The 122,527-nt window shown below is 38.6% G+C and overlaps 5 protein-coding genes and 1 long non-coding RNA gene across 8 annotated transcripts; 1 reads left to right on the top strand and 5 right to left on the bottom strand.

The window, feature by feature from the left end:
- Nucleotides 1–2,036: 2,036 nt before the first annotated feature.
- Nucleotides 2,037–33,144, bottom strand: LOC128019665 (uncharacterized). Its single transcript, XR_008185231.1, has 3 exons — nucleotides 33,012–33,144; nucleotides 32,219–32,322; nucleotides 2,037–2,760 (listed from the first exon to the last, which is right to left on the bottom strand). It is a non-coding gene; the product is annotated as an uncharacterized LOC128019665 (long non-coding RNA).
- A 13,470-nt stretch (nucleotides 33,145–46,614) lies between these two features.
- LOC128019663 (cyclin-dependent kinase 5 activator 1-like) lies at nucleotides 46,615–48,804 on the top strand. Its single transcript, XM_052605769.1, has one exon. The coding sequence runs from the start codon at nucleotides 46,890–46,892 to the stop codon at nucleotides 47,793–47,795; it is 906 nt and encodes a 301-aa protein (XP_052461729.1). The 5' UTR covers nucleotides 46,615–46,889; the 3' UTR covers nucleotides 47,796–48,804.
- A 4,867-nt stretch (nucleotides 48,805–53,671) lies between these two features.
- LOC128019664 (protein FEV-like) lies at nucleotides 53,672–55,667 on the bottom strand. The gene is made up of 3 exons (XM_052605770.1): nucleotides 55,274–55,667; nucleotides 54,740–54,811; nucleotides 53,672–54,272 (listed from the first exon to the last, which is right to left on the bottom strand). Exons 1-3 carry the CDS (start codon nucleotides 55,353–55,355, stop codon nucleotides 53,719–53,721), a joined length of 708 nt encoding a protein of 235 aa, XP_052461730.1. The 5' UTR covers nucleotides 55,356–55,667; the 3' UTR covers nucleotides 53,672–53,718.
- A 4,130-nt stretch (nucleotides 55,668–59,797) lies between these two features.
- LOC128019662 (beta-crystallin A2-like) lies at nucleotides 59,798–63,024 on the bottom strand. The gene is made up of 5 exons (XM_052605767.1): nucleotides 62,548–63,024; nucleotides 62,120–62,304; nucleotides 61,104–61,245; nucleotides 60,776–60,918; nucleotides 59,798–60,365 (listed from the first exon to the last, which is right to left on the bottom strand). Exons 2-5 carry the CDS (start codon nucleotides 62,278–62,280, stop codon nucleotides 60,218–60,220), a joined length of 594 nt encoding a protein of 197 aa, XP_052461727.1. The 5' UTR covers nucleotides 62,281–62,304; nucleotides 62,548–63,024; the 3' UTR covers nucleotides 59,798–60,217.
- A 7,644-nt stretch (nucleotides 63,025–70,668) lies between these two features.
- On the bottom strand, nucleotides 70,669–74,740 carry LOC128019661 (uridine 5'-monophosphate synthase). The gene is made up of 6 exons (XM_052605766.1): nucleotides 74,488–74,740; nucleotides 74,169–74,322; nucleotides 73,080–73,751; nucleotides 72,148–72,323; nucleotides 71,667–71,781; nucleotides 70,669–71,433 (listed from the first exon to the last, which is right to left on the bottom strand). Exons 1-6 carry the CDS (start codon nucleotides 74,635–74,637, stop codon nucleotides 71,258–71,260), a joined length of 1,443 nt encoding a protein of 480 aa, XP_052461726.1. The 5' UTR covers nucleotides 74,638–74,740; the 3' UTR covers nucleotides 70,669–71,257.
- An 8,567-nt stretch (nucleotides 74,741–83,307) lies between these two features.
- LOC128019659 (integrin alpha-V) lies at nucleotides 83,308–110,315 on the bottom strand. Of its 3 annotated transcripts, XM_052605762.1 has the most exons (31): nucleotides 110,147–110,315; nucleotides 109,851–110,028; nucleotides 107,005–107,141; nucleotides 104,820–104,911; nucleotides 104,277–104,391; nucleotides 103,946–104,007; nucleotides 102,949–102,994; nucleotides 101,272–101,394; nucleotides 99,429–99,473; nucleotides 98,032–98,075; nucleotides 97,865–97,921; nucleotides 97,277–97,329; nucleotides 93,810–94,015; nucleotides 93,347–93,538; nucleotides 93,160–93,205; nucleotides 92,411–92,518; nucleotides 91,865–91,920; nucleotides 89,975–90,129; nucleotides 89,308–89,445; nucleotides 88,866–88,933; nucleotides 88,621–88,768; nucleotides 87,969–88,061; nucleotides 87,735–87,814; nucleotides 87,201–87,281; nucleotides 86,850–86,955; nucleotides 86,601–86,759; nucleotides 86,244–86,369; nucleotides 85,507–85,620; nucleotides 85,301–85,408; nucleotides 84,990–85,109; nucleotides 83,308–84,695 (listed from the first exon to the last, which is right to left on the bottom strand). In XM_052605762.1, exons 2-31 carry the CDS (start codon nucleotides 110,015–110,017, stop codon nucleotides 84,597–84,599), a joined length of 3,144 nt encoding a protein of 1,047 aa, XP_052461722.1. In that variant the 5' UTR covers nucleotides 110,018–110,028; nucleotides 110,147–110,315; the 3' UTR covers nucleotides 83,308–84,596. The 3 variants fall into 3 exon arrangements, with proteins under 3 accessions (XP_052461722.1, XP_052461721.1, XP_052461723.1); XM_052605761.1 differs by having other exon boundaries at nucleotides 109,851–110,314; XM_052605763.1 differs by having other exon boundaries at nucleotides 102,949–102,991; nucleotides 109,851–110,314.
- Nucleotides 110,316–122,527: the final 12,212 nt, after the last annotated feature.

Below are 122,527 nucleotides of genomic sequence, written 5' to 3'. Positions count from 1 at the left end.
TCGTCAAGTTCCTTAGAAGGGCCAGGAGGTTAAATCCATCCCGGCCCCCCTGTATACCCTCTTGGGACCTGTCTCTAGTGCTTAAATCATTACAGCAGGGCCCATTCGAGCCTTTGCATTCAGTTGAGCTAAAGTTTATTTCATTGAAAACTCTGCTCCTGCTTGCACTGGCCTCCATCAAGAGGGTAGGGGACCTGCATGCATTTTCGGTCGAAGATTCGTGCCTAAAGTTCGGGCCGGCTGACTCCCAGGTAATCCTGAGGCCCAGGCCTGGCTACGTGACCAAGGTTCCCACTACACCCTTCAAAGACCAAGTGATGAACCTGCAAGCGCTGCCCCTGGAGGAGGCTTTGCTTTGTCCCGTCCAAGCATTAAGGTGCTACGTAGACCGGACACAAAGTTTTAGGACCTCAGACCAGCTCTTTATCTGTTACGGAGGCCGGCAGAAGGGGAGTGCCATCTCTAAGCAGAGGATGGCCCACTGGATTGTGGATGCCATAACCCTGGTTTATCAGGCTCAGGATGTGCCCTGCCCATTCAGGTTGTGAGCTCACTCAACTAGAAGTGTTGTATCCTCCTGGGCGCTGGCTCATGGCACCTTGCTGACAGATATTTGTAGAGCTGCGGGCTGGGCGACCCCTAACACGTTCACTAGGTTCTATAGCCTTCATGTAGAGCCGGTATCCTCCTGTGTTCTCACCTCAAATGGGTAGTGGCACTGAGAGGCCCCGGTTAGTGTCGGCTTGCTTAAAACACTCCAGAGTGTCCATACTGTAGACCCTGTTGAGATCCTCCATCACCCTAAGCAGCTGGACGTGGCGGAACGTCCAGCACCAGGCCTTCATGATGTATCCGTGAGAACCATGGAAGGGTGGGCTCCATATTGAGACCTAAGTGGTACTCATATGTGTATAGTCCACAGTATAGCCTTAGAGCCTGTGTTTCCCCGGCAGACTTCTGCCTTCCCAAGAGGGTTTTTAATCACCTCAAATTTCTCTGTATACTCCTAAACGGATGCTATATGTGTATTTGCCTCCGAGACCTCCTTCCGGAAGGATGGGGCTTCCGCAGCGTCCCGGTTCCGAGCGGACAGGGTACGTTTTCCCAGTGTTATCCAATCTCACCCAGTGAGGTAGTGCTTTGACAACGGTGAGTGGAGCTATTTGTTCTGAGCCCCGGCCTACACCTAATAGGGGTGCAGGCGGCTCGCACAGGGCACTGGAAGGGGCAGCACCCATGGCACTTTGATAGGTATCCCATATTCGTCTGACACTGACGTGGCGTCGAGAGTGACCGACTGAAAGGGAACGTCTCGTATACGTATGGTAACCCTCATTCCCTGAAGGAGGGAAACGGAGAGGCCACATCCAGTCGCCATGGTTGCTGTACCGCCGCTGAGCTGCCGGGTCCCCGGCTCGACTCCTCAGTGAAAAACTGGAATGCAGTGCACCTGCTGCCTTCTTATATTCACGTAGCGATCAGCGGTAGCTGGATGCAATAATTGCATGCATGTGCATTGGCTCATTTAGTTTACACTCAAGGTAGATTGGTCTATCGAAGCGATATCCTATATTCGTCTGTTACTGACGTGGCGTCTCCGTTCCCTCCTTCAGGAAACGAGCGTTACCATATGTAACCGAGACGTTTCACTTTTTAAATGGAATTAGTGAAATAACTCAACTTTTTGATGATATTCTAATTATATTACCAGCACCTGTATTTTATTGTCAATTTGTGTAAGAACATAGTAAAATGATACAGCTTTTAGTGGGTTTAAAGTATATGCATATTATTTATAAACCACAAGTAGACAAACTGCAATATATTTTAAATATTTATATAACATACATGCTTCAGCCTACTTTTCAAAAGGAAGATATTTTGACATTTTTGTTGACATTTGAGTATATTAATTCACTCACACATTATAGCTACAAAATAAGCTTAAGGTTTCTTACATTGCACCAACTTTTCAACATTAGTAATAAGCATACTTAAAATCAATATATATTGTTAGGTTTTACTTGTAAAAGAATATTAGTTTTGCAATACAAATTAAACACATTTTAATTCCACTTTTAAATACATAATATATTAATTGCAATAGGCTACTATTTATCTGTATTTTCCACATGCATTTCAACATTGTATCATTTGAAGTGCATCATAAATAATTTTTCCAAAGATGTGCTTAAAATAACTTTATTTATTAGTTTATGTATCTAAATTCAAACAAGCTCAGCCTACTGCATGATGTCACTGTCCGGTGTTTTGGGAGAAATAATAAATTGTTGTTATAGAATGTACAACATTAACATCCTTTTTTTAAATGATTTTTTTCCCCTCAATTTGCAATTGTAAATTTTTTTATATAAATGAGTATTGTTTAGTCGATGTTACACAGAGTGCTGTAGTGAGGTCAAACAAGAGGATAAAAACATACAATCATGTCAAGCTTGATGAGGATTTAGTCCAAGCTTTAAAAGTTAAAATGACAACAGAAATTCTAATGCATTTCTATGCAAATAATAATACATATTACATTCAAAAACACCACTTAAACCCACTGATTCAATCTTTTTACTTTTACAGACCCTGTGATGATGTTATCAGAAATTATAGTGTCTGAATTGCAAGGACGCAGATGCAGAAAATGCAAGTCATACTCAAAGAAAAGTGATTCCTCCACATGAAGATGACGATGGTCACATTTGAAATGATCTGTTCCTCTGTTTGGTTTATCCATTTGCAGGCTTAACTCTGTTAAAAAAAAATGAAAGAAAGAAAGAAAGAAAGAAAATAAAAGAAAGAAGTTCACTTCTTCACTTTATTGTTTTTCATTAACTTCTTTATGTGTGTGTGTGTGTGTGTGTGTGTGTGTGTGTGTGTGTGTGTGTGTGTGTGTGAACTGGCATATGTGGTTTATAAGGACAAAATGTCAGGTTACTCACCAGCATTATGAGGACACTTGGGTTTATGAGGACATATCAGTGTCCTCATAAAACAAAGGCAATATATGATTATTTTATGCATAAAAAAAGGCCTGTATGAAGATTTCAAAGAATTTTAGAATTGACCTCATAAACCATAATGTGGATGTGTATATATTACAACTATGACCTTATATACCATGTTGTGTATGTGTAAAGAGTCCTCTTAAACCAGATAATGATTTGAATAAAGTGTGTGTAGATACAGACATTGTAATAACATTTCAAGCTATTACAATTTGTAAAGTAAGATCATCTAATTTTTCCATTGGACAGTGTGAGATTAGGAGTGGGAATCTATGGGTATCTCATTAATACCATTTGATTGAGATTCAGAGGCCCACAATTCGATTCAATTATGATTACTGATGCATCAATGCATCACAATGTTGTCATACAATCTTGTACATCTATTAGGGGTGGGAATCTTCAGGCACTTCATCATCAGATCCTATTCCAATTATGGGAGTCACAATCCAATTCCAAAATGATTCTTCATCTACATTTTTTCTCCAATTAATTCTTCTGCTGTGCAAATACATATATACAACTTTACATCTTAAAAAAACTGCAGTTATATGCTTTTTGTTTATAGTTGAAATCTCTGTATGTCAGTACTGGCATCTTAAAAACAGGGGTGTGAATCTTCACTGGTTTCACAATTTACTTAAATTACAATTATCATTATCAAACTCAATATCACGAAGCGTCACATTCTCAGTTTTGAATATTACATGGCTACATTTTCATTTACATTTTTTATCAAATTTATTTGGTTCAAAATCAACTTTATTATTATTATTAATATTTTTAAACAATAACTTATTTAAAATAAGTGTTTTTTAAGTGTCCAAAGTCAAAAGGGTACAGACAATAGTTAAGGATTTTTCTTTTTTTCCTCAGCATTATTGCCATTTGATTATTACTGATGAGATCATAGAAAGTGGCCGCTTTAACAGGTTGTATTAACGCACAGATCTATTTTGATATCAGATGTTTTGTCCTGCTCTGAAAACATAATTGACTGTGTGTACATCAATTTCATATAAAAGTATTTGAAAATGCAAGTGCATTTAACCGCAGCAGAAACTGAGGTTCAGGATAACAAACACAAAGCGCATGTGAAAGTCTGTCAGTACATGAGTCTTGTGCCTTTAATAGTACTGCATTCCAAATGGCATAAATGAAAGCATATCTAAAGTAAAACAGGGCGGATGGAAGCACAGACTGTCAAGCAATGTGCCCTGTTTTGAGATCCACACATACTTAAGCAAAAAGGTGCTTCTGGGCTGTAAAAATCAACTCAGATTTGGCCTCTTAATATGCTAACTCAACGTAGGACTATTTTTTGAATGCCAGGGGGACCAAAGATGTTAAAATTAGTTTTACGTTAGCTGGTCATGCTTCAACTCAAATATGTGACCTTTTTTAATAATGGGTTTTAATCATTTTTACTAATTATTCATTTCAAATACAGTTTCTGAATAATATTTACATAATTATGTATACTCGTTGTATTATTTTATAATAATTTCTAGGTAACACTTTATAAGAACTGCATGCTTTTAATCATTAGTTAAGCATTAGGAAACAGTTAATTCATCATTTATAAAGCATTAATAGACATTTATAAGCATTTTATACAGTAAATACAGATATAAATGCTTTATACCTGATTTAAAAGCATATCTATAATGTATTTAATAATTGTTTTTTCATACTTTATTAATGATCAATGTATCATTTCTAAATTAAGTATAGCATTATTTACACACCAGTTATTAAGGAGTTGTCAATGGTTCATAAGATCACTTAGAAATTGTAAATAAATGATTAATAAACTATTTAAACGTGCATTCATACATCTTTTTATTCAGACATATAGTAATAGTTACTTATAGTGTTAATAAATGGTTTATTAACATGTATTTCTACTGTAATTCAGGGTTAATTCATGTAGTTATAAAACATATGTAGTTGTTAGTTAACTATTTTTGTGAGCTCATCTAAAGTGAGGACTATTTTTGCCTTGTAAAGCTTTTACAAATGAGATTTAAAGGCTGTTAATATTTCTATGTTCTGTATCACTGTGTGGTGTTTGTTTCCGTTTTTTGTTTAGAAGATAACTGAGCCTTTAAATATCCTTAATAAATGCTTTAAAAGGCATAACTAGACTCACTTTAGATGAGCTCACATAAATAGTTAACTGACCACTACTAAATGCTTTATAACTACCTGAATTTACTACATTTCTTGTGATCTTATGAATCACTGGCAACTCCTAAATAACTGGTTTGTAAATAATGGTATACTTAATTGAGAAATGATAAATTGATCATAAATAAAGTATGAAAATACAATTATTAAACACATTATAGATATGCTTTTAAATCAAGAATAAAGCATTTATATCTGTATTTATAAACTGCTTATTACTGTCTATTAATGCTTTATAAATTATGAATTATCTGTTTACTAATGCTTAATTAATGATTAATAGTGTGCAGTTATTATAAAGTGTTACCAATTTCTATACCATATTTTAATGGATACCAATTTACTTTTGACGTGTTGCAAGCCATGTGGAAACATCAACCACAAAGATCAAACTGAAATTGACAGCTTATTAATACAATATTGAACCAATAAAATTTAAAGGACTCGGGGCTCAGTTCTTGGACCACTTCTCTGTCTACATGGCATCATTAGGTTCTGTCATTCAGATTATAAACAATCATGGTGTACAGGGACGCAGGACTTGTGAATGTAGTTCTATAGCCGACAGATCATCGCTCTCTATATTGTAAATGTGTATAAACAATCATGGTGTACAGGGACACAAGACTTGTGAATGTAGTTCTATAGCCAACAGATCATCGCTCTCTATATCGTAAATGTGTATAAACAATCACGGTGTACAGGGACGCAGGACTTGTGAATGTAGTTCTATAGCCGACAGATCATCGCTCTCTATATCGTAAATGTGTATAAACAATCACGGTGTACAGGGACGCTGGACTTGTGAATGTAGTTCTATAGCCGACAGATCATCGCTCTCTATATCGTAAATGTGTATAAACAATCATGGTGTACAGGGACGCAGGACTTGTGAATGTAGTTCTATAGCCGACAGATCATCGCTCTCTATATCGTAAATGTGTATAAACAATCACGGTGTACAGGGACGCTGTACTTGTGAATGTAGTTCTATAGCCGACAGATCATCGCTCTCTATATCGTAAATGTGTATAAACAATCATGGTGTACAGGGACGCAAGACTTGTGAATGTAGTTCTATAGCCAACAGCTCATCGCTCTCTATATCGTAATTGTGTATAAACAATCATGGTGTACAGGGACGCAAGACTTGTGAATGTAGTTCTATAGCCGACAGATCATCGCTCTCTATATCGTAAATGTGTATAAACAATCATGGTGTACAGGGACGCAGGACTTGTGAATGTAGTTCTATAGCCAACAGTTCATCGCTCTCTATATCGTAATTGTGTATAAACAATCATGGTGTACAGTGACGCAGGACTTGTCAATGTAGTTCTATAGCCAACAGTTCATTGCTCTCTATATCGTAAATGTGTATAAACAATCATGGTGTACAGGGACGCAAGACTTGTGAATGTAGTTCTATAGCCGACAGATCATCGCTCTCTATATCGTAAATTTGTATAAAAGATCATGGTGTACAGGGACGCTGGACTTGTGAATGTAGTTCTAAAGCCGACAGTTCATCGCTCTCTATATCGTAAATGTGTATAAACAATCATGGTGTACAGGGACACAAGACTTGTGAATGTAGTTCTATAGCAGACAGATCATCGCTCTCTATATCGTAAAAGTGTATAAACAATCATGGTGTACAGGGACGCAAGACTTGTGAATGTAGTTCTATAGCAGACAGATCATCGCTCTCTATATCGTAAATGTGTATAAACAATCATGTTGTACAGTGACACTGGCCTTGTGAATGTAGTTCTATAGTTGACAGTTCATCGCTCTCTATATCTTAAATGTGTATAAAAAATCATGGTGTACAGGGACGCAGGACTTGTGAATGTAGTTCTATAGCCGACAGTTCAACGCTCTCTATATCGTAAATGTGTATTAACAATCATGGTGTACAGGGACGCAAGACTTGTGAATGTAGTTCTATAGTTGACAGTTCATCGCTCTCTATATCTTAAATGTGTATAAAAAATCATGGTGTACAGGGACGCAGGACTTGTGAATGTAGTTCTATAGCCGACAGTTCAACGCTCTCTATATCGTAAATGTGCATAAACAATCATGGTGTACAGGGACGCTGGACTTGTGAATGTAGTTCTATAGCCGACAGATCATCGCTCTCTATATCGTAAATGTGCATAAACAATCATGGTGTACAGGGACGCAAGACTTGTGAATGTAGTTCTATAGCTGACAGTTCATCGATCTCTATATCGTATATATGTGTATAAACAATCATGGTGTACAGGGACGCAAGACTTGTGAATGTAGTTCTAAAGCCGACAGTTCATCGCTCTCTATATCGTAAATGTGTATAAACAATCATGGTGTACAGGGACGCAGGACTTGTGAATGTAGTTCTATAGCCGACAGATCATCGCTCTCTATATCGTAAATGTGTATAAACAATCATGGTGTACAGGGACACAAGACTTGTGAATGTAGTTCTATAGCAGACAGATCATCGCTCTCTATATCGTAAATGTGTATAAACAATCATGTTGTACAGTGACACTGGCCTTGTGAATGTAGTTCTATAGTTGACAGTTCATCGCTCTCTATATCTTAAATGTGTATAAAAAATCATGGTGTACAGGGACGCAGGACTTGTGAATGTAGTTCTATAGCCGACAGTTCAACGCTCTCTATATCGTAAATGTGTATTAACAATCATGGTGTACAGGGACGCAAGACTTGTGAATGTAGTTCTATAGCCGACAGATCATCGCTCTCTATATCGTAAATGTGCATAAACAATCATGGTGTACAGGGACGCAAGACTTGTGAATGTAGTTCTATAGCTGACAGTTCATCGATCTCTATATCGTATATATGTGTATAAACAATCATGGTGTACAGGGACGCAAGACTTGTGAATGTAGTTCTAAAGCCGACAGTTCATCGCTCTCTATATCGTAAATGTGTATAAACAATCATGGTGTACAGGGACGCAGGACTTGTGAATGTAGTTCTATAGCCGACAGATCATCGCTCTCTATATCGTAAATGTGTATAAACAATCATGGTGTACAGGGACACAAGACTTGTGAATGTAGTTCTATAGCCAACAGATCATCGCTCTCTATATCGTAAATGTGTATAAACAATCACGGTGTACAGGGACGCAGGACTTGTGAATGTAGTTCTATAGCCGACAGATCATCGCTCTCTATATCGTAAATGTGTATAAACAATCACGGTGTACAGGGACGCTGGACTTGTGAATGTAGTTCTATAGCCGACAGATCATCGCTCTCTATATCGTAAATGTGTATAAACAATCATGGTGTACAGGGACGCAGGACTTGTGAATGTAGTTCTATAGCCGACAGATCATCGCTCTCTATATCGTAAATGTGTATAAACAATCACGGTGTACAGGGACGCTGTACTTGTGAATGTAGTTCTATAGCCGACAGATCATCGCTCTCTATATCGTAAATGTGTATAAACAATCATGGTGTACAGGGACGCAAGACTTGTGAATGTAGTTCTATAGCCAACAGTTCATCGCTCTCTATATCGTAATTGTGTATAAACAATCATGGTGTACAGGGACGCAAGACTTGTGAATGTAGTTCTATAGCCGACAGATCATCGCTCTCTATATCGTAAATGTGTATAAACAATCATGGTGTACAGGGACGCAAGACTTGTGAATGTAGTTTTATAGCAGACAGTTCATCGATCTCTATATCGTAAATGTTTATAAACAATCATGGTGTACAGGGACGCAAGACTTGTGAATGTAGTTCTATAGCCGACAGATCATCGCTCTCTATATCGTAAATGTGTATAAACAATCATGGTGTACAGGGACGCAAGACTTGTGAATGTAGTTCTATAGCCGACAGATCATCGCTCTCTATATCGTAAATGTGCATAAACAATCATGGTGTACAGGGACGCAAGACTTGTGAATGTAGTTCTATAGCTGACAGTTCATCGATCTCTATATCGTATATATGTGTATAAACAATCATGGTGTACAGGGACGCAAGACTTGTGAATGTAGTTCTATAGCCGACAGATCATCGCTCTCTATATCGTAAATGTGTATAAACAATCATGGTGAACAGGGACACAAGACTTGTGAATGTAGTTCTATAGCCAACAGATCATCGCTCTCTATATCGTAAATGTGTATAAACAATCACGGTGTACAGGGACGCAGGACTTGTGAATGTAGTTCTATAGCCGACAGATCATCGCTCTCTATATCGTAAATGTGTATAAACAATCACGGTGTACAGGGACGCTGGACTTGTGAATGTAGTTCTATAGCCGACAGATCATCGCTCTCTATATCGTAAATGTGTATAAACAATCATGGTGTACAGGGACGCAGGACTTGTGAATGTAGTTCTATAGCCGACAGATCATCGCTCTCTATATCGTAAATGTGTATAAACAATCACGGTGTACAGGGACGCTGTACTTGTGAATGTAGTTCTATAGCCGACAGATCATCGCTCTCTATATCGTAAATGTGTATAAACAATCATGGTGTACAGGGACGCAAGACTTGTGAATGTAGTTCTATAGCCAACAGTTCATCGCTCTCTATATCGTAATTGTGTATAAACAATCATGGTGTACAGGGACGCAAGACTTGTGAATGTAGTTCTATAGCCGACAGATCATCGCTCTCTATATCGTAAATGTGTATAAACAATCATGGTGTACAGGGACGCAGGACTTGTGAATGTAGTTCTATAGACAACAGTTCATCGCTCTCTATATCGTAATTGTGTATAAACAATCATGGTGTACAGTGACGCAGGACTTGTCAATGTAGTTCTATAGCCAACAGTTCATTGCTCTCTATATCGTAAATGTGTATAAACAATCATGGTGTACAGGGACGCAAGACTTGTGAATGTAGTTCTATAGCCGACAGATCATCGCTCTCTATATCGTAAATTTGTATAAAAGATCATGGTGTACAGGGACGCTGGACTTGTGAATGTAGTTCTAAAGCCGACAGTTCATCGCTCTCTATATCGTAAATGTGTATAAACAATCATGGTGTACAGGGACACAAGACTTGTGAATGTAGTTCTATAGCAGACAGATCATCGCTCTCTATATCGTAAAAGTGTATAAACAATCATGTTGTACAGTGACACTGGCCTTGTGAATGTAGTTCTATAGTTGACAGTTCATCGCTCTCTATATCTTAAATGTGTATAAAAAATCATGGTGTACAGGGACGCAGGACTTGTGAATGTAGTTCTATAGCCGACAGTTCAACGCTCTCTATATCGTAAATGTTTATTAACAATCATGTGTTTAAAAAATCATGGTGTACAGGGACGCAGGACTTGTGAATGTAGATCTAAAGGCGACAGTTCATCGCTTTCTATATCGTAAATGTGTATAAACAATCATGGTGTACAGGGACGCAAGACTTGTGAATGTAGTTCTAAAGCCGACAGTTCATCGCTCTCTATATCGTAAATGTGTATAAACAATCATGGTGTACAGGGACACAAGACTTGTGAATGTAGTTCTATAGCAGACAGATCATCGCTCTCTATATCTTAAATGTGTATAAACAATCATGGTGTACAGGGACGCAAGACTTGTGAATGTAGTTCTAAAGCCGACAGTTCATCGCTCTCTATATCGTAAATGTGTATAAACAATCATGGTGTACAGGGACACAAGACTTGTGAATGTAGTTCTATAGCAGACAGATCATCGCTCTCTATATCGTAAAAGTGTATAAACAATCATGTTGTACAGTGACACTGGCCTTGTGAATGTAGTTCTATAGTTGACAGTTCATCGCTCTCTATATCTTAAATGTGTATAAAAAATCATGGTGTACAGGGACGCAAGACTTGTGAATGTAGTTCTAAAGCCGACAGTTCATCGCTCTCTATATCGTAAATGTGTATAAACAATCATGGTGTACAGGGACACAAGACTTGTGAATGTAGTTCTATAGCAGACAGATCATCGCTCTCTATATCGTAAAAGTGTATAAACAATCATGTTGTACAGTGACACTGGCCTTGTGAATGTAGTTCTATAGTTGACAGTTCATCGCTCTCTATATCTTAAATGTGTATAAAAAATCATGGTGTACAGGGACGCAGGACTTGTGAATGTAGTTCTATAGCCGACAGTTCAACGCTCTCTATATCGTAAATGTGTATTAACAATCATGTGTTAAAAAAATCATGGTGTACAGGGACGCAGGACTTGTGAATGTAGATCTAAAGGCGACAGTTCATCGCTTTCTATATCGTAAAAGTGTATAAACAATCATGGTGTACAGTGACGCTGGACTTGTGAATGTAGTTCTATAGTTGACAGTTCATCGCTCTCTATATCTTAAATGTGTATAAAAAATCATGGTGTACAGGGACGCAGGACTTGTGAATGTAGTTCTATAGCCGACAGTTCAACGCTCTCTATATCGTAAATGTGTATTAACAATCATGTGTTAAAAAAATCATGGTGTACAGGGACGCAGGACTTGTGAATGTAGATCTAAAGGCGACAGTTCATCGCTTTCTATATCGAAATGTGTATAAACAATCATGGTGTACAGGGACGCTGTACTTGTGAATGTAGTTCTGTAGCCAACAGTTAATCGCTCTCTATATCTTAAATGTGTATAAACAATCATGGTGTACAGGGACGCTGTACTTGTGAATGTAGTTCTATAGCCGACAGATCATTGCTCTCTATATTGTAAATGTCTATAAAAAATCATGGTGTACAGGGACGAAGGACTTGTGAATGTTGATCTATAACCGACAGTTCAATGTTCTCTATATCGTAAATGTATATAAACAATCATGTGTTCAAACAATCATGGTGTACAGGGACACAGGACTTGTGAATGTAGTTCTATAGCCGAGAGATCATTGCTCTCTATATCGTAAATGTGTATAAACAATCATGGTTTATAGGGGTGCAGGATTTGTGAATGTAGTTCTATAGCGGACAGATCAGCGATCTCTATATCATAAATGTGTATAAACAATCATGGTGTACAGGGACGCAGGATTTGTGAATGTGGTTCTATAGCCGACAGTTCATCGCTGACTATATCATAAATGTGAATAAACAATCATGGTGTACAGGGACGCAGGACTTGTGAATGTAGTTCTATAGCCGACAGATCATCGCTCTCTAAATCGTAAATGTGTATAAACAATCATGGTGTACAGGGACGCAGGACTTGTGAATATAGTTCTATAGCCGACAGATCATTGCTCTCTATATCGTAAATGTGTATAAACAATCATGGTGTACAGGGACGCTGTACTTGTGAATGTAGTTCTATAGCCGACAGTTCTTCGCTCTTCATATCGTAAATGTGCATAAACAATCATGGTGTACAGGGACGCAGGACTTGTGAATGTAGTTCTATAGCCGACAGATCATTGCTCTCTATATCGTAAATGTGTATAAACAATCATGGTGTACAGGGACGCTGTACTTGTGAATGTAGTTCTATAGTTGACAGTTTATCGCTCTCTATTTCATAAATGTGTGTAAACAATCATGGTGTACAGGGACGCTGGACTTGTGAATGTAGTTCTATAGCTGACAGTTCTTCGCTCTCTATATCGTAAATGTGCATAAACAATCACGGTGTACAGGGACGCAGGACTTGTGAATGTAGTTCTATAGCCGACAGTTCTTCGCTCTCTATATCGTAAATGTGCATAAACAATCACGGTGTACAGGGACGCAGGACTTGTGAATGTAGTTCTATAGCTGGCAGTTCATCGATCTCTATATGGTAAATGTGCATAAACAATCATGGTGTACAGGGACGCTGTACTTGTGAATGTAGACTTGTGAATGTAGTTCTATAGCCGACAGATCATTGCTCTCTATATCATAAATGTGTATAAAAAATCATGGTGTACAGGGACGCTGGACTTGTGAATGTAGTTCTATAGCTGGCAGTTCATCGATCTCTATATCATAAATGTGTATAAACAGTCATGGTGTACAGGGACGCAGGACTTGTCAATGTAGTTCTATAGCCACCTTTCATCGCTCTCTATATCGTAAATGTTTATAAACAATCATGGTTTATAGGGACGCAGGACTTGTGAATGTAGTTCTATAGCGGACAGATCATCGCTCTCTATATCGTACGCGTGTATAAACAATCATGGTGTACAGGGACGCAAGACTTGTGAATGTAGTTCTATAGCCGACAGATCATCGCTCTCTATATCATAAATGTGTATAAACAATCATGGTGTACAGGGACGCTGTACTTGTGAATGTAGTTCTATAGCTGACAGTTCATCGCTCTCTATATCATAAATGTGTGTAAACAATCATTGTGGTTTATAGGGACGTAGGACTTGTGAATGTAGTTTTATAGCCGACAGTTCATCACTCTCTATATCATAGATGTGTATAAACAATCATTGTGGTTTATGGGGACGCAGGACTTGTGAATGTAGTTCTATAGCCGACAGTTCATCGCTCTCTAAATCGTAAATGTGTATAAACAATCATAGTGTAGAGGGAAGCAGGACTTGTGAATGTAGTTCTATAGCAGACAGATCATCGCTCTCTATATCGTAAATGTGTATAAACAGTCATGGTGTACAGGGACGCTATACTTGTGAATGTAGTTCTATAGCTGACAGATCATTGCTCTCTATATCGAAATGTGTATAAAAAATCATGGTGTACAGGGATGCTGTACTTGTGAATGTAATTCTATAGCAGACAGATCATCGCTCTCTGTATTGTAAATGTGTATAAACAATCATGGTGTACAGGGACGCAAGACTTGTGAATGTAGTTCTAAAGCCGACAGTTCATCGCTCTCTATATCGTAAATGTGTATAAACAATCATGGTGTACAGGGACACAAGACTTGTGAATGTAGTTCTATAGCAGACAGATCATCGCTCTCTATATCGTAAAAGTGTATAAACAATCATGTTGTACAGTGACACTGGCCTTGTGAATGTAGTTCTATAGTTGACAGTTCATCGCTCTCTATATCTTAAATGTGTATAAAAAATCATGGTGTACAGGGACGCAAGACTTGTGAATGTAGTTCTAAAGCCGACAGTTCATCGCTCTCTATATCGTAAATGTGTATAAACAATCATGGTGTACAGGGACACAAGACTTGTGAATGTAGTTCTATAGCAGACAGATCATCGCTCTCTATATCGTAAAAGTGTATAAACAATCATGTTGTACAGTGACACTGGCCTTGTGAATGTAGTTCTATAGTTGACAGTTCATCGCTCTCTATATCTTAAATGTGTATAAAAAATCATGGTGTACAGGGACGCAGGACTTGTGAATGTAGTTCTATAGCCGACAGTTCAACGCTCTCTATATCGTAAATGTGTATTAACAATCATGTGTTAAAAAAATCATGGTGTACAGGGACGCAGGACTTGTGAATGTAGATCTAAAGGCGACAGTTCATCGCTTTCTATATCGTAAAAGTGTATAAACAATCATGGTGTACAGTGACGCTGGACTTGTGAATGTAGTTCTATAGTTGACAGTTCATCGCTCTCTATATCTTAAATGTGTATAAAAAATCATGGTGTACAGGGACGCAGGACTTGTGAATGTAGTTCTATAGCCGACAGTTCAACGCTCTCTATATCGTAAATGTGTATTAACAATCATGTGTTAAAAAAATCATGGTGTACAGGGACGCAGGACTTGTGAATGTAGATCTAAAGGCGACAGTTCATCGCTTTCTATATCGAAATGTGTATAAACAATCATGGTGTACAGGGACGCTGTACTTGTGAATGTAGTTCTGTAGCCAACAGTTAATCGCTCTCTATATCTTAAATGTGTATAAACAATCATGGTGTACAGGGACGCTGTACTTGTGAATGTAGTTCTATAGCCGACAGATCATTGCTCTCTATATTGTAAATGTCTATAAAAAATCATGGTGTACAGGGACGAAGGACTTGTGAATGTTGATCTATAACCGACAGTTCAATGTTCTCTATATCGTAAATGTATATAAACAATCATGTGTTCAAACAATCATGGTGTACAGGGACACAGGACTTGTGAATGTAGTTCTATAGCCGAGAGATCATTGCTCTCTATATCGTAAATGTGTATAAACAATCATGGTTTATAGGGGTGCAGGATTTGTGAATGTAGTTCTATAGCGGACAGATCAGCGATCTCTATATCATAAATGTGTATAAACAATCATGGTGTACAGGGACGCAGGATTTGTGAATGTGGTTCTATAGCCGACAGTTCATCGCTGACTATATCATAAATGTGAATAAACAATCATGGTGTACAGGGACGCAGGACTTGTGAATGTAGTTCTATAGCCGACAGATCATCGCTCTCTAAATCGTAAATGTGTATAAACAATCATGGTGTACAGGGACGCAGGACTTGTGAATATAGTTCTATAGCCGACAGATCATTGCTCTCTATATCGTAAATGTGTATAAACAATCATGGTGTACAGGGACGCTGTACTTGTGAATGTAGTTCTATAGCCGACAGTTCTTCGCTCTTCATATCGTAAATGTGCATAAACAATCATGGTGTACAGGGACGCAGGACTTGTGAATGTAGTTCTATAGCCGACAGATCATTGCTCTCTATATCGTAAATGTGTATAAACAATCATGGTGTACAGGGACGCTGTACTTGTGAATGTAGTTCTATAGTTGACAGTTTATCGCTCTCTATTTCATAAATGTGTGTAAACAATCATGGTGTACAGGGACGCTGGACTTGTGAATGTAGTTCTATAGCTGACAGTTCTTCGCTCTCTATATCGTAAATGTGCATAAACAATCACGGTGTACAGGGACGCAGGACTTGTGAATGTAGTTCTATAGCCGACAGTTCTTCGCTCTCTATATCGTAAATGTGCATAAACAATCACGGTGTACAGGGACGCAGGACTTGTGAATGTAGTTCTATAGCTGGCAGTTCATCGATCTCTATATGGTAAATGTGCATAAACAATCATGGTGTACAGGGACGCTGTACTTGTGAATGTAGACTTGTGAATGTAGTTCTATAGCCGACAGATCATTGCTCTCTATATCATAAATGTGTATAAAAAATCATGGTGTACAGGGACGCTGGACTTGTGAATGTAGTTCTATAGCTGGCAGTTCATCGATCTCTATATCATAAATGTGTATAAACAGTCATGGTGTACAGGGACGCAGGACTTGTCAATGTAGTTCTATAGCCACCTTTCATCGCTCTCTATATCGTAAATGTTTATAAACAATCATGGTTTATAGGGACGCAGGACTTGTGAATGTAGTTCTATAGCGGACAGATCATCGCTCTCTATATCGTACGCGTGTATAAACAATCATGGTGTACAGGGACGCAAGACTTGTGAATGTAGTTCTATAGCCGACAGATCATCGCTCTCTATATCATAAATGTGTATAAACAATCATGGTGTACAGGGACGCTGTACTTGTGAATGTAGTTCTATAGCTGACAGTTCATCGCTCTCTATATCATAAATGTGTGTAAACAATCATTGTGGTTTATAGGGACGTAGGACTTGTGAATGTAGTTTTATAGCCGACAGTTCATCACTCTCTATATCATAGATGTGTATAAACAATCATTGTGGTTTATGGGGACGCAGGACTTGTGAATGTAGTTCTATAGCCGACAGTTCATCGCTCTCTAAATCGTAAATGTGTATAAACAATCATAGTGTAGAGGGAAGCAGGACTTGTGAATGTAGTTCTATAGCAGACAGATCATCGCTCTCTATATCGTAAATGTGTATAAACAGTCATGGTGTACAGGGACGCTATACTTGTGAATGTAGTTCTATAGCTGACAGATCATTGCTCTCTATATCGAAATGTGTATAAAAAATCATGGTGTACAGGGATGCTGTACTTGTGAATGTAATTCTATAGCAGACAGATCATCGCTCTCTGTATTGTAAATGTGTATAAACAATCATGGTGTACAGGGACGCTGTACTTGTGAATGTAGTTTTATAGCCGACAGTTCATCGCTCTCTATATCGTAAATGTGTATAAACAATCATGGTGTACAGGGACGCTGTACTTGTGAATGTAGTTTTATAGCCGACAGTTCATCGCTCTCTATATCGTAAATGTGTATAAACAATCATGGTGTACAGGGACGCTGTACTTGTGAATGTAGTTTTATAGCCGACAGTTCATCGCTCACTATATCGTACGCGTGTATAAACAATCATGGTGTACAGGGACGCTGTACTTGTAAATGTAGTTTTATAGCCGACAGTTCATCGCTCACTATATCGTACGCGTGTATAAACAATCATGGTGTACAGGGACGCTGTACTTGTAAATGTAGTTTTATAGCCGACAGTTCATCGCTCACTATATCGTACGCGTGTATAAACAATCATGGTGTACAGGGACGCTGTACTTGTGAATGTAGTTTTATAGCCGACAGTTCATCGCTCTCTATATCGTAAATGTGTATAAACAATCATGGTGTACAGGGACGCTGTACTTGTGAATGTAGTTTTATAGCCGACAGTTCATCGCTCACTATATCGTACGCGTGTATAAACAATCATGGTGTACAGGGACGCTGTACTTGTGAATGTAGTTCTATAGCAGACAGATCATCGCTCTCTATATTGTAAATGTGTATAAACAATCATGGTGTACAGGGACGCTGTACTTGTGAATGTAGTTTTATAGCCGACAGTTCATCGCTCTCTATATCGTAAATGTGTATAAACAATCATGGTGTACAGGGACGCAGGACTTGTGAATGTAGTTCTATAGCCGACAGATAATCGCTCTCTATATCGTAAATGTGTATAAACAATCATGGTGTACAGGGACGCTGTACTTGTGAATGTAGTTTTATAGCGGACAGATCATCGATCTCTATATCATAAATGTATATAAACAATCATGGTGTACAGGGACGCTGGACTTGTGAATGTAGTTCTATAGCCGACAATTCATCACTCTCCATGTATGTAAATGTGTATAAACAATCATGGTGTACAGGGACGCAGGACTTGTGAATGTAGTTTTATAGCCGACAGTTCATCGCTCTCTAAATTGTAAATGTGTATAAACAATCATGGTGTACAGGGACGCTGGACTTGTGAATGTAGTTCTATAGTCGACAGTTCATCACTCACTATGTCGTATATGTACAATCACAGTTTTAAGGGGGCGCAGGACTTGTGAATGTAGTTCTATAGCCAAAAGTTCATCACTCTCCATATCATATATGTCGTATATATATGTTGTACATATTACATATATGTGCATATACAATTATTGAATAAACATTTAATTTGACTTCCCATGCACCTTGTAATAAGTTATCAACTATTGGCTACTTTACTGCAGTTATGTTATTAACCAGTTTCCATCTTTGGACCATTTAGCATATGCCCTGTGACGCTGTTAATGGTTCACACTTCAACCCACCAATATTCAAACCAAAACTACGCTTTTGCAATTGAGGGGGCAACCAATTCCCCCTAACCCTTTTCCCCAACAAAGCCCTGCTCCTTAGGGAAGTACCAACCCTTTATTTTTTCCACTTCAATCAATGGTAGTAGTTGTAGTAATACTACTACTACTTCTAATAATAATAATTATGCTAAGTAATACCAATAAGTATTAATATTCAATAATTATGTCAGTTTGTTTGTCAGCTGAATCATGGCATGGGATGACTTAGGGCTGTGAATCATTCTAATTTACATTCTAATTTATTGAGAAGTACATGTATTTGCTTCTTTTTCATTGTGCATTTACTTATACTTGTACTTTCAATACTTAAGTACGTTGAAGATAAAAAAAATCCTTTTGAACTTAAGTACAATAAATATGACAAACTTTAAGACTTTTTACTCAAGTTTTATTGTTTGTTTGGCTGAGAGGAAATGGAGATCGACTAACCCTCCTATACAATAGTTATGTTAGCGCTTGAATTTATTTTTTGGTATTCATTTTATGTACATCGACAATATTGTGAAGAAATTTTGTTTTGATAAATATTGTGTGATTCTTCCCATTGAGCAACCCTAATTCTTTAATGTAAGAATTAAGCAACTTAGTGACTTTGTTCCTTACCAAGATGCCAAAATTATACAAATGTTTGTGTTCTTTATGAGTATTAGCTCTCCAATACTCATAAAGAACACAAACAATTGTATAATTTTGGCATCTGGGTAAGGAACAAAGTAAGGAACAAATATATAAGCCATTTACTATATATTAATATATTAATATAATCACTTGAAAAATTACTTTATAATTAAAGAGGAGATAATGGACTTCGTCCATTTGTCACTGACTGGATTGTGATTTTGTAGTCGTTTATGAACGATCACACCGCGGTTATTATTGAGTCTCTTTCTCTGGAAACACAGCCATCAGTTGATAAGTCTATGAACACAGCTAAGCTAGTATTTCAGTAATCTCAAGTGACGGAAAAGTTAATTTATAATCTAGTAACATTATGGATGTTTAGCAAGAATAATATCATTAGCAGTCTTTTATGTTTTGTTTTAGAATGTACGTTAGTTTTCATCAAAGCTCACTAAATTGGTTAAGTACAGGTTAAGTACAGTTCGGAGAACGTTAACTAATTGCAGTTTGAGAACATTAAAAAAATGTTTTGTTAAGCATCATGTAACTTTCAATGTTCATATTCCACGTTTTGTTCATTTAGTGACGAATTCTCCAAATTCTTATTAACAGATAAATTCATGGAAACAAATGATGCAGTTAACCATATCGGGATCACTGCAAACAAAGGTATACGCTGAATTTGTACGATCATTTAAAATAAATGGTTTAAATTTAAGTAAAACAGTAATATCACAATGCAACTAATTTACATATTTTTATATTTTTATTTTACATATTTTATTTGTATCTCAGGCCAAACTATGTAAAAAAAGCCATAGGCAAAGCAGGAAGTGGAAGCAGTTTTCACTGACAATGAATATTGCTAATTAGAATAAATTGATTTGAATTTAAAGTTTTTAAAAATTTTATACAAAATGTCTGTGATATAGAGACACTATACCCAGTGTAGATGGAGGACCAAATCTGCAGAAATGATGAATAAATAAACAATAAACAAATAAATGTAATAGGAAATTAAAGGAATAAATGACTTGACAAAACAGAAGTCGTTTTCATTGATAATTTAATCCTGAATTAATTTTTGTATTATTTTATTTCCTTTATTATTATCTGAGGCTTCACATAGCTATATATTCCTTTTAGATAGTCATTGCATCGCTACAGTGAATCATTGGTTAAGAGGCCACACATAGAAGCATCAATTGTCATCAATTGATTTGCCTCATTCCATAGCAACTCCCAATTCCAGTTGCTTAGTCAGTAAAGATCCGCTGGAGCTTTGTAAGGACCACCTCTCTCATTTCCATGTTTCACACAGAAAAGTAAAAATAAATGAAATGAAATTATTTGCAAGTAAGCAATTAGCCAAAAATACTACTGTATATAAGATTTTAGATATTCCTTGAAATAAAGACAATAAATATGTTGTCTGATGTGTTTTTGGATTTGGATCTTGTATTGGATCTGTTGCATAGATTTAGAAAAATCACAACATGATGGCAGGAAAAATTAAAAAGATCTCATAAAGATGACATTTACAATTTTATTAGAATATCACTTTTAAATGTTAAAAACTATTTCAACATTAAATGTATTATTAATATTCATTCAGTATTAACTTGATCATTTATGTCCTCGTAGACCAGCAAGTGGTTAAATGTGTGTATTATAGACCTCATAACCCATGATGTCCCCTTAAACCATGATTGTATTTTGACCTTATAAACCTGTGAAATTTCTGTAGCAAGTCTTCTTGATGATGTACATTATATGCTAAATATAAAGTCAGATGTATCTTATTAATCAATAAATTAATCATTTTGCATAACTGAATTGATACCCTGATGTTGGGAAAGGCTTGTCCTTGTAAACCATGATAAATGCTAACTGTCCTCATAAGTACTATATGCCAGTCTGTGTGTGTGTGTGTGTGTGTGTGTGTGTGTGTGTGTGTGTGTTTGTGCGTGTGTGTGCATAAAAATGCATTATGAAGTTTTTTTAAGTGATGGAATATTTATAGTGTACTTTCCAGTAATACAATGTAACAGAAATGTTCCAAAAAATTAACTGAAAAGTAACTCTGGCATTGCATTTTACTGACCTCAATTTTATTTTATAATAATTTATAATAATTTTTGGTCAAGAGTTTGTATATGCTCCTGTACTTTTTAAATGTACTCATGGACTGTCTTGTTGTAATGTACACAGGATATTGCACATTAACATTTTCTAGATGTGAAAGTGTGTGTACATGTGGCATGTTCATTAAATGATTTTTGCACTTTTTAATATACAATTTTAGTTTGCTGAAAAATAGCTTTATAACAAAATAATAGTGTGCTGGTGATACAATCATAATGCTAATTAAAATGTACTAGAAGCACAGTAAAATGAAGCTTAAATATATACATTCTAACTTTTAAATCACATTACAATTACAATTACACTAAAGATACTTTAAGTCGATCCATTTTAACAGCTAAATATATTAAAATATATAGCTATTAGTATAAAGTTCATCTTACGCATATCTTAAAGAGCACTTAACATACTTAAAGTTGTTTCAAAATAACACATTTATAATGCACATAGTATAGTATAATAAAAAATAAAAGTGCATCGATATTAGTACAACTTAAGTGTATTTCTTTTTCAACTGGGAATTGAAATCAGAGAAGGCAGAATCAAACTCAGGCCATTCGTGTCAAAAGCTAAATCCCCTGTCTTTATGCTCAACACTACTGTCTCAGATTAACCCGGAGTGGTACAGTATCTTTTGTAATTGTGGGTTAGACAGTTGTGGGCAGAGTTAGTGTAAATAGACTTTGCCAGAATGACTGGCTATTTGCACTTAGTGTATTAATTTTATCTCCATTAATTTTATGTTTACTTGACAGGTTTTCATTTTGATGTAGGCTAGTTAGCTTGCTACAGTAGTCAGTTAGCTTTCCTGGTTATTTCATCACTTATATTGCAAAAAAAAATCCTCATGTTTAGTTTGAAAACGTGTTTTCATGGATTTATTACTAGAACTATATGACATGGTAACATTTTGTTGATCATTTGTAATGTATTCGCAAATATTATGATTCGATCTCAAAAGTTTGGGCTGTTTCTTGCAAAACAATCTGGAAGGACCATGTCCAACCATCATTGATCATAAATCATGTGATCAGGTTCAGGATGTATGCAGACTCAGTAGCTACTGTATCCTCGATTCACACAGGTCTAAATAAAGCAATAAAAGCCTGGTTACAGATGCTCTCATCAATATGGGTGACCACAGCTGGGCCACCGTCACATCTGCTCTTGAGGTCACCCATCCCTCCACATTATGAGAGTCCATGATGATGAATGTACGGGCCTCTGTGAGAGTGCTGTGGTCCCTATGTGGTCTCATACTCACATTCAGCCAGGTTTAGACTCGCTCCGCTCCAATCCAATTAGCAAGCAGCACGTGTTATGATGTGCATCTGAAGATACAGTTGAGGTAAATGCTCATTTAAAAGTTAAAATGGCACAACTAATGACTTGTCAGGTGATCTCTCAGTGCCTGGGAAAAGGTCATACTGATGAAGATCGGTTTCGAACTATAGAACTAAATGTGACATCAGGTTTTTATTTTTTAAATGGTACACGATAAGACAGTGTGTGATCTTTTTAAACTTGCAAATGACATCTGTACAAAAATCAAGCTGTAAAAGTTCCTCTTTTTAAATGTAATATACTTATGTACTATGTATTCCGAACCTTAAATCAGTGACTGGCCAGTTCTATCCATTAATACTAAGTGTTTTAGCCTGAAGTGCCAAAAACAAACCTGGTCATCACAGTTAGTAAGTGGCAATAGACGAAAGACTTATTAATGTCTGGTAAACATTATGAGAGCTTTCACACTACAGTTTGTGGTGCAGACCCAAGTTCGTTTGACGTCAGAGTTTGGTTCATTTGGTTGGTGTGAAAGCTGTTTTCTGAACTCATAGGCGAACCACACCCTTCAGCTTGAAAAGGATGTTCTGGGGTTCGGTTCATGTGAATTCTTGTACGTTAAGGATGTCCCCAAAGCCATACTGTATGCTTTATCTGCAAAGGCCCAAATAACAACTGAAATGAATAATGATTTCAATCTAGTTATAAAAAAAATGGTTCTTAAACTGATTATCCAACAAGCACAACAGTTATTTGCTTATGGAAATTAAAATGCAATTGTGAGTCTGCAAAGCCTGTAAACTCAAATACTAAACTACAAATCATTTTTAAAAAATAAATTAATAAAGGATGCATTCAGTTGATTCAAAGTAATAGAAAAACATAAAACCATTCATGCTACAAAAGGTTACTATTTGAGAATATGTTGTTCTTTTGAACTTTCTATTTATGAAAGAATACTGGAAAAAATGCACCATGGTTTCCACCAAAATATTACAGTGCATAGCTGTTTTCAACATTGCTAATAATAAGAAATGCTTAGTGAGAAGCATATTAGAAATTTCTGAAGGATCACGTGAATCACGTGATCACGTTCTTTTTTTTTCTTCAATGGATTTGTAAAGTTGTATTTCGAATGTTATATGTGCAAATAAACCTTCAAACCTTCAAAAAAAACATTATTCATATAGAAATCACTGAATAATAGTAATAATGAATAATAGAAATAATATTTCACATTTTTAATGTTTGTTTTATTTATTTGTTTGTTTAATTATTCAAATAAATGCAGCCTTATGAGAATAAGAAACTTTTTTCAAAAGCTTTTTTCTTATAATAATTATGACCTTAACCGCCAATTTTTAAAGGGATAATTGAAGGAATATCTAGAAATTAAAACCCTTTTACCAATGCTCAAATTGATCCAATCAAAATCTGTTTGACTTTCTTTCTCCTGTGGAATATAGAAGATATTTAGAAAAATCTCTGAAAAGTGTCTATAGACGATGGGGTCAACTATCCCTTTAATTATAATTGTATTCAAATACAGTGTGAGGATTAGATTTTGTTAGTGTTAGGGTGGTGTATCAGCTGGTAAAGATCATCTAAACAATCAGTCCCTGCATGGGCAACATCTTGTGCAATCTAAATAAATAACTTTTTAAATACTGTACATCACTTTTTATAAAAACACTGATACGTGGCACATTAAGAGACTGTCCACATGAAATACCTCTACCCTAAAGAAAGGTCTTGGTCTCTTTGAACATCTCACCGCAATTACAAAGACATAAATCTTATATGAGCAAGCGCAGGTCAGTAGACAGCAAGAAACATTCAGACCACACAATCTGAACGATCTTTGTCTCGCTTAACTTTAATAGGCCTTCATCTAACTTCCTCGAAAATGTCTGACCTGGAATAAAAGAGTGCTTTGAGAGAAATAAACTGAAAAGACTGAAAATTACTAGTCTGAGACTTCCAGTGGTACGATGTCAAGCACATGACAGAAGGGGGTCAGTTGTTTGCAATAGCCTGAGCCTGAGCCTTTGATTATAAAGCAAGACGATTAACAGAACCGTTATTAGATAAAACAGAGGTCGAGCTTAGAGAGAGCCAATTTGCTTGTCTAAATGTCTGGGTATAAGTGAATAAATGGTTTTCTATCCATTGTAGCGGGGAAGATGAGTGGCTAACTTACTCATGTTGGTGTAGTTTATGATTCTGAGATGAAGTCATGCCTACAAAAAACTTGAGCTCAGGTGAAACTCTGAACCACAGGATGGCAAAGAGTGATGTGACTATGACTACATCTATAATAGTTAACTGAAATCTCCTCAAGCAAAATAGAAATGAAACCAATGCTATTTTCTCCACCTTTGTTTGAATTAAAATGCTTTTAACCCTCAAAAGTTGGCCTGTTTTACTTACTGTTTAAGTGCCTAACTATAACCTCGATTTTTGCTCTTCAGAAGGTAATCGATGTTATGCCACATGAACTGAACCTGGGATATTCCTTTAAGAACCCACAGGTGCTTAAAAACAGGCCTACATTTTAGCCTTTTTTTACAGCAACATATCAATCTTTTCTCTATCCTATAGGTTTGCCATATATGTTTGTAAACATAATCCTCTCTAGTTATTCCAGCTGCCATCCGTCTGCAGCTCAACTTTCAATCACTGTCCGAACATAATTAGAGCTTGAATGACTTCGCTCTTTTCAATTAGCAGAAGATGGGAACGAGGGAGTGGATTTTACGGTAACCGCCCGTGTGAATTACTTTGTCATTTTGCGGCCGACCCACAGGCGAACCGGAGGTCAGGAGGGGTCGCGTCATGAGCTCACGCTGCAGACTCATTTTCCCACCAAACTGCATCTTGTGTGGCTTCAATCTTGCCCCCTCATCTGCACGGGTGGACGAGGACAATTCTCTAACTGCTATCAGCTGAATGTGTAGCTGTGCCCACACTCACAGACAGCAGTAAGCTGTAATGATAGAATTGTATCCAGATGATAAGCCGGGGTCTTTTATAACTCATCAGCCAGCGCCACACTCCATGTGCATATTGGTGCCAATTTATTGGGTCGGCATGTGAACCTGCTGTTGTTGCTGCCGCTTTGGACCACATCACTTAGATCTGAATCACTAAAGCCAGCCTTTCATCTGAGCTCGTGGACGGCAGCTGGGGAGGAGGGAGAGAGCGAGGGAGGTGTGTCCTCTCTTCCTCACACTAATTACAACCATCCAGCTTCTTTGTCGTGTCTGAAGTGGAGAAAGATCAAATGAAGGCAGCGCTTTGTGCTCGGAGCAGGACGTTTAAGGCCAGACCTGTTCGTATGGGGGAAAGAGCAAACAACAGCAGTGCCTCAGCTTTACATCTGAGGTTTTCTTCTGAAGGACTGTCACGTTAATGTTAATTAAGTTTTAATTTACAGTTAGGTTTCCCGTCTCGTCGCTGGCAGCTCTCCACGCAGAAGCAGAGTTGAGAGGTGAAGTTTCTAAGAGAGTGTCTGACTCCACAGAGCACACCTGCATGTTATTGCCTCATAAAATACCTATTAACACTGAGCTGGTAATATATAACTTTAATTATTAGCTACAAATCTGCCAGAACTATTTTAAAAACAATTCTATTGTACTTCTCGAGTTCAAGAGAGGTTCATCATTCTTCAGCAGTTCATTCAACTGACACTCTTTTTCACACACATTTTCCCCAAAATGGCAATATCGTTTGCCTCCACTTGGAACTTCTTTCAGGATCAAGATATGCTGTATGTTAAATTCACAGGCTAACACAGTCTTAGTTGTGGTAATCTCATGGGTTTTATGTTTAATAGGGGACGATGATTCATTTAGATTTGTAGAGTACTGAATACATAATTCACAGAATTACAGTGTTTTTTAAACGTATATTTGAGTAAAATATATATTCAGTTTTACCTTTCATTTAGCTTTTCTGAGACAAACTTTAAGGTTGCTCCGTTTTGCTGTTTATTCTGGACAAGTACTCAGACTACCGATTATACTGATAAGAGGCCCAATGGCACTGACTGTTGTAAGATTGCATAGTCTTAAAATGAAGGGAAAAAGTTCAGTCAGCTGGTCATTATCAAACCCAGGAAGATCGGGGGTCTTGCATCACTCTCGAGTGGGTTATTTTGCAATAAAGTTCAACTGACTGTATTTTGTCAGTTTTTATAGTTTTATTTTATTTATTATACAGTATCTAGCCAAATAAATAATTAAATAGAAAATAGAAAATATTTTAAGTTAAAATTATACTAGCATTCAAAAGGTTTGGGGTCAGTACGATTACTCTTATGCCCACCAAGACTGAATTTATTTGAACCTAAATACAGAAAAAAAACAATCATATTTTAAAATATTGCAAATTAAAATAACTATATATCTAAAAATGTAATTTATTCCTATGATGGCAAAGCTGAATTTTCAGCCACATCATACTCTGTTCTTCATTGTCCCATCATCCTTTAGAAATCATTCTGAAATGCTGATTTGGTGCTCAAGAAACATTTCAATATTGAAAATATTACCAAAGTTGTGCTGCTTATTATTTTTGTGGAAACTGTGATACATTTATTTAGGATTTTTTGATGAATAGAAACAGCATTTTTTTTTTTTTTTTGTAACCTTATAAATGTCTTCACTCTCACTTTTAATTTAAATTTAATGCATCATTGATGAATTTCATGGACCCCAAAATTTGAAGTTTGTGAAAAGAGGCAACAGATTTGAATAAAATCTATAGTTGACATTAATCAAACTATTTAACTGCAGAATGACTCATCTGACCGATCAGAATCAAGCTTTGCAAAAACAAAAGTATCATCAGATTGCTGAATGCCTTTCAAAGCTGAGCTGTACTGAGGATGTGCGCTCTCTCACATCATAACACCTCTAAACATCCAGTGATTCATGATCTGTCGTTTACTATCACCCGTGGAATTTGGCGACAAGGTGGAGGTCTTTTCTACCATACTGTGGTGCCTCTTTCTAATACAGTGCAAGATGGCATCTCAGTTTACTGCCAAGCTTTCATTGGCTGACTTACACAATCATGATCTTACATCAAATGCTTGAGACCATGATCTTGCTCTCAGTATTGGTTATTTTACAAGCATACACTACATAATTAGCAGCGAACAAGCCCCCACCTTACAGTACAACTCATTATGACTGCACTTTGTAGTTGTCTTTGGGTCTAAGTCCTGCCTCCGGTCTTTAGCTGGGTTAGACATCCAGCAATGTGTGTGTCAGGGGAATGTAGGCTGCATTGGGCTTGCACTGATGTGGTGGCACCGCTTCACACACACGTCTAAGGGCAGAGAGTGTGTGAGGATGACTCTATGGGAAGACGAGGGGGCCAGTGCACACACTCATCACTGTGAGATGCCCTGTGGTCTGTAGGGAATGATTCACATCCCACTCAGCCTATGTGCAGACGACCAAGCTTCCTGAAGCTAACATCTCTATTTACAGTGGCATTATAGTAACATGTGGGCCAATGACAGATAAAATTGTTCATGACAAAGATAGCCTTTGGATTCATGTTGGTTTCATGTAAGGTTGAAAGTCTTTATAAAAAAAAAAAAAGGCTATTTGACAAAAATAAAAGTAAAAACATTGTCCTTAAAGCTTTACAAATAGGAGCATGTAGTTCTTAAGCATATATACACACACGGCAAGACGTGGTCAGGTAGGGGAGGGGACCCACCAAAAGTGGATACTACTACGCCACCCGGAATATACCTGGACATAACAGCCCTACGAAAGGGCACACAGGTTTGTGGCCAAAAGCCAGGCTGACCATGGAGACATAGACCATATAAAACACTTGCAATTTATACACAATTGAAATTGTTCAAACCTTGGGTTCTTTTAGATACAATATAAAACATGCCTAATACACAAGTCTACCAGTTACAAAATGACCAGAGGGAGAAAGATGACCAGCGGGGGCCTTTTAGATTATCACCTCACACCATACCCCTAACCACACAATTGTGAAAGCAACACAATTGGCTAAACACCACACTACTCCAAGTGGACACACTAAAAGTATAAAACCCCTGCTTTAAAAGTTCCTACTTGTAAATCATAATTAACTGGTATAAACCAAGACATTCATATCACAACAAGAGTTGAACAGTTACATAAACACTAGAAACAAAGCAGCAGTGCAGTCATACTGATGTACATTTGTCTTCAACTAAGGTACTGGAAACCCCTGGATGTGTAGTTACACCTGCTGAACATAACACAAAGATGACCTACATTACACACAAAACACATGACAACCTCCCATCATACATACATACCGAGAGAGAACTCCAATGTAGCAAAACGCTGGTCACAAGAGACCACGGCTGCTAGCATCCTGATGACCAAAAGACAACAACAAATCCTTAAAAAGTAAATACTTTTTTCGGAATTGGGAAACTAACCTGAAAAAGGCCTACTTGATACAACACAACAGAGAGATGCAACAAACCCTATCCTTTGTCCATGACTTTCCACGATGATCAAGTACCAAAGATGATGCATCTTGAGTAATCAAACCATTCCCTTTTTAATAGGATCAATCCCAACAATGATAGCTTAATTGGATTTAAACCATTTTAACCAATGACAAAGGAGAGGTAACACTGATAGGTTCCCAGGGTGGCATGACATCAACCAATCATACCTGGGCTATACCTTACCCTGCTACATATATATATATATATATATATATATATATATATATATATATATATATATATATATATATATATATATATATATATATATATATGCACACATATAATATTTTTAATGGTTCAGTATTATTAATTCATAGATGTAATTGTTTTTAGGGACACAACAAAAAAAAAGTTATAAAAGGTCACTTTATGATATTTTAAGATAACATTTTGAAATATTAATGAGCAGTTATGTATTAAAAGATATAGACAAAATAAAATTGTATCAGATTGTATCAGACCATGTGTCATTCATTTAATATCAGCAATATCATTAATTTTTGCGATTTAAAATCGGATGTAGTTCTATTATTTTGCCATCAAACCTAATTTTACTTGTAATGACATAATCTTTCTTTTGTTTCCTAAATCTCTTTAATTTATTCTATTGTCGTTTTGCTTAATCCCTGGATTTATAAACTCTTTTGCAGAAATCCCTGATACAGCTTGTCTTAATTTCGGTTTAGAGTTGTATACTTTGTTTGTTCCCATGTATCACGCACAGATTTCATCGTTCAAACAGGACCCTGTGCTTGTCATCAGGAACATTACAGAAACTTTCAAAAATGATAAAGACCAACTGAGATACTGCTTGTTGCTGAAAAAAACCTAAAGGAAAATCAGGAACATGGAACAAATCCAATCATGTGTTTGCTTGAGGCTGATAGGGAGATGGCAAGAAAAGCATTTGTTTGTCCCACAGTGAACACAGAAAACATGCTATTTCAGCTGACAGCAATCCTATCAGCCTCTGTGGTTCTTTGGGCTTCCCATAGATGTGATGTTCCTAATTGCTGCTGGCAGGAGACTGACCATGTTAAAAATAACTATTTAAGTACTGTGGTATCATATATCTGTTACACAACACTGCTCTCGGTAAATTGTGGCTATGACACATGTCGAGGATCTGGGGTGGTTCTGGTGGTGGTGGCCCGCGAGCAACTGGGCCACTCCGTGGCTGCTGACGGAACCGTAACGTTTCCAGCAGGCGACCCGGAGCATTGAACTCGGAAAGCAGAAGGAAGTTCAGCTTTACCAGGGATCAAACGGCCTATAGGCTCCAGCCACCACAGCTGGCCACCGATCTGGGGGAACACCCTCGCTGTGGCTTTCTCGACAAATATTAAAGACCGTTCCTTTCGTAGGGACAGGGCTGCTCTTTTTAGCCCTGCCAGTTTGTGGTTGTGTAAATAAAATCTGCCATGAACTCATTCATTTGAACGTTTAATATCTGAGAATCTAGTGAAATCTCAAAATACACAAGAAAACATGCACATGTTCTGTTTACCAGCTGCAGAAATACTTTGGCTGGCCACACTCTGCTGTGCTTTTCCATTTTTTCACCCTCTTTTGACATAACAAAAATGTATATTAGCATACTTGTTCATTTGCTTTGTACAGTAAAACGGAAGCGCTAAAATTATGCCAGTGGTGACTAACATATCTCAATACTAATAAGCTAGGCACAATAAAGACGGCCTCCATAACAACATGGAAAATGTTTGTGTAAGCAATTCATTAAGTGATGCTCCATTTCTTTCGTGAATCAGTTAGAATTATACTTCTGGCTCTCCGTAAGCTCTTCAAGCTATATCTGCCAAATTGTACGTGAGTGCAGTGTACACTGGATGGTAATGCAGTGAAGTTAAGCAAACTTTAAATGACTTCATACCACAGTTAATCAACTTAGTATTGTGCTTGGCATGTTTCATTGACAGTAAGCAAGCAATTATAGCCTACTGTAAAACACTCTGAGGATTACTCTGCCTCTTCAAGTCACTGTACTGTGAGCTGCTTTCATCAGTAAACAGGAGGTAATTATTCTGAACCATGTGCTTAGTGCTTCAACCAACTAGAACAAAACTGTTTTTCACCTGTACTTGTATACAGTAGCAGGGTTTTCTGCTGTCCTGCAAATTCTGCAATCACTGTTTAGTCGCTTAAAGGAACACTCTACTTTTTTTTTGGAAATAGGCTCATTCTCCAACTCCCCCAGACTTAATAAATTGAATTTTACCCTTTTTGAATCCATTCAGCTGATCTCCTGGTCTAGGGATAGCATTCTTAGCATAGCTTAGCATACATCATTGAATCCTATAAGACCAGTAGCATCGTGTTCAAAAATGAGTTTTATATATTTATTTATATAAAAAAGAATTTTGATATTTTTCCTATTTAAAACTTGACTCTTCTATAGTTATATCATGTACTAAAACCAGCGGAAAATGAAAAGTTGTGATTTTTCAGGCCGATATGATAAGGAACTATACTTCAATTCTGGCTTAATAATCAAGGAACTGTGTTGCCATAACATGGCTGCAGCAGGTGCAGTGATATCACACAGCACCTGAAAATAGTCCCCAGCTAGTTTGTGTAGTTGCAGCAATTTAACCACATAACCTCAGCTAAGCGGCATCAAAAGTCAGTGTCCTCAGGTGTAATTTCCCTCACCTTCTTCAAGGTTACACTACTTTAAACATATAGCAGGGTAAGAGAAATACCATCAACGGTAAGGAAAGAAAGATAATAAAAAACACAAACTCTATGAATCATGGAGGACAAGCACAATGACATCTGGCAGGCAGGTGAGTTTCAGAATCACTGGAGGGCTTTAGTGACTAGCTTTAGGATGTGCCCCATCTACAGGACACAACGAGCATTGCATCTCTAATCCTTACCTTTGCGTTGGTGACAGTCTGGTGGTCTAGTAGAAGAAACTGCATGACTAGCTGACTCTCCAGCAAATAGTCTTGTTCCAGAGCACAAATTAGATGAGTTTGTCCTTAAAAAAAAAAAAGGTAAAAAATAAGTAAAACCTTATTAAGCACTCTCAATATAAGACTTATATAACAAATAAACTAATGCATAAACTATATGTAGTTTATATTTTACTCAATAACAAAAGCTTCATAGAAACCCTAGAGCCACAAAACATCCTACTGATATTGTGCCAAAGACTGGAAACGTTTTTGCCTTCTAGTGCCTTCAGAAACCGCACAAACAAACTATTTGAGCTCATCACCTCTGATTGGTTCAGTTTTCTGCAGCAGTTGATGAGCTGATGATATACGTGTCTCTGTGCTATTTTGTGCAGCTGTATTTTCCTTCTGGGCATCTGCAATTATTGCTGCTTCATAATAGTAATGATATTGGCTGCCAAGCAAGCATGGCAGAAGATGGCACTGAGTTATGAAAATACAGAAAACAATCAAATAATGATCTAGAGTCAAGTAATTCTCATTTGTGCAAAATGCTGCATTACCCTTGACCCATTTTTCAAAGTTCAGTCCAGCACAAAAATAATCAACATCTGGAGCATCTGCGTGTATTCTAACGACATGTATCATTCCAAATTTTTGGTCTGGAACAGATAGGCTTGGTAACTCATTGGAAAGTTCAATGTAAGCATAAACACATGAAACCATATGGCCCAATGAGGTACCTATCCCCCTGTGTAGTCCAAAAGGTTACCTTTGTTCCCGTAAGCAACGGCAACTATCCCAATGGTAACAAATGTCCGTTTTCCCAGTGCCCACCAGAGAGCGTGTCCTCTGATCGCTTCTCCCAGGACAGATTTATGTGAGCCTTTAGTGCTCTCAGCAGCTGTGGGAGTGTAGCACTTTTGGCTAAAGCAGCTTGTGTTAATGATTAGTATGTTTATGGGTCTGCAGGCAGACTCTCCCAGAGACGGTGACACCAGATGCAGCTCCAGCCAGCAGGCAGACAATGCTGCTGGACAGAGATGGATCAGTCTAGCAGGCTCTCGCTGAGATGCTCATATTGCCTTACAGCGAACAGAGGCCTCACTGCTGGCCATTTTATGGGATAACGCTGGCACATGCTGCTGCCCTCCAAAAACTTCAACAATGTCATATAGAGTCTTTTCAGTGCAAATGTAATCACAGGATTGTAGAGTTAAAAAAGTTGACGGAACTCAAATGTCTTCACTCTTCTGTTTCTGTCCATTTTTTCAACAAATTTCTTAAAGCGTATAGGTCTAAAGATCAGACATTTGGATACAATATTCAGTAAATACAAAATATCAAACCCAGTGGCATCTGGAAGCAAATTTTCACTTTTCTGAGATATATATATTTTTTTATTTAGGAATGTGTCAAATCATGTTCACATATTTATGTTTAAGCAATTAAGTTAATTTAATTATTATTAAATTATTAAGTTGAATGCTAAATTTGTATATGTTTATGATTTTTGTATTGTATGATTTTGATATTTGCAATGAGCACAGTTTGCCCCAAAGATGAACATGGATCACCCCCCCCCCCCCCCCCATATCCCATGACAGTTTAGCTTTTTTCTGTCTTTCACTATCAAGTGGTTGTGTCCACAGAGACATCTGCCCTCCACCGAGGAGAGCATGTCTGACCACAGGGAAACTGTTTCATATGACTGAGCTAAAGTCTCATAGAGTGTTCATCAGACTCAAGCCATCCTTGATCACTTCATTTCAATTAACATTCTGGCAGTGCTCAATTTTACAGTCCCAAATGCTTTAATGTTTACAGTATGCTCAACCTAAATTCTAAATGATAATGAGAAAAATGTAAAATGTATTGTATTTAATACAATACCGAACTGAACCGATTGCACTGTATTTTATGTATTCACTTTATTTCTATGTAAAATCATTTTCTATCTTTAACTGTTTAAAAATAATTTTAAATAAGTCAATTTTTTTATAATTTCCAAAGTTTTAAAATTGCTTGTTTTTATTTTTGTTATTATTTTTTCTTCATGATTATTTTATGTAAAGCACTTTGAATTACCATTGTGTACGAAATGTGCTTTATAAATAAACTTGCCTTGCCTTGCCTATTTTGCAGATCCAGTGTTATATTAGTATATAAAAATTGTATTCACTAGTATAGTATTCATTAATGTTTTCAATGTATTAATATTGCTATTATTATTGCTATTATTATATTAATGTGTTTATATACTATTATGATATTTATTTATATATTTATTTGAAATGTATTTTAGGTTTCAGTTTTTTTTTTTTTTTTTTATATACGCTTTTGGCAATTGTTATTAGTTCCTCTGAGAAGCATTTCACATTCTGTGTAAAGACACCAAAATGTTAAAGGTCCTAGAATGCATCTCCATTAATGCCATTTTGCTTTACTATGCATGAGGAGACTTTTTTACAAATCACTTTGTTGCTGCCCTTAGTTTCTGATGTAATTATGAGCCTTTATGCAATGCAGGGTCTAAACTGTCACTCCATTCCTAATGACACACATTATCACACTCACACATAAACCCCTTAGTATGGACCAAAGCACACTCAAAAAAAAAAAAAAGTTATGCAACGCTTCTTCAACAAACCAACAGATTCTTTATCTCACAAAACCATCATTACAGAATTGGTTTCAGAAGTTAGTATGCTCTCAGCCGAAGCATTTTTCATGAGCAGAAATGAACCAAACCATGCCAAGTCAAAGCTGTTTACTATCTCTTTGCATGTTGGAATTATAACAATGCACTTTCAAGTTAAAATGGCTTGATTGCAGTTTCTGATAGCAATCAGGTCTGCCATACCACTAGCTGCATGTCTGGTATTTGTTTTATTGCATTTGAAGTCTGATGAGCTCATAAACAGAGAGAAAACGACCAGTGAAGGGATCGACGGGGGAAGCATTTCTCGAGCTGGACACACACTCACACCGCTGCACATCGAGACCCGTCCCACCCCAGGTGTGGATGCTGGGACCCCTCTCAAACTTTCAAACCACTATCAAAAACACGACCTTTATTGATCCATAGAAGCCCCCCGTCCAGGCCCAGCTGGAACGGTCACTGTGTTTTTTCTCTAAACAAATATATTTGGAAATGTTCTGTCACTGTTTATGGGAATGTGTGCGCGAGGCGAATGTTTGAACTGATACCGTGGAAACAGGCGATGTTTAGAGCTGATAGTCTCTCCCCTTTAATTGTGGGAAATGGGTTTCAGATGTGCGTCGCCCGCTGATCACTTTCGGCCTGGGCTCCCTCGTCATGTCTTATAAAACCACTTCAAGGAGTGCCTGATCCGGGGATGATACCAGGGCTGGGACGGAGGCCTCGGCAGCTGCCTAAGTACTCCTTTGGGTCCCTCTGAAATAACAACAGCAACATTAGCAGTAGCTGAGAGCTCCATCGCCACATTTTTCAAATTTGAAATCAATTACTCTCCGTTTAGTCTTAATGAGAACAGATGCAGAAATTATTGGCTTTATTTAATATCGTTTACTTGACACGGATTATGGTTTGGCCTATACTTAGCAGCTTTTCATGCACTGATGAATCATAATTGCTGGCAGAAGGGTGATGGTTAAAATAAGAAATGTCATTTTATGTGAGTATAGGGACTCAATAATGGGGCTATGAAGCTGGTTTATGCTCATATTGTGTACTTTCATCTGATATGGGAGACTGTGTTGCCCTCTGTTGGAGAACAATTAAGGATGCTAACCATGCTAATAGCAACTACTGTAAAGATTAAATAAATATAAATAACAAATAGCTGCTGCTGTGGTAAGGATTTTATTTATTTTGATGAAAGGTTGATGGAAAGTTCACATCCTTATTTCATACTCTATGCTGGCTGTTTTATGACTGTATTTTGTAGCTGCTCCATTGTGAAAGTTTATTCTAATTCTAACTGCTTTAAGGACACTTAATGAAAAATGTTTACAAGGTTGCAATGTCTCCACTTTAGTGCGCTGTATAAATTGTAAAACGATATATAAATGGTATAAACAGCCCTATTCTTAGCTTTAGAGAGTAGAGCTTTTGCCTCTTTCTCATAAACCAAAGTCACATGCGAGTTATGGGCTGTGTTTTTAATGCTCTCTAACGATTTCTCTTTGTTTATCACGCCATTAAAGCTTGGCAGCAGGTGGATTCTGGAAACTGGCCCCCCGACACACAATCTCCATTTCCCAGAAGGAGAGGAGAAAAAGGCCTCGTTGCTTCCAAGGGGTACACATCTCTGTGGTTTTCTCTCTTTAATTTGACAAGTCATAGTGTTGCAGTATGGCAGGCTCAAGTGACATCATCGCCCAGCTTGGAACGGGCCGCTGTTAGTGCTTTCAGCATGTGTTGTTGATTTTGGACCAGGTGTTTGAAGTACTTTGCAGAACAGGGAACCAGCCTTCCCTGTGTGGTGGTGAAAGAACCCAGTGTGTGGCCAAAACTGATTAAGAGGATGCTTCCACCACCTGAAAACAGGAATGCAGAAATCTTGTTGATCTCTCCTGTGCAGTATGACATGATATGTGGTGTGTTCACTGTATTTTAAGACCGCACTGGTGTCTTAATCTATTACATAGGGTAGTTCACCCAAAAATTTTAATTCTGTCATCAAGTACTCACATTCATATGATTCCAGACCTGTATGACTTTATTTTTACTTCTTTCTGTGGAAAATATATTTTGAAGAACTGCCCATATTAAAAGTCACTGTGGGGTCCAAAACAACACTGAACCCTACTGACTTTGATTGTATAGACTAAATTAATGTTCCTTATAAAAAATAATTAAAATTAATTAATTAATGTTTCACAGAAAACAGAAATAATATAGTGAATTACCCCATTAAATAATGTTCCTTTATACAATGTGAAATGTTAAAATGTATTAGTAAATGCATAAATTAACATTAACCTAAATGTTACTGTGCTTAGCTCATAGAAAACAGATAACAAAGACACAAAAGAAGATTTTTTGAAAAAACGTGAGTATGACTTGTCAAATTAAAGTGACTCCTCACTGACTTCCACAGTAAGGGGAGAAAAACAAAAACAATGGGGACTATCACTGTTCGATTAAAATTAAAGCATGACAAAAGATTATTAAAATATTTTGTAAGAAACAAACTACACTCTACATTTTTTTAAAATACTTTTATTTCATTTATTTATATTATCTGCAAGTACAGTTATTAAAAAATACACTTTTTTCACAAGGGAAACAGAGAAAGTCTGAACAGATTACTGATTTGTCAATTCATTGATGCTTTTATTTAAAGCAGTTTACAGAATACGGATACAGTCCTTATGAAGTAATTTGGGGTCAAGTGTTTTACTCTAAGGGGTTATTAGTTTATGGATGACCCACTGTGGGGGTTTGAACCTGCAAAGCAGCCCAGGTCTTCAACCACTAGGCTGCACTACCCACTATTGTACTATTTAAATTATGCATTCAATAACATCATTACATTACCTTCACCTAAAACTACAGTTGCACCAGAATGCTTTCACGATTCCTTACTGAAAACCAACTTCTGGACACACGTGGTTGTGCTTTGTGTGTTTTCCATGTCAATTCGGTACTTCAAACATGCTGATGAATGGGCCTGGGGCGCAGGAATCTGCTCACTGTGTCTCTCACCCTCACTTTGTCATTCATTGGTATCATAAAAGACCACAGGACACCAAGTGATGATCTTATAAATGTATTTATACATTTGCCCTGAAATGGAGCGTTGAACATTTCTCCGGCTGATCGGACGTCCGAGTGAGTTTCCCAGCCCTGGGAGAGGAAGGTTTTAGGGTTTATTTTGGAAGGTCAGTAAGAGGTGGGACAATGACTACAGGAGTCATGGGTAATGGATTTATCACAGGACTTTGACCTTTCATGAGCCGCATTACTTCAGGGATCCATCTGTTGATTCTGGCAGTGACACAGCATTCAGTATGACCCTGTCCCCAAACTCATGGCCCGTGCTGTCCAGTGATTTATAGAAGTCAACACTCATGCTTGTCATAAACAGACAACAATGCCATCTGCTGGTGACTATCTACTTCAGGGTTCTCCTAGCTCTGTCCTGCAGTCTTTAGCTTCAACCCTAATTAAACACATCTGAACCAGCTAATCTAGGGCTGTGTTCGAAATGACATACTAACATACTGCCTACTGCCCAGTATACAGTGTATACTGCCTACTATTTGTTTAATTAAGAATAGTGTGTGAAACAGTATATACAATAAGCAACTAAATGTTTCAGAGTAGTATGCTACAGTGTTGTCACATGACAAACACCGAACCAGTTACCTGTTACTTTACAAATAAATGTGCTAACCATTCTTTTAACAAAGGCTTGTTAATAAGGGTTCATACTAGTAAACAATGCTATATTGCCCAATTTAACTAATTTCATAGTTAATTAACTTTATAGGCCTATTGAAAAGAACTGAATCAACACTGAGCTGTCTTTAACTGAATAACGAAAAAGTGATAGGCTATATTCTAGTTACTTTAAGTGCAAATAAGGTGGCAGATATATACTTCAGTACTGTGGTACATTATAAAACACAGTTTAATAACATGCTGAGTGTAAATTCATATTTATTAATATTATTAAATGGATGCCACCTTATTGGGACAATAAAGCACTTTCCACCTAACCATATATAACACTGTATTATTAATGAACCACTTTATTTCCAATGTCCTAAAATTTCCTGTTTTTCTGTTTAAAATAAATACCTTTCCGATCTGATATGTGATGGGAAAAGGGGAAGAACGAGTTTTGGCAAAAGACAAATTCGAACTCGTTTTACTCGCTACTTCACTGATTCTGCAGATAAACTGCCATCTTCTGCAGCGCTGTTAAACCCATTTCTACCTGCTTTAAAGCTAAATTGAATTCTGCTTGCATAGCTTAAATATTATTTTTATTTATATATTATACACTATTTATATATTTCTGCAATATTATTATTATTTAATATCTTTAAAACGATCTGTACTGTAGCCTTTAAAGCGCTATTATTAATATAGCTGTTAAACCTTAATTAATAGCAGTAATTATAATTTCTAAATTATGCTGCTGCTTAAAAGACTTCCCTTTGAAAGACTCTGTTGAACAGATACACATCAGTGCAGATCAGAAATGAGTGAGGGAAGGAAAGATCACTGTTTACATTTTAACACCCCTTAAAGGGTGTTTAAAGACCTTTAGGTTGAAATCATGGGAAAATTTGACTACGCTATGGTTCAAGTTTCCATTGTTAGACTATGATGTATATGACCTTAGATTCAGCACCAGCTGGGGGTCTCACTCTGCAACTCATCAGTGGGACATTTAGGCAGTTTGTTAATGTGTACTTCAATGCATCTGCACCGAGCCTGTGAAAGATATATTATTTACTGTGAGTTTAAATACACAAAATCCCACATTATATCCCCAGAAATATTTCATGGTTTGCTTTAATTTCTGGAACTGTTTTTAATAGGATGTTACACCAGTGGCGGCTGTTGGGGAATTTTCTAGGTAGGGCACCCCTTCCAAATATTTGAGCATATATCAGAGTATGATTTATCCCAGTAACAAAAGGAAAAAAAAAATATTAAGGCTTGAAAAATTTTACATAAAGATACGTTTTACCAAGTTTAAGATTAGGTTTGAGGATGATTCTCACAGAACTTTATATTCAACAAGCTTTCTACAAGATAGATTAAAACATTTTTTTTTCTTTTTTCATAATTCACAATTTATGTATGCAGTGCAACAGTAAAAACGGTGATCCCTTCATTAAATATAGTTTGTCTACGTCACACTATGATGTTTTCCTCCAGATATCAGCATGATAACAAATGTTATATTGATTTTATACAAGCTTAACATAGTTAAATACAGTAGAAATATAGTAGGCTACTTAAATTTAGATGCCTGTTTTTGCTGTATTTCGCCAATGAAAATAGTTCCGCTGAGCAACTCAGGATGGTGTTTTCTTATTGAATGAATCTGTTTTTTTTTTTTTTTATTAATGATTTAGTGACTCACTCATTTCAACCTTTTTTTGAATTAATCGATTTAATCTAAATGACTTGCTTATTAACAAGTGATTGCTGCCACATAGGCCTGCCACCAATATGACGGCTTTAATTTCACATTTCAATTATCTTTACATGTTTTAAATCTTTTCAAATATCAATTTTCAACGTTTTACATTTAAAACAAAACATTATTTATGCATTTGTAATGGCTGGTTATAGGCATTCATGTCCCAGAACCATGTCTGTTAAAGATCGCTTCTTTAGATAAATGTATAGATAAAAAAGATTAATTATGTATATATATATATATATATATATATATATATATATTACAGTACTGTACATAACTGTACATGAAAGAACAGTGCTTTACAAAATACTGTAATACAGTAACATTAAAACATTTGACATTAAATTACTGCCATCCAGAGTAAGTTTAAGTGAACCATCTAGTCAGATTTCAGGAGGAGCCTTAAAGAGCAGGTCATATGGAATTTTAAAGTGTCCTAATATTGTGTTAGAGTCCCCTACAACAGGTTTAAATTCATCTAAGGCCAGAAAACATTGTAATTCATTCAGAATATACATTTAATATTATAATATTTCTTCAATGATTTTCGAAAAGATTCGTTCAAAGCAGTTCTGAGCTTATAAAGTCTGTAAACTATTTCCCTATGCAATGCTTGTCGGAAAAGAAACACCCATTACCATAATTCGTTTTTTTCTCCGTAAACAAATATGCTATAAAGTAAAAAAAAATGGCATCAATATTAACTTATCCCAGTCACTCAATCGTAAACTCCATCACAAGCAGGGCTTGAGCATGACGTTTCTCAGTGGTAAGTTTAAACTTTGTAGGTGGTACTTTACGAGATGAGACAGCAGTTTTATTGCATTCATTTTTACTACTATTTACTTTGAGGTGCATGTGTGGGGACTGTGTTAGAATGCCCAGTGAGGCTGAAAACACAGTGTCTTCCTGACATAACGTAACACACTAACTAGAGGAACAGTTTGTGGGCAGGTCAGAGTGTTTTATTTCAAAAGCAGGCGGGGAATATGCAAATGTGTTACCTTGTGACATATATAGGTTACAGGCAGAAGTTTCGAAAAATAAAATTTGTTAAGGCGGTTCAGAATCGACTCTTTCTTTTGAGAGACTATATCTTGATTCATCATGCATTTTTCTGATCAACAACTCTGATCAACAACAACTGCAGACTGTTTACATTGAAGGATAGCTATGTTGCAAACTTTTTTTTTAAACCCATATAACCTGCTCTAACATAACATAATTTGACCAATCATAAGCCATAGAGTAGAGATTATGTGTCCTTCCTCCACCTTGTGTTGTTAATAAACTAAATCATTTAATTTACAGTGGTATAATTATTGAGCTCCCCACCAAGGATCACGTGATTGTAAATAACAAAATGATTTCCTTGAAGTGATAAACAAATGGCCGACGGCCACTTTTTTAAATAAAGAAAAAGAAAAGAAAAGCTCCTTTCGATTTGAAAATTGAACAATAGAACACAAGCAATCATAAATACTGAGTAACTTACATTTTAGGGTCAACATTGTTAGTCACCGTTTGTCTACTTTTGCCAAAGAAAATAACAGAAGCGGTAGATTTAACCACTGCATGTCTCCAAGCAGCAGTAGCTGTTTTCCTAACGAATTAGTTCAAAAACAGTGATTCAATCCAGAATGACTCACGCATAAAGACAGTGGCATGTTTCACTTCTTTGTGGTTTTGGGCAATTATTTTGTACATAAATGTAGATTTTACATCCTCGTATAACATTCTTCTATCTTTTCGTTTTCTCTATATTAATTACTACCTATTGATTTGTTTATTTATGTTTTGCAGTTTAGACTTGTATTATGTTTTGTGTTTATTGAGGAGTGTTTCCTATTTAATGCAATAATAAAATAACAACAATAATAATTATTCAAACTTTTTTTTTTCTTATGTGTGTTTGAATGTAGTATCGGTTGAATGAATGATGAATGAATCGCTTATAAATAGTCACGAGTCACTTGTCGCCACCTACTGGCATACTGATGTGACCTACAGAAAGGCTAGACAGAAAGTCCTCGCTCCTACAAAGACAAAAGGAGTGACACGAAACCAAAGTTCGAGGACCGGAACAACCTATTAAAAAAATCAGCATAGCTAATTAATGAAGTGTGACACTTTTGAAAATTATACCTGGATAGTTATAATAGTTTTGTCACGTTGCAGGTCCCCTCAGTGTAGTCAAAGTGTTACAGATTTCTTCCCCTCATTTTCTTGAGACAACAGATGCCATCTGGTGTCTTTCAGCTTCAGATACAAACATACAAGGCTTTCAAGTGATAGCTGCCCAGTTCAATATAGCGTCAGGTTTATATGTATGACAGGACTATACCACGTCGCACTGTGCATGGCTGTCAAGCAGCAGGCTTTGATCAAAGGCAGGTGTGTCTGTGTTCAAGAGAGCTCGGCCAGTCATATTGAGCCTTTCTTAGTTTTAACCAGTGTAGGATCTTCATTTAGACCTGTCAAGGTTAAACAAAGCTGGCAGCTTTTAATTGTTTTTTTTTCTCTCTGTACAGTTTCTATGTTCTTGTTTTCTTCTTAATATAACAGTTCAGCATTTACTCACCTAAAATGCGTCGGTGGCACTGTTCCAAAATAAATGATGAATTTAAGTCTACATCTGGAGTGCCATTTGGACAGGACCAATATGTACACTTGTATAACTTTTACGAATTTTTATTGTGTGTGAGTATAGTGCTTACTGTTTACTTTGTGGTCATAAATAATGTTTGTTTTTTGTTTTTTACAGTGTATCTGTTTGAACACTAATTTCATGCTTTGTACTTTGTGTGTGTGTGTGTGTGTGTGTGTGTGTGTGTGTGTGTGTGTGTGTGTGTGTTTCTGTTTGGGATGATCTCGTCTTATCATTTCTGTTGTCCAGCTGCAGTATCAGTCATGTGTTGCCGCCCACCTGCCTCTGGCTGTGCCGCTAAGCCTTTTCTGGAGTCCTGATGGACAACCCTGTGATAAGAGCAGCAACATGATCTCTGTGTTTGCTTTTGATGTGACCCACAACAAAGAGGTGGACAGATTCTTGTGCTTTAAAGGGCAAGAGAAATGAAACAACCACAGTTTAATGTTCACGATGACATAGTGGATTTCATTGAGTTTTTTTTCTTTATTGACATTGGCAGGGATCCTACACTAGTTCTTTCCCATAAATCCATGAACATGTTTTGTAATTAATTGTGGTAGGTGGGGTATTTGTTCTCTACACATGCAGTTGCAGTGAGCATTGAGAACATTTCAAAAATTTTTATTACATAGTTCCATTAACTGTATTTAATACCTTAACATTTCATGGTGCTAGTTCCAAGTATTTCAACCTAAATGTGGAGAAATTGAGTAAATGAAAGTGACGTGACACACAGCCAAGTATATGGTGACCCATATTCAGAATTCATGCTCTGCATTTAACCCATCCAAAGTGTATACACAAACACACACCCAGAGCAGTGGGCAGCCATTTATGCTGCAGCACCTAGGGAGCAGTTGGGGTTCAGTGCCTTGCTCAAAGGTACCCAAGTTGTGGTATTGCCCGCCCAAGACTTGAACCCACAACCTTAGGGTTAGGAGTCATGTTCTCTAACCACTAGGCCACGACTTCCCCTACATGGTTGTCCTTCATATGAAGAGCTTTTTCCTCCACTAACAACTGGGGAGGTATTTGTTCAGAGGTTTCTCTGTTGGCAGCAGTGTCTCGACTGAAAGCAGGATTCTGTCATGAATGAGAATATAAGACAGATATGGACCCCAGGTGTGTATAATTTCACTAGCTCTTGCTTGAGGTTATTAAATATTAGCCTGAGGTGCTGAAGTACGTTGCTGACAGGGGCAATCAACAGCTCTCCCTATCACCAGGATTTTTCTCTTCTTTAAAACTCTTGCACTCCTGAGACTTAGTATATGGCGCCCTCTTCTGTCCTTAATGTAGTGAACAGATTAACTAAGAAGTGAATTTCAGAAACGTTGAGAAAGCCAAGCTATATATTAGTATATTAGTACTGTGTCAGATATTCACTTGTGGCTGTTCATTTCCTCCATTTAAACATTTAATTTACCTTTGCTTTCATCTAACACTTACTAAAATTAACTTTTAAAAACACTGATGATGTAATAATAAAAAATGTGATTCAAAACACATCTGAAGTATAGATTTATTAATACTGTGCTGTATTTTTTTAACATGATTTTTTTAGATATAATTTTAACACTTTTTCAATATATAAAATAACTTTATATCATATTGATTATCAATTTTTAATATGAATAACCCAGTGTACATGTATCCCTATATATGAGATCAGGGAACATATGTGATGTTAAGCATGCAGCTGGACTGTCACCCAGTTTTAGACAAACTTTGCTTTATTAGTTTTATAGAGTGCATTTTTTATAACTAACCACAAGGTGGTGGGAGAATGCAAAGAGTGACATACACAAGGCAGATGTAGAATCCATTAGGACAATGATACTAAACACACTTGATTAAACTGCTATATCTAGTCATCTGGCTTCATTGAAACATTTTCTGATAACGAGTTTACTGTATATCTGGGACGTAACTCACATGTTCTTGCCTTGACTCGGTAACGTACTCCCCAATAACAGTTGTCTCTCAATGCATGCTGTGTTGCTGATTCATATCTGTAATTAGGTAAACTTTTCAAATGCTGCATCAGAAGCCCTTCAGAAGAAATGTACTGGACTGAAAGAAGAGGAGAAAGGAAAGAATATTTTATTGTTCATAGACATTTCTTTTCACAGTAACTGTGTAAGGTTGCTGCAGTAGGTGAATATTCATAACCCTCTGCATATTCATTAGACAGGTGCTGTTCTGACTGCAGTACTCTACTGTCAGTTCTAGCAGTGTGATGCTGCATCGTGGGCAATTCCTCTGAGTCTCACAGGTTCCTTGTGTCTTGTAGTCTTTGGAGTGTGTTTTGTTATCACACTATGTGCATTGTAATTTACAATTTGTGACATACTATATTTTCAAAGATAATACTCTCAATATGAGCAGTGAGTGAATGTAATGTATTGGTGTTGGTTTGTTTTTTTGTTTTATTTTGTGCCATAATGTGCACTATGCCACGGGTCAGTTAATTGTAACCCTCAAATACAAATAAACGCTTTGCAAACATTTTTAAGACTTTATAATATAATTAACTCAAAGTATTATAATTCAAATGTAGTAGTCAAAGGTACTTTGGGGCGTATTAAAGTTGATCTGTCCTCCCAGCTGTTATGATCAGACAGGCCTTCTGTCATTTGGCAGAGCCACAGATGGGAGACCAGCATGGGGTCAGTACCAAGAAGACAAAGACCACTACCTTTTAACTTACACAGAAAAACAGTGTGTTTCTGTGCAAATTAATCTAGCAGTCTAATAAACCTGGCATTGTGTATTAAGAAAGCTGCTGGCTCTGTGACAAACTGCTCACTGCTTTTGTTCATCCTCTTTTTTAAGTCGTTTTGGATAAAAGCGTAACTCTTAATGTAAACAGGATTTGATACATTTCATATTTGAATTGCATTCATCAGGCAGAATGAATGAAAAAATCTCTGTATGACATTTAATGAGAATTTTGTGTATCCTGACAAAATATTAGTATATGAAGAATGATTCAATTAGGCTAATTATAGAGCAAATGTTAATGTTGACTGCTTTAATCCAGATTCAAGCGGAATAGAGCATCTTGATCCAGGAATGAATTTGTGTTTCCTTTCAATAATCTAATTGAAATTTAAAAGCACTACTCATGTAACCTCCGTTTCTGCCAAGACAGAGTAATTTGCTTGCAGTAAGTGGTTCCAAAAATCAAAAACATGGTAAATTTTCATTCCTTTTATGTGGTTTAAAAATATATATTTTGAAAAGTGTAGAAAACCATCTGGGCCAAAGATTATTAAATTATTATTTTCCAATTTTTCATTGCATTTATCTTGGTTATATTTCTGATGATTGTTTTCTTTTTTTTTTTTTTACTATTTCAGTGCTAAGTAGGTTAAATGTAAAAGGTGAGGAGATAATTGTAGCCTGTCTGGGAATAGCAGAACTATAGTTGGCTCATGCGGTCTAAAAATTCCACCTTCTGAAGTGATTATGTGGACGCAGGCGTTTGTTTCTATTGGTGCTTTAGTCTGTCATTCGTCTTCTGTAGCCCTGAGGTTGGCTAATTACACAGACATGATGGGATAATCCCGGTTAACGGAAGATGATGTCAGATTGGTTTGGCTCACCACAGATCCTAGTTGAGGTAGGCAATGCAAGACTTCAGTCACCATTGCAGAAGAAGTGGAGGGAGTGTCTGACTGCTCTGGAATTTCCTTTCTGATGGGCCGTCAGTCCACCTGCTAACATGCCTATATAACTAACCAAATGGAGCTGCACTTGTGACCTGATACGTTCAATCTCTATTGCGACGTCTCCGCGCGCGCAGGGCCGTTTGATAACACGTTGTCGCGCGCTCTGCGATATGGGGACTGTGCTCTCTGTATCACCTATAGCAACTAAAGGGACCGTTCTGCAAGATGGAGAAGACGAAGCCAACGGGAAAATAGAGAAAAGCCTAAAAAAACAGTCAGTGATCGTGTCCACGCTCGCATTTAAGCGACTAGTGACTGCATCAGGTAAGAAAAAAAGTGCCAAGAAAGTAAGTCCGAATCCTCTTCCACTGCCAGCGAGCAGTCAGGTCGAGCATCTGAATCAGGAGAACTTCAGGAAATCGCAACAGTCCGAGAAGAAAACCAAAAATGGAGCTCTTGCGGTGTCCATTCCCACGGTTCCTCACCATCTGGACCATGACCAGGACCAGTCCACTCCAGCGGCGAAGCAACTGGTGTCGGTTCAGAAGCAGCCCAGCAGCCGGTCGCTCGTCTCGCCGAGGCGCGTGATCGTCCAGGCCTCCACCGGGGAGCTGCTCCATTGTCTGGGCGAATTCCTGTGCAAACGATGCTGCAAAGTCAAGGAACTCACCCCAAATGCGGTTATCCTCTGGTTCCGAAATGTGGACAGGACTCTGCTGTTGCAGGGTTGGCAGGACCACGGGTTCATTACGCCTGCCAACCTCGTGTTCGTCTATCTCCTCATTAGGGAAACTGTAACCGATGATGTTGACAATCCACGTGAACTCCAAGGGACTTTTCTGACCTGCCTCTATCTGGCATATTCCTACATAGGAAACGAGATTTCGTACCCTCTCAAGCCCTTCATGGTCGACACCAATAAGGACGTGTTCTGGGAACGTTCGTTAGATGTCATCGATAAACTGAGCGGCAAAATGCTGCAGATTAACGTGGATCCACACTTTTTCACAGAGGTTTTCCAAGATTTAAAAAACAAAGGAGATCTTAAGAAGGATGGAAGCGATCTGGACCGCTGAGTGTGATCAGAATCTGAGCAGAGATCAATTACTACCGATTAATTGGATGTAATTGTAATCAGCTCTGCCTGACTGTTGCATTGCACCATGAGCCGATTAATCAATTAAGTATTTATGACACTGTTGTGTTGGCTTTGTTTTAACAGTAGTATTAAGTAGCCCGGTGAAGTGATTCATAATTGCCAACATCGCTTCACCGGTGTAGCTGCAGTTTTACGCATGTCGTATAGATACATCAGTTGCTGTGATTCACAATCATTCATAAAAAGGGAAGACACAACGTTTATTAACTGTCAGTCTCATCTGTCATTTCTAAGTTATCTGGGTCTCTATCCTCCTGAGATCTAAAGATATGTTGTATGCATTAGATTTGTTTTACATAATTTAAGTGATTGGTGTTGCCCAACAAAATGTATTCATTTAGTTCTAAATATATATATACCATTTATGGAATATTGTATTGACCATATTATTATTAAAACGTCTGGACGTTGCTTTATCAAGTCTTGAAAGATACTGTGGACAGATGACTGGGTCTCAGGAGGGTAAAGGCTCCAGTTGAAAAGATGAATGGAACTATCCAAGGTGCTGACCTGTGTGTGCTCAACTTACTCTACTGACAGACGCCTGTCTCCAGCCATTCTGGATCTGAAACTTGAAAGTGTTTTCTCTTCACTGGGATGTGCCAATTCATGTGTGATCTTACTGTTTTGATTCATTCACACTGGTTTGAAAAAAGGGCAAATCATGCTTGGAGTTCATTTTATACTGCGACGTGATTCTTCAGTGCTCTTGCTTGAACGAAATAAAACCCAGTCTGTCTGGATTTCTTGATCGATAATAAACGCATCGAGCTCATTAATGCACTGACCACGTGCCATTTGACTAAATATTATGGTATGATTATATAGCATCCATTTAACTTTTTCACTCTTAACTTCAGTTGATCTTTGGGACAAGGCACCCCTCCATCATCTCTACTGTGTTCAATAAAACTCACAATCTCTTATACACGCAGTCACTTTGCTTATTCCTTCTCTGTTTATTTTACGTGTTTTTTATTTATTTTTATTTATTTATTTGCTCTTTCAATCGTTTCCCTTTGATTCCTAATCATATTTTTGAAAATTTAATTAATTTATCTTATTATCAATCTAGTTACTTTACAGATGGATCAATCCTGTTTAGGACTTCACTCCAATGCTAGCCTACGTAATTTTTTTTCTTCTTTTTTTTCTTTTTTTTTTCTGTGGTCTTTTTTCATCGATCGTTAACCAATCCCGTTCAACTGAAAGCAAAAATGAGCGAGTCTCGCAGAGTTGTGAATAAAATACTCGACATGAATGATCTTCGAGTTCATTGGCTGGAATTTGCTGCAGTCTGTGAGAGGGGTTTCTCTTGGTCAGCGGAAGACAGTGAATTGGGCCTTCGTCTCTCCAGTCTGTCGCTATAGTAACCGCAGGATCGCTCGTTCACGGCACCGCGGAACCGCGCACGCTTTGTCTTCAAGCCACATGCACGCTAGAAATATACTCAAGGAGACTATTTTGTGTTAAGCAATTTTCAAGTAGCTCGCAATCAACACCTGTTACAGTTTTGTAACTATTTTGAAATCTCCTGTTGTAAGCATCTCTCTGTCTGTCTGTTAATCTGTCTGTCTACATATATATATATATATATATATATATATATATATATATATATATATATATATATATATATATATATATATATATATATATATATATTAAAGTTGTAAATAAGATTACTGGAGTACTTTTTACAATAAAATACTATTTCTGTCTTTCAACTTCACAATGTAACGTTTAAATTAAATGTGTTATACTTGCCAATTCTTAATGAAACCATTTTTACTCAAAATTGCTTTGACAAATCAGAAAAGACTGAAATTGTATTTTCTTGTGAAACATACTCCGAATGTTTTATTTACAATGTTGAAAAGCAATTTCAGATCATTGTTAGTTCTTCTTTTTTAAATTACAATTTTCAGAATTCTATTTTAATTAAAAAAGGAAATCTTTATTCAGTTCTGAATTGTAGACAATTGATTCATAATATTCAAAAACAATATCAGCGACACTAATATGATGTATGATTGTTCATTATTAGTTGCACCTTAGAAGCTTCCAGGATCCTTAGTAAATAAGTGATTACCCACGGACCCTAAATAAAGTGCCAAGTACGTTATGTACGATGATTAGTTCTTTTTTTGTCCTTGTTTCCTTAATCTGTCATAAGGCTTTTTTCCAGTAGTCACGGTCATCTTGACCTTAACGACACTGTGCCCTGCTATATATACTGTATATAAGCGTTCTTACCTAAGGTTTTCCACTAACTGATCCCAGATTAGTAGAAATATCACACTGGAAATCAAAGTGTCAGTTGTAATACTCTTTTGGCAGGTCAGTGAATAAACACCTTTACTATGAGCACATCAAAACAAGCCAGTGAAAGATCTCCTCTTCAAATAGACAACTTAGTTATCTACATTACACCATTAAAAAGAAGAAGAATATACTTATTTTTTTCTAAGGAATAATTAGGCCAAACATTTAAGTGTAATCATTTACTCACCCTCATGTTTTTTTTTGTTTGTTTTACGAAAAAGGAGACATTTTGAAGAATGTTCATGCTGCTTTTTTCATCTGATGAAGATAAAGACATAGACATCCAATCAGAATCAGTCCTGCTTTAAAGTACTCAAGCATTTAAACTGACAGACAACAGAAAACTAATAATCAGAACCTTATCATCACGTTGGTGTGAACGCTTATTGTTATATTATACAGTTACCTTTTAATGTATCGCTCTTAGTGTAAATGTCACATGAAACAGATAACAGGTTTAAAAAAATAAAATAAAACATGAATAATATAAAACATTGCAAATGGGATATTCTTTGTCTGAATATTTAAGCATTCAGTATGGAATAATGAGCCACAATCGTGATTACACTTTTTTTTTCAGTCTCTCTGGGGGAGAGCGAGATGGAGGATGTAGAGTCAGAGTGGGCGTTCAGTGACTGACTTGAATGGATGATACATTCAATACCACCCACTGACTGGGAGTTAGTCACTGGATCACACAGACAGATTCAAAGCAGTACTGCTCATTAAGGTTTCTCTAGGGGCTACCAGCCAACACCCCTCTCTCCTGTCACAGAGGGTTGTTTACCAGAAAGACCATTATTTCAGCAGCTTTTTAGGGGGCTAATAACCATTAACAATCCTGAATTAGATTGATTGCTCTTCAAGTTCCTTCAATGATAGCATTTATCATTGACTCAACATGACCAGCAAGTGGCACCAATTTAACTAAAACATTGGGCCTTTGTAAATGCCTTAAAGCAGTACCAGTGTGTGAGTTAAAAGTATTTGAATATGTTAGATTGTGTACACTTGATTAGGGCAGAGGAGATTTGAAATGCTTTCCTCCAACCTGTGTGTTATGCAAAAGTTGGTGCATTGGGTTTAGGACAGATAATATCCAGATTAACTCTTGTATATTAATCTACTCAATTACACCCTAAAGCACAGGAGAGTTTATTATAAGAGAATAGATTATACACTCCTTGTTGTTATGATTTACATTTATCTCCCATCCCCTACTTCTCTCAAATAAAAATGGGTTACTATTTTTGATGTAATAATATCTAAGAATTTAGCATGTATTTACTACTATAATCTGATGTAACTTTTTGTAGGGTTACATATAAACAGATCAAAACAGCATTAGAAAGTTATAAACATTAAGAACATTCATAAATTGTTGATTATTTTGAAGATATATTAAATTAATACAATTATTATAGTTCGAATATAGGGGAGGAGAGGGCTAATTGTCACAACAAATTATTATAGTATGTGTTAAAGGGGCTGTTCAAAATTTCAAAAACTGTTTTAGATGTGTCTACACAAAAACTGACTTCCAAAAAGTGTCAAGATTAAGCAAACCCCTGGAGGATCCGTTTTTTTTTTTTTACACTTTTTTTTACATCTTAAGCTCACATACAAATATTGCTTTTGACTGAGCGAAAGCAAAGAGCCTGGGCAGACACTTTCTCTAAGCTGGAGTCTGTGAGCTGGATTTAAAACAGGTCCAGTTTGTCAGTACAAACAAATCCTTAAATGACGGAGCCCAGAAGAGCTGCTATTGACATGCCGATCACACTGATGGGACTTATGAGCCTCCTCACAATGCACAGAAATCCTGGAGAAATACCTCATCTATGACGTCAAATGAACTACCAGCCAATTAAACAAGAAGCCATTTCCACAAAGTAGGAAATGCATTGCCATTTGTATATCTTAGTATTCATACGTTAAGGAAAATGCCGGGATTCCTTTCTTACTTGCTTGTCTCTTTCAGTATTTTAATATATGAAGCTGAAAGAATATCCTTTGGCGCTGTCTCTCTAAAAAGATGTAGATATGGTTGAAAATAGATACATGGCGTCCTCTTGTGTCCACATTGTGTAATTGTAAAACGAAGAGCGCGCACACGCTTTTTAGGCGATGTATAGGCCTGCGGCAAAACCCACTCACGTTTACTTAATTATATATATATAGACCAAGTGTATTTTTATTATGTAAACTACCGGTATAATATACTAATATTGTATTATAGTTATTATATACGAGTTGTCTGGAACGCAGCATTAGGTTAACATTTCACCTTTAACTTTATTCAAGTGCAATGTGAATATAATTAAGGCTTTTGATTGTACTTTATTGTACACTTTATTACTGCAAATTAATTAATTAAAAAGGGCAGAAAACAAATAAAATAGAAATGCACATCTAAATTTAATGACTGAAAAAAAGAATAAATAAGAAATGTAGGAAATTTACTTAAACCAGTCATGTATTGGACCCGGAAATAACAGATATTAGGCCTATATAGTAGGCTATAATATTCATTTATAAGTATTATATTATATTATATTATATTATATTATATTATATTATATTATATAATTATATTAACATAAAACTGTTTTATTTGTCTATGCACTTAGGGTTTCACGATTACTTCAGAGCAGATCAGTGATAAAGATCAGTCGTAAGATCGTTTTTACAAACTTCCTAGACTTACAGTACGAAGCTTTTGGGAAACGCAGCCCTGTAAGTTTAAAAACTCAAAATATTATTGTTAGTTAAAAAAGAGATTTTATTAAAACCATAAGCTCATAAAATGACTCGTTTTGGAATGTGGCACTTTATAACAGAACCATACCGTACATACATACATACGATCAAGCCGTGATCTCTTCTCTTCTCTTTCAGGTCAGAAGCGGCGCAAATGCTTAGCCTGTCAGAAAACGGGACATCAACGGGGGTGTGGTCAATCTGTGCCGCACCCAGTGTAAACAGAATCGCTGATAATAATGATAAAAATTAGCGAAGCGCTCCAGTGAAACAGTGTTTTTTTGCTCTACTTGCTACGGATTCATTTTTAAACAAGACAGTAGTCTAGGATGCAGGCTTTTCAGAGAGACAAGTAAACCATTGATGCAGCGCTTGTCTAATACATAATGCGAGTAAACTTGTTTTACCACTAATGCATTGTCTGCTCCAGACTTTTCTGCAGAGAGAGACTAAAAAACAGGATAGAAAATAGTATTACTTCTAAATTATGTTTTTTTAAATATAAAATCACACTTATACGTGAACCTCAGGGAACATAATAAAATAAAAAAATGCAGTTCATGCCAGCTTAATGATGAATCAATCAGTGACAAAGTACAGTATTTGTTTTCCATAGTGCTAAACTGCTTTCTTAAAGTGATGAACATTAACAATCCACCAAATGTCATTCCCAAATTATCCATCAAAAAAAAAAAAGAAAAGAAAAAAAAGTAATTATCCAGCAAAAAAAAAAAAAGAAAAAAAAGAAAAAAAATTCAATTATAGTGATTATTGATATTAGGCCTATTTAGGTTATTTAAACTGTTGATGCTGTTAACGCAATTTAAATGCGACGCAGACACGGCACCGAAGGGTCCTGGCGGTTGCAGGTTGTGGCTGTGATAGAGGGTTGGAGGAGATCCGGGCCAGTATGAGAACCCCGACGGACCAGCACCTGGGGCAACCAGACTGAGCTTGGAAATGCCTGAAAACTGGATAGGAGCGAAGTTACTCTGGAATTTGTAAATAGCTTGTTCGGTTGAGGAGGGCTGGCACACTTGCGCCAAGCCGTTAAAGTCAAATTTGTACGCGTAACGCTTTCCGTGCACCTTGGTCATGATGTTTTTGTCGTAGTAATAGCGCAGAGCTCGGCTCAGTTTGTCATAGTTCATGTTCGGTTTACTCTTGCGCTCCCCCCACCGTCTGGCCACCTCGTCCGGGTCTATCAGTTTAAACTCTCCATTGGTGCCCTCCCAGCTGATGCAGGTCATATTGGCGCTGTCAGACAGCAGCTCCAGAAGAAATTGCCAAAGCTGGATTTGTCCACTTCCTAAAACGCAAAGCAAACAGAATCAGTATTGAAGAGTGAAAGTAAATAACGGACACTCTTTTATGTTATTAAACTACAAAAACAGTTTTACCGAGTTCTTGGAATGGTTTATATGGTTCTTTGGAGATGATGTATAATGGCTTCTTGGTTCTGCACCAATATAAAAATCTAAGGGTTCTTTATGGATCCATTATTATTACTACTATTATTTTATTATATACATATTACAGCGTTAAAAATGTTCTTAAAATGCTTTTTACACACACAGAATAGTAAGATTTTTACACTGTAAGATTATTTTGGGAACAAAAAATGCTCAATGGCATCACAGGCGAAACCCCTCTTTTGGAACGTTTAAGAGATGGTTTTCTAAAGAACTATAAATATATAAATATATCAAAAGTCTAACAATGCACACAATAGCATCGTCCTGTTTTAAAAAAGCAAGAATCCATCGCAACACTCACCTTTTTGCACGCCTGTGTTGATGGGAGTCCAAGAAGGGCTTTTGTTTTCCTTCAGAAGATTTTCTGTGGGGTCTGAAAGAAAGCGTTTAAAATACGTCTGACATTTTGCATATAGCTTTGATTCACATTCTAAATGCCATCTGAAGATATTGGGGTAACATTACTAAAACGCAACAGATGCCATAAACATATTTCCCCCGTCTGTATTTTTATAATTTGTACTTTTAGAGAAAACACGCAATGTCACCCTTCTATAAATAACAAATCGCGGCAAAAGAGGTTAAATATTATGAGTATTGTCGTGTTGCTGCTCGATGTATTTGCCCAGACTTCAGCGCTGAGGTCAGGAAACGCGTCCAGGAAAAAGGATATCCGATTTCCGACAAAAGAGGACACGCGTTCCAGATGGAGAAGTCACTGGCGATGGCGCGCAGCATTGCACCCGCATACCCCTAACATCGCCCATTTCTTTTTAGTCATTTCATCAATATTTCTCATTTTACGAAATGAGACAAAAAGACTGTGTAGGCCTACCTGAGAGATACATGTTAAACACAAGGCTTCCTCCACTGTTCTGTCGCATTGTGGTGGTGGACGTGAAAGGGTAGGCTTTCATTGTCGTAAAGATTTTTATTAAACTTTATCTCAAAACTGTGATCTGGAATAAATGTGAGACAGATTGAAGTTTCCAGGCAACTGTCACAAGCCCCATCTCTGAGACAATATTCAGACAGCAATTTCCTTCGGTGCAATGGTTTAATTAAAAGAGCAATTTACCTCTGTCATCCCTCCCCGTCTCCACAATAAAAAAGGAAGCGATAGAAATTCGGCCTTATCAATCCACCATCAAGGTTTAATAAAGTTTCTGCGTTAAGATCAGAGTTTCTATGGAGAATTTAAGTGTTTGACATGGAAACCGGTTCAGATGCTTTTTATTTCCGCCTTTTTGCCTCTTTGTAAACAGAAAGGCCTGTTCTATGTTGGTTGAGAATATTTACCTTTTAACTATGCCTAAGTGCGTAATGGTAAACAAGAACATTTTATCCCAAATTTATGCTGCTTTAATACGCTATAGATGGTATTGTAAACCCCCTGCCCTGTTTATCACTTCTTTTGGACTGTTACATAATGCAGGCATATTTGTATACTGGTTATTTATTTATTTTTATTTTTTTCATTTTAATATGGCTTTTCTAAACTAGTGTAATATTCTGCCTTTCTAAATTGATGATTTTTTATCATGTGACACATTTTTATTACGAAAGTTTATTATGAATTTCATGTATTTTTCATGTGCGTTTTTTACAAAACCAAATCTTAACAAATAGTAGCATAACAGATATAGATTTAGGTTCTGATGTAGAGATTGTGAGTGTTTATTTATTTAAAATAACAACACCAAAAAAAATAGATTGGGTTCAACCTTGACAATAATCCCACATAACCATGCACTCGTGAATTAATTGAGTAACAGAAAAAGAAAAGAAATAAAAACGAGAATGAAGATAATTTTTTTATTATATTTACAGGGGTGTGTATTTATTGTTTAAAACTGACAATAAGGGTGGTTAAATACCTTGTAATAAGGGCTAAATAATTCTCATGTCAGGTCCTGTGATTGCATTCTGCTCATTGTGTGTATAACCTGTATACATTGTAAAATAATTGACTGCATCATCTTTAACTGTCAGAACAGCATAATTACCAACATGAACAAACATCACATGTAGCCTAATCATTTTACTCTTCTTGAAGTTCTTGCATCGTTCTGACGCGCTCTGTCGTGTTGTCTCTGGCGTCCCAGACTTGCTTTAGCTGCCTGAGTCATTAAATAGATCGCAGGCAACTTAAAACAAGCCCCGGATGCAAGTCAAGGATTCAGTTTGTCCACGCGACATACTGTCAGCTCCTTCATCCTGGTGCACGATGAATACTCCTAAATACAGTAATTAGGAAATCACGGGAAAAGAAACTAGACAATAAAAATGTAGAGAATAGTTGAGAAATCTGCTATAGAAGATAATTTAATTATGTTTTTAATATCAAGGGATAGCTATTAAAGATTACATACTGTAAAAACAGAACGGTTAATTTAAGTAGATTTTGCCTGAATCCACAGTTTATTTGCTCTGTTTATTTATTTATTTTTCAATAAACTGATTTTATTTTTTTTTATTTATTTTTTTTATTCAAATGTTTGTGCTAAAATGATCAAATTAAATTTTAAGATGAGGCCTTGCTGGGGATTGATAAATAGGCTAATATAATAAATTAAACTACAAATTAATCATTTGTTGATAACCAATTGATAAATTACCAATAGCCTATGTAAAATGTCCATGTTTTAATAACCGTACAAATTTGTTCAGTAGTGGGTAAATTGTAACTTCAGCGCCTTTTAGGCTATTTGTTATTTATTTCAGTTCAGGGATCGGAAAAAAAATAGTTCTAAACACCGTTAATGTGAAGCAGGAAAAACACTGGAAAATTAGCTAGTCATAGCCTATCAAAGTATACATAGCACAAACAACATTGTAATATAGATATTTAACAAATTGTGTTACAGTACTCCCCTGTCTCCCCTTCTATTGTTGATGTAACCAAACCTTGTAGTCAGGTTGATTTAACTCTAATGAATACGATTTTTATTTAAATATTTTACTAGAATATAACGAATCAATTTATGTTATACGTTTAAAAGTACCCTAGCGTATTTAGGTCATTTATTTAAAAGTTTTACTGTGTGCCGTTTAAAAGGTTTGATCTGTGATTCATAGCTTTATAACCTGTCTGCCATTTCCTGCTTAACACTAAGCACAGTGCCGGTCTATTTCCTGATTTGCTCCCTTAATAAGTTGACTTACCCCGTCCTGTTATGTCAGACTGCAGCCTGTCTCAGATCCAGCTGCTTTCAGCACTCTTGTCTGTCTTAAAATCATTGACCTTAGAACGAGTGCTACACTTTTAATCAGCTCGTAGTGAAATGTGTATTTGATAAAGGTGTGTACGGTTGAACTTTTAGGAGATCCTGGACTGGGTGTGGGAGCGGGTTTTCAAACAGCAACTGCTCCGTCCACGTCTGATCCTGTGAGGGGGTGTGTGCAGCCAAATACAGCGTCCTGAACGGTTACAACACAAACAAGTAAGAGGCGGAATCTCACCCGGATCCCAGGTTTACGAACCATTTGATGGGACGAAGAACCCGCACTTCCTAGCACATAGTTAAAAAGATTCGTCCATTGCTCTAGGCTGTTTTTAACAATGAAAAAAAAAAATATGTTCGACATATACAGGTGCATCTCAATAAATTAGAGGTGCATCTCAATAAATTAGAATGTAGAAAAGTTAGTTTATTTCAGTAATTCAACTCAAATTGTGAAACTTTTGTATAAATAAATCCAATGCACACAGACTGAAGTAGTTTAAGTGAATTGGTGGGTTTTTGTTAAATGTGAGCCAAAATCATCACAATTAAAAGAACCAAAGACTTAAACTACTTCAGTCTGTGTGCACTGAATGCATTTAATACTCAAGTTTCACAATTTGAGTTAAATTACTGAAATGAACTTTTCCATGACATATGGATTTATGGAGATGCACCTGTATTTAATCAGCAAAGGTCAGGACCTCGGACAGCTCCAAACAAACCCAAATGAGTGAGACTCCCTCTCCCACATCATTCATTTGTTGTACATTAACCCCCCATCCCCCCACCCCCTCCCCTGCATTTTCCATACTTATGGGCTATAACATATGTTGCAGAGATATATATCCACATTTTTCTTTACTTTTCTTTCTTTATCGTCATCAACCCTGTACATGGCTCAAGAACAAATAATGGGAAAGAATGGCAGTACCAATATATTTCTGTAAACTGTTTTCAGCCCACATTTATAAGAACGTAAAATATTATTACTGCATTGGTAATTGTTAACTGCATTTGAATGTTTTTATTAAAATAATGCAAATAATTTAAATTAATGTTTCAGAACTCAGTTACTTTGCTTGTTTTCCATTTCCTTTTCCATGACTGCTATGTAGAATAATTTCATTTTGAAGTATTTAGTGACAAAGTCAATCCACTGTAAGTAGGCCTACAATACCGTAATAGAGTATTCCTCCTCTGTAAATACAATGAATTGACAAAACAGTAAAAATACATGATACTACAGCGGGAAGTTGTCTTCTGTGATAACGGTACTGTACATGTTGTTAACAGTGGTAGTAGTATAAAATACAGTGGTCAGCTGTGTGTGTGTGTGTGTGTATATATTCACACCGCACATACAAATGCCAACAAACATTAACAAGTTGGGTGTTGGATTTAGAATTTTATGAAAAATAACTGTCCTGTTCACACTGCCCCAACAAACTGCAACAAATTAAGAGTACACATATACAAATAATTTACATAAATATGTAAAGTAAAATAATAAATATTAAAATGTTAAAATATTTTATTTCATTTTATACGTATTTAGATTTGTTATTAGCTTTCTGTATATAGTACAGACCAAAAGTTTGGACACACCTTCTCATTCAAAGAGTTTTCTTTATTTTCATGACTGAAAATTGTAGATTCACGCTAAAGGCATCAAAACTATGAATTAACACATGTGGAATTATATATGAAATTATATACATAACAAAAAAGTTTGAAACAACTGAAAATATGTCATATTCTAGGTTCTTCAAAGTAGCCACCTTTTGCTTTGATTACTGCTTTGCACGCTCTTGGCATTCTCTTGATGAGCTTCAAGAGGTAGTCACCTGAAATGGTCTTCCAACAGTCTTGAAGGAGTTCCCCGAGAGATGCTTAGCACTTGTTGGCCCTTTTGCCTTCTGTCTGCGGTCCAGCTCACCCCTAAACCATCTCGATTGGGTTCAGGTCCGGTGACTGTGGAGGCCAGGTCATCTGGCGCAGCACCCCATCACTCTCCTTCTTGGTCAAATAGCCCTTATTAATTTTATATGAATGTATATGTGAATGTATCTGAAATCCTCGAAAGCAGGTCCACAAAGAACAAATAATGAGGCATTAACATAAAGTTATTCATGTTTATTAGAAATATTACAGTCTCATATCCATCAAATAGGTGGTTTAGGACATCATTAAGCAAGACTTCACTTTGATCAGCTAGCATAAAACATCCTAATAGTTAAATATAATAAAGTGGCTTGTTCCTCCTTCTGTCTAGTCTGACTATTCTAGAAAAAAACTTTCTAAAATAAGAGCATGATTACATTTACCAGGAAATCCGGTAGGCCTGTTCTAATTACATATGGGCCTAGCTTTAAAAAAAAAAACACTCGGATCTGCTTGTTTTACATTAATAATTACCTCTTAGCAGATCCATGAACTGAGCAGAAGAAGTAAGGAATTGCCACAAACACTCTTTTACTACAATTTAAATAATGTCTTTATTGCATATAGTATTAACATAGCCTGACAAGGTGGGTACAAAATGGTGTTGGGTCTTATTGCTGAATTCTGCGCATAGACTGGATCTGATTGGTGTGTGCCTGGGTGCCGTACTCTTTGTAGCATCTGTACTCTCCTTGGTGTCTGTCCCTCTCAAAGATGTACTGATATCCACGGTAACCGGGAAACTGATAGCCTACCCAGCTGCCAGAGAAAAAGACAAATCTCTTTTATTGCACTGCACACCAATAAGACTGTGTGCAGGGAGCTGCTACATCAGTGATACATTATTAGTCACAAAGAAATGGATATCCACAAAGGACAACACTCTGTATAATATAGTTATATAGTAATATAGTAATAAAGACAATTGATGTAAAGTTTGTTACACAAAATGTTTTGATTGCATGTATTGTAGATATGTGTTTTAAAGGCATTTACTGAAAATCATATATATATATATATATGAAATCAAAATATTTTGTCTGAATTTTGTAATAAACATTCAAAGAAACTGAATAATTAATTATAGTTATTCAATATTTAGTTATTGATCCTAGTTTATTAATAAATGACAGATGACCAGTGTTAAAAAGGCGAATGAGGTGACTTACGCTCCAGAGTTGACTTTGATTGAGGGAACGTCCTTGCTACACCAACCCATGGCTTGAAGGGAAGGATAATCCTCACACATCTCAAATTTACGTCCCATGAAGTCTTCACATTCATAGAGGGTAATCTTACTGTCACTGTGGTTCTGTCGGGGAGAGCATGAGTGTGAGAAATTAAATCATAGAGGTGATGAGTTTGAGGATATCTGTTATGAAGTGAACCTAATGTGCTGTTTCAACAAAGAAATTGCAGAAATTATGAAAGAGGTGCTAGAGTAAGGCTTCACAGATTTGACAATAATGTTGCGTGTGCCCTCCGGGATAAACTTACAGCACATTTAATAGGCCTGAAAGAGAGCATGTGCTCTGTTCTGTAACTGCTGTTGCCACTCCAGGCCTGGTAACAGGGATAGTCTCCTTTCTCCAGGATGAATTGCTGGCCCTGGAACTCAGGATACTCATACCCCACCCAGCTGAAAGAGTCAGAATGTCATAGTTAATGCAAACCAGGAAACAACAAACGTTTTACATGGCAGTGATCTCTGATCAGGACACAAAAGCAAACATAATAGTGTGGACTGAATGGAGCGGCTCTGTGTTCCTTTATCAGCTCATCTGTCATCACAGACAAACACAACACAGCTGGCAGCTGCCGGCCACATGGACTATCACTGCTATCTCTCTGTCATTGTTCCAGTTTGTATAAATATAACAGAATTTAGTTTATCGTTACAGTTGGAAATACTGTTTATGACTATGAAATATGAAATAAGTGGTTTTGTGGTATATATATGTCTCTTAGGTTCAAGGTGTCATCTTTTGAACCACAATATAGTAAAAACTTTAATAATATATTTTTATAATTAAAAAAAGTTTTCTATTTTAATATATTTTCAAATATAATTTATTCCTCTGATGTCAAAGCTGAATTTTCAGCATTGGAGTCTTTAGTGTCACATGATTCATTATATATAATTCTAATATTCTGATTTGGTGCTAATTAAACATTTCGTATTACTATCAATGTTAAAACTGGGTTTTTTCTGCAATGTTTACATTGTTTCAGGATTTTTTTTATGATCTTTTCTTTCTTTTTTTTCAAAAGAACAGCACTTTGACATAGAAATCTTTTTTAACGTAATGCCTTTACTGCTACATTTTATATTATTTAAATATATGTATATTTTTATCTTTAGTGTATATTTATTTTATATTTGTGCACATATTACTTTTTATAAATAACTCACTGAATCAATCAATCAAAATGTATCTCTAATATTATATATGGTCATATATCCTTCTCTGCTTCATATTTTGCACATTAAAACATCCAGAGGTTACACTTACGGGCAGTTCTCCACCTTAATGGAGCGAATCTTTCTGAAGTCTCTGTCCAGAATGTTCTGGCACTCAAATGTGAATTCACAGCTCTTGCCCTGGAAGTATTCCTCCTCGAACACGGTCATCCTAAACTTCCCCCTCTGCTCCAACTGCTCCTGTGGATTCATGGCTGCTGTCGATCACCGCACTCTCTATCAGGAAAATGAAGGAAGAGGGGCATAACCAAGACCACAGCGTGAATTCATGCACCCAAGTGATAAATTCCTCGGTAGATCAAGTGAAAATCGATTCCTGGGTAAAGTGTTGATAGTATGTGTTTCCTGCTGACATTATCTTTTTTGGTCAATATGATCACATTCGCTCTGTCTGTGCTCTTTATCATTGCACAGGAATCTGATTTTACTCTTTGAGGGCTAAGACAGTGGCATACTCACATCCTGAGGTGGGACAGATCCAGTATAGTAAATCTGGTGGCCAAGCCCTTGTCCAGTGTTTTTATAGGACAGGGCCCCTCATTCAGTGCAGAATGTGCATCAGGCCTGCACACTCAGCAGCAGCCAGCAGAATAAAATGCATCACTATTGTGGAGCCCTGCACGACCTATTGTGGAGATCTTAGACCAACTGACTCATCAAAACTCCACTATCTGCCCCCACGCCAGACCCTTGGCTATTTACAATGGTGAGACTTTGAACAGACAGAGCAGATAATAGACTGAGCCCTGGTCACTCTCCGGTGCCTGCTTGTGAATGCTCTCTCTGGGCCGAACTGGCTGCTGTTGGCCTAAGGGAGGACTTCTCTCGCCCTCGAATTTTTCTGAAAAATAATGATATTAGAATACATTTCACAAAGAATTTGATCACAGTTCCACCTTATTTAGACAACGTGGAAGAAACAAATTTCTTTGTATGTGAAATACTTTTTACTTTTTTTGCCGCTTTAGAATAAGTGCAGTAAACGATTAAACGTATTGCACTACAAAAACCAGTGTCTTTATATTTACGATGGTGAATTAAAACAATATAATATGAGAATGATAACAGTTTGCAATATCAAGCAACATAATGAGCTGTTTTATTCGTCTGGAAGCGAATGATGCCGGAGGCCTCGCACATTCAAGCTACAAAATAGCTACGCTCGCACTTAGCCTACATTAAAAATAATGTGGAATAGGCATAGACCTATTCACATTACTAAATTGCCCAGGGGCGCGTGCAGGATTTCATTTGAGGAAAAGCACAGACGGTTTTTCTTTTCTTTTCTCTCTCTCTCTCTCTCTTTACAAACAACACCTAAAAGATCAATTAATTATATGTTAATGTTACAAATTGTCTTGAGTAGACTGTGTAGTGACACACGGGTGCCAGTGCAAGCGAGCCACACCTCAAGTCAAATCGCATTTCCACTTGCTGTCGGACCAAGACCAGGTTTCCTCTAAAACCCGCCCTTAACACGCCTCTCTGAAGCAAACGTCACACAACCCCAGCATTTCATCAGCGAGGGCGAACGAAACACACACTTGCTCGGTCGCAGCTGCTTTTTTGACGACAGGAATGCACATGACAACACCAATTAAGGCTTTTAAGTCAATTTAATTCATTTAAAGCTGCGGTAGGGAACTTTTGACGCTCTAGCGGTTAATAAACAGAACTGCTTGCGTCTTGCGGAAGAACATCGTAGCCGGAACTACTTCTCTCTGTTTATGTCTATGAAGAATCACAAAGGTACTGGGTTACTCCGCCGCGGTACCCCCGAAGCAATCTAAAATAGTCCGAATATAAACACTTATTATAGGTGCACCCTAGTGATTCAGGACAAGCCAAAAACACGGTTTGGAAAATGGATTCATGGTGTACTCGCTTATTATATACATTTTTCTACATTTTGAACACAAACAAAGTTTCTGCAGCTCTGCAGCTCTGATTGGTTATTTTTTTACCGGGAGCGATGGAGTTTCTGCAAATGGCAATAGGACCACTGGGAGGAGCCAGAGGAGCTTGATTTTTTTCACGGATGATCTGTCTCATATTCTACTGTCAGGACATAATGACAGGTTTAATAAATATGTAAAAAAAAATATATATTTTTTTTAAAGTTCCCTACAGCAGCTTTAACTTAGATACATTTTCCATGATGCATGTACAGGTGAATCTCAGGAAATTAGAATGTTGTGGGAAAGTTCATTTATTTCAGTAATTCAACTCAAATTGTGAAACTTGCGTATTAAACAAATTCAATGCACACAGACCGGAGTAGTTTAAGTCTTTGGTTCATATTAATTGTGATGATTTTGGCTCACATTTTACAAAAACCCATCAATTCACTATCTCGACAAATTACAATACTTCATAATGAACATGTAATGAGTAAAAAAACAAATTTTAGAGCATGACCATGTTAAATACATTTTAAACATTACAATCAGTCCAGTTGTCAGCTGTGTTGAGGACATCTGGTGGTGTGATAACTTTACTGCATGACAGCAACTGGAATTTAGTAAGCTACATTTTAACAATCTTTATGACCTTTATCACCACAACATTCAGTTGTATTATTCAAACAACCACATTTATTACAATGATGCTGGAAACAAAACCCTATGAAATATTTTCTAATAAGCCAAGGCATAAATATGTGTGTGTGCATCCAGTGTGATTATTCTCACTTGTTAGGTGTTGTTTGCTTAAGAACAGGCGCTGTAGAGATGCAGGGCGCACAGCTGGTGTCCTGTTATACTGATGTTACTGATCTGAGAGAAGCAATATATTTATAATTAAGTTGCATCCATAATGTAATTTTATAAGAGCACAGAGTAATCGCAACATACTAGCTCTTCTCAAAAATCAAAAATTTAACAAAGATGCATTAAATCCAAAAGTGATATAATATAAAATATAATATAAAAACAACTATTTTCATAGATAACAATAATAAATTTATAACAATAAGAAATCAGCATATTGGAATGATTTCTGAAGGATCATGTAACACTGAAGACTGGAGTAATGAGTATGTACAATATTTTAAGTTGTACTATTTTACAATATTACTGTTTTGATTCTGTCAAATAAATGCAGCCTTTATTAGCATGAGAGATTTCATTCAAAACATGAAAAAATTAAGAGGCTACATCAGAAGATGGTCTGTAAGGGTGTTTCAATATACAGTTCCAAATGCAAAAACAAGGTGTAACTGTCAGAGTGATTTGACTTGCAAATCAGTCCTTTGCAAATCAGAAAGTTTTCTTCCGCCTCACTCCAAAAGGAAACAGTGTTATTGTTTCCTCATACTGGCAGGATTTGGATATCTGTTAACAAAATATAAAGTTTAAGTTCATCAACATCTAAAAAGTGAATCAAATTTTAAATACTATTTGAAATGAAAAATATCCATGCATATTTCAGATGTGAAGATAAACATATTTAGTATTTTTTTTATGTAATATTATTATTATATTTGTTTTAGTTTATTATTGTTGTGTGTTGTCAGTTATCATCAAACCTTGTGTGAATATTGTTGTTCCTGATGTCATTCATTTACTTTGCAGAGGTGATGGTGAGGTGAAACTGGCCGCTACACTGTAAAAAGTAATACCTAGATCAAACTTATAAAAAGTGAGGCAAGTGGCTGCATTGGATGTTTTAAGTTGAGTCAACTTGCAGCCTTTTTCAAGTATAATAAACTCTGTAAAATTACTTAATTCAAACACAACAAAATCAAGTTGAGTTAACTAATAAGTGCTATATTAGTCAGTTAGATAAACCTAATTTTCTTGGTATATGTAACGTATTTATGTGGTACTACAAGTAACCTGTACTCATTTTAGTTAGGTTTTATGAACTTTATGCTCATAGTAAATTTAACCTAATCAAGTGTGAATAAACATTTTAATTAAGTCCCGGCTATTACCTCAGAAAATACATCTAAATGTCTATATTCTAAGCAGTACAGTAAATCACTTTACATAAACAGACTTTATCAATAACAATTACAAATTCAATTGAAGAAGAAAAAGATGGGAAGACAGATTAAAGACAATAACATTTATTCAATGTCAACTAGTGTCACTTTTAACAGTGCCTACAAAACATACAAAAGTATGCATAGGGTCCAATCCCACAAAGAGCCTCAGAAGTATACACCAGATTTGAGTGATATTAGAGGTTGTGAGCATAGACAAGTCCAAACAGGAGGTTTTCTACAGGTTTGGCACACCTCTGACCATGGGCTGTCCTTCTACTGTGATAATCCCAATCGTGTTTGGCTGATGGCGCATGTATATTTTCAGTGGGGAACTGCCAAGCTCAGCGTGCACCTCTGTTTCATCAAAAAAGAGACAAAAAAGAATCAAGAGTTTGGTCAGACAAACAGGTATTGAGATGAATATAGCAGACTGGTAGAAGACAGATACGACACAAAGTCAAAGTTGTACTTTTTAGTTGCTTAAGGTGATGGATACTTTGACTAGAGCATGTGACCAGAGTGAAGTCTACCATGACAATGTCATAGAGTGTGGGTACTATACTATCATGATCTACTGTAGCATGACTGTTGTCTTTTCTCGTTCAAAGGATACATTACAATAAAACAATGCAATTTTCCTTGCCTGTACCTTATTGGTCATCACATTACTGTATTAAATATATTTCAAGAACAAAGTAATTACCCCATATCATCACAATAGTAATAACATAAAGACAGAAATTAGATAAGTAGCTTTAAGCCCAGTACATACATGGTGGACACTGATGAGGTCTTCCTTTCCCTCCCATATGTACTCAATCAGGCATCTCAGTACCACTTCTCTCCTTTTCTCCACATAGCCAGATGGATCCTGTCAACAAGTAAAATCTGATCAAAATTCACTGCCTGATGACAGTATCACAAATTAGAGAACCTCTGTATTTCAACCATGCAATTGATGTAAAAGGTTGTACTATACATACACCACTACCACTGTACTGTACAAGATCTCATATCACCAGCATCTCACAAAATTGAGATTTAACTGACCATGTAGGCTGTATTTATCAGTATGAATCAAGCTTCTATTAGTGCAGTAGTAGAAGGAGGCAGAAAGGTGATCATATCTGCCTTCTATTGGTGGTTGGTACATAAAACCTAATTCAGAAATGTAATTGTATGGAGCCAACACTATTGTTTGCAATTTTACCTATGTTTTACTTACCTGGGAATAATTATAGCTTTAACTGTATCTATTCTGAAGTTTTTCTTACCTGTATCTGAAGACCCCAGGTAACAAAAACGCTTGGTTACCTAAAGACCAGAAAAAATATGCATGTTAGAATAAGTTTAAAAACCAGTGGTAAATGTAAAATATTTAAGTAACAGGTTAAAAATAGTTTTATGGTTTTGAGCCAGTGCTATCAAATGCACTTACAACTCTGCTGCTGATAACACGAGGACCCCACGACAGCTGCATGCCCCACCGGAGACTGTGTTATTAAGATGAAATTAAATAAGTCAAGTCACCTTTATTTACAGTACACAGCACTTTGATATATATATATATAAGTATTCTTTGTTGCCTTTTTCTCCATCACACTTTAGAAAACATTATATATGACCTGAAAACATAAAATCGCAAAATTCATCCTTTGAAACCCATTTTAAATTCATCTACCATGAAAATTGTACATCAAAATCATGTTACAAAATGTTTTCAGTCGTGAATTATAGGTTTGGATCATGCACTTTCAAGTCTATGTTCAAAAATGTGAATGGCAGTTAACAGGGTAAGTTAACGCTAACTAACGATTAAAAGTTATATTATTGGTAAAATTAAAGCCAAAGTAGTCTTAAAACATAATAGGCATTACTAAAGCACTTGTTTAATTTCATATTAACAACACGGTCTTAACTGCTGTTGTCTTCTGATCGTTGCATACAAGACTTCACTGCTTAGCACTGTGTAGCCAACTTAGCTTGCCATGTGTGCAGGATAGCTAGCTATACAGTACAATTTGCAAACCTTACTTTAGCTTCCTAGTTGAGTGAACGATTTTGCGTGACTTTACATCACCAATAAATTGCCAAAACTTGCACATCTTACCGTGTTAATCAGTCTGTGAAATTTAGATCCGCTGCAGCTTTCAATCAGTTGAAGTGCCGAGGAAGCATCTGCCTTGGAAAGTCCCCGCCAGTGAAGAAGGGATAAATCCAACTTAATTTTTATGTGTTTTTTATTTCAAATATTTAAGTTTGATGAACACACATGCCACATCGACAGCTGCTCAAATAAATTGTGCATTTCAACTCACTTTTATAACATTTCTTGTACACAACAAACTCATACAAAAAGCTACCCAAATAAATTGCTATTATTTTACTTAAAATATATTGTTATGTAAAAAGTGATATATTTTAAGTAAAGAGGAAGTATATTTATACTTTTTAGTATAAAACAAATAAAATAAACTAGATTACAACTATTTAAAATATATAAAACCTACTGTGTGGGTGTAGCACTTTTTACAGTGTACTCTCTAGTGCTGGGTGACGTTTTCTTTAGGGTGCCATGGAAACTAATCCTTCGAAGGGCAAATGTGAACAGCTCCAGACAGCTAGTGCAGGTGACATCTGCTCAGATAATGTCCTTTATATGTCTGAGCACAGGCCTAGTGCTTCTGCAGAACATGGCCATGACAGACAAAGACATTTCTACCCAGTCTACTGCCAAAGGCAAGAAAAAAGATCATTTGCATTTTCAACAGTAACTCTTTTAACTGCCACATAGCCAACAGGCAATGTCTGTTTAGCAGGTATAGCTGTTTGCTTAGCACTTTATGGAACAATAGCTAGATATGCTTCATACAGAGACAAATATATTGTATTATAGACACAATATAACTGTCACAACATAAGCAGAACTGTAAATGCATCAAATGTTAAATAAACAAAAACAACGTCACATTTATAAAGTATTTGTTTACACTTAAAAGCAAACTGGCCAGTTGGTAAAGTTTGTTTTTCTGTTTTATTATAGAGATTAAATATGCCATTACACGCTGACTCAGTTATGAAAAGAAACATTCTGACATGGATAGAAACATATAGTAAGGATATGTACACAATATGAGGCATTCCTCAATTATCTGACTAGAATATATATATATATATATATATATATATATATATATATATATATATATATATATATATATATATATATACATACACACACACACACACACACACACACACACATATATATCTATTTACACACATGACGGTTTAATTCTTAAAACTGTTGATCTTATAGTAGCTATTACAGGTGGTCCTGGTAATAAAAAAAACTAACAAAAAAATTACCCTTCCCAAATAAATAAATGAATAACATGAAAATAAGACATATGAGACGAATATTTCATATATGCATTCGCTAGTTCAGCGCATTATTCGCCTTTTATTAGACTAGTTTTCTTAAAGTGGTTAAGCTTCGGTGAGGAGTGTGACAGCAGGGCAGTGCTCTGGTGCTGGTGTTTTCCTGACGCGTGTCTGCATCTGCGTAACGCGAGCCGAACGAACAAAACCTTTTCATCTGCAGGTATTGTGCGTGTGGCTCAACGTAAGACAAGTACAGAAAACACACAAAACATTTATCCTGGACGTCCATTCATTCACTGGGTTTCTGATGATGACTTGACTTGTCTTCTTTCCCTGAAGACATAACCAATAAGAACAACAGATTTTCCCAAGTAATAACTTTCTTCAACAAAACAAAGCATCACATCATAGGCTAGTCCGTGCAAATGAAAATATGAATACACAGTTCATGATTTAAATCATTTAAATATACATCGAAGTGTTAACAAAACCTGAGTAGGCAAAAAATAAAAATAAATAAATAAATAAATAAAAACCTTAGGCCTACCGTGTAGTTTGGCTCATCAGTGGTATTATAATAGAAGCACACAGATCTGAGACCTTTAGCTTTATAGAGCAGTGAGCAGGCGGGTTAATGCATTGATCTGCTCTCTGTCTTCAGTGCGCGGAACTCTGTCCTGGACACCTGTCACACGGTACTTTCCTCTCATCCAATATTGACACAAGGAGTCAAATGGGAGGGCCAGAGCAGATGACTTCTATGAAGTCAATTATGTCGCTCTGAGCGAACCGAGCTGGCGTTTCGTTGAAATACAAAAGCGGGGGAAAACGTCTGGAGCACACTCCTGCAGGTGAATTTTTTATTATTATCGTTTTAAACGAGGTAGCCTAAATGTCTCATTGCTGACATTAAACCACAACACAATTGTCGATGAAAAGAAGAGGGGGAATGGCCTAACATAAATAAAAACTTAAAGCCATAATATTTTCGTATTAATTATACGAAGGGCTTACTATTTAATCATAACGTTACTGTGCAATCTTTTTTATTTTTCATTTAAACATTTGACTGGCCGCACCAACATAAAACAGCTAGTGTGCTACTGCCCCCTACTGGATGTGACAAGATAACAGAGGAGAGGCTTTCGAAAAGTATTTTCGTATGGCATTTCTCTGGGTTTATTTGGAAGTCAAATTTTCAAAGACTCTTAACAGAAACAAATACTTTTATTAAGAACAAGTTTAGTTTGATAAAAAATGCTTGATCATAAATGCTGTTCTTCTGATCTTTCTATTAATCAAAAAATCCTGAAAAGAAAAAAGCACAAATGTTTGCAACATTGATAAGGAAAGTTTATTGATCAGAATTTGTTTTTCTCTTAAAGACATTGAAAACTGTAGTAATGGCTGCTGAAAATTCAGCTTTGCCATCACAGAAATAAATTATATTTTATTGTATATTTATAATAATATTTTGCAGTATTGGTGTTTTTCCTGTGCCCCAGACCTAAACCTTACACCTCCATATCTTGGCTTATTTCCACCAACAGGTCAGATCCAGCTCGATGTACATGACAGAGAAACATAAACCCCAGTCTTTTGTTTAAAATACTACAAATATTAAAAAAATGAGATTTTGACTGACATTTTTTAAACGACAATTTTATTACTAAGTGTACAAAAAATGCAGGGAGTAATCAGAATCAGGTTTGTATTCAAGTGGATGGAATGACCAAGCTAGACTAGACATGGTTCAGCTTGCCCCAATTTTTTTTGTTCTCTTTCCTGCGTGATTCATTAGCCGTCCTGTGAGAGTCTTTTCAGATATGCCTCCCAGCCTGCAGTTCTGTATTCTTCTGCAGCTCTGAGCCGATCTGTGCTGGCAAGAATACCTCGTCCCACAATGATGATATCAGAGCCTTTAGTGCAGATCACATCTAATGGACTTGAATACTGCTGTCCAAGTCCATCCTCTGAAGAATAAAAGAGAAATGAATTAAGAACATGTATCTGATTTGAAATAAATAAATGAATGAATTAAAAATATTAATAAAATGACAAATACTTTTATTACAAAAAGGCAAAATACAATATTATAAGACATTTTTGTTCTATTGTAGCATCACCTTTCTTCTAACAGGACTCTTTATTCTAACATATAACACAGAAAAGGGAATACCAGCCCAATGTGTACAGTAAAACATACCTCCCGTCTGCATTTGCACTCCTGGAGTCATGTGAACCAATCCGGGCTTTTCACTGATCTTTGATCCACTTATAAATCCAAACACAAAATCAGTGTGGTCTTCAGCCATCTTGACCTAGAAGACATATACCAGGTTTTTACAATATATATATTCACTAGAAACTCTAAAACTATACTTGTTCAAAATCTCTTCAGAAGAGTTATCTGAATAAAAAAAAAAAAATCTCACAGGGGTTAAAACCAGCACAATCTAATAAAACATGCTTCAGGGATTAAGGGTTTTGGAATAGAGACCATGTTAGAGGATCTTCTACTATCTAAATCTTGTGTCATCTTGGAATGACCTATTCTACAAAGGGTATAAACAATCTGGCCCCATCGGTTTGAAAATTACTACAAATGTGAACGTTACTGTAAAAATAAGTTATTGGAAGTGAGGAAAGTGTCCGTATGAGTTCTTCACAGAGAGCAGAAGACGTACCACTGCTTGAGTGTAATCTCCTGTCGCCAAGGAACCCTGGGAGCTCATCTGAGCAATGAGCAAACAGCCGTGACCCAGAGGCTTGCCAACAGCCCCGAGACCCTGCAGCACACCCGGACCCGGCAAAGCGTGAGCATTAATGATGTGTGCCCATGAGGAGATCCGATAGAGACCGCCTTTAAAACAAAGAAAATGTTGAGATTATTTATACTGGGAATGCTTGTGCAAAATTAAAACATAATTTAGACAACTAATTAACTCAAAAATTAAACTTTTGTCCTCCTTTACTCGGAACTGTATGACTTTATTTTTCCTGTGGAACACAAGAGGAAGGAACCTGAAAATATGCCTTCAGAAACTGAAATACATTTGTCTACTTTTATGGAGTTTTCTTTCATTTATTTTTTTGTCCTGTTCTTTTTGGACACTATAATATACTCCTGCATGGAGAACTGCTTCATGAAGATTATGTTCCACAAAAAGTCATACAGGTTTTGAATGACATGAGGGTGAGTAAATGATGACAGTTTTTATTTTTGGCTGAAATAGCATTAGAAATAGAACATTTATTAAAGTGCACTATAAAGCAGTGTTTTCTTCAACCAGGGGGCTTCAGCAAACCTCCAAAGACATAAAAAAAATCATTCATTGAGATATTTTTGGGATATATTTTATCATGACTATGCATTTTTTTTTTTAGTTATGCAAAACTTAGAAATTGTGAGTGGAAATTATTATTTTTTTAAATCCTCATCCAGTGAATCATGAACAACTAGAAAACTCATGGCACCTTCAAATATCGCTGTGGACAATGAGGGGACTGTGCCTTATGTTCAATTTAATAAATGGAAACAAAACAAAAACTCTAATCCAACACCATGTAAAAACTGTAAGTGGAAGCAACACTAGCGAGGTGCTCCTGTGAAACAAACCTTCATACTGATGCTTGACCGTGTTCCCAATGTCTGCAAACTTGCGATCCTCAAAAATCAGGAAGTTGTGCTTTAAAGCCAACTCTTTCAGACCGCTGGCGACATCTGCAGTGAAGTCCTGGAGGATGTCCACATGAGTCTTCAACACGCAAATCAGTGGCCCCAGCATATCAGCCATCTCCAGCAGCTCCTCAGAACGAGTCACATCTGCAGACACACACAGATTGGTCTTCTTGTCCTCCATGATCTTCAGCAGGCGGGTGGCGAGAGGGTGAGTGTCTGGGAATGCAGCACGAGCCCCATAGCTGAGCTCCTTACAGCTCTTTTTATGAGCTGAGGAGCCATTCTCCTTTATTGATATGTAGGTGTTATTTTCTTGAAAGAACCTCTTAGTGTTTTGAGAAGTGGCCGTGTCTATTCGGCCAGCTTTAAGTAACACATCCAGAAGTCTGGAGACAGAAATGACTGAATGTAGAGTGATGCCACGGTCAGCTAGCCTGGCACTGCCTCCCTGCTCTCTGTCCACTAACACGACAGCATCCGTGATCTTCAGGCCTTCCTTCTCAAGAACCTCAGCAGTTTCTAGAACACTGCTGCCACTGGTCACAACATCCTCTACTATTAGACATCTGTCACCGGGGTGCATGGTTCCCTCAATGAGACGTTTTGTTCCTGGGGGATATCAAAAGACAAGTCAATACAGGTCGGTGTTATTTTAGTATAACTGAGATACTCTCTCTTTTTTTTAAATGTATATATATACACATTTACTTTATTTCAAGCAACTGCAAATCTCAGCATGAATAAACTAAATAAATAAACTATTTGGAAATACAAATGATTAATACAGACATTGGCATTTGTATTCATTTTGCACACCAAATCTAATGATATATCATTAAAACCAACTTTTTACAATTGTACTCTTTTTAATGATTTTTTTTACTAAAATGCTTTTTTGGTTTGAATTGTTGCTACCTAACACAATTGTCACATTATACACACAAGTGTCCAAATACTTATGAGGAAGGGATCTATAACACACCAAATCAATTACTGATGATTGAGCTCAGATAAACACAATTATACCATAACCCTTTGCCTCCTTTCGTCGAATAAGCATAGGATAGTGTTTGGTAGAGCAGATGATGGTGGCCAGAGGAAGAGCTGTGTAAGGGACTCCACACACACTATCAAACTCAACTCCTGCATCCTCAGCGCGCTTATGAAGAAGATCTGCCACCTGATCAACAGCAAATATTATCCGACATTGACATATGATCAACAAATAAGATTAATGTAAAGGAGGACTTCTTGTGACATTTTTGGAAGCAAAAGGTTCAGGATATGATGTATGATTACAACAATTCTGGCACAGATTCATCACTCAAAGTGAGCACGTGTTTACCTGGTTCATCAACGCTGGATGGGAAACTATTACTCTAAGATCAAAATATATCGGCGAAGTGAGTCCACTCTTTAGTTGGAAAGTACCAAATTTGACGGCTTGGATGTCGACCAGTTTCAAGATTAAACTATCAAGACTAGTATCATCCATTTCTATTTGATCAGCTATGCTCCACTAACTAAAAGAAAGTGCGTGTAGTGATTCCGCTAACCAGTGAACGACGCGCGCACACACATGACGTTATGAATCACTTGACAAAGTAAAAGCATTTTGATAATTTTGGCCATGTGTAAAAATTTTTTTACAAATAAAATTAAAACACTTTTTTTCAATAGTTTATTAAATAAGACTCATTGCTAATGCTTACATTTTAAATATCCCGAATACAATAATATCTACACACGGGTTGCACAATGTGACACAGTTCCTGCCTGACTGGAAAAATTATTCTAAACTGAATTGTTCACAATGTATTGACCTTTCACATTTCATCGCAAGCTCTTCACCATGATATTATTGTCGTTTTGGTTAAAAAGTACACTAAGTTTGATAAAACATTGTTTGTCATGATGGAAATAACAACTTACTATAGGTTACTGTTTATAAACTGTTTCTTTTATTTTAAGACAAAATCACATTCACACAATAATAGGTGAAATGGAAATGGTATATGTATTATTTATTTCACTTTCACACAATAATAGCTTAAATGGAAATGGTATATGTATTATTTATTTTAAACAATCGAAGTGAATGGAGCCCAACTACTATTTTGAAAAAAAAAAAAACTGTGGTGACCATAGTACATAAATAATAAAATACAAATAAAAAGCAATAAATAACGATAACGTGCGTTTTAAAGGATGGTTTGAAATTGTGAAATTGTGATCAGTACTTCAAGATCTGCTGATGTCTCAGGAAATGTTCATTTTGTGATGTTTTGCTAATCGCATGGACGTTATGGTTTCTTATCAAGTCTTGTTCATGTGAATCGGAGTTGTACACGGTTTGATCAAAGGTTATGTATCATATTCATTGTTATGTAGGATTTTTAGTAAATGTACTGATATACTTAAATATACATTTAAATATACAAATATAATTTACAAATATCAGCGTAACAATTTTAGTGAAAAGTTTAGTATAATGCAAAAAAAAAAAAATCTAGAAAATATTTATAGGGATTTCTTATTATTTGGTTTGTCCCCACTTTTGGTGTTATACTGTATTTGTGTCACAGCGTTTATTTGTGTACATTTGTCAAAATCTTGACATTTAACCCTCTAATCATGCATAGTGACCATTACAGAGGTGTAACTCATAGATTAAATAATTTGGGTTATCATTATGTTCTTGTTTAAAAAACAAACTATAAATTGTTATTGTTCACTAAAATTATTCAAAATAATTGTTAATTATACAATTGTTAATTGAATATATGGTATATATTTGAAGAAAAACTTTAACATTTGAAATGTTGCCTGGGCAACTAATTGAAATAATGTGTATTATTTAAAAATCCCAGGGTTGAATACCCATGTTCCCTTTCGAGGGAACTTCGAACTGCGTCCTCTAGGGGGCGCTTTGGGGAACACCTCGTCGTGACCATAGACAGTAAAAGAAATGGACACAGCGACCCCATTGGAACTCAATTGAGACAAATGAAGCCCAGTTTTAGCGTTTTTTAGCACTTCCGTTTCTGACGCGCAGACTCAAACGAAGCTTGACGACGTCAGCAACCTGTCTGCCAGATGTAAATCTTCGAGTAGCTGTGTGTGCAAACTGCCATCGTTAATCTTGCAGAGACGGCGAGCTTGAGCGGGGAGTTCTTTGTCGTGAGTGAGCAGGAGTAAGTATTCTGATTAATTATTTTGTATAGTATTTTAAAATGTAACGCCAGTACGCCATATTAAGTTAATTGCCTGCGAGCTTCTCCTCCTGTCTGTACGGTAATGCGACAGAGAGCCGAGTGGTTATGACGCAATCGTTAGCCTATTTTTTACAAAAACTGTTTATAAGGGGCCATAATGTAACATAGAAGGTAATGGAGCCCTTTATACATTGTCGTGTATCTTTAGAAATAAATAATGGACAAACAGAGTCTTTAAACGCCTCAGATGTAAAGTTATTCGCTGTCAAAGTGACGCCAAAATGAATGGGAGTCAATGGGAATGCTAACGCAAGTGAAGTTCTGCTAAAAGATGGCAGCCCCCACCCGACTTCAACTTCCGGTCGAGTTCCTTGCCCCTTGGTCGTGACCCGTGTCTGAAGCATACAATGAAAAAACACCAACTTGTTGGCCGTCGACAGCCTCCGACGTCACTACCGGCGCGACTATAAATCAGCACCGGGAGAGCACGTCATTATCTTCTTCATCTTCAACTGACTGTTTTGTTTGAAGCGTGCATCTGAAAGAACCGGTAAGGGCGATCTTTCTCTGTTTATCATGGCGACAACTAGCAAGCGTTTAGACGATGTGTGCATCCGTGTCGGCGTTATTTGACACCCGATGACACACGCGATCTTTGCGTCATTTGTTTGGGTGAAGAGCACGCACGCGATGTCTTTGAGGAGGCAATCTGCGTGCACTATGAGCGTTTTTTCAATGGAAAAAGCTCCGCTCTCGTTCGTCTCTCTTCTAAAAAAAAAAAAAAAAAAAAAGGCAAGCCATCTGCTTCCCGCGGTTCAGGATCTGTCCACGCTGAGGCAGGAAAGAAAATGAGCTCGTGAGAATACATATGGATCTGTCTGAATGGTTTAAAGAGGGACTTTCCCTTTCGAGATCGTAAAAAAAAAAAAAAAAAAAAGGGTGGCGGACGAGAGAGAGCCTTGGGAGGATGATGTTATATCTTTAACACTTTCTCATACTGAGGTTAGTGCTCTGCTGGGTTTTTACCCAGGAAAAGCAGGAGATATTTGAGGATGGTGAAGAAGCTGAGGCTGAGCCTTCTCAATTCTCCTGCCCTGCGTATGTAGAGCTGTTGGAGGTTATTGAGCGAAAATTACCTTTTGACCATAACCCTCCAGCTCAGGTGAGCCTTTCATTTGTGCATGATCTCCATACAGAGATTAAAAAGAAATGAAAGATGCCGTTTTCTTTTTGCATCCATCAGTTTCGGCATTAAAGTAATCTGCCGACATCGAGGTGATGCGTGAAAGCGGCTAGGAGGGAATGCCCCTGTAGAAAGAGCTAAAAATTTTATAAATAATTTATAAATTTTTATATGTGAAAAATGTTTTCTTTCTGCAGGGGAAACCTCCTCTCTTATTCTCCCTCCTTGCCATCTAAGCCCCTTCAGAAAATCATCTCGCTTAAATGGCAAGGCATATGCAGCAGCAGGTCAGGCTGTGGCTTTATTACACACAATGCTGGTGCTTCAAGCATATCAGACTGATCTGCTAAGAGACCTGGATAGAGGCTGGGGCCTTTTTCCGATCTGGTAGCTGAGCTGCGCCACACCATGGATCTCTTTCCATGCTACCAAGCAGGCCGCCTCCGCCATGGGGCAGGACTATGGCGGCCATGGTGGCAGCGGAGAGACATCTGTGGATGAACAGACATCGGGAGGAAAGAAAATGCTTTCTGCCCGATGCTCAGGTTTCGCCTTCTGAACTTTTCGGTATTTCCGTTGAGGCGGCGATTTGAAAAGTTCAGGGAGACGAAGGCGCGCTCTGCTGCTTTCAGATCCTTCGTCCCACGAAGGTCCAGGTCTGAGCCCAAACAACATAGGGGTCCTGGCCTGTCTCGATCTGAGGATCAAAGATGGGCACAGAAGGCTAGTGTCGCAACTCATGCTCCTCCCCCACCTGCGGGCAGGGGTTAGAGGAATCGTGGGTCATGAGGAGGTAAGCAGAACCTAAGAGGTATGATCTAGACGAGGCAGCGTTCTCGTCCAAATCAGAATGATACCGAGGTATCTACTAAAAGAAAAGACAAACGTGTATATGCGTTAATCGACTTCGAAAGGTTAACTTCTGCTTTTATACTCCCCTTCCTAATTCCCCTGTAACCACCAGCTCTCCACCTGATCGAGGTTAGGTGGAAACCTCTCGCATAACAGTCTCCTATGCTGGACCTACAATATTTTTTTTTTATGGTTCTATGTCCATAGCAACCAACCTGAAACTGATGGTCCAGGTTAAAAAGGAGGTACCCCTTGAGCGGGGCTCCGGCGTAGGAGGGTGAGTGAGTACATGTAACCCTCTCTGTATATACTTATGTGTATTTAATTGCTGGTGGTTACGTGTCTACTAATAAACTCTGTCTGAGTTTCCTTTGCAGTGCTCAGTTACAGTGTTTACTAAACATTCGTCAGCAGCAGCCATTCGGCTTCATGTTCCGGTATTAGGCGGCTGAGATCACAGGTTTCTGAGGGAGCCTCCTTGATCATCAGGCCTGGCACAGCACTGCAGGGAATTTCATGGATGTCTGGCCAGGTCACCCCGAGGGGTCTCCTGGCCGCTTAGGGGTGCTGTCGTATCTACCGGGAAGTGGAGGTGGCAGTTACAGAAGTCTTCTTGTATATGCTGCCTCAGGTGATGCTCCCCTCACCCGAGGTTTGTAATTGAGCTTGCCTCTCCCGTGAGATTCAGCTCCTCTACGATGCTTAGGAACCTTTAAGTACACACGCTAAGCTTTGTGTACTTTCTCAAAACCAGATGGTGGTCAGTGTGTATGTGAACACACTTTCTAAAAATCCACAAGTGGTAAGTTTGCATGCAAGACTCTGCAAACTTTCTGAAATCTTGTACGATGAGGGGTAACGCTTCGTTCCCTTTCTTGAGATGATTAGACCTTGGTTCCATTCAGCCAGTGTGTATTTGTTTATACACCTCAAGCATCGCTTTTCTCAACATGAGGGGCTATTGATTCTCGTGGTAATTTAGCAGCGCTCCCCTTTTTCCAAAAAATGGGTCACCTATGAGTGCGCTACTCTGAGCTCGGAGTTCTCCTCTCGTACGAGACGTCTTTTTTCCCAGAGCGCTCCAGTATTGTTTCCATAGATCGAGTTGATGACTCTCAATCATACTGTTTTAAGATGCAACATTCCATCTATGAGCTGCTCTATCCGAGTGCCACGAGAGCCCCTCCTTAGAACAGTATTTGAAAATCCATGCTATGGTAAGTGTGCACGTGTAGTCTTTGCACATTTTCTGAAATCCACACTGTGGTAAGTTTGCACGCTAGTATTCTGCGTTCTTTCTAAAATCCTATATGGTGAGGGCTTCGCGCGGTTGCTTCGTGCCCTTTCTTGAGTTGGTAAAAGCCCCGTTCATCTTGGGCGCCACTCCACCTATGTATCCTCGGATACCTATCTAAACAGGGTGTTGCTACTAGAGAACTGTTGAGACAGCTCTTTCAGCAAGCTTATGCGTAAGCTAGCGGTAGCCCCTGTGTGACAGGCAGGACTTGGTACAAATGCTAGGTTCTTAGCCGTATCCCTTTAAAGGAATCTTTCCTGATTCCAAGCCTTCAGCTCTACCCAGGGCCGAGGCCCTAACAATTAAGTTGGGTATGTAGCTTAGGCCTTTTGGCCATAAGGGGTACTGTCACAGACAGCCGTCTAAACGTCCCAGGGGAAACTCCCATAGTAATGGTAGAGTTGGTACTTAGTGCTCGCCATGATTCTGGCCTGCATTCCCCTCAGCATGGCGGCGTGGGTATACTGTTCCCCAAAGCGCCCCCTAGAGGACGCAGTTCGAAGTTCCCTCGAAAGGGAACGGTCTCAGGTTACGTATGTAACCATAGTTCCCTGAGTAGGGAACGAGACACTGCGTCCTCTAGCTCTCTGCCATGCTTCGGACGCAAGCTTCAGACGAAGAAGATAATGACGTGCTCTCCCGGTGCTGATTTATAGTCGCGCCGGTAGTGACGTCGGAGGCTGTCGACGGCCAACAAGTTGGTGTTTTTTCATTGTATGCTTCAGACACGGGTCACGACGAGGTGTTCCCCAAAGCGCCCCCTAGAGGACGCAGTGTCTCGTTCCCTACTCAGGGAACTATGGTTACATACGTAACCTGAGACCGTTTTCAGTGTGGTCTCAGACTTTGGGCTGTAGGCTACTGTTTTTGTGTCCAATAGGTGGCGGTAACACATTCCACCTGCTGAAAGCTCTTTGTGACAACAAGCTAGTAACTGAGATTAGAAAGAGAGTTTTAGAGTTGAGTTAGTGTCTTGATTAATCAAAAACTAAAACAGAGTTTAATTTCCCATGACAGCTATGGTTGTTTTTTCATAGGTTGGGATAACTTACATGGGATCTAGTGCATGTCTCAATCATCAGCATCAACACAACCAATGACATGCCCATCGCCCATAAAATGTAATAAACCAAACTTTTAAAGTAGATCGTTATGCACACATATTTGATTTTGCATTTTACAGGAAACACGTGAACAGATCATGATCCAATACCACAAGGAGCCGGACACACCATGTGTGCTGGTATGTTAATGTGCACTACTGCTGGGGTCAGTAAGTCTATTTAATGCTTAATAAAGATGCATTTATTTGATCAAATATACAGTAAAATCAGTAATATATACAGCACAGTAATATTAATAAATTAGCAGATGCTTTTTTCCAAAGCGACTTACAAATGAGAACAATAGAAGCAATCAGACCAACGTGAGAACAACAACAGCATACAAGTTCCATGACAAATCTCAGTTAGTCTAGTGCAGTAAATAGTAGCATTTTTTTATTTTAAAGAATAGAATAGAATAGAATAGAAAAGGTAAGTGCTAGTATTAGTTGGTCAAGTGCTGGCGAAAAAGATGTGTCTTTTGATGTTTTCTGAAAACGACTAAAGAATCAGCTTCAAGAATCCAGGAAAAGGTTCATGAGAGTGATTTTTAACCTCTTTGTGATGGCACCACAAGGTGCTGTTCACTTGCAGAATGCAAGCTTCTAGGACGCATAAGTTTGAACTAGTGAGTTTAGGTATATTGGTGCCTTTTTAGTCTTTTAGGCAAGCAACAGAACCCTGAATTTGATGCAAGTGGCTACTGGTAGGCAGTTTAACTTGATGAGGAGAGGAGTAATGAGAGCTTTTTTTGGCTCATTGAAGACCACAGCTCGTTGCTGCATTCTGGATCAATTGCAGAGGCTTGATAGTACATGCAGGAAGGTCTGTCAGGAGGGCATTACAATAGTCCAGTCTGGAGAGAACAACAGCTAGGACAAGAAGTTGTGTGGCTTGATAAGAAAACCCATGCTTCTGAATGACAGATCCTAATGACGTCATGTAGATGGAGAAGAGAAGTGGTCCAAGCACTGAGCCATGAGGAACCACAGTGGCAAGAAGTGGTTACTTAGAAACCTCACCCCGCTCCAAGACACCCTGAAGGACCTATCTGAGAGGTAGGACTTAAACCACAGGACTGCGGTTCCAGAGGTGCCCATCTTTCTGAGGGTGGGCAGATGAATCTGGTGGTTAATGGTGTCAAAAGCAGCAGACAGATCCGGCAAGAGGAGTACTGAGGATTTGGAAGCTGCTCTTGCCAGTCGCAGGGCTTCAGTAACCAAGAGCAGGGCAGTCTCAGTTAACTGGCCACTTCAGAAGCCAGGTTGGTTGCTGTCCAGGAGGTTGTTCTGTACAAGAAACATAGAGAATTGGTTGAACACAACTTGCTTAAGTGTCTTTGCAATTAATGGAAGAAAGGATACCGGTCTGTAGTTTTCTAAAAGTGCTAGATTTAGAGAGGGTTTCTTAAGCAGTGGGCATACCCAAGACTACTTAAATGATGTGGTAAATGTACCAGTGTGAAGGGAGTTGTTAAAAAATAAATAAATGGCCCGAAAGAGGTGAGTGGGGATAGGATCAAATCGACAAGTAGTAGGATGTGCTGGTATGAATATTGTTAACTTAGAATAACTGTTTTCTATTTGAATAAAATGTATTTTATTCCTGTGATGACAAAGCTGCATTTTCAGCAGCATTACTCCAGTCTACAACATTTCTTATTGTAAATGTTGAAAACAGTTGTGCTGCTTAATATTTTTGTGTAAACTGTGAAACAATTGTTTTCAAGATTCTTTTATAAATAGAAAGGTCAAAGTATTTATTTGAATTAGAAATCTTTTGTAACATAATCTGTACTTTTATTTTTGAGCACTTTAATGAATCCTTGATAAATAAAAATACTGATTCTTCAAAAAAAGAAAGAAAGAAAAAAAAACAAAAAAAAAAAACATACTGACATCGGACTTTTAAAGGGTTGTGTTGTTATTAGTCCAGCAGTGGTTGAGCACTACCACTGTATGTTGTTGATGGCAGGGACTTTGTGAAGGCTCCGTGCTCTTAGTGGAGGGAAACAATGCCACCTTATTAGGGAACACCAAAGCATGACTATTTCAAAGGTAATGCAGACACTCTTGCTCATGCACATGGGAAATATAACAGAAAACACTTACTGTGCCTATTAGGCTTTTTTTTTTTTTCTCAGGTGGAAGTAAACTCCAGAGTATGAAACCGGCAGTGATCTCAGCTTCTTACTAATAGATGCACAGTGAACTTCTACATTATGTACAATGCAAACAGTTTTACAAAAAATTATAAAATTCACAATTAATTTTACAGTTATTTTCTTCATCACAAGCGCAGAACTTATTTACAGCTGTGGAAGCACTGTAGAATTTAAAGATGATTATTTTTAAATGCAAAACCTACAGTTGATTATTCATCAACGAGATAATTGTTTACAGCTAAACAAGTCCTGTGCGGTCAAGTTCATCACTGTAGATTAGAAAACTGTATTATAACAGGACCATATTCATAAGACCAACTACCAAAAAAACAAAAACAAATTCCTACTACATCAGTTTATTGGTTTATTGAATTACAGAAGCATTAACAGCATGTTGCTAAACAAAATCAGGAAAGAAAAGGAAAGTAAAAAAAAAAAAGTCAAGAGTCTTTGATGTGTTTTAAACACGTACGAATCTAAAAAATACTTATGTTCTATTTTTTTTTTTTTACAAACAAAACATAATATATTCTGGATCATTTTATTTGTGGAAAATGCATATGTTTGATTGAATCATAAATGTATACACTTTTTCATTTAGACAACATACTGATGGAAACCCAATATGGGTAAATTCATATGGGCATCAGCGTTAATACAACACAGCAACATAAGAAATACAGATTTTTCAGTGTTTTTATGGGTTGTTATTACAGTATTTCTAAAATCAAAATTAAGACCAAAAACTATGAACCGCAACCATAAATCCTTAGTTAAATAAAGTTTTTCAATATAACAAATCAATTGAAAAAGGGCCAATATTGTTAAGGATTCCAGCCTCAGTTTTTCCATGGCATCAAACGTTTCTATTCTTATCAATTAATATTAATTGAGATACATTACACTAAATTGATTTTTTTTTCACTGTTCTAATCAACATGTATTTGAAAAAAATACTTTGATTAGATTGTGACCAAGAGGAATATTAAACATTATAATAAAGGTGCTCTGTCCATAAAGGGTTTTATTCTTATTTATTTATTTTATTTATTTATATTTTCTCAAAATAATAAAATTTATGGCCCAAATAAGTAATCAAGACTCCAAATCCCAACAGCTGAAACAACTGCAAAGAAAACAGATAAGAACTGAAAGTCCAAAGTCCTGCAGAAAGCCCCAAACAGCAGAACATAAGCTGTGAAAAAAAACAATATAACTCCTCAAAATAAAAATGTAAAAATCATGATCTCATTTTTTTTTTTTTTTTTTTTAAGGTTCATTACCTTTATTTTTATTACTTGTAAACAGTTTAAAATATACTAGGATTTTAAATGTGTTCATTCACCATGCCCAACGGAAAATGAAATCTTAAGACTCAGTGCAGTTAAAGAAGGACAGGAGCACAGGGATTTAGTCTTTTTAACAGAGCATCATGGTTATTCAAACCACCTCAGCTATGTACCATTCAAATGACGACAGCCCAGTCACTCGTCAGGGCTGTCTTCATGATCAAATGCTGACCTGCTAATAAAGATGGTGGAGTTGTGAAGGGTGTGATGTATTCTCATCAGCATTGGGGTAAATCAGGCACATGCGACATTGTGCCTTGGAACTGTTATAGGATAGTGAAGATGAAGAGCTCAGGCGTCTGTGTTTCTGTCTCCGTTCTCCTGAGGCTGAAGCTGCTCTTTCTCTATGCTGTCATCCTGGGGCGGCCGTACACGTTTAAAGAAGCCCATCTGAGGAGGAGAGAAATCAACATGAAACCAGTCACCGATATCCATTGAAAATCGACTGTTCAAGCTATGAACATTTAAAAAACATAGAGACAGACATTTAATAAAATAAATAACTACTGAAAAGGTCATGGAAATGCAAGTAACAGTCATTCATTAGTGGCTAAAAATACATATTTAAAAAACTTAAATTAATGGTGATTTGATTACAGACAGGACTTAGCAACGCTGCTTCTGACATCCATAGTCCAAGTACCAATCAGGCTAATAATTTAACTCAAGTTTACAGCTGTTCACCTTATACATGACAAAGATGAGCAAAGCCAGGAGAAGAAGTCCAGCCAGGACAGCCAAAGCCACCACCCATCCTGGGACGGGCTGAGGGTTCTCTGAATTCCAGATCACCTTCAGAGAGGCCTGCAGGACAGAGATGTGAGATTATGTCGTGATCAGTGAAGACCGTTAAAAACATCATATATACGGCACACAAATTAGTTAGTTTCATTAGTTAGTAACAGTAGTTACACATGACCATTCCACTCACTTTCTGACTGAAAGAAAGTATATCGTGTTATGTCCCATTTATATTGATGATCATAGAAACTTACTGATGTCTTGCTGGTTGGGAGCTCAGAGTAGAGATTTTTATATGGCATCTCTACGACGCTGAAGGAGGCTGTGGATCGAACATTGTACGATTTGTTTTGACTTTCAGCCTAAAAGGAAAGAAAACCACTGCGGTGTTTTAAATGTATTGGTATTTGTGCTTTATTTAAGATCTTCAAGGCTGTTAGTCCAATGAATATGTTTTTACCTTGAGAAACGTGCTCACGGCGAGTCTGAAGTAAATAAAAAGAATAGCACTCTGGCCTTTCTCCAGCCGGCCGACCCAACACTTAATCTCCTGACACTCTGCATTCCCACAGTCCTGAGTGGATACACACAAACCATTGCATTTGCATTCATGCACACTGATGTAAAGGACAGTTCAATAAATGATTGATTACAATGATTTTTGAAGGATAGTGTGTTAGTGGAATGTTTTTTGTTAAAAAATTATGTAGGAAAAGTAATAGATTAATTTAGACAAGAGTGCACCCTCAAAAATCTACATTATAACAGGAGTTCTGTCCTTTGTTAAAAAAAGACTTCTTCGTCGCCTTTTTCTCCATCACATTTTAGAAATGATCAGAAATTATATATCAACTGAAAACTTAAAATCTCAAAATTCATCCTTTTAAACCCATTTTAAAATCAGAAATTGCATTACCATGTAAACGGTACATCAATATCATGTTACAAAATGTTTTCATTCATGAATTATAAAAATGTAAGTTTGGATCGTGCACCATAAAGTCTATGTTCAAAAATGTGAGTGACATTATTCAATTGCATTAATATTTCATAATGTTATGTTTCTTGTATTTTTCATTAAATAAATGCAGTCTTCGTGAGCATAAGAAACAGCATATATTATATAATTTCAGATTCGATATAAAACCGTTCTAAGCCCTTCACCATCTGCTGGTTTTCAAAAAGCTGTGAATATACCAGAAGCTCCAGGTTCTCCTCCTCTTGTTTGTCCTCCAGGTCTCTGCGGTGGATGTTGTGTCTGTTTCTCCCCTCAGCACTGCCTCCGCTGGCCGAGGTCTCATTTATGTCAAGAAATCTGGGATTCTAGGTGAAAGAAAAAGCTCAAGTTTATCCCTGCTGTATTAGATGAGCTCCTAAATACAAGCAAGTTGTGAACAAGTAAAGGTTTAACCAATCTTGGAACTAATTTGACTGCCAACACAAAATGTCACAACCGATCAGAACATGTTGTTTAACATACAGCTTTACACCGGTTATTAACAATGGTCTTGCATATAAATAAATCCTTTCATGATTCAGTTGCGGGATACATACAGTGACATTAAGAGGGTTGATCTCTCTGTTTGAGCTGCAATTCATGTTTCCGTCCACGTCAAACTTGGTGATGTAGAGCAGAGAGCCGTTGTTGAATCTGTAGGGCCACTGCACATCCAAAATGGCCTTACTGAAAGTACTGGGTCCTGTGTTCCTTAGCTAGGAAGATCAGTGATTGCAGCATTAAAATAAAGAATGATGCACTGCCAAAGTTTAATAAATGTATAATGCTTTTAAAGCATTTTCTACCTCATAGATGTGCTGTACAAGAGGTCCAATATCATCCTGTAGAACAGGACTCTCTTTTGGCTGCCAGTTGGCGATGGGTAAAAACACTTGATCTGGCGCAGACACCCTACACAGGACAGAGCAGATAAATACACACTCAAGACTGTGCCTAGTACAAGGCAATTAATGTACAAGTGTTTTTTCATCATTCAGGTTTTTATTAACATATCTATAGTGAATCATTTTTATTTTCTTAATACATAATCCTGGTCATATTGTGCAAGTCATTCTAAATAAAAAAAAGTTTCCCATATTTCAGTGTAATAACTTGTTGCAATTTGTTGAACAGAACTATGATTTAAATGACCATACCCTCTTAATCTCACTTTGGCCAGCACAGCAAGCTTTGTGACAACAGACACTAGATCGCTGGTATTGTTGAACTGATTTGAGCTGAAAGCAGAAGGGAATCATTAACATCTGTGTTGTTGTTTCAAAAACTGATACATTTCATTAATTTACAGATTAATTTACAGACTCCACTCTGTGTTTCAGAAATGCAGTATAAATCATTGAGATAAAGATCGGCAAAGACATGAGGGTGTGAAGAAAAACTGAGAGACAGGAAGCAAAGCAGGATGTTTTCACAGACACACAAAAAGAGCAGCTCCCTGTTAACACTAAAAATAAATAAATAACTGGCAGTCAGCATGAAACTGCAACATTAGAAGCAAATGCTGTCTGAAGTTTTACTGATTTCAATAAAAAGACAGGAAGTGAAAATATATGTTTAGAGTGTCTTTGCTTTCCATTTGTTCTAATGGCCCACCAAACTCCATTTAATTAACATTGCACAAGCAAATCTATCAACTAGATTATTGTAAATGCCAGCATTAATTAAAATACCTCTGTATCTGCAAGTCAAACTTGACTTCCGTATCCTGTTCAGAGAGCTGGTGCACGCTGAAGCGCAATCCTGCTAATATCTACACAAACACCGCAATGTTACAGAAAAATATTAAATGAAATAAAACAGCTAATTTATGTTACTGTGAGCGACATTAAAAAATAAAATGACTTTTGGTACAAATAAATATGCAGACTCTTCAGATTGTAACTTCAGAAAGTATGTTGGTCCACCTTAGTTCCTCCTTTCATTGGGTTCCCAAGATCACACACCACCACTCGGGTCTGATTCTCTCTCTTGAAGGCACAGGACAGTCTAGACAATGTCTGAAATACAGAAATAACAAAAGAGCACTCAACAAATCTTAAAAGACTTCACCACACACACACGCGCACATACACACACGCACACACGCGCACACACGCACACGCATGCACGCGCACACACACACACACACACACGCACACAGAACAGCATTTATTTGAAATATATACTACAGAAAGTGTCTTTACTGTCAGTTCTGATTAATTTAGTGCCCCTTGCTGAACACGATAATTATTTTCATCGACCCTCACACCTTTTAATTCTCAGTGCTCCCATTCAACAAAATGTGTGCTTCGAAGACACTACATGTGGCATTGCTATTGATAAACTGAAATAATTCCAACTTAATTGCACTAAATTATCTTAATGAGGCAATGCTTTCCAAACCAATTTGCAGCTTGTATTATTTTTAAAGCGCTTATAAATCTTACTTTAAGTGATCTAACTACTGTTCAAACTAAACCAAACAAACTAATTGTGATTAAACCTGGAACTTCTGTTAAATCAGCTTTTAATTCAACATTAGTGCACTTTATGAGGGGTTTATGGGTCCCTGCTCACCTCACTGTTACGCACGACGCCAATGAAATCTGCCTGAGATGGTAGGGTGACAGTAAGGTCAGCTTCATATGCCCCTTCTCCTTCATTCTCTGCTGTGACCTCTAGGGTCAGGGGGTTGTCATCACCTATGTAGATCTCTTTCTGGTCACTAGAGCACAAATCATCAGAGGCACAAAGTTAACCTCCAGCTCCACACCAGCAGACAATGTAGTGGAATTTAAGGCTCAAATGAACCAGTGACTCACCTCACAACAGACAGCTTCAAGTCTGGCTTGCAAATATTGTCTTCGCCACAATCCAGGAGTATGTGGGCCTGGAAAGTCACAAGCGATTATAGGGAATTCAAGTGAGTTTCTATTTTTATCCAGTGCTATTTAATGTGATCATGTGACACTGAAAACGGAATAACTGGCTGCTGAAAATTCAGCTTTGCCAAAACAGGAATAAATTACATTTTAACATGTATCAAAACAGAAAACAGTTCTTTTGAATTGTAATAATATTTCACAAAATACTGTTATTTACTATATTTTTATTTCACAAATACGGCCTGGGTGAGCATAAGAGAATTCTTTAAAAAAAAAAAAAAAAAAAAAAAAAAAAAACCTTAGCAACCCCAAACTTTTGAAAAGTACTGTAAATGTAGCGCCCCTGTAACCAGACGTCTAGTGTGGGTAACAGCTGTACCTGCTTAGTGACATTTGTAGGTGCAGACTGGTCAAGGATGGGCAACAGGCCGGTCTTATCTGCTGCTGTTTTGAAATCCAAGCTGTACTCCATAAAAACAGAAATGGGTGTGATCTTGTCCCTGAATTCTGAGTCATCCTGTTAAGAGAGAGAGAGGCAGAGAGTGGATGGAGAGAGAAACTGGGCCTCTACTTCAATGAGCTCAAGCCTGGGGAATTTCAGTCCAGCTTACAAGCTCTACAACATGCTCTTTTATGTCCAAGAAAGAGAGCTTTGGCTTTCCAGGTCAAATCCTTCTTTAGCTTTGTAACACACTGTTCCTTTTTGAAAATAAGATAACTGCATATTCCAGTGCCAAACACCTGGGCTATCTGCCACTACAGCTTTAGGCATATAGCAAACACATATTTGATGACATAAAAGCATCAGCACTTCTTCAGTTGGCCAAATAAAGCAAAACTACACTAAACTTTTCACAGCCCAGTAGTCCTGGCATAACCGGCAGAGGTGAATGAGCCACACAGGGATTCTGTGTGTTCCTGTATCTCAGCATTACATTAGGAACACCTAATGCTTGATTTCCTATCAGATATATACATTGCAAGCACTGCAAAATGCTTTGGATAAAAACATCTTTAGATGCATAAATGTGCATGGACTTGCTCACTATTAAAAAAGCCTGAAGCTCCTCGCAGGCTTGTCCCTGGCTGTTGGAGACGGTCATGTTCTTTGAATAATGAGGCATCTTGTTATGGAGGAACAGGACACGTTTGATGGCTCCCTTGTGTTTGAGGCGGTCAAGGGTCAAATCCACTTGGAAATCTGTGAATGAAAGGGTTTTCCAGGTCACTTTTTCATTTCAATTATAATGGAGTGAAACACTTCAAGAGACTAAAACATTATATTTAAAGGCAGAGTGCACCCATTCCAAACCTGTATGACTTACTTTCTTCTTCATAATACACTACAGACTTACATTGCATGACAAAAACCTCTTCTTTTATGTTCTACTGAAGTAAGCAAGCTATTTTGGTTTGGAGCAACATGAGGATGAGTACATTTATGGGTAAAATATCACCCACACTAACACATTAACAACATTTATTCAGTATTCTGAAATTTGTCTGCATAGTCATAGTGAGGTAAACAAAGTAGGACTGAACTAGTGACTATATCTATTATAGCAATCCCACATCCTGTGTATAAGCACAGAAAAGCACTGAAACTCATTTCTCATACACTGTGGGGTTTACATAGACATCATAAAGGCAAAGTCATAAAAATCACAGGTTTAAAGGAATGCTGTCGTGGAATACAAAAATGATAAAGTTTTTAAATAGTTTGCAATGTTTTACGATGAAAAGTCTATTATGCTCACCAAGGTTACATCTATTTGATTAAACATATATATATATAAAAAAAAATGATCTTGTAAAATATTATTACAATTAAAAATAACCATTTTCTATTTCAATATATTTTAAAACATAATTTATTCCTGAAATGTGGAAGCTGAATTTTCGCATGATTACTCCAGTCTTGTCACAAAATCCTTCAGAAAACAATCTAATATGCAGATTTGCTGCTCAAGAAACATTTCTTACTATTACAATATTATAATGTTAAAAACAGCTTTTGCATAAACTGCTTTTTAAAAATATATATTTGTATATATATATATATATATATATATATATATATAGATATAGATATAGATATAGATATATATATATATATATATAGATATGGATATATATATATATATATATATATATATATATATATATATATATATATATATATATATATATATATATATATATATATATATATATATATTTGTATATATATATATATATTTTTTTTTTTTTATGTGTGTGTGTGTGTGTTTGTGTGTGTGTGTGTATTTTTTTAATTCTTTGATGAACGGATGTTCAAAAAAAAATCCATTTTCAAACAGAAATCTTTTCAACAACATGTTGTCACGGTCTCTTTTGATAAATTTAATAAAAAAAAAAAAAAAAAAACTTTTGAACAGTAGTATTTAACTATACACCCATTGCATGTTCTACTCAAAACAAAACAACTAAACTGACACACAGTTAATGCATTTCAGATCACGGCAGATTCATTTATGACAGGAGTTGCACAATACACACATCTGCATCTTAAGCTTGCATAACAGCAGCCATTAGTTCAACTACAGCGTAGGAGAACTTCAAAGCGCACAGAGAAATAATGAATTGGAATCATGGTCTGTGGTCTGTGAACAGTGGGCTGTGGGTCTGCTAGTCATTACACCCCAGACTGTGAGATCCATGTGAAAGCTTTGTGAGCACCGGACGCTGGGCTTTTAACGGCTCTGTCCCGTATGTCCGGCTCCAAACACACTGATGCCTCGTTGAGCTCTAGTTTTCCCCTGCAGCAGTGCTCATAACACACACTGCAACAGCAGGACTCCGTTTACAGCCACCATGTGCTTCTACTACATGCAATAATAGGTTCCTGAATATTTCACATTTCAATAAATTGCATATATAAAGAAACAAGTACTTACGAAGAGAAGATGGCGCTCCTTTACCATTTGCCTTCAGACAGTATTTCACAGTGAAGCTTAGGGAAAGAATTGAGTAGAACTACCATTATTTTCATGATATGCTCAGTGCACAATAGTCAAGTATTTTAAAGATATTACTGATGATGAACCAAATGTACGCTAATTTCTATTTAAGAAAATCACTTCTTTAAACAGCTATTTCTAAACAGACTGTGATACGTTACTGCATTCTTGCACAAACAACTGTGTTTTAACAGAAGCAGAATGTTACAAAATAATAATAGCGACCCTCAAATAATCTGAATGTGGATTTAAAAAACTGAGAAAAATAGTTTAATAATATTTTAGGGATATTCACAGTATATTTGTTCGGATTTTACTGGGCATATAAGATGCAACAAAGTGATTACTGCAATGATTTAATGCACTTTTTATTTGGACTTTATGTTTCTACCATTACATGTCGCAACTTATATGCAAAATATACCAAACAATGGGTGTTTGGTTTAAAATGTTTGATTAAAAAAAAAAAGACCCTTGACTCACCATGATACAGTGGTCGTTGTTCCAGGCAGGGTGCAGCTCTTGTCTTCAGGGTTTAGGATTTGTGGGCTTATATCCAATGTGGTGTTCACACTGATGACCGGACGAGCCCTAGAAACACAAAACAAGCAGGTATCTTATAGATTGTAGGCATTCAATGGAAAAAATTTACAATCATTTTATTTTAGTTTTACATGACCATTTTAGTTTAGTTTTAAATGACTTCCTGACCTTTAGAATATGTAAATGACCTCTTTTATGATTAGTTAAGCTCATTGCATATAAAAACTCCTCCCTAATTCACAAATTCAATAATAAAATGCTATATCCATTATCCAAGATGTAGAATACTAAAAAGGAGTGATTTTTGCAGCTTAGTAACCATTAATGGTCTTGATAGACTGGGAAGATAGCTTCACATTGTACAACTAAACTTTTGAAAGCTGTTTTTCAATACCCAGCGCTTATTGCACAATTATGACAAGCTAACTGTACATTATGGCTTCTACAGTACGAGTACAATACAATGTAAATCTAAGCCTGGTGGTCTTCCATGTACAAAAATAGATGATGGCAAATGTTCCACTGTGATTTTCTTTTAATGCAGACTGTAACTGCTTTCACTACTTGTACATAAAACAAATTCAATGCTGCTGAATTAAATGAAACCACCTTTAATGGCCCTGATCATAAAACTCATGTGAGGCCCAAATGCATGTGTGACTTCAAAGTGAAGCATAGGCATACTGTACCTGTAAAGAACAGCTTTGTCAGCTCCAAACACCCCAACAATCAGGTCTATAAGAGCAGAGAGTTTGAGAGAAAAATAATGATTGGTGGTCGAAGTGTGGGAGAGGAAGTAGCATTGAAATGAAGTGAAGTGTAATAAGTTAATTGCAAAAGTGTGAATGTGTAAAGGACTGAGGGCTGAAATCTAACCGGGGTATCCATTCTGATCAACATCTGTGCCTCCGTTCATGGCGTAACCAAAACTAGAAGGCATAGAAACAGAAGCCCATGTTCCTTCCAGAACTTGAGAGGCCACAGGATTGGGCCCTGTGGGACACCCGTTATGAATGTACACTAGGCCGCGGTGGAATTGCCCACCATATGGGGCAGCAATTGCCACATCTGAGAAAAAACAAACAAATGGATTAAATATAAAACCATTTTGTTTATTGAGTAAATGCCATGGCCAGTACTGTGTTTTTATCTGCAAGTATAGCCATTGCTCTAAAAAACCTTATGAGTCATGATTACTGTTGCACAATGAGACAAGGAAGATATTGACAACATCAGACCATGACCACAAGTGATATTTATGGACTGTCTCGGAAGCTAGTTTGGGCTCTTAAAAGAACAGCACAGGAATTCAGAGAATACATAAAAGTCAAAATAGTACCATTATATCCATCCATGTTGAGGTCTCCCAGGCTGCAGATTGAGCTTCCATATCGAGCGTAGATCTGAGACCCGGTGAGTTTGATGACATTGTTGAAGGTGAATCCACCTTTGCCTAGGTAGACATAGACTTGACCCACCTCTTTCAGCTTCCCATCTGAGCCACGGTCCATGAACAGAGGAGCCCCCACCAACAAATCCATCTTCCTGAAGGGCGAAATAAAAGGTTTATTCTAAGTGAAAAGATCAGCATATCAATATTAGCATATCACTCTTACAATCCAGCATAAACCAGCTGGAAGATTCTGTTAAATAAATGTCAACTTTGAAAGCGATCATAAAAAAGTGAACAGAACAGGCCTTCCTGAACAAAAATGGTCAACATGTTCAGGCACCGAGATATTTGTCGGGAAAACGTAGGGAACTTTATCCTCACTGTTGCATAATGTCCACATCTCAGCTCATTTTTTTAAAATAATGCCAGTGAATGCTCTCAAAATGTTGTGCATTTACAGTATTTAGGCTAGGTTTATTTGGCCCATGAGTCATAAAAAAGGATTCCTAAGATGAATATAATTTAAAGCAGTGGTTCTCAAGTGGTTTCTAAAAAACATTAAATTAAATTATATTAAAATGCCCCAAAACTCTAATAAAAAAACAATTTTTGTTGAACAAAATTGACTCCCTTATTGAATAAATCACATGACCCCTATTCAGTCAGTCACATTCATACAGTTGGACCAATCAATTAAAGACTTTCGAGGCAGGAAAAAAGCCCTCAAAGCAGTTGCAAATGGTATGAGTCAGTGCTAGGAAGAGAACAAGAATGGTTTGTTCACTTAAAATATTAATTCATAAGCACTTCTTCATTCAAGAGCCACTAACAGCTCCTTATAGTGATTCTGGCCTTAGAGACACCACTACACAAAGTTATAGTAAGTGTATTATAGAGCTCAAGCTGCTCTGTAGGTGATGATACACGATGAAACTGTTTGAGAAATGCTGCTGTTAACAGGCAACCAGGTGAGAAAGCATGGCCCATGACCAATCTAAAGTATCTAGATAGAAATGTGTTGCCCATTCTCAAAGGGAAGGTGCAACATTGCTCAAAAAAGTTGTCTCATGTATAATCACATTAATTTCTAATTGACTTACTGCTTGTAAGTGTTGTTTACATTCAAATGAGCCTCAACATTCTATGTCAGTCACAGCAGCTTTAGTTGATATTTAAAATTGAGTTGATATTTGAAATCAACACAACTGTCCCTGAAGCCTTGAAGCCTGATCACACGCTACAAGCCTTCAACTCTACAGTTTGGTGAGTTTCATCAATTTGTCAAGTCTGTAAAGTGTTTCTCTAGGCATCTTCATGGAGCAGCGTCGCCCCAGAAGAAGCAGGGCCCTTCCCACACACCTGAAGGGATTCTCGGTGGAGGGCGTCTCCTCCATTCAAGAGGCCTGTGAGCTTTCACAACAGACAGCTGTTATCAGGTTAGATCACACATACAGCTGCATCTCTGCCAAAGCTCCCAGACCCAACAGGTTAGAAGAGCGTTATCTGAAGAACGCTGCTGTCCTTCCTGACATCCGTCCAGCAGCCTCAGTCTCTTCAGTGGACGTGTGTCAGCAGGAAGAGCCCATCTCCATCCACGGCTGCAGCGTACAGAGCTACCAGGACATTTACCGCTCTGTGGAGCCCATGATGGAGACACGCTGTGGTCGACGGCGCCGCTACAGCCTTGAGCTGGGGCTGAAGATCAAGCAGCGTCTGTGGGAGACACTCAACTGCCCTTCACTGCTGGAGACAGAGCAGCCAGATGGACGTGTCCTCGTCACTGAGAGCTTCACCCCCAGCAGATGCTTCGCTCCACGAATCCACGTGGACATCAGTGAAGAGCCTCTGCCCGAGGAACCCCGAAGAAAGAAGCCCAGACACTGAGTCATCACAGCGTCACATGGAGCGTCACACAGCCGGACCGGCGTATGTAAATACTGTACATAGTCATAGAGTAAGTTTTAAACACTTTTCTGCATGTTTGTTCAGATGTTTTGGTGACTGTCATTGAGTTGATTTGTGGTCCTCTGTTGTTCTAATAGGCTTTTAGTGCTTTGCTATGTGGTTGTCGGGATGTTTTAGGTGATTTGTGTTTCCCAAGGTTTTCTGAACGGTTGTTTGTGTTGCGTTGTTGTTGCTGGACTCCTCGGTTTGGTTTTTCATGCGTCGCTAATGTGGTTGTTAGGATGTTTTGAGTTGCTGGTTGACATGCGGTTGTCTTAAACGGTTGAGTAGGGTAGATTAGGGTCCCTCACATGGTTTGCAGCTTGACGTGCTGTGAGGGCTTGTGTGCATCAGTGATGCTGAGAGCTACACCACTGGTACTTCACAACTACTGGAAGGGTCACCCATAGTGGACAGGTCTCAGCTGAGATGCCAGACGAAGACAAACCTGATTCAGGACAGCAGCAGATTGACCTGATGTTCCTGGCAGAAGATCAGTCTTGCAGTAACAGCAACAACATCAGAACAACAAACCCCAGGTAAGAAAGTCCGTCTACTTCCATATCTTCCCAAGAAAATTCAACAGATAGTTGGTGCTAGTAATAGAGGGACTGGGAAAGAGCTGATTATATTATATTATATTAATTATATTAACAAATTACAGACAATACAACAATGTATAACATCACAGTAATATGACTTTTTAAATCTTGAACTTAAAACAGATGTTCTGTAAGGCCCTTATTTGTGTATTAATAATCAAAATGTACATTAAGTTGCTCTGCAAAACTTCACAGGCAAATTCCATTAAGTTTTAATAGGAATCCGTGGGATTAGGAGGTTTGCGTGAGGGTGAAGCTGGTCATGTAAATTTGCCATGCTGACCATGAGAAAGCTGCTTGGTTTGGGATTGACATGTGCGAGCAGTGCCCTGTACCTCACTACACTATTAATAGACAGAGTGAACTTATTAGAAATAATTAGAAGCTCAGAACTATACTAACTATTTTTAGTGGGTTTCTGAAGAGATTGTGTTGTTGAATACAACTACTAATTTTATTCAAGTTAGTAATAATTTTTCTAAGCTTAATTTATCTTTTCTAAGCTTAATTTATCTTTGATTAATAGTCTTTATGCATCAAGACAGAAGGCAAGACATAATGGGGTCGTCACCCAACACGTGTTTTGAAAACTGGGTTTTGGGAATTTTTTTTCACAGATTCACAAACTTTCAGTTTATGGGCAAACAGTTGAAACTGGTGTTCCACAGAAGAAAGTTATGCAGGTTTAAACAACATTAGGGTGAGTAAATACACAGTTTACATTTTTGACTAAAGTATCCTTTTAAGTCTGTGAGCCGGATTTCCTGAAGGCCAGTTTAAAGAGTGATCTGCTTTTGATTCCCAAATACTGAATTCCCAAAATGAGAAAAAACATCCAACAGAGTGTGAGTGTAAATCATCGCTTACCTGTCATTATTGATGTCAACAGCTGCTACAGAATGACCAAAGTAAGCAGCCATCTAAGGTGGACAGAGAGAGAGAGAGAGAGAGAGAGAGAGAGAGAGAGAGACTTAATTGAAGGTGATTAGATGACTAAACTTGAGCTTTAGACTCAATACGTTTTTAAGACAAACAAAAACAGTAAAAAGTACATCAAGAGTCAAGATTCAGTTTGAGCTTTTTTACTCATACATCTCTGTTAAGCTTGTGTTAACTTAAGCTTGATTAACTGTTGATGATTCAGAACTGAAGCAATCGCAATCAGACAAAAACACACGCCTGCTGACTCCACACCTCATCCTCTTTCGCTCTGGTGTGTTGGCGACACTGCTGTCAATAGCTTCCAGATGTGGGAGTGGATTTGGGACATGAACTCTCCGCTCGTAAACAAATGTTAAACATAACTGGGCCATGACCACAAGCATGGGGATGTCATGTGACCTGCAGGCTGCTCACAGGCAAGACTGCTCATATATGCTTTTATCCTGCCATATAAAACACAGCACAAAGTCTTAACAGAATAATAAGAGGTGTAAACATTTTTGTAACACTCACCTGTGTGCCTGTGAAATTATACATAGACTCCATGTTTCTCCCATTGAAAATGTTGACCTAATAAGACAAAACCAAGACAGAGATTCATGCAAGCTGTTTCAAGCCGGGTTGCATCATTTTAAATGGGTTCTCATCAGATTCCTGACCAAAAATAGTATGAAACTCACATAACCAAGAGCCTTCTCCCCTCTAGGAACTCCTGTGACGTAATCTAGGGAGGCAGGAAGAATTAGAAATCAGTTGGACACAACAATAGCCAGGTTTCCATCCAAAGTTGCGAATTTAACTTATGCAAAAAATTGGAATATCGCACAAAACATTTGCAAACAAGCAGCGTTTCCATCCAATGAGTAAAAAAGTGGTCACTTCCTTATAAACTGGCACTATACAACACTAAGAAAAGAAGGAGAAGCTACTGAATTATAATAATTTTTTTATATAATAAATTACTTGCACCTCTGAATGAGCAGACGAAACACAATGAATGTGCTTTTTGCTTTCAGAGCTGGATGCTGCTATTTGGAAAGCAGTCGTTTAACAATTCTGGGAGGCAATCACTTGATGACAGACTTTGCTCAGGCGTTTCCGTATGACCATATAACAACACTTCATATGCTGTGGAATAAGATCAGTCTGCTGGTTAGTCAGCATTTACCGTCCCATAGCGCAAAGTCACATGACATTTTAATGCACTTGGAGGAATTTATTTGCAAAACACATTTCCATCTCCTATTATTCAAGTTAACCCTTTTTTGCACAAGTCAAAAATCACCCCAATCAAGCGTAAAAACTTTTTTGCGAATTAAGTAATTTTTAATTGAAATGTAGCATTTCCATCTCTCTATTATGATGCAATATTTTAAAATGAGCATTAAAAGCAGGGTGATGGAAACCCAGCTAATGCTTTCATTCAGCAGAGATGCTTTCTAATCTCAATTGAGAAAAAAAAAACAGATCTAAAGAATTCCCACGATGCACTACTGTAGTTTGCAATTCTATAGTGGTGTTTTTTTTTTTTTTTTGAGCAGATCAGTAAAGGTCAGCCACCCATAACTTGTCAATCATTCAAACATTTGGAGTCTATAGGATTTTATGTTTTTTTTTATTTTTTTTATCTGCATTTATTTTATTTAAAATACAATAATATTGTGAAATATTACCAATTAAAATAACTTTTTCTATTCAAATCTATTATAAAAGGTATTTTATTCCTCTGATTCATAGCTGATTTTTTTTTTCTTCAGTCTTCATTGTCACATGATCCTTCAGAAACAATTATAATATATCTGGTTCTCAAGAGAAAGCTATTACTATTATAATTAAATTTAAATTAAATGTATGCATTTAGCAGACGCTTTTATCCAAAGCGACTTACAGTGCATTCAGGCTATCAATTTTTTCCTATCATGTAACTTTTACCTATCATGTGTTCCCAGGGAATCGAACCCCCAACCTTTCACTTGATAGTGCAATGCTCTACTAATTGAGCTACAGGAACACTAATTAATCCTAAACTACTGATCATTTCCAAAAAAAAACATATCAAAATTATTAAATATCTTACCATCTTCCCCATCATCGTTAAAATCACCAATGGCCACAGAGTAACCTGAAACCGAATCGAAGGATGAAATAAACATCTGCATTGCTCTAGCGATTGTATAATTTTGTACATTCTTATCAGCTCAAAACACCCACACATTGAATACATGCAGTGCCCTCCATACGTTTTGGAACATAAAGACAAATTTGCTTTCTCTGCTGTGGTCAAGACATTTGCAAATATGATTAAAAGCTGAATGTGTGACAAAACTACAGAATGTTGCACTTTATTATTAGGTCTTTTGACACACATGTTTTACCAAATAAAAAGGACAGCTCTTTTAGAGTTCACTATTTGATACGAGCATAAGTGTTGGAACAGTTGAATTTAAGGCAGATGTAAAAGATTAAAGCTAATAATTAGTTGCAGATCCCTTGCATGCAATCAGAGCAGTGAGTCTGAAACCCATAGACATCAGCGGACTCTTGGTCTTATGCTTTGAAATACTTTTCTCCAGCCTTTAATGCAGCCAATTCCAACTGTTGCTTGTTTTGGGGAGTTTCAGTATTTAGTCTCCTTTTCAGCTGGTGAAATTAATGTTCAATCGGATATAAATCTGGAGATTTATTTGGGCAATCTAAGACTTTACATTTCTTTGCCCTGATAAAAGTCCTTGACTGAACTGGCAGGGTGTTTTGGGTCATTGTCCTGATCCAATATGAAGTGCTTTCTATTGTGTTTGGTGGCATTTTCTTGAATATTGGTAGCCAAGATGATGCTACTGCCATCATACATCAAGTCATCATTAAAATGAAGAGGTCCTGCTCTAGAGACAGACATGCATGCCCATGCCATGACTCCACCTCCACCAAGCTTTACAGATGAGGCTGTATGTTTAGGATCATTAGCAGGTCCCTTTTTTCTCTCCACACTTTTGCTTTCCAATCACTTAAATAAAGGTTCATCTTTGTCTCATCGGTCCATCAACTCCAAAACTCTACTGACTCACATTTGTGAAGAATCTTGCATATCTATTTTTGGTGCTGATCAGAGGTTTGCATCTTGCTGTGTAGATTCTGTAATTCGGTGTCAAATTCTCCTGCGGGCTGTAGATTGACAGAGCATCTCCCAAACTTTCTGGAGGTTGTTGGTGATTTTACAGGCATGTATTTTAGGGTTTATTTTCACAGCTTTTATGATTTGTCTGTCATCAACTACTGTTGTTTTTCTCAACCAATCAGATCATCATTGGTTGCTGATGTTGCCGGTAGTTTCCAAACTCTTGATTTCTCCATGCCCTTTGTTTTTTTCTATAGTTCTAATTGACATCCTCTTTTTTTTTAGCATCCAAATTGCTTGCTTATCTTTCAGAGTCGGCTTCCCCGTCCTCTTCCTGTTATTTGTGTCATCGTCAAATGCAAGACTTAGAATGCAGAAGCAATGGACAAAACTGATAAGACACATTCCCTGCTTTTAATATCTGAAGGATTAATGCAACAGGACACAGCTGAACACTTAGAAAGACCTCTGAGGCAACTGCTCCAATACTTATGCTCACATCAGATAAGGAGATGAAACTACTTCTTCTTAGCTGGTAAAACATCTTTGTGTTGAATCACCCAATAATAAAATGTGGCATTCTGTAGTTTTGTCTTATATTCATATTTGATCATATTTACAGATTTCTTGACTCCACAGCAAACAGAACAATTTTGTCTTTACTGTTCCAACACTTATGGAGGGCACTGTATGTAACTCAATATTACACTGAGCTCTCCTGCTCATTTCCAGGTAACAGTGCAACACCACACAACCAAATTACAGCTTTAAGAGACAACAAAACAAAATACGCAAACAGGCTTACCCAAATAACTGTCATCATACTCAGCCCTGGCTGACTTGGTTGATAACTGGTTACTGTAAGGAGTAAAAAACTCCTTATTGTATTTGCTGATGACCTCGGTGATGTCATCTGAGATCAGCTGACCTAGAAAGAGAAAAAACTGTTATAAACAAATATGAAACACGCATATGAAATGAAGTGTGCAGGTAACAGAGATTTCTTCAACTTGCATGTAAAGGGACAAACCAGAAAGATGCAGTGTCAATGTATGCAGACATGTACACGTTACAAGTAAAAACATGCTTAACAAAAAGTATTCTAAACAGTCAGTCCCTTAGTTGTTCTTATGGTCTTTAATCTTAACTAGACTAATCTAGACTAGTCTCGACATCACTGTTAGGGAGTAAATTAAATGTTGTGATGCTACCATCTTCCTTTTTCAGTATAGTGTAACAGGAGCTTAGTTTTTTTTTTTTTTAAACAGTGTAGCTTTTTCAGCAGCAAGCTATTTTTTTTTACAAGAAGAGATTTAACAAAACAGAGCAAGCTGATGCAGTGATCAAACACACTCCCTTCAAATGTTCTCTTACTTAAGTCTAACTTATTTCAGCAGCTCCTTCAGTCTGTTCATTTAAATGTACCACTAGACAAGCTGTTAACATTTCAGAAATAAATACAAATAAGTTCATTTAATTAATTTGAGCAATCAGTAAAGTTCCCAGACATCCCTCACTTTTCGTAAATAAAAAAAAAAATCATTTAGTTAATGAGGCTTAACAATGATGTAGGAATTCATTAACAAATGGAAACACCCCAAAATCAAGACTGATTTCAAGTCTATCCAAGGTTAGGTTAAGCCACTTTGACATTTCAATGAATCAATTCTTTCAGTCTGTTCATTTAAATGTGCTGCTAAAAATGACTAATCAGTGCAATTCCCAATTGTCCCTCAGATCTGTCCCCTTTCTGTAGCAAAATAATTAATTTAATGAGAAATAAATCGATTTAAAATTGTGAACGGGTCAAAATAAGGACTTCGAAACCAACCAAGGTTTCCTTCAGTTACAATCAATCACATTCACTTTTCTGAAAGCATTTTTCTCTCAGCAGGGTGTATAATTATCATACCACCAGGAAAGAGAGACTCCGCAGAAAAACTAAACTAAACACCGTTTAAAAAAAGGGCTATTAGAAAGCTTTTAAACTGAAACTTTAAACTGATCACTGCAGGTCATGAATTTCATGAAGAATGCGTTAAGACATTAAATGCCTTTTCTGGGCACGGTTCCTACCATGACCCAGCCCTATGAGGTCATAACAGAGCTGCATTTCATTAAACAACCATCTCAACATCACGCAACGCAACACAAAGAAATTCAACCAAACATCAGGCGCATCTTCACTGAAGGAGACAACATATAATTCAGCATTATTTATTGACTCAAAAACATAGCTCCCTCTCCCTCGAGCAACACTTCTCTGACAGGCGGGGGCAAAGACACATTCACAAATTTAAACACACTGCCAATGTTGTGCATACATTCACTGGCTTGTTTTGTGTGAAGGCTGTATCTGAAGACACAGCACACATTCTCTGAATCACAAAAAATCCTGAAAGAGCACATTGTTGTGTCCCTTTTTCCAATTATGCTTTTCAGTGTCAAATTCACAGAGGGATAATAAAATAAATCGGTTTACCTTGCCAGTAAAAGCTTCCTGGTCCTCCAATAACAACCCGATTCTTCTGAAGGAGACATAAAAACACGTTTTGGTACATTTAGAACAAGTCTGGGCAAGAATAGGCAATAACATCAATATATGAGTCCAAGACGAAACTGCACCAAATTTTATATACATAAAAAGCATATTAACACAAATATCTACATAAATGTATCAAATAACTTTTGTAAAAAAATGTATTGTCAAAATATGGGTGAAATTATGTTCCATCATCTTTCAGCATAACAGATTGTTACGAGTGGGGCGGGGCCGAGAGATGTGGGAACGAGCGAGGCCGGTAGAGTGATTGGGAAATCCGCGACACCTGCGCCCCACCGCCGGTCTCGAGTCCCACTATCGTCACTCCAGTTTTATATCCTTCCATCTCTTCTGTGGGACTCGAGACCGGCGGTGGGGCGCAGGTGTCGCCGATTTCCCAATCACTCTACCGGCCTCGCTCGTTCCCACATCTCTCGGCCCCGCCCCACTCGTCACACAGATATACTTATGTAAAAATGAATCGACATACTTATTCTAACCCGTTTTTATTACAATATATAAAAGTAAAGGTGATCATACTAAATGTTTATTATATTTTAAGTGATTAAAAACGTGTTGACAAATGGGTAAAACCTGGTGTGAAGGACAGTGGCAAGGATTGGTAAAGATTTAAATTTACAATGATTTTGTTTTTGGGGGCTTCATTATAATCCATAAACCCAGTGTTTTAATGTCATCTAGTGACCCTTGTTCTAAATATCACTGACAAGATTATTTTTTTATAAACTATTGTTATAAACTGAAAGACATTGTATCTATAAGTATCTAAATAACTAAACCAATAAAGATAGAGCACACTCAATAAGTAAAAAATTTCATAAACATTTTTTTTTTTTTTTTTACATTTTGATGTAATAAAAACGAGGCATAACATGTCCTTATGTTTTTGATCAGATTTCTGTGAAACGTATAATACCTTCACAAAGTCAGCACTGAAACCTGCTTGACAAAATCCTTGCCCCTCAGGTGAGTTTGAGCCTGATGGAAAAAAAAAAATATTCACAACAAGCAGAAGTCATTTTAAAGAAGTCTCAACTTGAAGGAAATGTTAGAAAATTGAAGGCAAACAGATAACTGGCACATTGTCAGGTGAGAACTTATTAAAGACATGTTTTGAAAACCATGGAGATGATATACAAGTATGATGTCCCATGAATCTTAGTTAGGAATTTCTATAAGAGTCTACAAGTTATGACCCAATAAGGGCATGAGCAGCCAGAGGTATAGAGCTGTGATCGTGTACATACTAGAGCGGCAAGGTGAATATTCCACAATGTTATTGCCTTTCTTCAGGAAACATGTCCCGACAGGCTCTCTCTCTGAGAATCCATACGTGCTCCACTGGTAAAGAGGAGCACACGCCTGAAGAAAAACAAAAAGGTATGTGCAGATCAGTACATAAGTAGCAATCATCTTCTTTCTGTAAATCAGTTGTGCCGAGTACCGTCTCAAACCCAGTTCTTCTAAACTGCATGTCAGAAAATATCTGCTGACATATATTTTTGCAACTTACTTAAAAACTAATTTATTTTTTGTGCCATATCAGCACTGAAAGACAACATTAAAGTATTATAAAATAAAAGTGGCAACAGTTTCTTACAATGTTACAATAAAGACTAAATAATTCTAATTTGACATGCTGACTTTAATCTAGGAATTCAGACTGCTTTGCTACTAAAATATGTTTACTGTCTCCAAAGCACAAATGTGATCTGTTGCAGAAGAATGTTTTTGAGCTGTGTACAATCTCATTTCAGAGCAACTTCCACACCCTTAACAGACAGACTCACCAGAATATGGTCCCCAATGGAACGCACAGTGGCCCCAAACCATTGATTTGACTTAAACTCCATTTGCTGTCCATTGGAATTCTTCCTGTCATCTGTGATAGGAACGACAGGTCAAGGGAGAATGGGAAAGGAGGAGATATAAAGGGAAGGAAACATTAGGTTAGTTAATTTGATTCATCAGACTGTCATCATTTCCTTTGTAGTGGACTGCACTGCTCTTCCCATCACTAAAATCTCATAGTAAAAATCATAATCAAATTAACATAATATAAATGAGCACACAAGTAATGGATGATTTGTAGAACATGGAGAATTAAAGTTTTTTTTCAGAGCTTCTGCAAAAAAAAAAGTCAGTGATTTGTTCATTCAAATGTTGTTCTGACATCATTCTAATCATCAAATAATTTTTAAGTTCTATAATATTTGCTCTAGGAATCAAAATTAATGCATCTGCAAACATTACCTACAGTACTTTGCAGTTGAAGGTTTTTCCTAGTACTGCGGTGATCCATAACACACACACACACACACACACACGCAAGCCAACCAGATATTCCCTCCCTGCGGCCTTGGTTCATCTCAGCCAAAGTCTCAGCCTCAGGACGTCCCAGCTGCTTATCTGTCTGTGCTACTAAGCTGGGAATTTCCCAGTGTCTCTCATGGTCAACACAGTCATAACAGCTGGTCAACAACACTCAGGCTTTACTAGAATTAAGCACTTAATTATTGCCAAACAACATAAAAGGGGAGTTGATGGTACAGAGGCTCATGGAAATACAGTTGTGTAACCATGCTGTAACAGCTCAGCATCAGTGTTGTATACACAGTGTTTCCCCATCTCATCCTTCTGACATTTTCTAATCTAGACGTTCCAGCTCCTCAAACAGTCAGCACAGGAAAAATGAGTGTCACGTCATTCACAGTAAAAACATGTCAGGGGGAAACAGTTTTGGCAGTTACTTAACAGAAGAAGGTTTACGCTTCTTTCATGCAATAGTGGTTGTTAAGTAACAAATATAAACACTACTCCACTGCAGTAAGTGTATGGGGAAAAAAATATATGTATGTGTGTATATATATATATATAATTTTTTTTTTTTCGTGCACTTACTGCACGGGGAAAAAAAACATACATACATATATATATATATAAGTATCTTGAAAGTCCGTGGAAAATATGCTGGCTCCAAAAAGTTTTCAGACACTTAAAGAACAGTTCACCCAAAAATGAGAATAGATATTTATAGCTTGGCAATCAACTAATTATTAGTTAACAGCAATTCAAAATAACGAAAGAAAGAAAGAAAGAAAGAAAGAAAGAAAGAAAGAAAGAAAGAAAGAAAGAAAGAAAGAAAGAAAGAAAGACAAAGTATTTATTAAATAACTGCACTTTAAAAGTTATTTTTCAAAGTTTTCAAAAATTATTGCAGTAGGTTTTACAAGAAAAAAAAAGTTTTTAGTTTTTCTTCTTCAAAACTTCATACCATTTCTTCGTTTGTAAAAATAAATAAATTAATTAATGAATTAATAAATAAATAATTGTTCCTCCAATAATTTGTTTAAGGGTTAAGGGAATACGGAAAAGTGCACAGAGAGGAGTAGTTCAGTTGTTGGTGAGAACTCTAAGCTACTGAGTTAATCCAACAGATTTCTTTGTCTGGTACTTCCTCTTCTAGCAATCCAGGCCAGACTAGTCTATAAACATCACTGAATGCCAATGAGTCCTGGCAAAAAAAAAAAAAAAAAAAATTGGCTGGTGCCAATGTAAGGCTGAACTAAGTGCTATAATTGTGAAGAAATTTTTTATCTGCAAACTAGTTAGTAGGCCAGCACATAAATTTTGTGAATGACCCAAAAAAATAAAATAAATTGCTGGTCATTGCAAAGCTCCCTCTACTATTAATTACTGCCCACCTACTGAAAATATTTAGAGCAAAGCTGATATATATGACCCACTAAATCTATAGCACTTGCATATCTTTGCACTCTTGTTGATTTTGATCACTTGACTAATTGTAAATCATTCAAAAGTCACAGGCTACTCAGAAGGTCCTTTAATAAGTCTGACCAACCCAACCTCTTCCACTAGGCATGCAATAAGAAACAACAGACAGACAGAAAAAGCTTTAAATAATGCGTGGTGAAGCAATGACTACACTGATGGATGAAAAGAGCTGCATCTTACCAGTGCTATCAAACTCAATCTGGGTGCATGAGCCACTTTTGTGCCAGGGACAGCTGAAGACAGCACCCCTCTCAGTGACTGTTGATGGGGTTTGATCAGATGTGTTTGCCCTGGGTGCACCAACTAGTATGTTTAATCTGAAATCACAGGGTTAAATGTGTTTTAATGCTCTGGTACACACACTAAAACACAATGATATTTAAAAATGCTTTTGTAAAGACACTAAAACACAATAATATAGCATATACCATCTTAAATTGATAAATCGAACATTTATAATGTAATACTATCAATTAGGGCTGCACGATTAATCAAATGTGATTGTCATGTGCATTGTGTTAGTATTTTGATGATAATAATAGTTATTATCATAAAAATATAAACCTAAACAATAATACTTATTATAATGTTGATTATTATATTAATTATACATATGGTTAATAAGTTAAATATTGCTATTTTACTTCACATAATTTAGATTTTTATATTTTTAGATTAAATTAATATAATAATAATTAATAATAATTAAATAATAACTAATTGTAATTATATATATATATATATATATATATATATATATATATATATATATATATATAAAAAATTATTATTATTATTTGTGTGTGTGTGTGTTATCAACAACATAAAAAATATTAAAGCTGCAAGCAGCCTTTCTGGGGCCAAGCCCTTATTGCTCTTTGGCTTTTAAGGTTTTTTCAAGCAACTTTTTCAGCACTTTTTACAGAACAGATAGATTCAGAATTACAGATAAGGTGAAATCAGAAGGTCTGATGAGAACGAACGCAGAATGAAGTTACAAAAACACACTTATTTTTGATCCCATTTTAAGAAACTTTAGTACAGCTCTTAACCATGTAATAAAGGAATTGAAATGACAACTTTATACCCAATTTTAAACTTTTCCCATACAGGTTTCGAACCCACAACCTCACAGGTTCAGAACCAACGCCTTAGCTAAGTGCGCCACATTAGTTGACACACAATTTACATGGCACAGAAGAGAGGTCAAGGTGTGAGAATGATCTCTCACAAGCCCGAAATAGCATTTTAGCCAGATTAGCATGCTACGCTAAAAAATGCTAACATTGTCAAAGTTAACCAGATTGCTCAAGAGACCCATTAGAGTGAATAGAAAAGTGTTAGCATTTTAGTTAATTAGCATGCTAAGCTAATTAGCATAAATCAACAAACACAGGCACGGTCAACTTCGGAGCTGTACATCTCTGGAATGGGAACGAATATCAAAAATCTGTTCGGTCATTTCTGTCAGGCCCGTTCTGAAGTTCATCTGATAAAACTTTTAACAAAATTGAACAAGATTTCAGGGAGGAGTTGCGAAAAAACTGTATTTCATTCCATTCAATATGGCGGACAGACGCCATGTTGGAAAATGACAATTGAGACATCCTCAGAATCGGCATAACCAAAGGAATAAAATGACATAAAAATAACAAAAATTTATCAACATTTACAGTAGTTATAAGGGGTTTTGCAAGAATCGTTATATCTCTTGAACACTAGGTGGCGCTGTCTTCCAACTTCCGGGGTACTTCCAGCACATGTACATTGATGATGCCTATAGATTTTTGTGAAGATTTGTACAGTAGTTCAAAAGTTATAGCAATTTTTGACAAATTTCAAAATGGCGGACGGGTGGTCCAGGTGGTCTTGACAAAATTGACATCCACAGATTCGAAATGATCTACAGAAACCATAGACATCAAGATCATAATTTTCTGATGAATTGTTCAGAAGTTATAAGCCAAAAAGTGCATTTTTGGTATCTCAACACCCATAGGTGGCGCTGTTCCCAAATTTGGCATGGACCCCCAGATTATGGTGTAGATGAAGTGTACCAAGTTTGGTTTCGATTGATCAAAGTTTGGCTGAGATACAGCATCTCAACCGATTTGAGGTCAACCTCAGTAAGTTCACAGCATCATAACTTTTTTTTCATTAGTGTTCAAAAAATTCTGTTAAGTCAATTCTGTGCAGCTCAGTCCAAAGATTTTATGTGCTAAATTTCAGAAGAATTGGACCAATTTTGAAGGAGGAGTATTGTTTAGACTGATTACTGTACTTTTCAAAATGGCTGCTACTGTAATGGGCGGAGTCTTAATGTACGGTGTGGAATGGAATCTCCATAAAGAGACAAAATAGATGTACTAAGTTTTATTTTAATAGAATTAGTGGTTCAACAGTTATTAACGTTTGAATGTTGAATTTTTGGACTGCTGGTGGCGCTATAGAGTTTGGCCTAGAGACCCCAAAGTTGGTCAGATCACTTATAATGACCAGTTATACAAGTGTGCCAAATTTCATCATTTTCCCATGTTTCCTTCATAGGGCTGCCATAGACTCCCATTAGACGAGAAGAAGAAGAAGAAGAAGAATAATAATAATAATAATAAAACATACAGATACAATAGGGGCTACAGCCCTCTGGGCTTGGCCCCTAATTATGTCAAGGCCAAACTAGTGTAATGAAAGAAATGCAGTGGGTTAGTGAGTTGATGAAAAACTAGTGTTTAATTAAATCATAAAAATGTAAAATTAAAATGAATATTTCATTTTAAAACAATTCAAAATAAAACGACTGAAACTAAAAATATAAATATTTTATTTGCTTCACATAACAGTCCTACTTTTACTACAACTTCCCAAAGTTTAAAACAATTTCACAACAAATTTTTCAACAGTGTTACATTTGTTAATAAAGTATATTTCAGAACAGCCAAGCATATTTAAGCAAAAATGCAGCAGGCACGTATGATATCCAAACAAGTTTACCGACAGTTTACAAATACAACTACATCTATACTCACTGTTTGTTGTCAGGATTGAAAAAAGCCACAGAAAATCCAAAGTAACTTCCAGGAGGTCCAGCAAAAACTGTTGGTTTGTTACTATCCAGATTAAAAGAAAGTGCTTGTTGGAAGTAGAAAAGAGCCACTAGAGCCCAAATCCAGCAGCAGATGATTTGTTTACCCATGTTTTGTATCTCTGAAGGTATGAGAGCAGATGGAGATCGCGGTGTTAGTGGGTGGACGTCTGGATCAGCAGCACGTATGATCTCCACTGACTCCGCACTCCATAACAACACAAACCCCTCGACACTCACACGAACATCCAGCCGAGATGTCCGTTACATTACCGCAGGCGGGCCGCTGCAATAAAACGCATCCGTTTCCAGCCTAACCTGTAAAATTGAAGCCAAAATCTAAAAGTAGGACAGAGGACTGATGTAGTCCTGCTGGGATGGAGCCGGGGGTTTGTCCCACTGTACAGGAAATGAAAATAACCCAGCCTGCTGTGACGTCACGGGAAACTTCCGCAGCTTTTACCAGCGGGCATCCCCTGAATGACTTAAATGGGCATTAGTGAACTGGTGAACACTTTAAATGATCCCAGACAAAAATAATTCGTTGTTTAATTAAAGCCTTTTGAGTTATGTAGAACTATTGAAACAGCGCCACCTTGTGTTAAGAAAGGCACATAAGATTTAATCTGCATTTAGTTCAGTCAATAATAAACAAAAAAGTGGATTTGTTTATTTAGACTTAAATTTCACGTAATGTACTGAATATAATTGAAGTCAAATAAATAAAATATATCTGCCATTGCATATTACAAAATTAAAAAATAACCGAGCCACGTTATCTACAAGGTAGAAGGCAGTTGGAGGAAATTAGGGGTGCTCCGATCACGATCGGCCGATCATTAATGCGCATCTCGTCACTAAAGCCGGTTTTCTAATCAGCGGTTAATTCCATCAGGTGCGTGATTTCACATAGAGCAGCTGTTACTACACAGAGCCGTTGTTAACTGAGAAGATGGGCAAATAAACGCTGAAAATTAACGTGATTTGCGCATCTTCTCTATTAACAACGGCTCTGTGTAGTAACAATAGGTTACTGTCGTAACCCCGGTTCTCTGAAACATCGAGTGGAGAGATCCACCTATGGGAAGGGCATCCGTACCTGACCTCTGCAGAAGCATCCAATTGCACCAAGTCTGGCTAGACAGACAGAAGCGCGCAGCCAATGCCAGGTAAGGGCCCGCCCCCTTACCTAGGGGTATAATAATGGCTGCAGCGCTGCTATTCTCCAGTAAGTATATTCGCTTCTCGTGTGGCAAGCGGGGCAACGCTGGTGGATCTCTCCACTCGATGTTTCAGAGAACCGGGGTTACGACAGTAACCTATTGTTCTCTTTCATCATCTCGTGTTCGAGATCCACCTATGGGAGAGACATGGACAGCTCCCCGATTGCCCAATACACTCACAGTGAGGTTCTGAAAGCCAGAGAAGGACGGTCGCCCCAGAGAGGCGGTGCCTGACACGTCCCATACTCATGAACCTGCAATACTGATGCACAGTCGTGACTGCTGTGCATATGCAGCACATGAAAAAATGTTAGCATCACACACATGATAACCAATGTGCATATAAATACACCCAGAAAAGGAATGTAAAAACATGCTAGTGACAGGGATGTGCATGGCCAGCCGGCCCATTCACTCCTTCTTCACCTCTTCCAGCGGGGTTGCAGGGAAGGGCTAAGAGGACCACACCCCTAAAACCGAATGTGCTACCGAGATGCTGGTGACAACCAGCCAGTAATAACGCACAAAGGTATAAGGAGAAGACCAAATGGCAGCGGAGCAGATGTCCTTTAGTGACGCTCCCTGGTGGCTGCATTCCCTTTGATTCATAAGCCAAAGTTATAGCATTCACAAGCCAATGTGAGAGGCGTTGCTTAGAAATAGGATTCCCTCCATGAGTGGATGCCCATGAAATAAAGAGCTGGTCGCTCTTCCGGAAAGCACTAGTCCTGTTCATATATGTCCGTTAAGCACGGACGGGACACAGAGCATTTAGCCTCTCATCCTCCGGGGAGGAAAAAGGTGAAGGGTCAAAAGCGGACAGCTCCAACACCTCTGAAGTGAACGCAGGGAAGCACTTCGGCATGAAGGCCGGATTAGGCTTAAGGGAAACCATATCTCCACTAAGAGAAAATTTAGTGCACAAGGGATGAACCGAAAGTGCATGTAGCTCACTGACACGTTTGGCTGATGCCAAGGCCAAGAGCAAAGCTGTCTTGAAGGACAGCAGCTTAAGGGAAATACTTCCAAGAGGTTTAAAAGGATACTGAGACAGAGCCTCCAACACCATGGAGAAGTCCCACTCTGGCACCCTTCATAAATCTGCGGATTAGATGATGTTGCCCGACTGTTGAGCCCTCAAAGCCCACATGAAAGGCCGAAATCGCAGCCAAGTAGACCTTAATTGTGGAAAAAGACCTGCCTTTTTCCAAGAGGTCTTGGAGGAAACACAAAATATCAGGAACTGAGCACTGATAAGATGTGAGACCACGCCCATCAAACCACCCTTCGAACACTTGCCACTTACTGCCATACAAGAATCGCATAGACACGGCCCTGGCATTCTGTATAGTAGCAATCACACACGGCGAAAGCCCCAGTGCGCTTAGGTTCGTCCTCTCACGGGCCACGCCCAAAGAGCCACCCTGTCCGGGTGTGGGTGATAAATCTCCCCGTTCGCTTGGGACAAAAGATCTGTGCGGGGGGGGAGGCGCCACGGCTCGGCATATAACAGAGGGATTATCTCCGCCAGCCATGGTGCTTTGGGCCACCTGGGTGCTATCAGAATGAGAGACAGGCCCTGCTCTCTCACCCTGGCCAGTGTAGGAATTATCAGGCACAGGGGAGGAAAGGCATACAGCAGCACTCTGGGCCACGGGTGGGCCAGTGCATCTACCCCGAGGGGTGCGTCCACGTCCTTTAGCGAGAAGAACATAGGACAATGGTAGTTTTCGCGCGAGGCGAATAGATCTACGGTTGCCTGTCCAAATCTCATCCATAACATATCCACTATCTGCGGGTGAAGGCGCCAATCTCCGTAGATTGGGTTTCCCCTTGATAGAAGATCCGCGCCTCTGTTTAGAAGGCCGGGAACATGATTTGCGCGTAACGACAGGAAAACCTGTGCGCTCCACACTAGAAGCTTGTAAGCTAGAGCGTGAAGTTTCGACGAGCGCACGCCGCCCTGACGGTTGATATAAGCCACTGTCGTGGTATTGTCGCAGCGTACGAGCACATGATGTCCCTGCAGGCGAGGCAGAAAATAATTCAGAGCTTTCCATACGGCCATAAGCTCTAAATAATTTATGTGCGCTGAACGTAGTCTGCTCGGCCACAGACCGTTCACCGTTCTGCCCTCCTGGGTGGCGCCCCAGCCTGTTAAGGACGCATCTGTCGTCACAACTTTCCGCATCATAACTGTCCCCAGAGGGGTTCCATGTGCGTAAAAGTCTGCGCTCTTCCAGTGGCGCAAGGCTGCCGAGCAGGCGCGCGTCACTATTACAGAGCGGCAAAGATCGCGCGTCGGGCTGAAATGTAGTAACAAAACCCATTTCATGAACGCTCTCATTCTCAGGAGTCCCAGCGGTACAACCTGGATTGATGAAGCCATAAGACCCTGCAGCCTGAGGCATGTGCGATATTGTACTTTCGCCCCCTCTCTGAACTGCGACAGACAGTTCATTAGAGAGAGAACGCGCTCTTGAGAGAGACGCACTCGCATGGAGACTGAGTTCAACTCCAAACCCAGGAAAATGACATTCTGACTGGGTGTAAAATTGCTCTTGCCCACATTCACTCTGAACCCGAGAGATGTGATGTGCGTGAGCACACGGCAGGTGTCCTGCAACACTTTCTCTTTCGATTCGGCTATGATTAGCCAATCGTCTATGTATGTCAGAATCCTCAGACCTGACATTCTCATGGGTGCTAAACCCGCCTCCGCACACAGACAGAAACACCGGGGGCTTAGACTGAGCCCAAACGGCAGAACTGTGAATTCGTAACATGTGCCTTGGTAGGCGAAACGAAGAAACTTCCTGTGTGGCGGATAAATGCTTATATGGAAGAAAGCATCTTTCAGGTCGACCGATGTGAACCAGTCGTTCTGTTTTATGGCACGGGCGAGCGAGCCATGAGTCAGCATTCTGAAATTGTATTTCCTCAAATGTTTGTTTAACACACGAAGGTCCAGAATAGGGCGGAGAGCGCCGTCCTTTTTTGGGACCAGGAAATAACGAGAATAAAATCCCTGATTCATCAGAGTGGGGGGCACCATCTGAATCGCTCCCTTGTTTAGGAGGGAGGATATTTCCTCTTTCAGAATGTGTGAGGCGTTCTCTTCTGTGTGTGAAGAGAGAACGCCGTTGAAATGCGGGGGTTTCATTGAAAACTGCAGTCTGTATCCCTGCATTATAGTACGCATCACCCACTCGGGAGCCGAAACAGTTCGCCAAGCCCATTCGTGATTTGAAAGTGTTCCCACCCGAGCTGCAGCGGGGCTGTGTAAGCCCAGCTGGTTTATTTGTGATGCAATGGCGCCATCTAGTGGACACACCAGGGGCAACATGCAGGGGTTCAGACAGATTTCCTCTCTCCGCGGGGAGATGGTTCTCTTTCATCATCTCGTGTTCGAGATCCACCTATGGGAAGGGCATCCGTACCTGACCTCTGCAGAAGCATCCAATTGCACCAAGTCTGGCTAGACAGACAGAAGCGCGCAGCCAATGCCAGGTAAGGGCCCGCCCCCTTACCTAGGGGTATAATAATGGCTGCAGCGCTGCTATTCTCCAGTTGACATTCGCTTCTCGCGATCTCTGCATTGACACAGTTCGGTTGGATTACGATGCTCACCTTCGTGTCTTCAGGAGGACATATCAATTGATCAGCCTCCGCCAGACGTGACTGTCGTCTTCTCAGCTTTTCTGCTGTGTTCTGCATTCAGGGCCGCCGCGCTCTCGTCGTTTTCACCTGCTCCCACGGCTGCCCGCCACGGATTTTTCCGATTTCTTCTCCGGTATGTCGCTTTCTATACATAACGCTTCTCCGGGGAATAGCCTATCACGGGCCTGCCCGGCCGCGTGTGGAGCACTCATCGCTGCCAAGGACCTTCACCCGTTCTGCGTGGTTTGCTTGGGCCTTAAACACGCTCAAGAAGCCTTGGAGAACGCGGAAAATTGCAGTCATTGCCTTATGCTGCCCAAAAATGTTTTACGACGCCGTCTTAAGGTTGCAGCGACCCAGTGCTCCGAGCTCGGTTTTACTGACTCAGATCTGGGACACGGTGACGACGACGCGCTACCGGGGGACTCCCGGGGCGCCTCCTCACTTGTTTGGGCTGACCAGCCCAATCCCGCATTCCCCGAAGAGGACATCTTCGCGGGCAACCTCATGCTCGCCGACGAACCGGCCGGTTCCGGCGATGAGGATGATGCAACCCTTCTCGGGGTCTCAGAGGACGAGGATGCCATCCCGCCCTCCGGCGTTCCCCAGGCTAGCGGCCACGCAGCCCTGCCTCAGTCCATCCTCCTGGAAGTGTGTGAGCGAGCGGCCGCTCGCCTCAACATTGAGTGGCCGGCTCCACAGAGCGCCACCGAACAGGAGAGGGATATTTACGACGGAAAAGTGTTGGGATCTCCTCCCGGTCCGGGGAAACAACTCTTCCCCGTCCTTCCAGCGTGCGCTAAGCATATGAGGCACAACTGGAGCGAACCGCTCGACTTCAAACACGGCCTTTCGGGCCTTGAAGTAAAGGATATGGCAGCTCATGGTATGGGCGACCCCCCCGCTATCGAGCCTTCCATCGCCAGGCACCTTAACCCCGCTCAGGGCGGGCTGCTCGCTCCCCCTAAGCCGGTCTTGCCCAACAAGCTGGACCGTTTTTCTGCCTCAGTTCACCAGGCCGCATACAAGTCCTCGGCCTTGGCAGTCAGGGCCCTGAACGTCTCGTCTCTCCTCAAGCGGAGATTTTGGACGAATTAGGGCAACAGCTAAAAAAGCGAACTCCTTCTCTACACTTGTGGAAGGAGATCCTCACGGTGAACGACCTCGTCCTTCGTAATGCTCGCCAGGCCGTCCAAGCCTGCGGGCGCTCTATGGCGCTTTCTGTGGTGGGAGAGCGTGCGCTCTGGCTTAACCTGTCAGGCCTTCCTGACAGTGAGAAGCGGCGCATCGCGGGCGCGTCGATGGAGCCCGATCGGGCTCTGTTCGGCCCCGCCGTCGCATTGATGCAACAACGGTGTGACGACAAAAGGAAGGAGGACGAGGCATTCAAGTTATGTCTTCCTAAGGGGAAAAATCGACTCCCGCCGCGGCCGCGGCTGGAGGACCATCTAACCCTAACCCCATCGACTCGAAACGTAAGCGGCCTGCCTGATGTTCGATTGATGGAGGCATCGAGTCCGCGTTCATGGGCCACGAGCCCTTCGGACTCTCTCCCTGTCCCAGGACCCCCGTTCAAAAGACGCAGGGTCTCCCGCGGATGGATCGATTCCTCTTCGTTCGAGGCTGCCCAGCCCATGTGTTTAATGAACGGTGTGTGTTCCCCCCTCACGTTCAGGGGGTCTGTTGTGAGGAAAAGTGCAAAAGCAGTGTCACCACACCGCATACACTCTGTTCCCCTCACCCAACCAATAAAGGTTTCGGCCCCAGTGTTTCCCCAACACAAAACACACAGAAAAACAAAAAACACATTAAAACAAACAAATCAAATGAATTCGTTATGGAGAGAGGATCTCTCTCCGCAGAGAGAATCCATCTCCCCGCGGAGAGAGGAAATCTGTCTGAACCCCTGCATGTTGCCCCTGGTGTGTCCACTAGATGGCGCCATTGCATCACAAATAAACCAGCTGGGCTTACACAGCCCCGCTGCAGCTCGGGTGGGAACACTTTCAAATCACGAATGGGCTTGGCGAACTGTTTCGGCTCCCGAGTGGGTGATGCGTACTATAATGCAGGGATACAGACTGCAGTTTTCAATGAAACCCCCGCATTTCAACGGCGTTCTCTCTTCACACACAGAAGAGAACGCCTCACACATTCTGAAAGAGGAAATATCCTCCCTCCTAAACAAGGGAGCGATTCAGATGGTGCCCCCCACTCTGATGAATCAGGGATTTTATTCTCGTTATTTCCTGGTCCCAAAAAAGGACGGCGCTCTCCGCCCTATTCTGGACCTTCGTGTGTTAAACAAACATTTGAGGAAATACAATTTCAGAATGCTGACTCATGGCTCGCTCGCCCGTGCCATAAAACAGAACGACTGGTTCACATCGGTCGACCTGAAAGATGCTTTCTTCCATATAAGCATTTATCCGCCACACAGGAAGTTTCTTCGTTTCGCCTACCAAGGCACATGTTACGAATTCACAGTTCTGCCGTTTGGGCTCAGTCTAAGCCCCCGGTGTTTCTGTCTGTGTGCGGAGGCGGGTTTAGCACCCATGAGAATGTCAGGTCTGAGGATTCTGACATACATAGACGATTGGCTAATCATAGCCGAATCGAAAGAGAAAGTGTTGCAGGACACCTGCCGTGTGCTCACGCACATCACATCTCTCGGGTTCAGAGTGAATGTGGGCAAGAGCAATTTTACACCCAGTCAGAATGTCATTTTCCTGGGTTTGGAGTTGAACTCAGTCTCCATGCGAGTGCGTCTCTCTCAAGAGCGCGTTCTCTCTCTAATGAACTGTCTGTCGCAGTTCAGAGAGGGGGCGAAAGTACAATATCGCACATGCCTCAGGCTGCAGGGTCTTATGGCTTCATCAATCCAGGTTGTACCGCTGGGACTCCTGAGAATGAGAGCGTTCATGAAATGGGTTTTGTTACTACATTTCAGCCCGACGCGCGATCTTTGCCGCTCTGTAATAGTGACGCGCGCCTGCTCGGCAGCCTTGCGCCACTGGAAGAGCGCAGACTTTTACGCACATGGAACCCCTCTGGGGACAGTTATGATGCGGAAAGTTGTGACGACAGATGCGTCCTTAACAGGCTGGGGCGCCACCCAGGAGGGCAGAACGGTGAACGGTCTGTGGCCGAGCAGACTACGTTCAGCGCACATAAATTATTTAGAGCTTATGGCCGTATGGAAAGCTCTGAATTATTTTCTGCCTCGCCTGCAGGGACATCATGTGCTCGTACGCTGCGACAATACCACGACAGTGGCTTATATCAACCGTCAGGGCGGCGTGCGCTCGTCGAAACTTCACGCTCTAGCTTACAAGCTTCTAGTGTGGAGCGCACAGGTTTTCCTGTCGTTACGCGCGAATCATGTTCCCGGCCTTCTAAACAGAGGCGCGGATCTTCTATCAAGGGGAAACCCAATCTACGGAGATTGGCGCCTTCACCCGCAGATAGTGGATATGTTATGGATGAGATTTGGACAGGCAACCGTAGATCTATTCGCCTCGCGCGAAAACTACCATTGTCCTATGTTCTTCTCGCTAAAGGACGTGGACGCACCCCTCGGGGTAGATGCACTGGCCCACCCGTGGCCCAGAGTGCTGCTGTATGCCTTTCCTCCCCTGTGCCTGATAATTCCTACACTGGCCAGGGTGAGAGAGCAGGGCCTGTCTCTCATTCTGATAGCACCCAGGTGGCCCAAAGCACCATGGCTGGCGGAGATAATCCCTCTGTTATATGCCGAGCCGTGGCGCCTCCCCCCCCGCACAGATCTTTTGTCCCAAGCGAACGGGGAGATTTATCACCCACACCCGGACAGGGTGGCTCTTTGGGCGTGGCCCGTGAGAGGACGAACCTAAGCGCACTGGGGCTTTCGCCGTGTGTGATTGCTACTATACAGAATGCCAGGGCCGTGTCTATGCGATTCTTGTATGGCAGTAAGTGGCAAGTGTTCGAAGGGTGGTTTGATGGGCGTGGTCTCACATCTTATCAGTGCTCAGTTCCTGATATTTTGTGTTTCCTCCAAGACCTCTTGGAAAAAGGCAGGTCTTTTTCCACAATTAAGGTCTACTTGGCTGCGATTTCGGCCTTTCATGTGGGCTTTGAGGGCTCAACAGTCGGGCAACATCATCTAATCCGCAGATTTATGAAGGGTGCCTGAGTGGGACTTCTCCATGGTGTTGGAGGCTCTGTCTCAGTATCCTTTTAAACCTCTTGGAAGTATTTCCCTTAAGCTGCTGTCCTTCAAGACAGTTTTGCTCTTGGCCTTGGCATCAGCCAAACGTGTCAGTGAGCTACATGCACTTTCGGTTCATCCCTTGTGCACTAAATTTTCTCTTAGTGGAGATATGGTTTCCCTTAAGCCTAATCCGGCCTTCATGCCGAAGTGCTTCCCTGCGTTCACTTCAGAGGTGTTGGAGCTGTCCGCTTTTGACCCTTCACCTTTTTCCTCCCCGGAGGATGAGAGGCTAAATGCTCTGTGTCCCGTCCGTGCTTAACGGACATATATGAACAGGACTAGTGCTTTCCGGAAGAGCGACCAGCTCTTTATTTCATGGGCATCCACTCATGGAGGGAATCCTATTTCTAAGCAACGCCTCTCACATTGGCTTGTGAATGCTATAACTTTGGCTTATGAATCAAAGGGAATGCAGCCACCAGGGAGCGTCACTAAAGGACATCTGCTCCGCTGCCATTTGGTCTTCTCCTTATACCTTTGTGCGTTATTACTGGCTGGTTGTCACCAGCATCTCGGTAGCACATTCGGTTTTAGGGGTGTGGTCCTCTTAGCCCTTCCCTGCAACCCCGCTGGAAGAGGTGAAGAAGGAGTGAATGGGCCGGCTGGCCATGCACATCCCTGTCACTAGCATGTTTTTACATTCCTTTTCTGGGTGTATTTATATGCACATTGGTTATCATGTGTGTGATGCTAACATTTTTTCATGTGCTGCATATGCACAGCAGTCACGACTGTGCATCAGTATTGCAGGTTCATGAGTATGGGACGTGTCAGGCACCACCTCTCTGGGGCGACCGTCCTTCTCTGGCTTTCAGAACCTCACTGTGAGTGTATTGGGCAATCGGGGAGCTGTCCATGTCTCTCCCATAGGTGGATCTCGAACACGAGATGATGAAAGAGAACAATAGGTTACTGTCGTAACCCCGGTTCTCTGAAACATCGAGTGGAGAGATCCACCAGCGTTGCCCCGCTTGCCACACGAGAAGCGAATATACTTACTGGAGAATAGCAGCGCTGCAGCCATTATTATACCCCTAGGTAAGGGGGCGGGCCCTTACCTGGCATTGGCTGCGCGCTTCTGTCTGTCTAGCCAGACTTGGTGCAATTGGATGCTTCTGCAGAGGTCAGGTACGGATGCCCTTCCCATAGGTGGATCTCTCCACTCGATGTTTCAGAGAACCGGGGTTACGACAGTAACCTATTGATTCTCTCTGCGGAGAGAGATCCTCTCTCCATAACGAATTCATTTGATTCGTTTGTTTTAATGTGTTTTTTGTTTTTCTGTGTGTTTTGTGTTGGGGAAACACTGGGGCCGAAACCTTTATTGGTTGGGTGAGGGGAACAGAGTGTATGCGGTGTGGTGACACTGCTTTTGCACTTTTCCTCACAACAGACCCCCTGAACGTGAGGGGGGAACACACACCGTTCATTAAACACATGGGCTGGGCAGCCTCGAACGAAGAGGAATCGATCCATCCGCGGGAGACCCTGCGTCTTTTGAACGGGGGTCCTGGGACAGGGAGAGAGTCCGAAGGGCTCGTGGCCCATGAACGCGGACTCGATGCCTCCATCAATCGAACATCAGGCAGGCCGCTTACGTTTCGAGTCGATGGGGTTAGGGTTAGATGGTCCTCCAGCCGCGGCCGCGGCGGGAGTCGATTTTTCCCCTTAGGAAGACATAACTTGAATGCCTCGTCCTCCTTCCTTTTGTCGTCACACCGTTGTTGCATCAATGCGACGGCGGGGCCGAACAGAGCCCGATCGGGCTCCATCGACGCGCCCGCGATGCGCCGCTTCTCACTGTCAGGAAGGCCTGACAGGTTAAGCCAGAGCGCACGCTCTCCCACCACAGAAAGCGCCATAGAGCGCCCGCAGGCTTGGACGGCCTGGCGAGCATTACGAAGGACGAGGTCGTTCACCGTGAGGATCTCCTTCCACAAGTGTAGAGAAGGAGTTCGCTTTTTTAGCTGTTGCCCTAATTCGTCCAAAATCTCCGCTTGAGGAGAGACGAGACGTTCAGGGCCCTGACTGCCAAGGCCGAGGACTTGTATGCGGCCTGGTGAACTGAGGCAGAAAAACGGTCCAGCTTGTTGGGCAAGACCGGCTTAGGGGGAGCGAGCAGCCCGCCCTGAGCGGGGTTAAGGTGCCTGGCGATGGAAGGCTCGATAGCGGGGGGGTCGCCCATACCATGAGCTGCCATATCCTTTACTTCAAGGCCCGAAAGGCCGTGTTTGAAGTCGAGCGGTTCGCTCCAGTTGTGCCTCATATGCTTAGCGCACGCTGGAAGGACGGGGAAGAGTTGTTTCCCCGGACCGGGAGGAGATCCCAACACTTTTCCGTCGTAAATATCCCTCTCCTGTTCGGTGGCGCTCTGTGGAGCCGGCCACTCAATGTTGAGGCGAGCGGCCGCTCGCTCACACACTTCCAGGAGGATGGACTGAGGCAGGGCTGCGTGGCCGCTAGCCTGGGGAACGCCGGAGGGCGGGATGGCATCCTCGTCCTCTGAGACCCCGAGAAGGGTTGCATCATCCTCATCGCCGGAACCGGCCGGTTCGTCGGCGAGCATGAGGTTGCCCGCGAAGATGTCCTCTTCGGGGAATGCGGGATTGGGCTGGTCAGCCCAAACAAGTGAGGAGGCGCCCCGGGAGTCCCCCGGTAGCGCGTCGTCGTCACCGTGTCCCAGATCTGAGTCAGTAAAACCGAGCTCGGAGCACTGGGTCGCTGCAACCTTAAGACGGCGTCGTAAAACATTTTTGGGCAGCATAAGGCAATGACTGCAATTTTCCGCGTTCTCCAAGGCTTCTTGAGCGTGTTTAAGGCCCAAGCAAACCACGCAGAACGGGTGAAGGTCCTTGGCAGCGATGAGTGCTCCACACGCGGCCGGGCAGGCCCGTGATAGGCTATTCCCCGGAGAAGCGTTATGTATAGAAAGCGACATACCGGAGAAGAAATCGGAAAAATCCGTGGCGGGCAGCCGTGGGAGCAGGTGAAAACGACGAGAGCGCGGCGGCCCTGAATGCAGAACACAGCAGAAAAGCTGAGAAGACGACAGTCACGTCTGGCGGAGGCTGATCAATTGATATGTCCTCCTGAAGACACGAAGGTGAGCATCGTAATCCAACCGAACTGTGTCAATGCAGAGATCGCGAGAAGCGAATGTCAACTGGAGAATAGCAGCGCTGCAGCCATTATTATACCCCTAGGTAAGGGGGCGGGCCCTTACCTGGCATTGGCTGCGCGCTTCTGTCTGTCTAGCCAGACTTGGTGCAATTGGATGCTTCTGCAGAGGTCAGGTACGGATGCCCTTCCCATAGGTGGATCTCGAACACGAGATGATGAAAGAGAACAGCTGCTCTATGTGAAATCACGCACCTGATGGAATTAACCGCTGATTAGAAAACCGGCTTTACTGACGAGATGCGCATAACGATCGGCCGATCGTGATCGGAGCACCTCTAGAGGAAATGTTATTCAAGTATGGGCTTG

Source organism: Carassius gibelio, chromosome A9 (genome assembly GCF_023724105.1).
Source record: "Carassius gibelio isolate Cgi1373 ecotype wild population from Czech Republic chromosome A9, carGib1.2-hapl.c, whole genome shotgun sequence".
Taxonomy (NCBI): Eukaryota; Metazoa; Chordata; class Actinopteri; order Cypriniformes; family Cyprinidae; genus Carassius; species Carassius gibelio.
Note: the sequence above shows the minus strand (reverse complement) of the source record. Positions and strands in the feature narration are given on the sequence as shown.

Excerpts from the sequence above, each read along its gene's own strand:
- LOC128019663 (XM_052605769.1), top strand. The coding sequence starts at position 46,890 with ATGGGGACTGTGCTCTCTGTATCACCTATAGCAACTAAAGGGACCGTT.
- LOC128019662 (XM_052605767.1), bottom strand. The coding sequence starts at position 62,280 with ATGAATCCACAGGAGCAGTTGGAGCAGAGGGGGAAGTTTAGGATGACC. Across the intron at positions 61,246-62,119 it reads ATTAAGGTGGAGAACTGCCC|CTGGGTGGGGTATGAGTATC; the intron begins GTAAGTGTAACC and ends TGACTCTTTCAG. Across the intron at positions 60,919-61,103 it reads TCAGGCCTATTAAATGTGCT|AACCACAGTGACAGTAAGAT; the intron begins GTAAGTTTATCC and ends TCTCCCCGACAG.
- LOC128019659 (XM_052605762.1), bottom strand. The coding sequence starts at position 110,017 with ATGGGTAAACAAATCATCTGCTGCTGGATTTGGGCTCTAGTGGCTCTT. Across the intron at positions 104,912-107,004 it reads GATTGAGTTTGATAGCACTG|ATGACAGGAAGAATTCCAAT; the intron begins GTAAGATGCAGC and ends TTCCTATCACAG. Across the intron at positions 97,922-98,031 it reads GGGAGAAGGCTCTTGGTTAT|GTCAACATTTTCAATGGGAG; the intron begins GTGAGTTTCATA and ends TTGTCTTATTAG.
- LOC128019661 (XM_052605766.1), bottom strand. The coding sequence starts at position 74,637 with ATGGATGATACTAGTCTTGATAGTTTAATCTTGAAACTGGTCGACATC. Across the intron at positions 74,323-74,487 it reads ATCCAGCGTTGATGAACCAG|GTGGCAGATCTTCTTCATAA; the intron begins GTAAACACGTGC and ends GCTGTTGATCAG. Across the intron at positions 73,752-74,168 it reads AAAGGAGGCAAAGGGTTATG|GAACAAAACGTCTCATTGAG; the intron begins GTATAATTGTGT and ends GATATCCCCCAG.
- LOC128019664 (XM_052605770.1), bottom strand. The coding sequence starts at position 55,355 with ATGAAAGCCTACCCTTTCACGTCCACCACCACAATGCGACAGAACAGT. Across the intron at positions 54,812-55,273 it reads GTTTAACATGTATCTCTCAG|ACCCCACAGAAAATCTTCTG; the intron begins GTAGGCCTACAC and ends GCTTTCTTTCAG. Across the intron at positions 54,273-54,739 it reads CAACACAGGCGTGCAAAAAG|GAAGTGGACAAATCCAGCTT; the intron begins GTGAGTGTTGCG and ends TTTGCGTTTTAG.